Source organism: Mustela nigripes, unplaced genomic scaffold (genome assembly GCF_022355385.1).
Source record: "Mustela nigripes isolate SB6536 unplaced genomic scaffold, MUSNIG.SB6536 HiC_scaffold_76, whole genome shotgun sequence".
NCBI classification, from domain to species: Eukaryota; Metazoa; Chordata; class Mammalia; order Carnivora; family Mustelidae; genus Mustela; species Mustela nigripes.
The window spans coordinates 2,370,287-2,508,019 of NW_026739491.1; the positions used below are offsets into that span (position 1 = coordinate 2,370,287).

Below are 137,733 nucleotides of genomic sequence, written 5' to 3' on the forward strand. Positions count from 1 at the left end.
TCTTTCCCTCTTTCTCCAAAAAAAAGAGAGAGAGGAAAAAATATATAGATACATATGCATACACACACACAAACATACACACCCCAAAGAAGGGTACCCAAGGAAGCAATCAAATTGATTGTATGTTGATTAAAGGGTGAAAATGTAGCCATGAGGTTGGAGGATATAGGAATGAGAGGATTACCTCTTATTGTATTCCCTTTTTTATGTTTTTGAGTCACGTGACATTATCTAGTTAACAAATTCAAAAAGACCAAAAATAATAATAATAATAATTTTTTAAAAAAACAACCCTCAAAAGCCATCTACCTAGATACTGGGAGTTCTAGGCTTTTCCCCAAGTTCCCTTCCTGGGCCCTACAGTATTTTCCTGAGGCCTTGGGTCCGAGTCTGTGGTGGCTGAGCTGGTTCCTGCGGATGGGGGATGCCCATAGCCCCCAAAGTCCTCTCTCTCTGCATGACAGGGGATGCGAGCCCAGACGTGGACCTGCTCTTCAAGCAAAGGAAACTGAATGAAGGCTACTGAGAATTAAAGGTTGGAGTCTCCAAAGCCCCCAGGTTCCTCACAATGCCCCCAGGAAGCCCCCCATTACTACAAACGTGTCCAGTCCTAGAGTCTGGATCTGTACCGTTGTCCCAAGAGGTATGTCACATAAGGACAGGCTACGACAGGGGTCCAAGTCACCGTGTGAGCCCCAGGAAAACAGGATAATCCTGTATCTGCCTCTGAGGGCTGTGAGAAGGCTTAAATGAGGCTTAACTAAGAAAAGGCAGAGGAACTGCATAGCATAAATCCTGAGACGTGATAAATGTTACCGTAAAATGTACCAGGCCCACTGTTGGTATTTTTTGCCAATTGTTGGTCTTTGTCTTATTGATTTACAGGGGCGATTTATGGATTCAGAAGATTGAGATCCTCGCGGCGAATCGGCAGAGCATTGAGGGTCAACGGGACCAGAGAATACATGGCAGTTTGTGAGAATCCTTATTTCTACGACGATTTCCCCTCCGGGCCATGCAGGCGAGTGTCTGCAGGCATCCCACACGAGAGGCCCTAGGGCTCATCTGGACAGGCCCGAGAAACGAAGTCTTTATTCATCAGCTCTGTGTCACTGTGTGTCACTACCAGTGTCCCGGGATTGCCAGACACCGTCATTCTCCACTTCAGCTCTCGGAACAACTCCCCTTCCACTCTCGATCAGACTCATTCTTTGCGTCCTCCCTAGAGGTGCCCAGTTTGTGGAGTACATGCGTGATGCCGGGCCGTGTAAGGACTGGATTCACTAACAGATGAGTTAAGGCCTACCCTGGGAATCCCCAAGTCTTCATGCAGGGGCTCCCCAGGGGAGACAGACTCCAAGTGATTAGGCCTGAAGGAGTATAGCAAGGGATCAGGGCCCCGAATACACACCACTGCAGCCCCTTGCCCTGATCCTTGGGTTTTTGGTGCTTGCTTGCCACAGAGCTGAGAAAAAAAACGTGGCTCCCCTGGGCCCACATCCATTCATTTTCTCCAGGGAATTAGTCCGCCCTTCAATTCTGGAGGCTCCAGAAATGTTCCTCAGAGCATCTGGAATATATATTTGCTCTCCCTGGTGATTGCCAAGGCCAGCTCTGCTGGTTTTCTGTTTGTTCTACTCAGCCATGGGAGCTGGAGCTGGTTCCTGCGGATGGGGGATGCCCATAGCCCCCAAAGTCCTCTCTCTCTGCATGACAGGGGATGCGAGCCTAGATGTGGACCTGCTCTTCAAGCAAAGGAAATTGAATGAAGGCTACCGAGAATTAAAGGTTGGAGTCTCCAAAGCCCCCAGGTTCCTCCCAATGCCCCCAGAAAGCCCCCCATTACTACAAACGTGTCCAGTCCTAGAGTCTGGACCCTACCTGGAAAGATTAAGTTAAACAGATCAATTCGCACTTGAGCTTAATAGCTGTGTGACCTTGGACAAATAATATAACCTCTCTGAGCCTCACCTTTTTCATCTATAAAAGTAAAAATATTTCTGTATTTACACCTATCTCACTTCAGGGTATATTAAAGGTATTTGAGAAACCCTGCAGACAACAGAATTAGATCTTAATAGGAGAAAAAGGATACAAAGAAAGGGGGGATAAAGACCTAAGATGAAGCCAGGCTGCAGTCAGTCTGTGAAATGGAACACACACACACACCCCCCCGCCCGCCCCCACCACCCCTACCCCCGCCATGAGATCCTGTTACAGAGGTGTGCCCCAGCAAATTCACCTCTGAGCTTCCTGACAGTCCAGATAAAGGAAATTCAATGAGACACAAAATCTGAAGTGGTCATGAGATTCAAAATAGACCCACAGCTCAGAAGCTGACCAGCTTTTCTGTGCCCTGAGGTCAACGAAGCTCTCTCCCCTGGACCTGGCAAAGGGGGCAGGTTGGGGAGGAGGAGTGTGTACACAGCGAAGCTGAGGCTATCTTCTAGGGCTTTTTTTGTGTTTGAATTAAAATAAAAATGCCTGACAGTGACCCTTAGAGCAGCTGGCCCATAGTAGGTGCTTAATACATCCTCCCTCCCTCCCTCCCTTCCTTTTCGGTCCTCCTCGGTCCTCAGTCTCCTCCCAGGTAAGGAGTGTCTGTGAGATCTGTGCACACAGCTCCTCAACCCTTCAGCACATGCTAATTAAATACTTATCTGTGTACCAGGCTCTGGGCAAGGCCAGTGCAGGAATTGCCCTAAACCTCACTCGATTCTTTCCTGCTGTCCCCAGATCCTTCTTGGTCTCAGAAGTCCTCTCCCCCCCCACCACCCACCCACCCTTCCCGGTCTCAGGGCTCTGCCTCCCCTCCAGCAGGCTTATAAACCCCAGGGAACCCCACTCCTGTGGCTTGCCCCTCATTCCCCACATAGCTTCAGGCTGCTCCCTCCTGCCACCACATTCATGGAGCTCAGCCACGTGCAAAAGCACCATTAATCTTCCACTCCGTCTCCCCCGGCCCTGCTGCCTATTGGAAGAAGATGGAAACCAGATTTGCGGCCGCACGCGCTGGCGCGGATATGCACAGAGGGGTGGGTCCACTTCTAGGTGTGAGCTGGCACTCTCCCTCTGGAGGCTTGCACGCGGGCTCGAATGGCAGAAGCCCCTCAGGTCAGTCGACACCTCCAGACGCAGGATCAGCCGCCCAAGCGGCGCGAGCGGGCATGGTCTCAGGGACGCCCACTGCAAACTCAGCTCCTGGCTGATGGACGCCCAGAGACACAGGAGCTCCTCACACACACAGCCCACATGTGCTCTCTGGACAGAGGGAGACCGAATCACAGCAGCTCAGGGCTGGTAGGATGGAATCTGAGCGATCATCCTGTCCCAGACCCTCATTTTACCAAAACGAGTCTGAAGTCTTGATTTAACCTTGACCGTTACCTGTCCCCACACACCTGAACACTGCCTGGGTGCATTTTAGCAAAGTTTTGGATTTAAATGCCCGATGCTGCTTCTGTGCTTTCCTGCTGATGGGCCCCTTCAGCCTCGCCAGCCTTGGAGGTTGGGGAAACTGAGGTATAGAAGCAGGCAGGAGGTAGACTGAGCAAGTGTGGCAGTAGGGGTCAGGGTCTAGCCTCTGAACTTTCCGTACCCCTGCCCTCCCTCTCAGTCCCATATTTCCAGCTCTGCCAGGCCTAGGTGGGGCAGGATTTGCTGGGGAGTGTTCCCGACAACATAAGGGCTCACCAAGGCAAAAGGAAGGCCTGGCTTTGTTGACTTTTCTCCCCTGGCTTCCATTAGAAAGCAAAGGGGCTAGAGGCTGGATACCTGAGTGTACGTACTCTGGGGTTGGAGCCAGTGGCCTGAATTATAGAGGCATCTAGAAGCAGAGTTGGTACAGGTGACTCGAGGTAGAGGAAAGAAGGGTGAGTTCAGAGCAGGACTGAGCAAAGCAGGAAGCGGGTGGAGCTGTTCCCCAGGCAGCAGGCAGACAGAGGGCCAAGGGGCGGGCCTGCCTCCAGTCCAAAGAAGGGACAATAGAACAGAAATTCAGGGAAAACGAAGCTTAAATAATTACCAGGAAAAGTCACTGGAAGAGAGGCAAGTGTTTTCTTAGTCCTTAAGGAACTTCAGTCTTCAGAGAATTTAGAGAGGGGGAAAAAATCAAGGTCCTTTTCCAAGGCAGGGTGGCTGGTGATTCACTAGCTGCTGAGGAAGGCCCTGGAAGGCCCTCCCCTCAGCTCCTGCCTCTCCCTAGTGAGCAAACCCAGTTCATCTGGGGTGAGCGGAAAGGGCCCTGGGTAAGAAGCCTGGAGGCCCAGATTTCATCCCTATCTCTGCCTCCTTTAAACCTGGTGACCTAAGGCAAGCCTCCTATGCCCCAGGCCTTGGTCTCCTGCAAAATAAAGGAGTGGTAAGTCATGAACTCTCTGAGCCTTGGTTTTCTCATCTGAGGATTAGGGATGATAATAAATCACATTTCATCAAATCTAAGAATCGATATCATCAATTGTATGATGCACCACTATTTCATGTGCATTCAGAAAAAACTATCTAAGGATCACATGCCATCAATTATAAGACACATTCTGATTTCCGCGATGCTGAAACGTACCTCCCAGCATCAGTGAATATGATACTCATTTCACAAGTGTCTTCCAAGAATTAAATGCGATAACATAAGTATTTAGTGCCTGGCACAACGCAAGTACTCAATAGATTTCAGGTATTTTTATGGTTCAGGGTGAAGCAGGGAAGGAACCAGGCCAAGGGGATGGGTCTGAAGCCTACCCCCCACCCACCTGGCAGGGTGCCACCCCAGGGACTCCAGGTCCAGCCCCAGCAGGGGGGAAGGGGAAAGCAGCCCTGTAGCCCCTTTTAGGAAGCCACAAGAGAACAAAGGGCCCCATCTATGCCCCGGAAGTCAGCCTAATCTCCAGGATGAATGTGTTTTCATTTCTCAGAAGTTCCTGTTAGAGTATGCCGAAGTGTTTTTCCCTTTACAATCCAGGCAAACAAGGCAGGTTTACTTTGGGTGACCTTCTACCTATCACCCAGGGCCTGCCTGCCGAGTGTAAATACCCAGCCTTGCACCCTTCTGGAGGCTCTGGGCAGGAGCCTGGAACATCGGAGTGCCAAGCCTCCTAAGGAAGCAGGTGCTTCGCCCCTTCCCACCTCCACTCTCCAACAAGACCTGTGCTGGTATAGGCGCATTTAGAAGGTCATTGGAGAGGACAGGACCCTCTGTGTCATTAACACATCTCCCATTTTATTGATGTGAAAACTGAGGCCCAGAGAAGGACAGTGACTCTCCAGGGGTATGAAAGCGTGGCCATCCCCATCCAAGCTCCCACCCCCTCCACCCTCAGATATACACACACGCCATCCCTGCTCACAGCGCAGCCGGACAAGGAGCCCCTCTCTCCACCTGACCTTCAGGGTCTGGGACAGGCAGGAAGCTTATCTCTGTCCTTTCTCTCTGGTGCGTCATTGCCCAGAATGGGATGTCTTTATGCATTTCGCTTACCCTCTGAAACAGCTGCTGGAGAGCAACAACCAGATGTTCCTAAGCCCTTAACGGAAGGGGCTACAGTCTGTGCTTTTCTTGACCTGGATTGCAGGTGTTTGCAGAGCCAATTTTGGCCTCCTTCCCCTGACCCTTCAGATGCAGAGAAGGGGCCTGAGAGGGGCTAGACTGTGGGGCCAGGTCCAGGGACTAGCAGAGAGGGAGCAGACCCTCCCTATGAGGAGAGACCCCCAAACCTCAGACCCAGTGAGTTGTCTAATTTCCTCTCCCCAAAAACTGGTAAGAGAAGACACAGAAAGGACACACAGCTACAGAAGGCTTCGGGTGGCCCCCCCTAACCTGAGCTAGCACCACTCTCTTCAGGACTTGAACAGAGCCTCGAGCCTCCTGTGATCATAGATCAAATGATCAGGTTGGTGGAGGGCACCGGGGTTTCACGTTCGTCCCTCTCGCTCCCACACCAATGCCTGCCTCTCCCACCCTTTCTGTTCTACTAACTGGTCCCTCTGGCTGCAGTCCTTTTCCCTCCACTGTGCCCCCTTTTACCCTTCAGCCCAGGCCTGGGTTCTCAGCTCACACATCAGAAAGGGCCTCCTTCCCCACTCAGTTGGATCACACTGGTTTATTTCCTTCGTGGTCCTCCCACTCTCTGAAACCATTTTCTTCCATTTTTTCTACCCTTTCTTCCCTCAGTGACTGTGGAAAAATTCTTTTTTTTTTTTTTTTTTGTTTTTTTTTTTAAAGATTTTATTTATTTATCAGAGAGAGAGAGAGGGATTGAGCGAGCACAGGCAGACAGAATGGCAGGCAGAGGCAGAGGGAGAAGCAGGCTCCCTGCTGAGCAAGGAGCCCGATGTGGGACTCGATCCCAGGATGCTGGGATCATGACCTGAGCCGAAGGCAGCTGCTTAACCAACTGAGCCACCCAGGCGTCCCAAATTCTTAATCACTGCTATATCTTCAGTGCCGGGGCTGTTTATCATGCTCAGTAATACTTGCAGAACATGTGACTAAATTCCCTGCCGCACTCGTCCTTGCGGGACTTCGCCATCCCCTTGACCTGGGAAAAAAGCAAGATCACGCTCCTACTATGTGCCAGGCTCTGCACTGCCCATTCCCTCTCTTCTCTCCTCCTCCCCTGCCCCCTCCGCCACCCCCCCCCACCCTCAGGATTTCTCCTGGGAGATCCTGCCTCTCAGACTCCACAGGGAGGTACCGGAACCAGTTTGTCTCCCCAGGATTATTTCCAATGGTTTCCTGGGGTGTTCACCTGGGTAAGAATCAGGAAAGAGAGGACACTCTAATCCTATTTATCTAAAACTATATAATCTTCCACAATCATTTAAATGGTGCCTCTGTCTCCAATTACAGAGCCGGCTGGGAGGAACACACACACAATTTCCAGCCAACCTCAGGCAGAGGGACAGTTTTCTTCCTCCTGGGAGCCTGCAGGGACTCCAAGCTTGGGGACCGGGACCCCAGACACCTGCTACTTCAAACTGACCTGCCACAGACTGGTGTGTTGGCCCTGCCAGAGACTATGCCCCTCCTCCTGGAAAAGGATCGGCCACATTCTCAGTGCTGGAATGTTCCCCAGGTGGCCAGATGTGAGGCATGTGGGGAGCACACCCACGGTCTCAGCACCCTAATTCTACCTGTCACTGTTTTGAGAGTCAGCTGATTGCTTTTGGGCCCACCTAGAGTGTGGGCTATATTCTCAGCTTCTCAGAAGCAAACTCTTCAGGAAGCTTGGGCACTAATAGTCATGTGACAGCTTGGAGGGTCAGAACCTTATTCTCCAGAACTCTGTCAACTGGGTCATGAGACGGAGGGAAAGCCACGCGCCTGCCTACCTGCCCCAAGCGAGCAAACAGCTTCTATCTCTGCCTTACCGTGTGTGCCCACCTTGGCACCAACAGAGCAATTTCCGTGACACTCTGGCTTAACCACAATGACATCTCTGCTTCTTAAAGGCTTTTTGGTTCCTGAGCTAATTAAAAGCCACAGACTGAGAGGACACACTTAATCCTATTAATGACTTCTGGGCAGGAACCAGTGCCTTTCTCATTCCCTCCATTTGTTCAGGTGCCTGGTGATTGTTTATCAGCTTTTTCAAGAGATTAAGCTGAACTCCCTGGCAGGCCACTTGGGTACTGGTTCCAGGGGGCCTGGGAGTGTTCGGTGACCCTGGGGTGTGCAGACAGCCACACCTGGCAAGCTCCATGGGCTCTGCTGTTCTCTGTTCTGCTCTTACGAGCCATTAGAGGGACTGGATGACTGATGAGCAGAGGAGTCTTCGCCTCATTTCTGCTGTTCACTGCGCCCTTTCACACACAAGAAACCTGGATACCGGCCCTTGCCCTGAAGGATCTCAGAGTCCGGTGGGATCATAGACATGTGAGCAAATGGTGACAGTAACACATTAGACTCACCACAGAGGAGATAAGCACACTGTGTCCCTCGAGTGTATAGGATGCTAACTGCTCCAGCCTGCAGACCAGGGAAGTCTCCCTGGAGGAGGAGACATGTGAACAGATCCCCACCGAGAGATCTGTTGAGCGGCCCATGAGACAGAATTGCCCAACTTTGGATTTGGTTCAGGCTCTAGCATAAGGCTGGAAAAATGGAAATAACTCAGCTCCCTCATGAATTTATGGGACAGTGGTTGGCAAAGCCTCGATGAGATGCCGAGGTTCCAGGAACACAGTTACTGGCTCCAGGATAATTTTGCTTCAAGCCCCTACCTTGATCTTCAGAGAACAGAGACATTGAACAGGGAAGATCAGCTTGCCGTTGTCTCTTTAAAAGAGGAGGGGCCATTCCTCAGGCCCCTCCCTCTTCTCATTAATATGAAATTTATCGTGAATATTGATATGGGGGCGTGGAGCCTCGGCCAGCTGGGCTAACCAGCCAGGGGTTCCCGGTTTCACAGAGAGGAAAGTGACAGAAGCTGTGCAGAGGGAGACGCAGAGAGAGCAGAGCGCCGGGCAGCCACCCAGTCTCGGGGGAGCACTTAGCTCCCCCACCCCCGGCTGCCACCCTGTCCGGGGGGCTCCTCAAGCCCTCAGCCCCACTCCCAGGCTCCCCATGGAAGCCAGCTGTGCCCCGGGAGGAGCCGGAGGAGGAGGAGTCGGCTAAATGCTCGCGGTGCGCCCGGGGCCCCTGAGCCCAGCCTGCTCCGCGCCGCTGCCCTAAGGCCCCCGCGCCCCCGGCGCCCCCTACCCGGGGCCGCGCCGCCCCTGCCCGCCCCTCCCCGGGGCTTTGCCCCAGACCTGCCCCCGCCCGCTAGCCTGCGCTCAGACAGGAGCTCTGGGCCGGGTGCGCCGCCGCCCTGGAGTGAGGGAAGCCCAGGCGAAGGGGGTCTCCGGAGCCGGCCGCGATGGACGCCGTCTTGGAGCCCTTCCCGGCCGACAGGCTGTTCCCTGGATCCAGCTTCCTGGACTTGGGGGATCTGAACGAGTCGGATTTCCTCAACAATGCGGTAAGACGAAGGGTCTGCGTCCCCTTTCCTCCACTCCGCACCCCTCTTCGCGGCGCGCCTGACCCCCCCTTCCCGAGGGACGGGACTACACATCACAGGGCAGAAGCGGGGGAGGGGGCTCGGTGCAGGGTCCCCGAGAGACACGTGGTTAGAGCCGTGAGATTTGGGCACTAGATCCCTCCATACCCCCGCTAGACCCCGAACCTGGGCCGGAGCCTCCGAGCTTGCGCTAGTGCGCACCCGTCCTGGGGGCTCCGTCCGTGGATACATTGACCTCGGCTTTCTAGGAGGAATGGGATGTCGAGGAGTCAGGGCCAGCCGATCCCTGGATACGTCCCCGAGGGACACCAGTCCTGCCTCCCCCCCAGTCCCCCCCCCCCCATTTTCCAGCGGTTCTCCACCCACCCACGGTGTTCCGGGACCAGATTGGGCTAAAAGTGGCGGCGCCCCTGCCTGCGCCCCCTTTAGGACCTCGGTGGCTCAGCGGCTGGTTCTCCGCTGGGGGGCGCACACGGAAGTGTTCGGAAGGCCAGGGACCCGACGCCCCTTGGGGGGCCAGAGTCGTACCCCGGTTCTAAGGGAGTCCTGGTAACTGAGGGGTGCTGCCGCGGCCGCCCCGCGGAGTCAGGCCTGAGGTTCCCTAGGGACGGACCCGAGGCTGAGATGGTCAGGGCAGCACAGGATGATCGGTCTGGAGAAGGGAGGTCTTTCTCCCCATCTTTGTGTCTCTAGTTCTGTTCCTCCGTCCTTCGTATCTCCCTTTCTCTGACTCTCTCCCTGTGTCTTCGTGACTATCTCTGTCTCTGAGCTTATGCTTCTCTTTCTCTTCCCCTCCCTCCCTAAGGAAACGTGGCTTCTCTTCTTCCCTCCCTTCCTCCCTCTCTCAGGCTCAGCCCAAAAGCCCTGCTGGGGGGAGGGGCATGGGCTCCGCAAGGCAAGAAAATATTTGGGTTCAGAAGGGCCTGCTGGGTTGAAATGTGGACAGCTTGGGGAATCTGCTGGGATTCCGTCTGACGGGTCTCTGCTGGCTAGTCTCCACCTCCTGGGACCACGATGAACTTGGCCAGACAAGAGCCAAATGCAGAGACTTCCAGGATTGGACATCGTGGACTTTGACTTCAATTGTCCCAGACCTCTAGACTGATGGTGGGGAAACAAGCCAAGGGACAGGAACCTGAGTCCAGGAGGCATGGAGTGTGAGGTCTCCCAGCCCTCCATTAGGGATATCTGGGTCACCCTGCTTTCTGAGGATGGCCCCTGGTCCCAGGGAAAGGGAGCAACACAATTCTGCACACAGGCCAAGAACAGGAGGTGGGGAGGACTTGAGCTGGTAGTGGGGAGAGCAGGGTTCTAGTCCTGCGCCTGCTTCAGCATCCCACTGTGAGCTGTGCCTCTGCTGCTTTGTCTGTAAAGTGGGCAGAAGTTGAATCAAGTCTTTCTAAGGATAGTCTGGCACAGATCCTGGGGATCAAGTGGCAGGGAATGGGGGTTCTGTACACCCCTCCTGGAGTTGGTAACGGATACCAGTCAGAGGGAGAGGAGTTTGGAGTTTGTTCCCCTGCAGCAGGGGGGGGGGGGGGGGGGTGATAGAGCTCTCCCCACAGCACCATGAGGTGACCTCAGCAGCTGAGTGGGTCTTTCTTCTGAATGAACTCTGCTGCCTACAGCTTCTTCCTGATCCTTCATTCAGCCTTGTGTCCCCAGCTGCTCAGCTGGGCCTTGGTCCAGCGCAGGAAAGGAGGCAGGATCAGACAGTGGTATCCAGCACTGGGACTAGGGAGGGAAAGCCCTGCGGGGGAAACTCCTGACCTTGAACCTAGGCAAGGCTAAGCCAGGAAGGGAGAGAGGAAGGGATTTCTAGGAGGATAGACCAAGAACTCCCAGCTAGGAATCTGGAGATTTGGTTCTAGCTGTTCTGTCACCAGCCAGCTGGGCAGTTCAGACAAGTGGCTTTTCTTCCTCTGGGCCTTGGTTCCTGCATTGGAAAAATGGAGGTATAGATCCTTCCCCATAGTGGTGAGAAAATTAATTAAAAAATCAAAGGAGGAAAATGCCTGGCAGGTAAGTTTCTATAGTTCACTTGTTCCAGAAACTAGATGGAGTGGTGGTTAAGAACTACTCAATGAGTTGCTGTGTGACCTTGAGCAAATCACTTTCCTTCTCTGGTGCCTCCGCTTATATGTCCAAGATCCCTTACAGCTGAGACCACATACCAACCCTACCCCCGACTCCCTCTTCATTCGGCATGAGGGTAGGGAAGTTTTTCCAAGGTAAGGATGGGAAGGAATGGAGTCTGTGTGTCTCCCAGTCTAGAAGATAGAAAACAGGGTATTCACCCTCCTTAAAAATCCAGATAAAGGCCATAAGATCATGTGGAAAGTGTGTGTGTTCTGTTGCCCCATGCAAAAAGCAAGAACCCAAAATTCTGATGCTCACCCTGTACACAACTCTGTAAGAAATACATGTTCACATGGACAGAGACAGAATGAGTTTGCAGTTCAAGTCAGGTACATCTGGAGGGTTAGGGACATTTTCTTTTTGCCTTCTATGAAGATTCCTTCATGCTGTTCCCAGCTTATCCGTGTGATTCTCGGGGACATCCCTCAGAAGGGGCTGTGCTTCCTGACAGATGTGGGGGACTTCTACTCCCTCTCCATCCCCCACTCCTTCCCAGTTCCTGATGTGACCACAGGAGAGCCCTTGTCCCCTGTATCCTGTGATCCTTCAGCTCCTGGGCAGGTATGAGAGAGGGACTGGTGCTCAGAAAGCTGGGATAAAGCACTAGAGGGAGAACAGGTTGTGTCTCCAGACAGAGATACTATGTCTGTGTGCCTCTTGCCTTCTTCTTCTGGCTAAGGAGAAGGACTGACTCTAGTTTCTCCAGAGAGAAACGGCTTCGGATCCCACAGATGCCCCAGCTGGGAGGGTGTGGGGAGGAGAAGGAGGAAGAGGAGTGCTGTTTTCTCAAAGGGGAGCAGCAGGAAGCTGCAAGGATGTTTGCCCAGTACATTCATTCGTTTACCTCCCAGCAGTTGGGGAGGCCAGGTGTGGAAATGACTAGGACCCAGGGACCAGCCCAGGGGAAGGGAGTTGTGGGGGCTAAGCCAGGCCCAGAGCCTGGCTTCTCCAGAGCTAAATAGGGAAACAGAGAACCACCACAACCACCACTATCCCAGCCTTGGGGGATTAGGGAGATTAGAGAAGTATGTGCATTTGGGTGTTCCTATGTCTGTGTGTGGGCCTTTAACAGCCCCTAAAAGGGGAGGGGTGTGTGTGTGTGTGTGTGTGTGTGTGTGTGTGTGTGTGTGTGTGTGTTTCTCTTTAAATTCTCACCATCAGGAAAGAAGACCCAAGGGCCAAGGCACTCTGGTCTCAGAGTAGAATCCCCTAGAAAAGAACTAATGGAGAAGCTAAAATCTCAGGGCTCCAACTCAGGAAGAGAGATCTCCCCAGATACCTAGTCCTCCTCCAAAACACTGAGTTTGTTTGGGGTAGGGGTCTTTTGTTTTGTTTTTGCTTCCCCCACTGGGATACAAGCTCCTTGAAGGCAGGAGTCTGTCTTGTTCCCTTGTGCTATCCCCAGTGCCCAGCACAGTGCTTGGCAAAAAGGAGGCCTCAACTGAGGATGGCTAAATGAGGGAAAGGGGGCTCACCCCAGACCTCACATATTTTTAGGGAGGAGGAACAAGGGTGCTTAAGCCGCCAGCCATCAGGATCCTGCAAGCCATACTCTGAGGTTCGAGAAGGGATCTCCATGATTCCCAATGAGTTGTCATTGCCTTGAGTCATCCCCATCCTATGGCACAGACCCCCAGGGCCCCTGGACAAGGATAATGTAAATTAGCTGACCCACAGCAGATGTGAACTTGTGGCTTAGGTCTCATCTTTGAACATTAGCCCTAGGCCTTCCATCTTCTCCAGTTTTCTCTTGTTCAGGTTGCCTGGGACTCCTGGATCCATACTTACCCAGCTTCAAAGGAAGTCTCTTCTAGTCCTGCCTTAGGGCTGTTGCATATGCTGTTTCTGACATCTAGAACACTTCCCCTCCGGTTCTCTCCATCCCGTTCTCTTTAGTCCAGATGCCAACTCTTTGGAGCAGCCTCCTGACTACCTCAAGTGACCCCTGACCCCCTCTCATTTTCTGGGTCAGCCCTTGAGGCCTTCATGGCCCTCATCCCAGTGTACAGCTATGTTGCTGGCTTACTGTCCATCTCCTCCACTGAGGAAGCAAGTTCCATGAGAACAGAGACCCTGTCAGTTCTAGGGTTTATGGCTAGGTCATAAACCTAGCCCAGTGCTCTGGTACAAAATAAGGGCTTAATATAGTCAAACTCCATCATAAGACAAGAAGCCAAGTCCAAATTTTTCAGTCATGCAAAATGCGGAGTTACGTTATTTCAGGAGCAATGAAAAGCAACGTTCTTCTGTTGGTCTGTACTATGACAAAAAGCCCAAAAGTCAAGATCATGGAACCTGACCACATGCAGCAGACCAAACTGAGAAAGCTCCGGAGGAGCATGGGACAGTCACTTCTTTACCAACCGGCCCACCCCGAGATAAGGGTTTTGCCCACCATCACTTGAGGTGGGCTCCAGGCAGAGGAAAGAGACAAGTTTGGGTTGCCTTGTAGTGGATTTTGCTCCATTTCAAGGATTTACTGTATTTGTAGAGAAAATTACTTCAGACTAGAGCAGTCCCTGGAAGGGAATAGGAGAATGTTTTTTTAAAAGACAGGCCTGAGTGTTCCAGAAGTGTATTGCTAATTCCAGAAGGGGCCCCAGAGTTCTCAGGGTCCTGGCCTGGTTAGCCTGGAAGGTCATTGGGATGCTGGACCCCACAAAAAATGCTGCCTGTACCCCAAACTACAGTGGGGTCCCTCTGGCTTCCCTGGACCAGCTGGGGCTTCGCTTGGTTGTTCTTCAATCCATGCGTCCAGTCTTTTAACAAATGGGCACAGAAGGAGCCCTTTGCTGGTCATTGTGTATAGCGACCTCCAGCAACTGACAGGCAAGTGAGAGAGGGGGTGGGGGCAGACACAGTAGCAGCACCACGGGTGCAGGGATGGTGCAGAGCAGGGCGGGCCCCCCAGGAGGAGCATCCAGCTGAGATCGAGGTCACGGCAGGTTTCTTAGAGGAGGGGACCTGGCACACTCTCTCCATCATGGCCCCATCCCTCTTGGCAAAGAACTTGCTGGAAGGCACTGTCTCTTTTATTGAGCCTATAGAGGTATCCTTGTCCCCTGTGCAGATAAGAAAGCCAAGGGTGGAAAGGAGCCAGGGGTCCCATGGAATGAGTCAAGCTGGGGAGAGAACCGTCAACTCACTCTTTCTTTCTCTCAATTTCTCTCTCTCATTCTCTCTCTCTCTCTCTCTCTCTCTCGTTCTGGTTTGCACTTTGCTCTCTAGGCCACGGGAAGTTTGGGCTGTCTGATATGAGAGGGACCCCGCCTTCATTCTCTCCCACTGTCAACCTCAGGGAACCACGGATGACTGGAGCATTAGGGGCAGTGCCAGCAGCTCGCCTGGCCAGTGAGAGCCAAGCAGAGGCCCCACAACCCATCCCATGCCCTGTCCTCAGATTCGCTTGGGCATGCTGCTCCCCGGCCCACCTGGGAACTAGGACCTTTGCTCTCTGTAGCTCCCAGGACTCCCCAGGAGGATCTATTTATGTCTGGCTGGCCTGCCTGCTGTGCCAGGAGAGGACAAAGGACAGCCCCACCTTGTGTCTTCCCCGCCCCATACCATGTGCCTCCTGCAAATCCTGGTCCAGAGGCCCTCCTGGAGCACCCTCTCTGGGACCTGGCTTGCCCCTGAACCTCCCTCAAGAAACCAGCTCCAGATGCTGGAGAACAAGCTGTTCTTCTGGAAGTCTCTGCGCTCCAGGGGGCAGGATGGAGGAGGAAGATTTGGGTGGAGTTAAGTCAAGACCATGAGCATTGCTCTGGCTGGAACACTGTGTAACCCCCTCAAGCAGACGAGGGGAAGTCAGAATAAGTAGCAGGACCCTTGACCAGGATGGGCAAGAAGAAGGTAAGGGTGGGGGTGTCTGGTTCAGAAGAGGCTGGGAGGCACAAGAGATGGTCTAGAACTCTGACTATCACAGAAAATATGTCCAAGGGATCAATTTCCTTGGAATGTCAGAGAGTCTGATCTCCATGACCTGGACATACCATGTCACCAGCAAAGTCAGCTTGACAACTGGGGCAATTATGGGCTTCCCTGCTGCTGACTTCGCCATGCCTCCTCTCCCAAGTCTCCTGGGACAGAGCCCTCACCGCAGCTTCCTTGGCCCTTGGCCCTTAGTTCTTGGCCCAGGAGCCATTTCACCCATCCCAGAGAGGCTGACACATCTGGGCTGGGCTGTGTGGTCCAGTAGAACAGCTGGACAGCAGCAGCTGTCCCCCTTTTCCCCTTCCAAAAGAAAAACAAAAATGAAAGCAGCAGAGGAGTAAGGCAGGCTCTTCAGGCCCTCCTGGAGAGCCGGGAGGAGGTTTTAAAGCAGTCACTGAGGGGAACTGCTTCAGAGGCGGGGAGGCCCAAGCCCTTTCCCAAGCGTGCCCCTCTGCCTGGGCCATCCTCACCTCTCCTAAACTCACTGTGTGACCTTGGACAAATCACTTCCCCTCTCTGGGCCCTGGCTGCATCATTACTGAACTAGATAGAGAGTTCTTTGAGAGCAGGAACATCAGACGATTATTTTTTTTTTTTAAGATTTTTATTTATTTGTTAGAGAGAGAGATACAGAGCACAAGCACAGGCAGACAGAGTGGCAGGCTAGAGGCAGAGGGAGAAGCAGGCTCCCCGCCGAGCAAGGAGCCCGATGTGGGACTCGATCCCAGGACGCTGGGATCATGACCTGAGCCGAAGGCAGCCGCTTAACCAACTGAGCCACCCAGGTGTCCCCAGACGATTATTTTTATCTGTTGCCCAGTTATAGCTATAGGGACTGAGTGCTGAGGAAATGCTTATTTATTGGATGGATGGATGGATGGATGGATGGATGGAAGGAAAGCAAGGAAGGAGTGGGGAGAGGTGATGGATGGATAGATGGGTAGATGAACAGACAGTGGAAGAAAGGACACTTCCACACTTCCAGCTTTAATGATACCTTTTGTTAAAGTGGACTTTATTTTTTATGGACATAGTGATTATTAACCTAAATTCCACATCTACCTTTCACTTTACCATAGTAGCCTTTTCTGTCATAAAAGAATATAGGTAAGGCATGCATATGAATTGTAAAGGATAATAAAATAGATATGAGTGTACTCACTACCCCTGTTAAAGAACTGAGCCCAGGGGCGCCTGGGTGGCTCAGTGGTTTAAGCCTCTGCCTTCAGCTCAGGTCATGATCTCAGGGTCCTGGGATCGAGCCCCACATCGGGCTCTCTGCTCAGCGGGGAGCCTACTTCCCCCTCTCTCTCTGCCTGCCTCTCTGCCTACTTGTGATCTCTCTCTATCAAATAAATAAATAAAAATCTTAAAAAAAAAAAAAAAGAACTGAGCCCAGCTCTGAGTATCTGGGTCTCTCAAAGCTGCCTGAGTTTGGGGGAGAGGTGTTCTAGGGACCCTGAGTCCACTCCATTCTGGGCAGATTCTGAACAGGAATGTCCTGGGACCTGGTACCTACTCCCAGACCCAACCTGACCAGACAGCAAGCCCACAGGTCAGATAGCTAATACCTCAAAAACACAGGGGTCCTGAGCCATCCTGAGATGGGGTGGGTGGCCGTGAATGATCTCCTTTAATGGCTCAGACCTGGGAGCAAATCTTGGCTTTCACCATTTGTCATCTGTGTGAACTTGGGCAGCTGCTGGAACCTCTCCCAGCTGATTTTCTTCATCCATTAAGTATGACCATAGGCCATGGGGTTCTTCGGAGGATTCAGTTAGATAAGGCCTAGCACAGCGCCTGGCACATAGTAAGGCCTCCATAAATTGTAGTTGTTGCCACTGATTTTATTCTGATTGTTGTTGTCATGACCTGAAAGGGAGGTCCCAGCATTGGTCAGTCCTCAGAGGAAGGTCCCACCTTCTCCATCCCTGTGGTGAGCCCTGGTTGTAGGAATTTTATTTCCCTTATCTGTCTGACCTCTTGGGAGCTGGAGGGCTCTTTTGAGTAAAGACAGAAGATGCCAGACCCCCTTTGCAAAGCTCTTTCTGGGCTTAGCCAGGGATGAACTACATTGGGACCCCAAGTGAGGACCCAGTGCATGGAATTTGGGGGCATAGTTTGTACCTTGCTTTGTACTTGGAGTTGGGACAGGGCAGCAGAAAATCAACGATTCCTTGAACAACCAGCATTGTCATGTTTGTTTAAGAGCACGAACTCTGCAATCAGAGCTTGGGTTCAAATCCTGATTCAGTCTCTTGCTAATTGAATGAACCTGGGGAAACTACTTAACTTCTCTGTGCCTCAGTTTTCTCAACTTTAAATGAGGATACTACCTTATCTTCTGAAAATTAAATGAGATACTACATGGAAGGAGCTACAACAGTGCCAGGGACATAGATATTAGCTGCTATTATTATTATTATTATTATTATTATTATTATTTTCATTATTAGGCATACTATATGCTAGGCCCTGTGTGAGGCCCAGTAGAGAGTTCAAGGATGAACTCCATCCTGCATCCTACCCTCAAGGAGGTATGAGTTCAGAAGGAGAGATGGGTCCCATTGTGCCTACTTAGAGTTCAGGACATGATACTAACCAGTGACTCAACAATCTATAAGTGCTATAGCGGTTCAAGAGGGGCATCAGGAGGTACGGTGGGCGACCAAGGAGGGCTTCTTAGTGGAAGTGGCATTTTAATTGGGCCTTAGGGGATGATAGGAGTTGGAATAAGGAAATAAAGTGCAAAGATATTCCAGACACTAGGAATGGTATAAGCAAAGGCCCTGGGGCACTGAAGCTCAAAGCAGTTTCAAGGAGCTGGGAGTGGTCATCCAACTAGGATAGAGGGAAGAGAAGGAGGAGGGTCTCCAACTACAGTGCTGAGTTGAGACACATGAATAACAGAGCTTCGATGCCATGCTTAGGAGATAGGAGTTTTTCAGTAGGGAGGAGGGAGCCAAAGATAGTTCTGAGCCGGACAAAGTGGTGGTCCCAGTGACTCTGAACTGTATCAGTGCTAGGAGTTTAGGGTCCATTAGGAATCTTCTGTCAGCCTGTCTGGATGCTGAGGGACCCTCACCAAAGGGTGAGAGGATTGTGTCTGGAGTCCGGAGCAGCCTGAGGCTGTAGCCAAGCCCAGGTCCCTTCTCTTCTCTGACTTCCACCCTGTGCCCTGATGTGACTCTCACACTGGGCTGGAGTACCAGTTCTCATCAGGCTCTTTCATCTGCAGCCCTTGGGCCAGGCTGACCTGGAGAGGCCCAAGGCAACTCCACCCTTGCAAGGAAACAGAATTCGCGCTGCAGGGCCCAGAGCTCCAGCCTGAACCATGTCCTTCCTCCTGGCCCGGCCCCGGGCCCTAAAGGGTTCCTCCACCCCTCCAACAGCTCAGGACCCTCCACTCTCAGCCCTACAGGGACATGTAGGGCGCTGGGGGTCTAGAAGGATCTGAGCCCTCCTTCTGAGGCCATCCCAGTCTGGCACCCTCACCTCCTTGGCCCTCCCAGCCATCAGCTAAGACAAGATGCCCAGAGCCCCTTTCATCATCCTCCCGGAGAAGAGGCCCAGCCCTGCCCTCTGCTGCCCCACGGCCTTCACCCCTTCCTCTCCCAGAGCTGCAAATCAGTTCCACATTTGGGATCTGGCATGCACTATCTGCTCAGAACTTTCCCCTCCCAGTTAGCTCAGGCTCCCATCTCCCCCCACCCCACATGGTCAGCCCATGGGGTCTGCAGAAGGGGAAGGGCTCCTGCCTTCCGTGACCTCTTCAGAGGTCTGAGAGGGAGCTAGACTGTGGCAAGGCACCAGAGGGACCACTGACAGGAGGCCCTCCCGGAGAGAGATGAAAGAGAGAGGGTAGAGGGGGTGGGGCCGAGACAGAGCTTGAGCAAAGCATATGAGGGGATGAGGGGTTGGGGGTGGTGAGGGAAGGAGCGAGGTAGTTCCCAGCTCAGCACATTCCTGAGACATCTGGACGCGCTGGAAGGGCCCCAGCTGGCCCGCATGGCTGTGGCTCCAGCTTCTTTGCTCTGTGATGTCAGGACCCAGCACTCCCCCTCCTCTCTGAGTCCCACTGGCCTGAGGTCCACCTTGGGGCTGAGTGTTGGGGGTCTCCTCGCCAGACCCCTCACCCTCATTGAGCAAGAATGAGGCTGCTGAGGCCCCGGAGGAAACGCCTGCCCCAGAGGAGGGCCTGGGCATGGCGGTAGGAGCCCCACACCAAAGGCCCAGGGGTTTCCCTGTGCAACGGACTCCAGGAGATTCCTCTCGGAGGCTGATGCCAGGCCCTCTCTTCTCCTTGGAAGGGAGATACAGAGGAAAGGCTCTGGAAATGGCTGCTTACCTCAAGCTGTGTGATGCTGAGCAACTCCACTGTCTTCCTTGGCTCTCCATTCTTTTCTCTGTAATAATAATAATAATAATAATAATAACAACAGCAGCAGCAGCAGCTCCGTGTCAGTGAGACCCTTCCACACATCCTGCATTGTGTCCCAAACTTTACAAATGTCATCATTTATCGAAGCCTCGTGGCACCCTAGTAGTTAGAGATCAGTACCCCTAGTTTAGAGCTGGGACTGGGGCCCAGAGAGGTTAAGAAAGTTGCCCAAGGCTACACAGTAAAATTAGAACTGGATCGGTCTGCCTCCCTTGCTCTTAACCATTGAACTCCACTGCCTCTGTGAATAAGAGGGGACGGACCTAACGATGCCAGAATTCTTTTTAGCTCAAAAATGGTGATGATTTTTTTTGGCGATCGTGGGGCTCTTCAAGAAGGGCAGGGGCAGGCATTAGTCACACACTGGGTGGGGGAAGGAGAACAGAGGCAGCTGGCTTTAAAGCATCTGATGGGTCGGGAGTCTTTGGAGCTCCCCTCCCTTGGAGTCCCAGAGAGGCCCAAACCCTCGAGGCTAGAGCCAGAGCCTGATCCCCAGCCGAACCCAGGGGTCCCGCACCTTCCCTGAAGGCAAGGAGTAAATAAGGAGAGAGAATGCAGCGTCTTCCAAAAATAAAACCTGAGGACAACTCAGACAGGCCGGGACAGCTGAGGAAGCCAGGGGCCGAACGCTGAGTGCACTGGAGAGAGGGAAGAGGCCAAGGGAGTTCCAGCCAGAGCCGGGTGGCAGGCTCCAACTGAGAAGGGCCTTCCAGCTGGCCAGGGGCCGGGAGAGCAGCTTGGCTGGGTGGCCACGGGGCTCTGTTGACACTCTCGGGCCTAGTCAAACCCTGAGGGCAGCTCCTACAGCACCAAACAGGGGACTCTGGTCCCTGAGAACTGGTCTGTCTGGGGCTTAAGAACAATAGGGCCTTGGGAAAGAACCACCTGGGTACCACAGGCCCCACTAGGGAGGAGCTGAGGGAAGGAAGCCAGGAGCATGGAAACTCTGCCTGCAGCGGGAGTAAGCTGGCATGGAAGCGGAATTCAGGCCAGTCATTCCTGGAGGCTCAGCTGCAGAAGAAAGGCCTCAGTCCATTAACTCACTGGCACATTCCTTCATTCACCCATTCGTTCAGTCCATCAGGCAGTCACTCAGCAAACAGCTGAGCACCTAGCATGTGCTGGGACCAGCGCTGGGCTTCAGAGATACACATGAGAACTGGTCACAGCAGACATAGAGGCGATGTGGCTGGATCATCTCAAGCTATACTAAGACACTAGGAAACTATCCTAAAGCCAGTAAGAAGCCATCGATAGATACCGAGGAGGAAAGTCATATAGTCATATTGTGTTAGGAGGTACCTCTTAATGGAAGGTAGAGAATGTTCTGGAGACTGATCAGAGTTCAAGCCTGAGACTTACCTTCCTCAGTGGGGTGTATTCATACTGCTAGTCAGAAAGTCTTTTGTGAGCAGGAGCTGGACTTTGTTCATCTGTATATACACAGGCCTGGGCACATAGTAGGTGCTTAGTAAATCCTGAAGGAATATATAAGTCATGAATAAATGGATGTGATTAGATGTCCTTATTCTCCAGAGGCCCCCAGTGCCAGCACTGGCACTGAGTCTCCAGTGTCCTGAGCTGTTCCACAGGGATCCTCTGGCCACCGCGTATGGACCAACATCTCCAGCAGCCAGACCGTGGGCTGCTGCGCCCTCAGTGGTGCCAGTCACAGCTAATCCCAGCCCTGGGCGGCGGCACTTGCTGCCACCGCTTCCTCCTGCCCAGACAGTACCTGGCACTAACCCCAGGGCTGGGCCACAGCACATGGGCCGCCTGGTTGGAAGGTGCCAGGGGCTGGCCAGGAACCTGCAGGCCAGCTCTCTCTGCTTTCCTGAGGGGTCTGTGGCCTGGCCAGGGAAGGGTTACCTGTGTCAGGGGAGGGGAGCAGAGAGCCACACCAGCAGGGGGCTATAGGGGAGAATGAGAACACACGCTCTCCCCAGACCCTGCTGTGTGTGCGGGAAGCAGCCAATGGTGGGCTCTCCCTTCCTCTCTCCAGCACAAGCACGGAAAGGCTCAATCCCTGTGGCATGCCCTCCTCCAGTCCCAGTCCTCACTGTCCCAGCCCCAGGCGAGCCTGGGACTCCCAATGCTGCCTCGCTGGGGGTCATATGACTCAGGCGTGTGGGTTGGCGCAGTCAGCCTCTAGTTCTGTGGTGGTGTGACATGTTGTGTGTGTTCAAGTGAGAGGGTGCGGGGCCATGCCTGACCATCTCGGGGGTGGCTGCGCGCATGTGCGTGTCTACAGGAGAATGTGTGTCCGTCTGATCACCCCTGGGGAGTGTGTCCTTGATGGGGCTGTGTTGGTGCCTGCCGGTGTCAGCCTCGGGAAACCCCTGAGTGTGTGTGTGCCAGGCTGGATGTGGGATGTGTCCGAGGATGCGGATCTTCCGTTGTGTGGTATCAGAAAAGTGGTGTTTCCCTGTGTAAGAAGGAACCTCACAGCCCACGTCGGTAGAGCACATGCACATGTATGCACACACATACACACACAGAGAAGCTTTTCTGCTTACTTGGACTTGGGCTCTGTGGTGAATAGTTCGGTAGGGGGAAAATATGAAACCTCAGCAGCCGCCTTCCCTGGGCCTGTGGGGAATGGGGGATGAGAGTGAGGTTGGAGGTTGGAACAATGTGTCCCCCTCCTTAACCCCCATGCCTTTGCCAGGAAGACTCAGGGACCAGCTCCAGGGACTGGAGAACTGGCTCCACCCCTTCCCAGTCCCCAGGGAGGCCAGGACAGAGGAAAAGAGCCCAATCTCTGAAGACTTGTTCACCTCACGCTTTTTCTGTCTACCACCCCTGCCTCAGTAGGAACATGGTGTATAACAGATAGGGGAAACTGAGGCCTGTCAAGGAGATATCACCTGCCCCTGCCCAGGTCTGCCCTGGAGCACAGCTGGATCTTGAACTGGGGAATCCCAAGTCTGGGTCCAGGGTCTTTTCCCCTTCACGGGAGGACCTTTGATTCTGGCTCTGGGAAGGGGCCCCCAAATGCCCGGATGGTGATGCTTAAGGACTGGGAGGGCCTGACAACCAGATACCCGGGGCCCACCTCCTCTCCCCTAAGTCCCTCCCTGGTCTTTCTTGAGCCTACCCCTCTCCCCACCACACACACACACACACACACACACACACACACTCAGGGCACAGCACTGACTCAGACTGGTGGCCCTTCAGCTTGAAATGGGGTCGATTTTCTAGTGACCACGAGGCAAGTAACCGTCCCGGAATGTATGGGTCAGTATGGTGGGGGGGGGGGGGGGCCTGCGAGGGAGGGAAGGGGGAAATGTGAGAGGACTCTCCTCCCATCTCTCCCCAGAGCTAACTCTCGGAAGGAATGTCCGGGCTCGGGATTCCCCCCCACTCCTTATCCCACAGCTCAGGCTGGACCCACTCTGGTCTCCTCCCTCCTTTCCCCAAGCACCGACGGAATCAGCGCGGGCGAGGGGAGAGGCAGAAGTCAGGGACCCGGGTGCATGAGCCGTGGGGCTAGGGGCGGAGGGAAGGGGGCGCTCTGAGGCTGCCCCAGGATGGGGGAAGCACCTTCTCCCGCACACCGTCTGGGCAGACCGCTGGACTCCCGGAGCTTTCCCCTCTCTGCCTTGACCCCAGTGAAGAAATTACAGGAGGGGTACTGAGAGGAGCTACAGTTGGTCCTGTTACCGCCCCGAGAGCGTTCCCACTCCCCGCAAGGCCAAGGACCCGCCGCCCCGTCAGTGCGCCCAGTGGTAGGGCTGCTCGAAGACGGACGGAGGGAGCTGAGCTGGAAGAGCCGTGAAGGGACTTAAGAATTGCGGCTCGACCTCCCCTGCGAGCCGGGGACGTCTGGCGAGACCCTCCCTCTCCACTTCCCCCCTCCTGCTGGGGGGTCGTGCCACTTATAAGGGTCTTGGGACTGCGTGGGGCTGCCGGCCTCCTGAAGCTCGCAGGCGCCGTCAGCGCCTCTGCCCAAAGCGCAGAGAAGCACGCGCGGTCGGACCTGGCGCTCCAGGCCCTTCCCACGCCCCGGCGGTCTGCGAAACGCGGAATCCTACTTCGCTCGCTCCCCGCCGCCGGCTTCCCGCAGCCTCCTCCCATTGGCCAGGAGCTCCGCGGGACCCACCAATAAGCAGGCCGGACTCCGGCGCGGGGCGGTCCCACAGCGCGCGGGCGTTAACCTCTGGCGGGCGACTTGTGACTGGCGGGACCCGGTGTTTCTTTACATTCAAAGGGCAGGCGGCTGAGACCCGGCTACCGCTGCGGGTGTCGCCGGGAGTGGTGTGCGCGGAGATGCAAGCAGGACAGTCCGAGACTTCTCCGACAGAGAGAGAGAGGGAAGCCGGGGCTAACTGCGCCTGGCCTCGGAGAAGGAGCTTATATTGGCAGGACTGTAGGAAAAAGTCTTTAACGAGGAGGGAAACAAATCATAATATTTCCTTCTCTGGCTTCCCATCCCGGTTGCCTGGCAAGGCACCCCAGAACGCTCACCACCCCCATAGAACCCTATCCCCCTCTGAACGTTGACCCATGACCCCCTGCCATTTACAGATTTAACACCCCCCATGACCCCCTGCCATTTACAGATTTAACACCCCCCCTCCCCCCACCCCGAATAATTTCCTTCGGATAGTCTTGAAGAAATATCAGCTTTTAGCGTGCGAACTGGGGGTAGCGCTGGGTGTGGTTGGGGGTTTAGGTGAAACGCGGGCATGCTGGAGCTGAGGAGGCCCGAGATCCCCGGAGTGGCAAGGTTGGGGGAGGGTGGGTACCGTGGAAGAAGTGCGAGGACAAGGAGAAGGTGATTCCCATTCCTGTGCAGCCTTGGAGCTGCAGAGAACCCCTCCCTCACCACGACCAACTCACTGTGTTACCCTGGGTAGGTGGCTTTCCCTCTCTGGACCTCAGTTTCTTCATTAGGAAATGGGATGGGAGTGGGAAGTGAGGACCGTCGGTTTTCTCCGGTACCTTCTGTCTCTAATGTGATGATACAAACCAGCCATAACTGGGCTGCTTTGAAAAGTCAGGCACCAGGTAGAAACAAGGCTACAAAGTTCTCCGAAGGGAGTCCCTTCTGGTATGTTCCCTTGAGTAGGAGATTGGCCTGGAGGTAATGAGACATGCCCACCATGACCGCCGGTGGTGCGACCAGCACACAAGGAAGCCCTGCGCAAAGAGGATGTGTTTTCTGAATGTCCTCCCCCTCCCCCCCACACCCTGTCTGCCCCTTGGCCGCCCTCCCCTTACACTTGGCTCCCACCCTCTGGAAGCTCCATCTTGCTGGGCCTTGGCTGCTGTTTCCAGCAGGTGGGGGCTGCTCACAAAACGGGGCCAGCTGAGCTCCCTGAGCAGGATCTGCGGGCACCCTGAAAGGGGTCTCTGAGAAGGGCCTGTTTCATCTGCCTGGAGTTAAGGCCTTCAGGGACCCCCAGCCCAGACTGAAGGAAGCATTTCTCCTCTCCCAGGCCCCAGGAAAAGGCTTGGCAAACCCTTATCTCCTGAGAAGCAGCTGCTGGAGGAATACCTTAGCGGCTGACTCACTGCCCTCCCTTCCTGACCACCCCCTCCCACTGGGCCCCACACCATGCCTCTGAGAGACCCCGAGAGAAAGGGCAGGGGCAAAGCGCCCCCAGCTGGGCTGGCCCAGTCCTGCAGAGGGTCTAGCTCGCATAGTCACAGTCCTGGGGCGGGCTGGGGCTGGGGTGGGGGGGAGTACCTTGTAAATGGTCTTAGTGCGGGATCAGTTATTCTCAGAGATGTGTTTAGTACTAGTATCTCCTCGTACTGCCTCACGCCAGGCGCTGATGATCAATTGACATACTGATGGCATTGCCTTCTGGGGTTCAAGGCCATATCCCTCCACCAGCAGTTCCCACCGGCCAGGTGCTGGGATCCAGCAGGTGAACGAGATACAGACTCCGTCTCAGGGAATTTTCAGGCTGGCAAACAGGCAATTTGTGAACAGAGCAATGTCTGCTACAGTTGGGGAAGGACTGGACAATGAGGGATTGTGGACACTTCCTGTTGTACTTGGCTTCCCTGGGCCTCAGTTTCCCTCTCTGTCAAATGCAGATATGCAACTTCCTTATCCCATTGGGTGATTATGAGGATTAACTAAAATCATGCATATGAAAGCACTTTGGAAGGTTAAAATCATGGTAAAAATGGAGAGTAGATGATAAGTCCTGGCAAACTGGGAGAAGGGGAGAGAGAACCTGCGTTGATGGGTTTCTGCATTTATTTTGTCCTTGATTCTTTGATCATTCTTTAGCTCAGCTCAGGCTCAGACTGGCTTTTGGCAGCTGCTATTTTCATACTAATAATGGCTACCAACCACTGAGTACTCACTACACACTAGGCACCATTCTGCTACGTGCATTAATGTGTGTGTGTTCTGTGTGTAAGGGGTATACGTACTTTACTCATTTTACCCTCATAATCCTATAAGGTGAATATTAAGCACCTCACAAATATTTGCTCTTCATGACAACATTATGATGTAGGCACTATTATTTCCCCTTTGCAGATAGGGAAACTGAGGCACAGAGAAGTGAAATATTCTCAAGCTTATTCTCAGAGGGCTTCTCTGTTCACCCCTTCAGGACTGGGGCAGGCTTTGAGTATTCCATGCCACAAAGGGCCAATGGATCCAGACCTCAAGCCACCACCACAGAAGCCAGTCATTAACCCCTCACCAGGCTGGACTCCAGGACCTGAAGCAATCCCCCTCCCACCGCCTCTTCCACCCCACCAGCAAATGTACTCAGTCAGTAAATAATGAACAGCAGTAGTGTTTCCTTGCATGTTTATAATTCTTTAAGAGAGAAAAAAATAAGCACCTACTACATACCAGGCACAGGGTGTTTTATTAATAATAAGAGGTAATGGGCGCCTGGGTGGCTCAGTGGGTTAAGCCGCTGCCTTCGGCTCGGGTCATGATCTCAGGATCCTGGGATCGAGTCCCGCATCGGGCTCTCTGCTCAGCAGGGAGCCTGCTTCCTCCTCTCTCTCTCTGCCTGCCTCTCTGCCTACTTGTGATCTCTCTCTGTCAAATAAATAAATAAAATCTTTAAAAAATAATAATAAAATAAAAAATAAAAAATAAATAATAAGAGGTAATGTTTGTTGAGTACTTATTATGTACTCAGGGCCATCGTCACAACAATTCTGACAGAATCTGTTATCATCCTCACCATACGAAAGAGGAAATGAAGCAAAGAGACGTTAATTAACTTACCCAAGATCTCAGAGACGAATATTTTTCAACCTTTTTCGTTTCTAAGAAATGTATTTTACTTCATTACACACACACACACACACACACACAACTGGGACAAGAACCTTACCAGGTATTTTAGCTCCCTACATGAAGTGCAGTCTGGTATTTTCTACTCTTCTTTCTGTTTTATCTTTTCTTAAATCCTGGTTGTGACCTACTAGATTGATTTCACAACCCGTTCATGAGTCCCTGAGCCACAGTTTCATCAACACTGAGTCATAGCCACAAGTATCCAGGCCAGGATTCGAACCCATGTAACATGGCTTTGGAGCCTAATCTCCTGGCATAAAGTACGTCTGGAAGAGCAGAGTCTGGAGGCATAAGGACAGATGTGGACTGTGCTAATGAGGGGAGGAGAAGCCTTGATAATCCCCCACCTTGCACTCCAGTGAAAGATACCAAAGACACCAACACATCTCTAGGATGCAGACTTGCTGGTGTAGACACACCCTCTTTATTTAGTCTTCCCATGAAGTAGGGTGGATGGAGAATCAGTCTGAGTGACTGAACCAAGGTCGCGGAGCCAGAACTGAGAGCCTGGTATCCTGTCACCTGGTCCAGGGATGCTACTGCGCCCTCTCCTTAAGGATAATGACAGTGAGGCAGGAGATGGCAAGCGGGGGTGGAGGGAGAGGTAGTGGTGACAGCGGTGATGGTCATGACAGAACCCATAATAGTTGTCCTGGGTACTTGGGTAGTGGGGAGGGTGGTGGTGTTACTGATGGCAGGAAGAATAATGGGGAGGTTGCAGTGACAGTGGCAGTGGTGGCAGGTTTGGGAGCCCCACTACAACAGCATGTGTGCCCCCATTTCAAGCAAAGTTGACTGCCCCCTCCCCCTCCTCCTTCCCCAGCACTTCCCGGAGCACCTGGACCACTTTGCAGAAAACATGGAGGACTTCTCCAACGACCTGTTCAGCAGTTTCTTTGATGATCCCGTGCTGGACGAGAAGAGCCCTCTACTGGACATGGAACTGGACTCCCCCACCCCAGGCATCCAGGCTGAGCACAGCTACTCCCTGAGCGGTGACTCGGCGCCTCAGAGCCCCCTCGTGCCCATCAAGATGGAGGACACCACCCAAGGTAAGAAAGGGTAGCAGAACCCAGGGACAGCCCAGACCCCAGGACCCCCAGGAGGGTTTGATATGAGAGAGAACAAGAAGGCAGGGGGCCACACTCCTCTGAGAGGTGTTTGTGGGTGACTCCTCCGGGAAGCCCCTGGGCATCTCAGCCTGCAGTGCCCTTCTCTGCTCCCTTGAAAGCTTCCTCCCCCACCCCTCACCCCCCCCAGAAAAATGAGGCTTCAGGAAAGTTCTTCAGGAGAATTTTACCATGTTCACACACACGGTAAAATGCTTGGTAGGGACATGGGAGCAAGCAAGCCCCCCACCCTTGCCACCATGGCATCCTCCAGCCTCAAGGGCCTGCGCACGGGGTACAGGGTGTGGACCAATCCAGTTCCGCTGTGCATTCGGATGCTTCTCCCAGCAGCCATGTGATCTTGAGCAAGTTGCTTTATCTCCCTGGGCCTGTTTTCTCAGTTATAAAATGAAGATAATAAATGTGTCATAGGAATTCTGGCCAGGATTTTTAAATCTGTACATAAAATACCCAGTTGAGTGCCCAGTGCATAATATATAAAAAGAATTATTGGCTATTTTCACTGTGAGTGTTAAAGTCTTGTTAATACTTTAGCGGCTGGTCCAGGGACCAGTGTTTTTAATTCCGCTTTCTCTTCTGAGGACAGTGGTCTTGAATGAGTTTCTTAATATTCTCATCTATTAAATGGGAAGAATAATAATGCCTGCCGCATAGGAATATCGGGAGGGATAAAAGAATTCAGAAGTAGTGAGGCCTGAGAGTCTCACTCAGCTCAAGAAGTGTGTGCTGCTTCTGAGGGTCTTTGAGATCCCCCCAGGGGCAGAGATGGGACTCTGCATCCCTACCCTGCTCACCTCTGTGGGGGCAGGGACACCGCCTGGGGTTCAGATGGCTTAAGGGCTGGGGCTACAGAGGTCTTAGCATCCCTGCATGCCCTGGCCTCTCCGGGAAGCTTCTGGAAATCGCATCAGCAGGTCCTCAGACCCCACCCTGGGGAGGGGCAGCGTGTGGGATGGACCTCCTCCCATGGCAGGTTCTCCATCCACCCCCACTAGGCCAGCCCAGGCTGGCCACCCCAAGTCTATTTTTAGAGCAATTTGTCTGTGGGCCCTTTGCAGGGGTAGCTTCCCGGAGGCCGGACAGCTGGCCCTGTAATTTGGGAAGATTGTGGGTGTTCCTGGAGCCCTGGGGCAGGCTGTGGCCCAGAGCTGGGGCACTCAGGCTCCCAGCAGGGTGGGGCCTCATCTCTGAGGTAGGACCAGGCACCACTGACCCCCTCTCTCTACCCACAGCAGGCCCCAAAGGCCAGAGTACCCTGGTCCTTCCCTTGCATCCCGGCTCCCCAGACCCCCACCTCATACCACTGCCGGGGGCTCACAGGGCTGACTTGGAGTGCAGGACTGTAGGCACTACTCAGGAAAAGGGGTGATGCCTGCCAGCCCTGTGGCCCAGGTGAGGCCAGGAGCTCCACTAAGAGGGCAGGAAGTGGATGTCCCCTAGGAAACCTGCACATCACACCTCACCACCCACATGCCCTCCCCACCCCTACCTCCTCACCACCCCCACCTCCTCACTACCCCCCCAGCCCATCAGCAGGTCCTGTGGATTCTCCCTAAACTTGTCTCCAGTATGTCCCTTCCCCTCCATCCCACTGTCCCTTCCTTTGCTCAGGCTTCATCTTCTCTTGCTGGACTATGTCATCAGCCTCTTTCGAGTCTCTTTGCCTCCATCTTGCCTGCAGTCAGGCCCTTCTCCATACGCACACAGCATGATTTTTTTTTTGACATTACAAATCTGAGCATGCTTAAACCCTTCGGTGCCCCCCCCCCCCTCCATTACCTTTAGGACAAAGTCACAGCTGTGAGCCCAGCCTCCAAGGCTGCACTACCCCTGCTGGCCTCTGTGGGCCCACCTTCCCCTTCCCTTTGCATTCCAGCTGCTCTAAACTGCTGGCGACTCTCACAAGGTCCTGAAAGCCTAGCACAGTGCTCAGCAAATGTTCACTGAATAGCAGTCATTCTATTAACAATAGCTAGCATTTACTGAGCATTTCCTTCTTGCCGGGCACATCTACAGATGAAGAAGCTAAGGCTCAGAGAGGTTAAGCAACTTACCTAAGGTCACACAGCCAGTCAAGAGGGGTCCAGATCTGTTGTCCATGCCTGCTCTGTGAGCTGCTGAGTAAAATAGATGCCCACCCACCTCCCCAACCTTTCTGGCCCCAGCCTACCTCACAAGTGCCCCATTCTGCCCTTGCTTGCCTGTACCCTAGTCTCTCTCCTCAGCGCAGTCTAGAGCAGCTCCTAGGGGGAGGAGGGCAGCAGAGCCCTCTGCTCAGGGAGTCCCCTGAGCCTGGTCCTGCCCCCTTCCCCAGACGTGGAACATGGAGCATGGGTGCTGGGACACAAACTGTGCTCCGTCATGGTGAAGCAGGAGCAGAGCCCGGAGCTGCCCATGGACCCTCTGGCTGCCTCCTCGGCCATGGCCGCTGCAGCCGCCATGGCCGCCCCCCCGCTGCTGGGCCTCAGCCCCCTGTCCAGGCTGCCCATCCCCCACCAGGTGAGCCTGAGGACTGTTCCCAGGGGCTGAGGGAGGGACACCGGGGTTGGGGGTGGGGGTGGGCCTCTGTGGGAAGAGGCCTCGGAAGCCTTGCGTAGCCTGGGGCTGTGTGAACTGGAAGCAACCTGAGGGTCAGAACTCTTGCACCAGGCCTCTGCCGACCCCTTGGGCTGCCCCTTCCCCGTCCTAGAATGGGAACAAGCTGTAGCACCCTCGGAGGAAGCTGGGGCCCCTCGCTGTATGCAGAAGGCAGCTGACAGGGACCTGGGCAGGGCTGAGCACCAGGGGCCTGGTCCAGGGCCTCAGGGATGGAGAAAGCCCAGGTCATATAACTCTCTCAAAAGTGTTGGGATTTTTAAAAAAGAAAGACCAAAATGAGAATACAACAGTTGCGCTGTATTTCAGTTGTATATGTTTGTGAGATCAATATTTTTTACCTCATACATTCAGGCCATCCCTCCCCCCACGACGCCACCCCCCCACACCCCCCTCACCCACCCCCTACTCTCCATGATACGCATTCAACTCTAGATCCAACAGGAACATCTGAAGAGCCTCCTGGGAATGCGAGCCCCAGACTCTGGGCCCTGCCTGGGTCCCAGCTCAGCTCTCATTTGTGCTCTGGGCATGTTGCCCCTCTCTTTCTTCCTCAGCTTTCTGATCTGTAAAATGGGAGCATGAACTGCCTCTAAGGGGCTCCAAGCCCTGAGTCTACAATGTAAGGGCCTGCTTGAAATGCCTACATTTGGGGTTTGACTGGCTCTGCCCCCTGCTGGCCACCACGTCTCACCTGATCAAAATGTATTCCGCCCAAGGCCAAGATTAGCCCCTTCCTACCCACCCGCCCCCCACTGACCCAGATGACCAAGGGCCCCTTGCAAAGACGGAAGATCTTTTGTGACCATCTCCAAGATGGCTCAGCGACTCCTCAGGCCTTGCCAAAGCAGGAAAGGAAGGCGCAGCAGCAGCGAGAGCCAGCCTCGGGAGGCGGGGCACGTGCCTCAGAGAGGGAAACTGAGGCTCAAGGAGCTAAGGGACTTGCCCAGAATCACACAGTGAGAAATAATGAGCTGCAGGGCGCCTGGGTGGCTCAGTTAGTTAAGCATCCCACTCTTGGTTTCTGCTCAGGTCATGATTTCCAGGTCGTGAGATCAAACCTGCTTAAGAGCCTCTCTCTCTCTCTCTCTCTCTATCCCTCCCCCACCTCTCTCCCCCTCTCTCTAAAAAAACAAAAACAAAAATCCCACACGCGGAAATAATGAACCGCATTCCAAAACTGGCCTCCAAGTCTCAGAAGCCCACACTTTCCACTCTAGTAAGAGCGCGATGCCCTTGTGGAAGGTCCAGGAACCAGAAGCTGGCATTGTTGGTAATAGGCTGGGTGACACACCCTCCCGCATCACAGTGCCTTCTCTGTCCCCTGAGGGCTGAGCTGGGATGCAGACCAGAGACTCTCCAAGGTCCCTGCCAACTTGAACCTTCTGTGATTCTTACTCATCTGCCCACATTGGAGGCTCTGTGTCGCACCCACAGTGTCATGGCCTCTCTCTGCTGGCTGTGGACCCAAAAGAGAGACTCAGCCCTGAAATCCAGCACCCCAAAACACGGTGCCTCCCACAAAGAGAGAACCAGTCAGATGCATATTGAGAATCGTGTGTAGGAAGCCAAGAATGTTCTTTTTTTAAGTTCAATTAATTAACACATAATGTATTATTAGTACCAGAGGTAGAGGTCGGTGATTCATCAGTTGCATGTAACACCCAGTGGTCACTACATCACATGACCTCCTTAATGTCCATCACCCAGAGACCCCATCCCCTCTCCCCCTCCCCTCCAGCAGCCCTCCATTTGTTTCCCATGGTTAAGAGTCTCCTGTGGTTTGTCTCCCTCTCCGATTTCATCTTGTTTTATTTTTCCCTCCCTTTCCCTATGCTCCTGTTTTCTTTCTTAAATACTGCATAGGAGTGAAATCCTATGATAATTGTTTTCCTCTGATTGACTTATTTGCATAGCATAATTCCTTCTAATTCTATTCATGTCATTGCAAATAGCAAGATTTCTTTTTTTTAATAGCTGAGTAATATTCCATGGTATGTATGTATGTGTGTGTATATATCTACACACACATATATATCACATCTTCTTTATCCATTCAGCTATCAATGGACATCTAGGCTCTTTCCATAGTTTGGCTATTGTGGACATGGCTGCTATAAACACTGGGGTGCACATGCCCCTTCAGATCACTACATCTGTAGCTTTGGGGTAAATACCCAGTAGGCCATGCATGCTCTTGATGCCCTTTCTGGAACAGCAAGTTGGAACATAAAGAAATAGCAGCGCGTGTTTGTTTAAAACATAAATCTAGTTCTGTCAGTCCCTTGCGATACACCCCATCAGGGACTCTTTATTGTTTCAGACTTCTTTGCCTGGCCCCTTTCTACCTTCTGTGAATCCTACCACCACCCCCACCCCACCCCCTGCCCAGGTCTTCTGGTCTTGTTTCCTACCACTCCCTCCTGGCACACCCCTACACTCTGGACACCCCCAAATACCTGCAGATTCCAGAGCCAGCCATGCTCTCTAGCCCCTTGGGCCTTTGCAGATGGAAATTCCTTTCATTTCACTTACCACCTGCCTTGTCCTTTATCTGGAACAATCCTGTTTATACTTCAAGACTCCTTTCAAGGTTCAGCTGCCTAGAGAGCTCACCCCGCGCCCCCAGCCAGTTCAGGCCTTCTTCATCGGCACTACTGTTGCCATTCACTGAACAGCAACAATGTGCCAGACATTACTTTTCTCCTCTTGGCAACCCATATACCAAGGCCTGTGACCTTCAGAGTCAGCAAAGAGCAGCTTCCATTAAAGAGATGGCCTTGCCCTTGGAGGCCACAAGAAGCCCTCCTTCTCCAAGCTTAGGTCTAAACTACACTAGCTACTTAGCTATCATTCTCTTCTCTTAGGTCTGACTTGACTTCTCGAAGCCTCAGAACTTGCCTCTCCTCCGTCTGGGCTGTGCCCAGAACCCTGGGTCTATCCACCTCCTTAATTGTGCAGAGCAGACCGCCAGCCCTAGGGAGGGTGGGAGGTTGAACAGCATGGTGGGGACAGCCCCAGGGGCAGCTGATGGAGCTGGACCTGTCTCTTCCTCAGGCCCCAGGAGAGATGACTCAGCTGCCAGTGATCAAAGCAGAGCCCCAGGAGGTGAATCAGTTCCTCAAAGTGACACCGGGTAAGTGTGTCCAGAGAGGGACTCTTTCTTTCCAGTCTTGGGCAGACAGCATCCTTTGGCCCAGCCCATCCATCTCCCTCAACAGCCCCCATATCTCCCCAGAATACCCTTTCCTCCCTGCCCTGTGCACTTTCCAACCATCCAGCTCCCTTTTTACCTAGTCTACAACTGTCATCTCTGTTATTGACACCCTCACCCTGTTAGCTAATCCCCCCTCCTGTCATTCACTAATGGAAGCCCACTCTATGGTCACCCATCCATCCATCCATCCACCCATTCATTCATCCATCCATCCACAAGACTTCGTTGGGCATGTCTCAGGAAGCAGAGACAGAAGACAGGTCCTGTGCCAGTAGATCACAGAGTAGTGAGAGCCAATTTCATAGCACAGGTATGGGTTAAAGATGGCAGATTTTCCAGGAGGCTGTGAAGGCACATCCCCAGATCTGACAGGGGAGAAGGGAACAGAGAAAGCTTCTTGAATTGGCCAGAAGAAGAACAGGCTGACCAAATCTTTCCAACCCTATCTCATTAATTCATCAAACATTCATTGAGCATGTACTGTGTATCAGGCTCCGGGCTGAGTAGCACAAGGTTTAGAAAGATGAATAAGACCCAAGCTTCGCCCTCCCATTGCTCCCTTCCTCGGAGAGAAGATTCACAGAAGGTAGGAAGGGGCCATCGTGAAAACACATCATGTTGTAAAGCGCTCTTCAATCCGTAAGGCATCTTCACAGACATGAGCTCATTGTGTCCTCACGGCTCCCTGCAGTCCATTCATTCCCTTCCAGCAGGGAAGTGAGGCTGGGAGGGGTTAAGAAATAGGACTACAGGTCACACACCTGGGGCACATGACAGCAGAACTTGAACTCAGGCCCCCTGACTCCATATTCCAGGCTCTTTACCTTATGGCATTCTTAAGAGGCAAATGAAAGTCCAGGGAGAGAGAGAGGACTCCTCCAGGGGGGCAGCTCGAGGCAGAGTCTGGAAGGACGTGGCCGTTCCTCTGGAGCCTCAGCCCGCTCCGCAATGATCAGGGCTTTCTGTGCTGTCCTGGGAGCTCTCCCTGCTGGGCTCTCGGTCCTCGTGGCTCTACCTAGGCCTTTCTCTGACCACCTACAGCGTGTCAGTCTTCCTGATGCTGTAACCACAGAGCAGGAGTGGGGAGGGGAGGCTTTGGACTGCAGGGCTCTTGGCTGGTGTGCTTAGAGCCCAGTGCCTGCTGTCCTGTCACACTCAAGTTGGAAGTGGAAACCCTGAGATTGCTGTGGCTGATGTTTGGCAGTGGGAAAAAGGAAGTGACAGAGGCTGTTGCTTTCCCCGCCTGATCCCCATGGGTCTAGCTGTGGGCAAACTCCAGTCCCCTCTGGGGTTACCAGTGGAGGCTCCCAAGGGCCTGGACCCTGTGAAGTCAGGGAGGGGGAGGGACTTCGAGAATCTGGCTTCCATGATAGTCACACCAGGGACCGGGCTTAAAGGAGCCAGGCTTCTGTGGCGTCGGAGACAGGCTGGCATTCAGAAATGAACTTCCAGGATGTTAGCTTAACTTTCTGACATGGCAGAGGAGCTTCTGATGGGATAGCTGGTCAAGGCCCCAGTGTTCCGTCCCCCACAGTGTCGGGGGGACCCGGCTGACCTCTGATGTCCGAGCAGAGGTGGGCTGCAACCCTGCTAACCTGGATTCCCCCTGCTCTCCCCAGAGGACCTGGTGCAGATGCCTCTGACGCCCCCCAGCAGCCACGGCAGCGACAGTGACGGCTCCCAGAGTCCCCGCTCTCTGCCCCCCTCCAGCCCTGTCCGGCCCATGGCCCGCTCGTCCACGGCCATCTCCACTTCCCCCCTTCTCACCGCCCCTCACGTAAGCAGCTGGGGGCGGGCTGGCCCTAGAGGTGAGGGATTGAGTAAGTCCACCCTGCACAAGAGCAGCGATGAAGGGTCTGGGACCCCCAACCCTGATGGTCCCCATCCCCACAAGCATTCAGAGAGGTGTGTGCCCAGCAGATGAGAGTGAGAATCTTTTCATCCTGCTCTGGGGTAAAGAGGAAACAGGTAGAGAAGTCCAAGAAGCTGCCGAATCCCCACTGTGGCAGGGACTAGAGGCAGGACTAGAACTCCACATTACCGGGGATGATGGCTCAGGCCAGCTCCAAGGAGCACTGCTTGGGGAGTGGTGCTCAGGAGGCCCAAAATTGCCCTGGGAAACATGGAGCTGAGTCCTGTGTGGAGCCTCCCAAGCAAAGATCATAGTGCAGGTAAAAGGGTTGCTGTCTAGTGGCTCCAAACAAGTAAGCTTGAGGCTGTGGATTCCAGGATGGAGTCTGGGGGGCCCCTACGCCCACCCTGAGATAATATACTGAGCACCTAACATGCTGGGCTCCCAGCACTGTTGCTACATGTTAGCGGATTTTTTTTTTTTCATGTTAGCGGATTTAATCCAAGTCCACCCTATCTCAGATTAGGAAACCGAAGCTGAGAGAGTCAATGCCTTCCTTGAGTCACGCAGAGTCTATGGCAGAGCTTGGATTTGCACCCAGGGCTGTCTGGTTCCTAACCAGCATGTCTGACTTCCCACAGAAACTACAAGGGACATCAGGGCCACTGCTCCTGACAGAGGAGGAGAAACGCACCCTGATTGCTGAGGGCTACCCCATCCCCACGAAACTCCCCCTCACCAAAGCCGAAGAAAAGGCCTTAAAGAGGGTCCGGAGAAAAATCAAGAATAAGGTAAGGCATGAGCTGGACCCTGGCCCTGCCCCAGGGCTGCTTCCTGCTTCCTTGGTGGATGGAAGCCTCTGCTCCCCTGGTGATAACAGCCCTAAAATTGTGCCCCCCCCCGGAAATGGCTATGTGGCTGTGGTAACCCCTGTTTTGGGACCTTCCCCTCTAGATCTCGGCCCAGGAGAGCCGCCGTAAGAAGAAGGAGTACGTGGAATGTCTAGAAAAGAAGTAAGCATTCTGAGCAGGGTGGCAGGCCTGGGACCCACTCCCCACCTGCCCCTCTCCCCAGTGCTCGCTCCAAGGGCACCAGAGCAGGAGTGGGGATGGGAGGGGCACTCAGGGAGGGGTGGGCGGTGCAGAGGGGGCAGCAGTGAACCTGGGGACTGCCCCTGAGCTTGTGTCTGCTTGGCCCCCTCAGGGTGGAGACATTTACATCAGAGAACAACGAACTGTGGAAGAAGGTAGAGACCCTGGAGAATGCCAACAGGTAGGTAGTGCCCCCTGCATCGTCCGTGATCCCCGTCCTTCTCCAGGCAGGGCCCGGCTCTGGCATAGGCAGGAGACAGGCCAGATTGCTGAGTTCAGGATGACAGGAACCCCAGAAACATGGAACCCTGCAGCTTGCGACCCCTGGCTTCCCATCCTTCATCCACGCATAGGTCTAGACACCTGACAGGGTAGGTGAGCCGCTTAAATGAGTTGGTGTAGGGCGGTGGCCTTCAAAGCGGAATTCCCCAGGCCTGGGAACTATAGGAAATGCTGATTTTCAGGCCTGGAGCCAGCCTACTGAATCAGGAACTCCTGGGAGGGCTCAGCAATCTGTGTTTTAATAAGCCCTCCAGGTGATGTTGACGTACCCTAACGTTAGAGCCCTAATGTTAGAACCCCTGGCACGGGTGCTTGCCACTCCAAGCTCTTCTCATCAACAAGCAGCATCTGCACCACCTGGGGGCTTGTAAGAACCACAGGATCTCAGAACTCTCCCCACCCCCACCCCACCTTGCAGAATCAGAATATGCATTTCACCAAGATCTTTCCGTGATTCACCTCAGTATGGGGCCCAGCACGTAGCAGCTACCTAAAGTCACAGCCTGGGTTTTTTAATCCTACTCTGCCATTTTTGTGATCCTGTAAAAACCATTAAAGCTCTCTGGGCCCCGGTTGCTTTATCTAAAAGGGGACAATAGAAGCTCTATCTCCCAGGATTCTTAGGAAGATTCAATGACACAGTGCAGGTAAAAGGCCCAGCACTGTGCTTGGCATTTAGGAATGCTCAATTCATGTTAGCTTTTCTTCTCCTCTTTTTTTTTTTTTATGGTTATTCTGAATTCTTGATAGTGCCTCGCCATGAGCCCACAGTAGGTCTCTAATAATTATTTGCTGGGGTAAATTGAAACAAGAGAGGACAGTTGGTACTTAACCAGTGCTCAACAGAAGGCTTTCTCCTTCTTTCCTTCCTTCTCCCCCAGCTTCTCCAGCAGGATCCAGCCACTCCCCCTAATTGACCTGGAGAATGCCCCCCACTCAGGGAAGGGGGGCGGGGGCCCACACCCCTCACCCCTCTACCTCTGGCCCAGATTCCTCTCTTGGCCCAAAATAGGGCCAGGCCCTTGGAGCTATTTCGCCACCTGCTGTACATTCTGGTAACTGCAGCCCCACTGGCCAGCTAGGTGGAGGAAAGAGAGTTAAACTATAGTTGGCCAGGCACTGGCTGAGCACCCCCTGTGTGTGCCCAGAGGGCTCCACGTTGGGTGGGACCCAGTCCTAGCCCTCAGGGAGCCCACAGTTAGTGAAGGAGACTGACGTGGAAATCCACGAACAGAAATAAGATGCTACAGGTCCCCGGATAAAAGCAACAGTGACAAAATTAACCAAAATGGTACCTACTATTTACTGGACCCTCTCTACACCATAAAAAAAAAAAAAAAAAAAAAAAAAGAGGAGAAGAAAAGCTAACATGAATTGACACCTACCAGACATGGCTTTCTTATCCGTTCTGGCAGTCGTGGGGTACAAAGGAAGAAAAGTCAATGTAGCTGTGACTGGTGTAGGTGAAGATAAAGGTGACCTCAGCCCAGGTGGGGCAGACCTTCCAAACCCACTTTGGCAAGGAGCACCACAGAGCACCCCTGAGCTCCCATAGGGTGACCCAGAAAATTCACCCCAATAGACTCCAGGCTCCCCAGGCCACACCACAGACAGGACACCCGGGAGGTGACCTTTTCTGTCTTGACCGAAACGGGCACCTGGTGTGGAAGCCAAGTGTGGGGCCAGTCCGGGGACTCTCTGGGAAAGTTCCAGGAGGCAAAGATGCCTGCTGGGTGACCACTGTGCCCTCCTCAGGACCCTGCTCCAGCAGCTGCAGAAGCTCCAGACTCTGGTCACCAACAAGATCTCAAGACCTTACAAGATGGCCGCCACCCAGACTGGGACCTGCCTCATGGTAGGTGCTTTTCCCTCACCACAGGGCCACGCAAGGACAAGTGTTCCCCAGGCTGGCTTTCTAGGAAGGCAGGCAGAGCTCTGAGGGTTGGGCAACACCACCAGGGTACACCACCCTAGTGCCTGCTGGGCTGGCTCTTGAAGACCCCAGCCTCTTTCACCAAGCGCATGGAGCCTTCTAGAACATGACCTTCCCTGACCAGTTCTAACACAATGTGAATGTGCAGCAACGCGCATGAACCCAGTTAGGAGGTAGGGCAAGTCCCTTGAGGAGGAGGCTTCTATACCCTAAGGGGGAAAGGGCTTAGGGAGACACAAGGTTGGGAGACACTTGGTTCTTTCTTACTGGAATGAATAGTGAGTGAGGAGAAGGCTGAGCAAATCTCTAGAAACCCAAAAGAATGTGCAGGGTGTGGTTCAGGCATCTACAGGTTCTGCACACTGTCTTAGGAATGTGCAGCCTGATACCTCCTGGCTACTCCCTGGGGCCTCTGAGATCCTCATGCTGTCTGGTGTCAGGCACTGCATGGGCGTGGCTTAGTTCCGGATGTGTGACTCTTCCTTGTCCTGCTGCAAATCTGGTGTGATGCTCTGTCCCCTCCCTCCCCAGGATCCCCCCATTCCTTTTTCCCTGTCCTGACTTCCCACCTTATAGGTGATATCCATGTTGACTACTTCCTTCTTTTTCTGACACTGCCTGTGGTGGCCCCTGAGGGGCTGAGATGGCCTGAGCAGCCTCCTCCACCTTCTCCAACAAGGGGAGAAGACCGCACATCTAGGAGGTGGTTGGCTCTGAGTGCTGCTTTCTTGGAAAAATACCAGGCTTTTTAATACCAATTGTTTTGGAGGAGAAGAATTGGGGGTGGCAGGCGTTGCACCCTCCCCCAACCTGCTCTGACCCCCGCTCTCTCCACTACCAGGTGGCAGCCTTGTGCTTCGTTCTGGTGCTGGGCTCCCTTGTGCCCTGCCTCCCTGAGTTCTCCTCCAGCTCCCAGACTGTGAAGGAAGACCCCGTGGCTGCTGACAGCGTCTACACAGCCAGTCAGAGTGAGTGCTCTCGGCCAGGCCATCTTCCATCAGTCCCAACGTCTGGGCATCAGCCAGATATAAGACAGGAGCCAGACGGGTTCCGGGTTGGCGACATCTTATTCTACCTCCTGGTTTTGCAGATGGGGAAACTGAGGCCCCCAATGGGTCCATGATTTATTCAACGTTAGTTGTAGAAATGGGGCTATGCTGCAGGTTCCCTGATCTCCCAGCCCACCCAAGAGTGGCCTGCAGGGGTTGGGGGGTGATTAGGGGACAGCAGGAATGTTCCCACCCTACTGCCGCCCCCCCCCCACCCCGCCGGCCCCCATGAATTATAGTGCCAGTGGTTAAAGGGCATCTGCCAGGAACAATTAGCATTTCAGGACTGGGATAGCCCATGAGTTTGGGTTCAAGGGCACTTTCTGATCAGACAGTGGTGGCTGAAGCATCGTGTTAAGGAATGCCAGGATGTCAAGCACGGCAGAGGAGGGGCAGCCGTGGTGGGAGCTCAGGTAGTTATCACCCCGCGGGGGACCGATGGTGATTAAGAGCATGGGGCCTCAAAGTTCGTCATGTCTGCCATTGCCACTTGCTAACTGCTTGACCTTGGGCACCTGTCTTGAGCTCCCTAAGCTTTTGTGTCTTCATCTGAAAAACGGAAGTCCCAGTTCTGCACTCCCCAAGCATGGCTGTTGTCACAACTAAATGGCACAGGGAACACACACTCTTAGCACAGGGTCTGGTACACAGCAGGCGCTTACTCATTGAGTGCATCCCCTCTCTTTTTGAAGACCTTGCCAGGCGGCAAGAAAAGGTACACTAGGTGGGTGGCAAGGAAGGTGTTTCAGGTAGACCTACGGAGGAATGTTCTAACGGTCACATTGTCTACCGGAAACGAATCATCAGGCAGGACAGGAGGAGGAAGAGGAAAGAGATGGGGGTCAGAGAGGAAGGCGACGGGGAGGAGTAGGATTCAAGAAGGAGGGATAGGCTGGGAGAATGAGCTAGACCATCAGGGCCTTGAAAGGAGGAAGGGGTGGGGAGGGTTAGAGGAAGAGGAAGTGGAGGTGGCCAGCCAAAACCACTCCCTGGACAAGCGTGGCCTTAGAGGAGACAGGACAGTTGCAGAGGGAGGTGGGCCCTGGGGGTGTGAGAGTCGAGAAAGTCACATATCCGTTTTCCAAGGCCAGGGGCGCCCTGGGGTATTTGGAGGTAGAGGAAGCCCGAGGAGAGGAAGGGAGGGAAGTGGGGGGTTGGGCCAGTGTGGATGAACAAAGGGAGTCCGAGGAAGGGAAGGAATGAATGAGCCCCTTGGAGAGAATGCAGTGGGTGGCAGGCCCAGTGTGTGTGTCTGTGGTAGGAAATGGCTTCTGGAGCCGGCTGGCTTTCCGGGCTGCTGCGTTGCTCAATGGCAGGGAGTGTCCTTCACCTACTCTCTTAGGTCAGGGTCTGAGGGCCTGGAAGGTGGTGGTAGATCCTGGAGGCAGGCAGCCCTGTGTAGGCCAAAGTACCTGATAAGCTAGAACCTCAGTTACCTGTTCTCTGGAACAGGCCTAAGAATATCCCCTTTCCAGAAGTTTCTGTGAGATGCTCGTTATTTGATATACAGGTCAAAGGGCTTTGCACAATGCCTAGCACAGGGTAGATATCCAACAAACTGTTTCCTTTACCTTCATTTTCCTGAAGGGCACACTAGGGCCTAGAACAGGGAAGAGGGAGCCAGTGTGGCTCTGGGGGTTACGCCTTTATCTAAGCCCCCCCTCACCACCCCCCACTTGGACTCCCTGCTCAGGGGGGAATTTGCTGTTCCACATCCCCCGCCCTAACCCACCTTGTGCTCATTCTCAAAAAAATAAAATCTCCACAAAAAAGAAAAATGGAAGGATTTTGATTCAAGGTCTCAGAGGAAGTGAGTAGTGGAAGTAGGATTAGAACCCAGTTCTCAGGGACGCCTGAGTGGCTCAGTGGGTTAAGCCACTGCCTTCAGCTCAAGTCATGATCCCAGGGTCCTGGGATTGAGCCCCACATCAGGCTGTCTGCTCTGCAGGGAGCCTGCTTCCTCTTCTCTCTCTCTCTCTCTGCTTACTTGTGATCTCTATCTGTCAAATAAATAAATAAAATCTTTAAAAAAAAAAAAAAAAACAGTTCTCAGATGCCCCACCCTGGTACCCTCTGCTTGGGAAGAACTACTTTCTCGGAGTTCTTACTGAACAGTTTCAATCACTTTGTCCATAACGGTCTCAAACCACATCCACACGACCTCTACCCTAGTATGCCTACTTTATGGAGGAGCAAACTGAGGCTCAGAAAGGCTAAAGCAAAGGCCTAAGACACCAGAGGTCATACCCAAGGGCAGTGTTAGAGTTGGGGTTCTGACTCAGGCCCTCGTACTTCACTGGTGGGCCAGGAATGTGGCTGGGAGTGGGGAGGCTCGGCCCGGAGGCTCACCATCAGCTCTCTGTCCAGTGCCCTCCCGGAGCCTCCTGTTCTACGATGAGGGGGCAGGCTCGTGGGAGGATGGCCGCAGCGCCCTGCTGCCCGTGGAGCCCCCAGACGGCTGGGAGATCAAGCCCGGGGGGCCAGCTGAGCAGCGGCCCCAGGACCACCTGCAGCATGACCACCTGGACAGCACCCACGAGACCACCAAGTACCTGAGCGAGGCCTGGCCGAAAGACATCAGTGGAAACAGTACCAGCCCGGACTTCTCTCACCCCAAGGAGTGGTTCCGTGAGAGGTAGGTGGGCGGGGCCCCTTCCCTTCCCGGGCCCCAGGCTCCACCCATTCTCCACGGGGAGGGGGGCTGGACCCCATCTCAGCCACGCCTCCCCAAGGCCCCATCCCACCCGCATTCTGATCCAGCGTGCAGAGTGGTGAAAAGGTCCTCGATGGACAGACTCACCCCAGACTTCTGTTCTCTCTCCAGGGATCTCGGCCCCAATACCACCATCAAACTCTCCTAGGCGCATCAAGACCCAGGACACAGGACATCCCCTCTGGCACCCGGAAGACGGGTGGTCTTGCTCTCTAACCCGGATCCAGCTTGTCCCCCTGCCCCCTGGGCTCCCACCCCAGGAGAAGGGGTTCCACTTCGCCCCAGCCCTTCTTTGCCCCATTCCCTACCAGGGCCTCTCCTTTCCCCATCACATTTGGACTGTTCCCTTGAGCGGACCACTCTGTTCTCACCTCTCCCTCCCACAGCCATCCGTCCTTCTCAGATAAACCACTCACTGGGCTGACCCCCTCCTTTCTCATAATGACCGACTGGACCACTGCCTCCCTGCCCCCACCCACAAACACACCCATCAACACACCAACACACCCCCCCCTCACCCCCCACCCCACTGTACAGAGACCAAGAACAGAAATTGTTTGTAAATAATGAACCTTATTTTTTATTATTGCCAATCCCCTAAAATATTGTATTTTACAAGTCTCCAGCCTCCCTTCACCCCTCCCTTGTTTTATATTTTATGAAGTTAGTGCGGGCTTTGCTCTTCCCCTGGCCCTCACCCGGCCTCCCCTGCCGCTGCCCAAGCCGCTGGGCCTTTTTAATTGCCAAACTGCTTCTTCCATCAGCTCAGCACAAGCTTTAAGAAGGCAAAAGTAAAAAAAAAAAAAAAAAGATTCAGCATCAATTCCTGACTTTGTGCCTTTCTTCATGGTGGGGGAGGGGACCAGGACTGAGAGATGGGGAGTGAGAAGGGGAAATCGATCTTATATTCTGCCAGGGGTTCATTGGGGGTGTGGGTATGTGGGGGGGGGGGGCATTTCTCCCTCTTCCGGCGAGGTGCAGGATTCCGACTAGATGCTCCAAGGATTCCGCTGGAGGCTGTTCCTCCAACTGTTGACAATGGAGGCAGAGAAGCAGATCAGCCACAGTCTTGGCCTTTGGGGATGCGAACTGCTAGGATCAAGCCTGTCCTGTGGACCAGACGCTGTGCCGGACACTTCCCATGCTCTACCCAGTGTGGTCCTCCTGACACCTGCCAACATTTCAGCCCTCGTGTCCTCTGCCTCAGCTGGGTCAAAGGTGCAGGCTCCATAGTCAGAAGATCTATGTTTAACTCCTGAGGCTGCCGCTCCCTAGCTGGGCATGGTAGCCAGAATTCTAATGCTGCCTCCAAGCTTCCTGGCCCCTACTCTGCTTCTCCTCTGCTCCCCTCTCCCTCCCATACACACCTATTTAATCCCCTCCCCTAGGGTGTGCAGGAGACCTGTAAATACAAGGGGATGTCCTCCCATAATTAGGTGACCTTTTACGGCAAAAGTAAAGAGATTCTGCAGCTGTAATGAAGGTCCCAAATCAACCGATTTGGGGTTCATCAAAACGGAGATTATCTTTGGTGGGCCTGGCTTAATCAGGTGAGAGCCTTTTTCTTTCTTTCTTTTTTTTTTTTAAAGGCACTGAGCCTTTCCTGAGAAGAAACAGTCCCCTGTTGGCCTTGAAGCAAACAACTATGTGTAAAGTGCATGGAGGGGGTGGCCTCCAGGAGTTGAGGGCCAAAGTGGCAAAGCACTGAATTCCACCAAAACCTCAACATGCCTCATCTCGGCTCCAGATGAGACCCCCCACACACACACACACAGGGCCAGCAAGACTGAGCTGACTATGGGCCATGGGAACTGAGATCATCCATATGTCATCTTAAGCTTCCATGTTCATGGTCATTTGTTACACAGCATAGGAACGTGAGATACTATATAACCCGAATCTCTCTGAGCCTCCATTTCCCCATTTGTAAAACAGGACATAACACCCAAGGAATGAGGTAGTTGTGGGAGTCAACAAGGTAAATTATGTAAGGGGCTTAGAGCAGGTCCTGGCCCATGGTGACTCCAAGAAAGATGAGCTGTGCATTTAGAGGCAATATCGAGCCCCCTCCTAAGGGCCAAGCTAGAGGGTGTTGTCATAGCACAAAGGAGGGTACCTCAGCCAGACTGGAGGGCTTCCTGGAGGAGGCAACATGGACTGTTGGAAGCAGGCAGAAGAGAGGAAAGGGGCATTTCAGAAGAAGGGGAGCAGCCTGAGCAAAGGCCTCTCAGATGTGAGAGAGCAGGAAAACTTCAAGGAAATTCAAATCATTTAGAACAGCCCGATGGTAGAGAGCTGAGGCCAGGAGGCTCAAATAATTCATTTGAGCACACCTCAAAGTTGAGCTGCCTGTAGAATGTTCCCGTTAACATGGAAGTCTAGGGCTTAGGAGAAGAGATCCCAGGTGGTGATCAGGGGCCAGATCCCAAGGGGACTCAAATGTCTTTCTAAGGCATTTGGACTTCATCATGCAGGTGTGATACTTTCCTACCCAGAAGCAGGACGTGGTGGTGGGATGTGCCTACACCAGCTGCCCACCAGCTGGTGGAACCTTAGAACCTCAGAACTAGCCATTAGGCCATCCTCTCTCCCTCTTCCTTCACAGCCTCGTCTTGACCACTGGATAGGGACTTTGCTGCCTGCTGTTGAGCATCAGTCTGAGCTGCTAGAACATGCAGGCCTCTATGGCAAGGCCACGAGAGACTGGGCTCCTGGCCCTAAACTCCAGCCTCATTAACAATAACTTTTAGCAGACCTCTTTCTTGACATTCATCTGTTCCCTCTGTTAGTCACTCAACAAACTGTCTTCAGAGGTGCTAGGCTGGTGGTGGAGGCTGGGGAGTAAACCAGCCATCGGGGCTGGTGTGATGGAGGGCAACATGGACTTCATAGACTTCAGACTGGGTGAATCAGGGAGGGTCACTCAGAGGAGGTGGCCCTTGAACTGAGTCTCAAAGAATGGGTAGGACTTGGTAAGGTAGAGAGAGGTAAGGGTGTTGGAAGTGGAGAGATTGGCCAAGGGCAAAGGTGTGGAGCCATGAGAAATAGGGCCAGGACTGAAGTGAGCCAAGGAGGGTTAGGGTGCCCTATGCATAGAGGTGCTTGTACAAACAAGCCTGAGAACAAGCCCCTCCTTAAACTGTACACACAGGCACTCAGCTAGCCTCACCTGAGTCCTGGCCCTGGTGAAAAGGATGGCCTTTCCCGGGATCTAAACCAAGAATATGTCATTCTGAAGGTGATGGGGAGCTACTGAATGTTTTTAAGCCAGAGAGTGAGATCATCAGATTTGCCTGTCCCACAGCTCTGCAGGTGGTATACAAGGATGAGACAGAGTCCAGAGATAATCAGGAAGAATTAACAACAGCTCTGACATCAGATTAGCTGTGGGGTGCAGGAGTGAGGGCAGAGCCTGGATGACATTGAAATGTCTGACATGGAGGCCATAGTGGCTGATGGGATCATCAGAGGGGACAGAGAATACAGGAGAAAGAGCTGGTTTGGGGAGAAAATAATTCATTTGAGCACACCTCAAAGTTGAGCTGCCTGTAGAATGTTCCCGTTAACATGGAAGTCTAGGGCTTAGGAGAAGAGATCCCTGGTGGAGATAAGGACATTGTTTGTATCTGGTGTGTTCAAGTCTTGAGTCTACATAAAGGGAAGAGAAGTGAGGGTAGAACTCCAGGAATATGGACATGAAGAGACAGTAGAAGGTGAGGAGTGTACAGGGAGGCTGAGAAGAATGATCGGAGAGGGGGAAAAAAAAAAAAGCCAGGAGAAGAGAGTGGCCCAGAAACTGACAGAGGAAAACCTCCAGGAGTGGAGATCAGTGGAGTCAGATGACATCTGAGAGGCTGGGAAAGATGAGAAGAACACAAAGTGTCTGCTCGCTTGGACAATGAGGAGGTCACCAGTGACCTTGGTCAGAGCTGTTTTGGGGAGAGGTGAGGTGGAAGTGAGAACAGGAGGGATGGATGGGAAGGGGACAGGGGGACCTGGGATGCACTGCATTCTTTCGAGGAGCTGTGCTAGGAAGGAACAGAAGGTGGCACCTGGAGGGCAGAGGTAGGTGAGATCAAGAGCAATCTGGGGGCTGTTCATTTTTTTTAAGTTTTTATTTAAATTCTGGTTAGTTAACATACAGTACAAGTTTAGTTTCAAGTGTACAATATGGTGATTCTTTTGGATAGGAGAAAGTTGACCATGGTTATTTCTAGAAGACAGGGAGCCCACAGAGAGGGAAGAGGATTAGGCGGGTGGGGCAAGGATTCATGGAGTGGATGGAGTGGTCCACTCTGGAACCAGAGAAGCCCAGACAAAGGGAGGGCATTCTGCAGATGCAGAATGTGAGGAGACAGGAAACTGAAGAAGACCCCCATTCAGTTCAGGTCTGATTTCAGAGTCATGAGATCCAGGCCCCCAACAGGCTCAGCACTCAGCAGAGTCTGCTTGAGTTTCTCTCTGGCTCTCCCTCTGCCCCTCCCTCCCAAATAAATAAATAAATCTTATTTAAAAGGTGGGGAGGGGCACCAGGGTGGCTCAGTTGGTTAGGCGGCTGCCTTTGGCTCATGTCACAATCCCAGAGTCCTGGGATCCTTGGGATTCTTGCTCAGTGGGGAGTCTGATTCTCTATCTCCCTCTACCCCTCCCCCCCCACTTCTGCGTGCACAAGCTCACTCTCTATCAGATAAATAAATAAAATATTTTTTAAAATCCAAGGACATTGGAGCTACCTAGAACAACTAATCCAGAGAGCTCAGGGCTTGGTGAGGTAATCCAAGCGAGGCTATCTATAATCACCACCCAAAGTCTGTTTACCCAGAGCAGTCTCTCCTGCCTCTGTAAGGATGCAGGGTTAGTCTGCTTGCACAAGCCACCTGTTGACATACGACCTCCTCAGGGTCATGCATCACATCCCTCACGTGTCCCTGGTGATGGACCTGTAGATTCCATGCTCTGCCAGCAGCCAGCTTGGCCCCGCACACAGCTGATGGCTGTCCCAGTGCCAGCCATCCCATCCAGACTGCCACACCAGACCCTTGGTTACAACTGGAAACTGAAGCCCTAGAAGCAGGGAGAACAACTGTGGGCAATGCCTGGAAATGGAGTGAGTCAGAGCGATGTTCCAGTTCCAGAGGGCTGGATGGTCCCAGGAGCCAGCTGGCCAAATTGGGGTGTAGGTAACAGGTGCTCCTTGGGTCGCTAGGGGAGCCAGGCTGGGAACTCACCTCCAAAGGAGGCTCAGTTGCTTTGTCAACAGAGTGGCAGTTAAGGGTGGAGGTCCTGACGTCTGCCCTGCACTTGACCTTAACAAGGCACCCAGCTCCCAGAGCTTCAGTGCCCTCATCTGTGAAATAGTCCCCACCCTCCTGAAGGTGCTGTGAGGGGCAAGTGAAAGTTTGCACACAAAGCTCTCAGCCCAAGGTCAGCTGTGCAGTAAACACTGGAAAAGGCATTAGCTATTATTTTCTGAGTGCAGAGGCAGTGGGCTGGAGATGATCAGAGCAGCTAGCTGCAGCCGGGAGAGGCTGCAGAAGGTAGCTGGACTAGTCAGGGGAGAGGGCCTTCATTCTTCCCTTGGATTCTTGGGAAGTGAGCAAGTGCCACAACTCACCCATAACACAGTCAACAGCTGGTCCTAAGGTGGGGTGGGGAGGGGTTGGGGGGAGGTGTGAGGACGAAGGGGAGATGCTTTAGTTTAAAAAGGTTTCAGCGGGGAGAGCTCTGCAGGAAAGAGCTGAAGGAAAAACCAACCTGGAAACCCAGCAGCTAGGCAGCTGGTGAGGGAATGTCAAATCTAGCCCGAACTACCATAATTCATGGTATAGGAGGTTACCTTGGGCCAGGCTGCTAGGAAAATTAGCAAACCCAAAGGCACACTGGGAGGTTGGGGGTAGGGGATGGCTCCCAAGTACCCTGCCTCACCCCCTCCAAGGGTGGGCTTCTTTAGAACTTGGATTTATGGAGGAAGCTACCCTGTGGCCAAGAAGTTTAAATGCACTTCCATTTATTCCATTCACCCAACACGGGAGAGCTAGACCAAGAGACAGGTGGGACGCAGAGCTGAGGGAAGCCGGGTCCTGCCCTTTGGTAGTTTTATTTATTAAATAAGTGATTTATTTGCTTGAATCACTTGAATGACGTCTCAGTGTCCTCATCTGTAACATGGAGGAAGTGATAATATCTACCACCCAGAGTTGTGGTGAGAATCAAATGAGATGTTAGTTATTGTTCGTGTGTGAAGGGGAGGGTGCTGACAGAGGCCCAGGAAATAGTTCTAGGGCTAAAGGAGGGAGACAACATCTGTAGCAGAGGATCAGGGAGGGGTTCCTGGGGGATGTGGCACTTGAGAATGGCCTTGACTAATGGACAGGATTTTAGAGAAGAGGACACACTCCAGGCCACGGGAACAACCTGTATAAGGACACATAGGAGGACGACCACTGTAGGACCGATTAGAGTTGGAGGAACCCTAAGTAGCTGTCCCCCTTTGTAGCCCATTCTCTAGCTCTGGGAATCTGGTGCTTCCCACCTTCCTGGGCTCACTGTCAGTGGCAAAAGATAAACCATAGACTAGACCAGACACACACTGGATACCTGGTGAAGAGGGCAATAGGGTCTGGGAAGAAGGAGCATGACTTTCAGCTGGAGCCATCCAGGAAGACTTCCTGGAAGAGTGAGCATTTGAGTGGAGCCCCGGAATTTGAAATACATCAACAGGAGGAGATTGGAGATGAACAATGCTATACAGGCCTCATGCCAATTCCCAGAATAAGGAGCGCAGATGAGTGGAAGTAAATGGATGGAACCACAGTATAGTATGTGGAAAGATGGAGGCAGGCCTTGAATGCCAGGCTAATATATAGGCAAAGGGAGACCTTAAATTCCACAGATGGGGAGTAAGTGCTATGGTCAAAGGCCAGCTTCAGGAAGATGAGTCTAGGACAGTGAAATGGAGGTGTTAAATCTGAGAAGTCAACCAGGATCCCATCATCAACCAGATGTGAGGTTCAGATGATGAACATCCCAGGGACAAGAGGAGAGTATGCAAGGGGGAACCATGGTATTTGGAGGGGGAAATAGAGGAGTCCAAAATGGACTCCAAGGAGACCTCTCTAGTCCTTCCTTTCTGAATTGGTTTCCTCCTCTCCCATCAGCGTCAACTGACCCAGGAGGATGACTGAACCTTCTGGAAGACCCTAGCCCAAGAACCTTAGCGGGGTAAGGTCACAGAAAGCAGCTATCTGGGCCTTGAGACCTCGGCTCCAGGGTCTGGACATTCTCCGCCCCACCCCCACCCCCAGCTGCGGGTCCCTCTCCTGGAATAGTCCGGAAGAGCTCTAGGCCTAGAGAAGGGGTTACCGGCAATCAGGCCCATCCCCGAATTTAATGCACCCCAGAGCATTTTCCCTTTACTGTGCTCTTTCCCAGGTCTAATTGGATCTCTAAATTCTCGTGGCGCCGACAGGGTTAAAGCCAGCTCCTGTCACCGCCCCCGACCTCCCCCTCCCCACCTGCCCGCCGCCACGGCGAATGCCAGAGCCGGAAAGCGCGGGACAAGGGCTGCGGGGGGTGGAGGGGGGGGTGCACCGCAGCAGCTGATTGACGGGCGGGGCGGTGATTGGCAGCTGCCGGGAAGCGGGGTGCGGGGAAGGTGCTGCAGGGGTGGGCTCTGCCGGGCGCCCCACACCCCCAGCCTCAGCCCGGGGCAGGGTTCGTGCCCGCCGCCGGCTGGGCCGGGATCGCTCCTTCCGTGCCCCGAGCCGGCTGGCTGGGCGGGGAGGCGCCCTCCCCCTCCGGACCCCGCGGGCTGGCGGGTGTCTCTAAGGTGACACTCTGATGCGCGGCAGTGGCGGCGGCTGCAGGAGCGCGCTCGCCGCCCGGGCTCCGGCTCGGTTCGGGCTCGGGCTCCAGCCGTCAGGGGAGCTCCCCAGCGCGCACGACGCAGCACCCCGACACCTACCAAGGACCCCCGGGGGCGCGGGACGATCCCAGCCAGCCTTCCCCAGGCGCGTCGCCGGGCAAATCGCCGCTCCCGTCGTCTGAGCCTCGGCGTCGGGAGGGACGTGCGGGCCCCAGGGCTCCCCTCCCTCGCTCCCCGCCTCGCGTCCCCGGGCCCAGGAGGAAGGGAGACTGAACTTTAGCGGGCAAGCCCGAAAGGCCGCAGCAGCCGCGGGAAGAGGACGGCCGCGGGATGGCCGAGGGGCCGGGCGGCGCAGGGCCCCGCGGGGACGGGGCTGGCGGCGGCCGGGCAGCCGAGGAGGAGGTGGTGCGGCGCCGCTGCCGGCGGGGGGAGGAGGCCGAGGTCTCGCAGCTGTGGCCCGAGGGACCCCGGGGCATGGCCGCTATGCCCCCCGTGGAGGAGCGGTTCCGCCAGCTGCACCTACGCAAGCAGGTGTCCTACAGGTAAGGAGAATGGGGGCAGAGGGAAGCTCAAAGCTGGGGACCACCCCCCCCTTCAGTCAACATTCTTTGAGGACCCGCCGCTTGCCTGGCGTTGCTCTAGGCCCTGGGGATTCAGAGATGACTACCAAGGGGGCTCTGCTATCCGTGTGCAAGGGGAAGGGGCGCTTCTGGGAGCCCCTCTCTCTATGAACTGCCCTATTCATCCGACATGGGGATTACTGATGCTAACTGAGTACCAGACACTGTACTAGGCGCCGAGGAGAGAAATGACCAAGACATCAAGCCTCTCTGCTGAGGAGAGCTGGGAGATGGCCCCTGGGCCCTTCTTCTGGGAGAAGAGGGACCCGGGTTCAGGCAATAGGCCCTGCCTGAACTTTCTCATGGGTTGACCGTGTGCTAGACACTCGCTTATAGAAGTGACTAAGGTGCTTCCCGACACCATGGCTGAGACTCTGCTGCCTAGAGATGAAGCAGGAATCCACCTGGACCTCTCTGCCCTGTGGGGCCCTCACTGGCATCCCCAGTGGTTCGGTGAACCTCTCACTTCCTTTGAATCTTCTGCCTGTGCAAGGTTCCCAGCCTCTGGGGTCCTGCCATCTCTGCCCAGGAAGTTTCCTGGAGGAATTGGCTGGACTGGGTCCCAGAGACCACACTTAGGACTTAGAATGGAGTGAGGAAGGGGGGCTGCCCCTCCAACAAGAGTGGGTGAGTTACCCAGAGGATAGGTATGAGGAGTGGGTGGGGGCGGGGCAGGGGCAGCTCTCCCCTTCCTCTTCCTCTCCCAGACCACAGCCTCAACTTGGACTTGCTGCCCCTCTAAATCCCATAGACCAGAGTGACCTCCTCTGGAGGGTCCACAGGGACACTGAGGCATCTGCAGTCCTTGAAGCCATCGGCCGCGTTAGAGAGGACAGGTTTCCTGTCAGTTTACAACCTGGGGACTTGAGGTGCGTCTCACGCTGCCCGGCTTCTCCCTGGGGCTTCTGGGAGGGGATTTCGTGAAACTGGCCCAGCCCTGGGAGCCTGAAGGACTTAAATGGATTATGATAGTATCAGGCCTCCATCACTTGAGGTAGGATGGAGGAGAAGGGCAGAAAACTTCACCATCTTGAAGTGAGATACTCAGAATAAATACAAAGTAGGTTGGGTTCACGTGGGCTCTACCTTCACTTTCTGGGGTATGTAAGGAATCAGGGGGCTCCATTTCCAGTTCTTCCAGGACACAAGTTTGGGAGGAGGTCGTCATCTGTCCCCTGCCTTCTGGCTGCAGATAACAGAGCCCCTGAACGTCCTCTGGGGGAGGAGAGAGGACCAGAGACTGACGGGCAATGGAACAGAGAATGTAGAATCCTGGAAGAAGTATGAGTCTGGGAGTCCAGAGGCCTGGCCTGTACCTCACTTCTGCCAGGGCCTGACTATATGTGTTTGAGTTGGACAATCTCTCTGTCTCTGAACCTCAGTTCTTCATCTATCCCATAAGGGGATGACCCCAAGATTTTCCTTGACTGTGGAACAGGGACACACAGCATCTGAAGCTGGAAAGGAGGCCAGAATGGGGTTTAAGGCTTAGAGGATTGGAACCAGAGAACAATGAAAGGGCTGAGACGGGACGCATGCGTGTGAGCACGCATGCGTGTGCCCCCCCCAACCCCGAAGCAGTGGCAAGGGCTGGGATCTCCCCCAGGCTGGTTCCTAAGTGGACACCCCTCCTCAGCCCAAACTTGAGGCCTTAGTCACAAAAGACGCAGGGTGGCCCAGCTGTGCCTCCTTTCTAACTGTGAAGGGATCAGGAGACCTCCACATCCCCTGTGTGAGGGCTACAGGAGACAGCGTGGGGGCGGGGTGGGGTCCAGCTGTCACACCTGGAGAGATCATGCAAGGTACCTCCTCACACCCTATAGTCAGGCCAGGAGCCCCATCTTAGGACCAGGGCAGCACAAGGCATTAAGGCAAGAGCTCCCCGGGGAAAGGGCAGAAGCAGCCCAGGAAAAGCACAACCCTGGGCTTCTCAGGGCAACCCAGTGGAATGAGCTGGGTTTCAAGCTAAGCCCTACCGTGGGGCTGCAGTCCTGCATGGCCTGGTGACTGATGCCACCTTTCCTGGTACAGGTCTGGTGGAGGGGGGGTTGGGGGGGCGGTGGTGGGAGGGGGCTGGTAAGCCTAAGACCCATGGTGGCCTTTTCACATCCTCCCCCTGCCACAGTTCCATGCTGCTCTGGCTCGCAGATAAACCTCCCACCCCGCTGTGAGGAGTTGCTAAGAAAAGCAATTGAAAGCCCTTCACAGAGAGAAAAGGCTTTTAGACAGAAATGCGGAGGCACAAAAATCCGAGGGCCGAGGGGTGGAAGCGGAAGCAGGGTTGAGGCCGGGCTGTCTCTGACGTAAGTGAGGATGGGGGCTTTCAGCAGGACACTAAAAGCTTTTAGGGACATAATGGCTTCTGGGAAATAGGTTCCCACAGCCCCACTGTGGGCTGGATGCAGCCCTGGCAGGATGGAAAGATGGCAGGTATGGGCCAGTAGTGACTCTGGGTGGGCAAGGGAAGTGGGGAGAACTTCTCGTATCCACATCTGGGCTTGAGGACAGCTATCTCCCCTATACTTGAGAAAGTCCTGAATGCCCAGGGTTGGGCTCAGGAGATCGTTGGAGGGCAGCGTCCAGCCTGGGAAAAGCCAGAGGGGTACCAAGGACATTGGGTTTGATCTGAAAGGGTCAGAAGATGGGGAGCTGGGGCTTCTGGAGCTAAGCCCAGTGGTTACCACACCGCATCACCTGGGGATTATCCCCCCCCCCCCCAAAACCCTTTCTAAAGTCCTATCCCTGGAGACCCAGCTATAGGAAGTCTGGGATTAGACCTGAGCATCTCAAAAGGTGATCTGGGTAGAGAAGCACGTTTTGAAACCTGTGAAGAAGCTGAAGGAGAGAGAAAAGATAACATGTGAGCTGAATCACTCCCATATGGCTGGCAGGGGGCTCCCCCAAGCTGGGCACTCCTGTGGCCTCAAAAGGACCCTGAAGGAGGACCAGCACCTCCATCTATAGTTCCGGCCCTGGGCCAGGTGCTGCATGAGACGGAAGAATGGGACATGGTCCCTTCCCCTGCCAAAAGTAAGATTGGTACAGGGCCAAATAGTAAATATCCTGGGCTTTGCAAGTCCCACAGTCTGCCATTGTGGCGCAGAAGTGGCCACAGACAATATGTAAATGAATGAGTGTGGCTGCATTCCAGTAAAACTTTATTTATAGACCCTGAACTTTAAATTTTATATCATTTCCACTGTCACAAATATTATTCTTTTGCTTTTTTTCCAACCATTTAAAATTATAAGAACCATTCTTAGCTCACAGCCATCCACAAACAGGCAGCAGGCCGGATATGGCCCATCAGCCATGGTTTGCCCACCCCCAATCCAATGGGATGCGATGGAACAAACACACAGGAAAGACAATGATGGTTGGCATTGAGAATCAACCTGGGCGTTCAGTGAAGTGGCCCTCACATTCCCACCAAGAGAGGGCTTGCACACACACATGCGGTCTTTGGGGTCAGAGAGACCTGGGTGCTAATTCCTAGCTGATTGAGTCACCTTCCCCTCTGACCCTGTTTCCTCCTGTGGGAAACAGGAACAGTAATACCCGCACAGGAGAAGGGCTGGGAAGATTGAAGAAGATAAGATATGTAAAATTCCTGACTGGTAGCAAAGAGGAGACACAAGTTAGGAGATCTTTGGCCCTCTAGAGCTGGACCTCCGGGGAGGGGGCGGGGTGGGGTGGGGGGTGGGAGAGGGTGTCCAGGAAGACCCCTGAGGGAAGTCAGCCCTGAGTGATGGATAAGAAGACCTGGGAGTGGCAGCGTTGAATGGAGACTAAGCAAGAGCTGAGCACGATTCACGATTCACGTCCCAGGCCGCAGCTCTCCCCCCGACCCCCTCCACCCCCAGAGAGGGGCTGGGAGGAGGGGAGCGACTGGGGGCGCCAACGGGCAGGGAATGGTGCCCCTCCTGTGGGCACGGGGCTGCAGGGACACAGCTCCTCAAGGGAGGGGCACCTGATCCAACTCTCCCTGCTGCTATTTACCAGAAGCTAAAAATAACCCAAGAGTGACAGGGAGATGGGGACGATTTGTAATTTAAATAGCAACAGGATAAAGCAAGGAGCTGCAAGAGATCACATTCTGTCCTGAATTAAAAATGCAAAAACCGGGGGCAGAGAGCTGAGCTGGAGCTGGAGGAGGGGTCTGCTGCCAAAGGAAGCTGGAAGCTGGGGGGTGTCTATCTATTTTCCTTCCTTTGGGAAGGGCAGGGACCAGGCCCAGCCTGGAGATCCTTCCTCCCCTCAGGGACCCGAGGTTCTTGCTGACTAGGGAGTCAAAGGCCATGGAGGGCAGTGCCCAAAGGTGGGGCCAAGAGCAGTGCAGGGATTGGGATCCCAAAGCGGGGCTTCTCCAACCCTATTGTGGCGCACAGTGCTTGGGACATGCCCTCCCCCCTGCCCCAGTAGCTCATGTCCCCACCCCGGCACCAGAGGGACACAAGCCATTTGGGCATTTCGGAAGGAAGCTGGGAGGACCAGTTTGAAAGGGTGATTGTCCGGCATGCTGCCGACAATCCCGGGCCAAGCATCGGGAAGCCTGGCTTGGAGTCTCATTTTTGCTTCGATTGGTACAATTTCAGAGCAGAGCATTCAGAGGCGCCTGAAGGGTCTAGATCCCAAAGGCAAGGGTTGGAACAGGCTGGGGAAGACTTCTCTTCAAGGATATACGAAGTGGCTAGGGAAAGCATTAGGATGAGATTTGGCTTCTGCTAAGTTTGACTGTGCTTGACCAGTGCTCTTGACCTACAGATGTTTGCCGAGGGAAGGCTAGGCAGTGTTCATAGAGTACGTGGGGATTCAAGGGCTCCTGGGCGGTTCACTTCAAAGCCCTTTTTACTCTGTCAGGTTTCCAAGGGCCTGGACTTTATCTTTAAGGATCTTTTCTTTTGGCTCTAAATATACCTTTCTCTAGGAGGGGTAATAAGACAGGAGGCATGAGGACTGAAAGGTGGCTTCTGCAACTACAATGTATGACCTGGTAGATGAGGGTAGGAGGCTCTGGTGGCAGGGGCTTGCCTACAGCTCGGGTGGGAGGGAACACCTTTGGGCAGATCCAGCGGGCCCAGAGTAATGAAAGAACCACCCAGGCTCCTCTCACCTCCCGCCTGGGGGCCTGGGGACCTGGGAGGTGGTTTGAGGGATGTGGTTTGAGGGACTGCCCTTGAACTTCCAGTGCTATCCTCACAGTGGGGGAGGATCCCAGCTCCCCACTCCTGATTTCTTCCTGCACATGGCTTTCATGAGGCTGCCCAGAAGGAGCCTAATCAAATTTCCATCTGTCACTAGCCAGGGGCACCTGCAGCCCTACTCAAGTACATCTGTCTCCTCTGTGGGGGCAGAGGCGTCGCACCTGGGCAGAGGCCAGCGATCGATCGGCAAGTGCTGTTGGGGTTTGGATGGCTCCCAAGGGCTTCAGCAGGTGCCTAGTGGCTGAGGAGGGACTTAGATTCAAAAAGTTCCCCAGGTCACACCACAGCCCCTCGTGCAAGCCAGAAGCCAGTCTCCCTCCTTCTGCTCTCAGTCTGTTGGGTACCTTTATTCAGCATTTCTCCACTTCCATGGGAAGTTACTGAGCTCATACTATGCGCTCAGTGCGGAGTTAAGAGCAACGCAGGGGTCAAGAATTTTGTAAGGAGACAAAAAACTGATGTGTATCAAAGGTCTCCTGATCTAGGAATATTTGGGGGGACAGAAGTAAATGTCAGAGATAAATCAGTGGAGTGAGAATGCTGGCTCTAGGACCACCTTCGAGACTTAGGTATTTATAAAATATTTTCATACAAATGAATAAGGAAAAACCTGGAGGCTGGGAAGGAGAGCCAAATGAATCAGGACAGAGAGATTTCAGAAATCATCTGGTCCAACCCAGAGATGTTAAGGGACATGCCCAAAGTCTCACAGCGAAGGGCTGGAGTTCGAACCCATAGATCCTGCATCTGGGCCTCTTTTCACTTTCCCGCTTTTGTTTCTTGGGCCTGGGTTTGGAAGGATGGAGAACTTGACTGGTCAAGCCTGACGGGCAGACAGGCCAAGGAGAACATCACAGACGGAAGGGATTGGCACGGGTAAGGGTGGCATGTTAAGGCAAGTGTGAAAAAAAAGAGAAGCGATGTTTATTGAGCACCTACTGTGAGGCAAACACGGGCATAGTGTGAGCTGAGAGAAAATCTCCACAGGGAAAGCCTGGACAAAGAGGCAAAAAAAAAAAAAAAAAAAAAAAAAGAAAGAAAGAAAGAAAGAAAGAAAGAAAGACACTGGGAACCAGAGCATAAGGAGCCTCGAAGGTCAGGCCAAGGAGGCTGGCTGGGCTGGTTTTGAGAGCAGAGGCTGTCCAGATCGTGGGTTGAGCATTTCGTGCCCTGGTACATTTCTTTTCCCCAGCTCCCTCTTGCTGATCCAGGCCACTGAAAGTAGAACACCTTACCCTCTGGGGCCTCAACAAAGCCCAGAATAATTTTCTTACCCAGATTCCTCTTCCTGTGTGTATCTGGGTGCATTCTGAGGGGTCCCCAGCTCCCCAGTGCTGGCACATGTCGTCCTAGGAACGGTAAAGGGCGTCCTCCCCAGCACCATGCACCTGTCCCTTCCAACCTTGTTCTCCCAACTCCACCTGGAAATTACTGGCTGCTTAGAGGAGCACAAGCCCAGGGGGATCCTGGTCCCACAATCAGGACTGCTCTGCCTCTCAGAGCCTCCAGCCTGTCTGGTTTCCCCTTCACGAGTCACATTTCCTGCTCTCTGTTGCTCCAGGGCTGCCAGAAGCCTCAGACTAAAAACAAGCCCAGCCCCATTTCCTCTGTTTAACTGCTCAAGCTCCTTGCAGAATCCCTGGGAGAGGCGTAAACGGCCCTGCAACAGTCGCCTTCTAAAAGAGGCCTTGGCCTGGCTGGCAGAGTCTCTGATGGGCTGCAGCACACAGGACCTGCCCAGAGAAATTCAGAGATGGAGGGAGAGCTGCAGAAAGGGGAGTGCCGAGCCTCGGAGTCATCACCATGCTATGTCTCAACCCCAGAGAGGCCAGGGATGTCTTATTGAAGGATACAGACTCTGGGGTGAGGTTCTTAATTCTACGGCTTACCATAGTGGTGACCTTGGAAAAGGAGCTTAGTAGTTTTGGGCCTCAGTTTCCCCATCTGTAAAAGGAGGAAAATAATAGGATAGGGTCGTTGTAAGGATTCCAAAGCTTCTGGCACAGAACTCTTCCAAGAAATATTAGCCATTGTTTTATCACTACTGGGTGTTAATTATTCATGACATAGCATGATTTATTAAACAAATATTTATTGAGAAATATTATGTCATGAGGGACACAAAGGTGACTATAGCACCAGATGGAGGTTTCCAAGGGCTTGGATGGCATCGTGTGCATTCCTGTGTCTGCAAGTTCTGTAGTGTAAATGTTTATTGAACTGAACTGACACCATTTCTGTCCTCGAGAAATTTACAGCTTTTCTGGGGTAACAAACACATACAAAGCTCAAGAACTAATTACAGAGCAATGTGGTTTAAAGAATGCTTGAGGAAGGGACGATTTCCCTCCCAGAACCAACCCTGACAATAAAGAGAAAGTGTATGCCTTACTATTTATTTACCAAATCTCCACAAAGGCCTCAAAGTCCAGCAGGCCTTTTTGCTATTTTTCAGACACATCGAGTATTTTCCTTACTCAGGGCCTCTGCCGCATCTGTTCCTTCTACCTAGAATGCTGTTCTCCCAAATAGTCATGTCATTTGCTCTCTTGATTCATTTAGGTCTGTTCTCAAATGTCACCTCCTCAGAGGAGCCTTCCCTGATCTCCTATCCAAGTAGGAGACCAAACTCTTTCCTCCTCATCAAACTCTTTCCCCTTCATTTTGGCTTCATTTTTCTCTATAGCACTTGTGACATTATTTCATATATTGTCTCCTAGGTGTCTTCCCCAGAATCTGAGCTGTGTGAGGTTGGAGCTCTTGTTCCTCGCTCATTATTACATGGTCTGATATAGTGCTTGATGCACAGAAGGCACTGAATAAATATTAACTGAAGGGTTTCATTTGTAAACCCTTTTACCTCTTATTTAATCCTCACTAACCTCCATGAGCCCCATTATTACTCTCATGCTCCCTTCCATTTTACAGATAAGAAAACTGAGGCTCAGAAAAGCTCCCTGACATAGGTTCATCAGTCTGTCTGTTTACATCCTACTTTATTGGGTTGAAGATGACTCAGAGAAGTAACCCTCGCTGACCTGATCCAGTAAGTGGCAGAAACAGGACAGGAGCCCACATCTTCTGGCTCTGTTCTGGTTACTCCTTCCACTCCGCCGCTGTCCCACGAGCCCGGCCCTGCGTTATATGGTGTGATGCTCACAGAGGTGTGAAGGAGAGAGAGGAGTGTGGGGGCTGTCCACTGCCCGCCCGTTTACCCTCATAGTTGTGATGAAGCGGGAGATCATAGCAGGAACAAGAGGGGAAGAGCACAGAGAGTCTGAATGGAGAGGAAGGCTGGACTGAAGCTTGAGGTTCAGATTCCAGCCCAGGCAAGCCTGGCGGCTGACGGGCAGCCTCTGACTCGGGCTGTCTCCTGGCTGCTGGGCTGGGCTTGTCCTCACCTGCCTCCAGCCCTCCCATGCAGCTCCTCTTCCCAGCCAGCCTCCTGCCCCAGCCAGCGGAAGGCGCCTACGAGGCCTTGGTCCTCTTCTGGGGCAGCCGGCAGGCCGGCCGGCCTCTTGCAGGGCCCCCCGGTCAGGAAGTGCCGAAAGAGGAAGAGAGTCGCCGGGCAGGATGAGCGTACTGGGGGCTGGTCACAGTACCGGGGGAGGCTGCGATGAGGCCACAGCTCTGGGCCCCGCGGAGGCGCTGGGGACAGAAGAAGGGGAAAAGCCAGGGGCACTGAGGCAGATGTGGCGCTACCGCTCCTGGGACGTGCCACAGATCCCAGCCGAGGCCCCCCGGACACAGTAGGTACTCGAGGTGGCCCAGGAATGGGCAGCGGGACCTCTGGCCCTCTCTGAATCCTCTTTTCTCTCGGTTGGGGGTGGTGGAAAACGTGAGCTTGCCCACCTATAGTCCAGCAGCTCTGCAGAGGCTCAGAAAAGGGCAAAGGGGCTCTTGACAGGGTGAGGAGATTTCTGATGTTTGAGTTGTTGGGGGACCGTGTGCTGGAGGCTGGGTTGTTGAGGGAGCTAACAGCAGAGGGGCTGGGAAGAAGAGCCTCCCGCGGGAGTGTGGTTTTGGGCATTGTAAGGCTGTGTAAGCAAACTCAGTGGGGTCTCCAGCTGCCTCTCTGGTCTCCTCCCTCGGAGCTTGGTGTCAGAACCATTGGGAAACTTCCTCAGAGGGACCCGTGCACCCCAGAAGGAAAGCGTCAGGCCCACTTGGGGATTTCAGTGCCCTCCTCCTGGTCCCCCCACCGGGCACCTCTGCTAGCTGGAAGGCTGTGCCGACCTCCCAGGTCAGACCTTCTCCAGGCCCACAGGAATCTTGAAGGACGCTGGGAGAAAGTTCTGAGCTTCTGGGTACCGGCTATTTCTCAAAACCACAGGCATGCCCATAGGTCACAGCCCTGAGCATTGGTTATATGTGGCTGGGTAAGGCTGGAAAATGGGCTGCCACGAAGCCCATTGGAGAGGGTGAAAGTGAAGGTGACACAGGATGTGGCTTTGCAGAGAGGAGAGCTAACAGAAACAGCGGGCAACTGATGTGGGCATCAGGGTGGCAGAGTTTGGGAGGAAGAGGACCATGTTCTCCAGGTTCCTGGCCTCTGTTGGTCAGCCTGGCAGGGGCTGTCAGAAGCTGCCCAGCTGCTGGTTCCCAGCACGTGTCCTGGCTGTGCCACCCCCAGGGGACTCCTCTGGTTCCAACTGCGTTCCTCATCTCCAGAGGTTGATGACCTCTGCTGCCTGTGGAGCTGTGTGTGTGTGTGTGTGTGTGTGTGTGCGCGCATCCTCGAGGCATGTTTCTGGGTGTATGGTACATGTACAAGAGGGACGTGGCCACCATAACTGTTCTCCTGGGGTGGCGGGGGAGGGGGGGATCCTGTGAGCAGGAGAAAGATGTGTATGTTTCCTGTGGGTGTCTATCTTGGTGAATGAGAGTGTGGTCCTTCTGTGTGCATCTGTATGAGTGTGTAAGAGGCATGCCGGTGACTCCCATAGTGTAAGAGATGGAGAGGATTTATTGTATATTGTTGTGGGAAAACAACGATTGTGTTAGGCGTGTCCAAAAGGGTTGGAAACAACTGTGAACAGCTGAGGAGATGAATTTGTATGAGAACCGTGTATGTTCTCTGTTGGCGTGTGCTAGGGTCACTAAGTGACTTTGGTCCTGGTACGTATATGTCTGAGTGTGATGCCGGGGTGAGACGTGTTCTTAGTTTAAGTAATGAGTGAGCAGAAGTGTGTGTGAGAGGCGTGTGTGTTCTGCGTGTACGGGGAACACTGTATGACTTATGTTCCTGGGGGTGTGATTTGGGAGAGCCAAGGGGGTAAGGGCGGAGACTGTATGAGTGGTTGTGAGCAGGCATGGGGTGTGCAAGAGAGTTATCAGCACCGGTGTGACTGGGGCAGAGTGGTGGTGACAGCTGCTCCGTCAGGGGTTCACTCGTGAGCGTGTAGGTTGTTCAGGGCGGGGCTGAGAGGAGGAAAAGATCGTGTGTGCCTGGGTGTGCTCATTGCCCGCGTGTGAGACCCCAGGAAATACTGTGGGATCCAGGGGGACCAGCCTAGGGGTGGGGAGGCGGGACCTACAGGGTCCCGCCCTTCCCGGGCTCCTCCCTCTCCTGGCCGCCGAGGCGGGTGGCGGCGCGGCCGGCGGCCGGCAGAGGGCGCCGCGAGCCGGTGCCGCTGCGCAGCCGAGGGGGCGTGCTCGGCGGCGGGCAGGCAGCGGCCCGGCCAGCTATGCGGGGTCCTGCGGCCGCGGCTGGCGGCACTTCCTGGAGCGGCGGCGGCCGCTTCCCCGGCACCTGGGCGTGGGGCGCGGGGGCGCGCGGCGCGGGGCGGGCGGAGCGAGGGCGCGCCATGGTCGCGGCAGGCGGCGCGGAGCCGGCGTGCTAAGCCCCGGCCGCCGGCCCGGCATGGGCGTCTCCCGCGGGCCCGCCGCCGGCCGGGGCTAGGGCCGGATGGAGCCGCGGGACGGCAGCCCCGAGGCCCGGAGCAGCGACTCGGAGTCGGCCTCCGCCTCGTCCAGTGGCTCCGAGCACGACGCGGGTCCCGAGCCGGACAAGGCGCCGCGCCGCCTCAACAAGCGGCGCTTCCCCGGGCTGCGTCTCTTCGGGCACAGGTGAGCGCGGCGGCAGCGGGGTGGGCACCGCGGCACCGGTCGGACACCGCGCCGGGCTCCAGGAGGAGCCGTCTCCGGACTGACAGCGAGGGGAGGTCTCCGCCCGGCGCCGGCCGGATGGGCTGAGTTGGCTTGGCTCCGCGTCGGGGTCAGCTCCTAGAGTCCCGGCACTGGCACCGGGTGGGAGTCATTCGCTGACACCCGCGGCTTAGCGCGCCTCCTCTGTGGTACCAAGGCAGGGTCTGCTTCCAACTTGCCTGCGGGGTAGGACCAGCAGGTAGGGTCCCCCCTGACTGGCCGCTCGCCCGTTCTGGGCACTGAGAGAACAGGGCCTCCTCTGAGCCCCCTGGCAGCAGTGAGGTGGGGAAGGTGTCACGGCCGCCCCCAACCCCTGCGCCTCGGTGGGGCGGTTTGCCTACCGCCACTGCACGGCATCTGCAGAACATGGCCTCTGTTGATACCGGCTGTCCCAGAACACTGGCAACTGAGCTAATTGCTCATCACTGTAAGCCTCTCGTTGAGGTTGAGGGTGCTTGGCCACCTGTTCTATATTGCTCTTAATTAGTGGAGAGACCCTACCCTCTACCTTTGCCAGGCGGTAGGCATTGCTCTCCCTACCCCCATCCCGCTCTTGCTGGGTGAAGGATGGGGTGGGCAGCAGTCTGAAATCTGCGCTGTGGCTCTTCAGGCTCCGTGCTGCCTCCTCCTCCTCCGGCACACCAAATGTCACTGTCTTGTGCCTGGGACGGGGTTGACCAGGACTCTGGTGAGGAACTGGGGGAGGGTGTGGAAAGGTGGAAGGCAGGCAGTTCATGGCATGTGTGCCCGCGTTGGCTGGGAGTCCTTCCTGCCATGCAGCCCTGGTGTAAGGTGAGGGTAGGTGGAGCCCCAGGAGGACCCCACCTGGTTCCTTGGGCTTTTTCCTGACTGACCCCTGCCCTTCTCATTGGCCAGGGAGCTTGCAGCCAATCAGCTAAGGACCCCAGAGCCAACTCAGGCTGGACTCTGACCATTTGGAGCCTGCCCAAAGCCTCCCTCTCACTTTTCTTCAGTTGCCCTGGCTTTGTGGCATTCTGCACACCCCCTCCTCGAGCTTTGCCCTGACCCTTCCCAGGGTAGACTTTACCCACCAATAACATGGGCAGTTTTCTCCTGCTGTGCGGCTTGGCAAACCTGTAATGCTGACCTGTGCCCTCTGCCAGCCTTACCGTGGCCAGGGCCCTGTTCTTTGTGTCTGTGTCACCAAGCACACCCAGAGATCAGGATTCTCACACTGCCAGATGGAGCTCTGTGGGCTCTTGTGAAGCCACACAAGCTTCGGTGCCATATAAAATGGGGCAGGGTACAAGGCTTCCAGTACCTCATTCTGTCACCCACAGCCCTACAAGATGGAGCAGTTTACACCCAGCCCTGCAGGATGTAGCCTCCAGTGTTCACAGGCTCCGGAGGGGAGGGAGGGGCTCCGCCAGAGGCTTCCTGTCCCTGCCCACAGGGTACCAAGTGTCGGGCTCTTGTGACCTGTAGCTGTGCCCCTCCTGAAGGGCACAGGTTAGTGCAGGTGGGGTGAACCTCAGGCACGTTCAGGGGGGAAAGAACAAGAAGCAAGAGAACCAACAAATACCTTTACGTAATTCTCCAAGCAGGAGAGGTGGGACTTTTCCATTTTTATGGATAAGGAAAAACACAGGCTCAAAGACATAAGTGGTTTGCCCAGAATCACACAGCAAGGAAAAAGGAGCGATAGTTTGAACTGCAGTCCAAAACCCTTTCTCTAGACCAGGTTCCTGAACAGAACATCACAATGACCTAGGGAGCTTTAGGAAATTCAGATTTCTAGATCGTATCCTTAGCATGCCTAACTCATCAGTGCTGGAGATGGGGCCTGGACGGGGTTTTTTGTTGTTGTTGTTGTTGTTTTTAAGCTTCACAAGTGTTTCTAATATGCTCCTGGGTTTGAGGACCAAAGTATGACATCACTCTGGGGATGGTAAGTGATCTGATAGGTGCTTAATGAGAAGAAAATCAAACAGTGATCTGGAAGTAAGAAGTGTCTCTGTGTAGTAGCTGTGCTGGGCAGTGGGGCATTCAGAAATGAATATATTTGGAGACCCCATAGCCAGGGAGAGGGCAGTGAGAGAAGACTCTACTGACAGGCCTGGGAGCTCAAGAGACTCAGATGCCCACTGGGGCTGACCTCCTCCGCCTTGCTTGGGTTGTAGGGAAGGGCAGACATTTGGAATAGTACACTTGTTTTGGGCCTGGCGGCTTGAATGTTTTTTATCTCATCCAGCCACCTTTGCTGGTTTCCATTTTCAGGTGAAAGTCCCCAGTGCCCTAGCTGAAGCCAGCCCCTCACCTCCATCTTTTCCTCAGGCTCCATGTTCATCCTTAACCAGGCTTTTGCTTCTCCTTGGGCTTCTACCCTCTGCATTTAGGCCTTCCTCACACCTTGGGGCTGAGGGACCTGATAAGTGAATTGACAGTGGCTAGAAGGGAGGACCAAAGATAACAAATAGATTGGCGGTGGCTGCTGTATTCCGTCTTGGCTTGGTGGTTGAGTTCTATAATCAGCACTCTGCTGTGGGCTTGGGAGGGGCAGTGGTGGTACCCAGGCCGCGCGTTTGCCATCCCCGAGCTAGGCAGGTAGAACAGTCTCTGAATGGCAGCCTCTTTGTCAGGTTTTTCCTTAAAGCGCATCTCAGACCCCCACAACTGGTTTCACCCTCTTGGAATCTGGGGAGCGGTAAGAATCTCTTCTCTTTTAGCATAGCAAGACAAAAAGCTTGGCTATGATCCAGCCCAGTTCCACCTCATGGATCCTTGCTGGGAACCATCAGCCCCTCCTGGAAGAGTCCGTATAGGCCCTGCCCTAATCCCAGGACAAATGGGTTTTCCTCTGTCCTTATCCTTCAGATCCTATTGGCCTAGGGGGTAGTCAGTCACAAATGGGAGGCAAATTGACTCCTGTCCCCTCCTGCTCTTCCAGGGCACACCTAGAGAGAGGACTCATGCTTAGCCCCTGGCTGGGTCCCAGCAGCCTGACCCTGGGCAGGTCGCACAGCCTGTGGATTAACTGGTTTTGCACCTCAGGGGCATCAGAAATTACTTGGCGCTTCACACACCCAGACATAAGGAGCCTGGGCCTCCAGAGCCCCTGGGAGCCTGAGCATTGGCTCTGCCACCCCTGCCCTTCCTTAGTGCTCAAAGTCCTTAGTTCCCAGAGGGCATGAAATGTACCTGTGGAACAAGTTTGAGACAATAGGTCCCATTGAGAGGTGATGCCGCATGGCCCCAAGTGAGCCGGGGCTTGAAGTCCAGACCAGTAGAGGGTGTCCGCTGGGCTGCCTGAGCTGAAGTTTGGGTTGGTTTCTGCAGTGGTTGGGCGGTACGTATTGAGGGATGCCTCTTGCAGAGCAAAAACCCCTGTCCGTGGTGCCAGGATGTCTGGGAGCAAAGGGGCCTCTTTGAGTGGTTTGTCCTACTCAGGCTAATACTGGGAGTGGCCCAGATGCAAGTCAGAGTCCCTGGGTTCCTGCCAGCTGGAGAAGAAAAAGTGACCCCGGTTGCTGAGCTGTGTGTCAGTTTACCCCATTCTGCTGTGCATGCCCCCACCCCCACCGGTAATGTCATGTGCGAGCATGGAGCTGGCGGAGGTCAGGAACTGGAATGGGTCTCTCTCTCTCTCACTCTCTCTCTCTATCTTCCTTTGCTGCCACACACCCGCCTGAGGCTCTGGCTCATAAGTCAGGGGAGGGGATGGGCAACTCTTATCAATTTCTGTCTGTGTCATACTCGGAAAAGGTCAGATCTCAGGATGTGGAGCCTCCCCAGCTCCCAAAGAGAGCAGGAGAATGGTGTCCTCCCAGGCAAGGATGGAAGAAGGACTGAGTGACCCTCGTCAGAAAGCCTTGGCCCTGGGCAGCGGGAGGTAGGGGAAAGAGAATCAGACCATCCTTCCTCGGCTTCCTGGAGCCCTCTCCAGAATTTACCAGTCATTCCCCCCAAGCAGAGAAGAAGGGAGTGGGCACACTGGCTCTGAGACTTGGCCTGTGCTGGGCTCCAGGAGAAGCAGAGGTCGGGTCCCTATATCCCTGCAAAGGCTAGAGAGAGTTTCAAGGTCCAGAAGCTGATGGGCAACTTGTCCTTGCAGTATTGCTAGAGTGACACAGGGGGGCGACAGCTACCATTGTGGAGAGGGAGGTGGAAGGGGAGATTCTTCCTGGAGCCAGTCCACTTGTACCAAACACCTGCTGTGGGTGGACCCACAGCCACCGCCCACCGGCCGGTTACCTGATACCCCACCTGCCAGGACAGAGCCGGTCAGAAGGAGGCAGAAGGCAAGCCCTTTGGGAGCCCTCCACAGCACCTGGCCCAGCCCCTTCCCTGCCCTAAACATTGAGGCCCAGTGATGTGGCCCTGACTGGGCCAAGGTCTCACAGCCAGCTAGGGGTTATCTGGGACACCAGCACCAGTCCCCTGATTCCAGTATTAGGTCAGTTTGTACCACATCTTAGGACCCCACAGCCTTCCTTGTGTTCCGAGGAATCCTCCCCATCCAGCACATTCCACCCCACCTCCACCTGTCCTCCTCCCTGCCCCCTCTGCCTCTCCTTCTGATGGCTGCTGCCGCCACCTGAGTAGTTCTCAAAGTCATCACAGGAGACAGCGTGGGTAAGAAGGGGAAGCTGTCGCACCTGTGTCTAGGCTTAGCAGCGGCCCTTGTTCCTGGGTGAGATGAGTAGGTGGTGCCAAGCACTCATTTCTTGCTCCCCTGGACTGCTTTCTCTGTTTCCTTTGTGGAGGCCTTGATACCCTTAGGGCACCCCCAGAGTTCTCGGCATGGGACCTGCCTGGCACTCTAGTCAGGGCTGGCAGCCTTGGAAGGTAGTTTCGTGTGGGGAAGAGTAGGCCAGAGCAGTGACCAGGCGACCTCGAGGAACTAGCTACCCATCTGCCCTCTTTCCTTTTTGCCCCCTTCCTCAGCTGAGACACAAGGGACCCAGTCAGGTGGTGGAGAGCAGGTTTGAGTGAGACCAGGGACTCTGTGGCCCAGGGAGAGGAGGGGGGCACAACCACTCCCGCCCTCCCCCACACTCCCCTGCATCCAGGCATGTCATGTGCAAGCTCATCTTCGTCTGCCAGTTAACAGTTGTTTTCATGTACTCCTTAGAACAATCTCGTAGTTGGTTTTATTCCCATTTTACAGATGAGGAACAAAGGCTCAAAGAGGTCAGAGGCCTGGCCTGGGAATCACGCAGCTCCCACTGGATCTTTTCAGAACACAGGCCGTCCTACTTACTAGCACCCTTTTCTTCTGTTTTAGTTTCCCAGGCCCAAACTGGTAGAGCCCAAAAAGGGGCTTGAGTGCTCTGTGAGATGAAGAGATTTGTGTCTTGTGTGGGAGTGAAGACCCATGAGACGTCCTGCTCCTGGACCCCAAGAGAGAACTGCCACCAGGATCCCATCTGCAGGGGGAGCAAGGGTGGGCTAGGGGGGACCCTTGGGAATGGGACTACGAGAGAATGAGGAAGAATGGGTTGGGAGCGGGTTGTCCTGGGCTCCCCGGCTGGGTGTGGAGTAGAGGGGCAAGTCTGTGATCTTTTGTTTTGCTTTCAAAGCACAGGTTGCAGAAGACTCGAGACATGTGCAAAGGAACCCTTGATATCACCCTGAGGTCACAGGTGGCCTGTGGCCTGTGGCCTGGGGAGAGGTGCTGGGGAGGAGAGCACAGTGCACTGGGCCTCACTTGTACTCAGCGCCTCACAGTGAGAGGTCTGAAGAGAGAGGAAGGGCCCCAGAACCCTCTCCCTCCCTTTCAAAGACCTCCTCCCCCTTGCTCCTGGCAGAGCGCCAGTCCAGAGCTCCCACGTAGAGGCCTCTCCCCTGCCAGGGCTGAGCCCGATCTCAGCACATGCCAAAATAGCTGTCTGGGAGACCGGGCCTGCGCCGCCCACGCCCCAGCATCAGCATCTCGCGGGTTAACAGCTTGCCTGGCTCTCCGCCCCCCCTTCCCCAGCTTGCTGACATTTTACTAAGGCGGGGGCGGTTGTGAAAGGGAGCAAGCTGGTTCCTGCTCCCCAGCCCACACAGACACCCCACTGACACAACCTGCCACCCGCTCACCCCCACTCTGGAAGGCATCCTTTGGGGGGAGACCTTCCGGCCTCACAGACACGGGGTTCTTACTATGAGACAGTGTAAGGAACACAGTTGGGGTTCCATGCCGCTGCTGAAACCCATCCTCGGAAGATGCAGAGCAACCCCAGGGAGCCGTTCTCCCTCGGGGGCTGGGAAGGGCATTTTTAAAGAGTTATTTTAAAAATCTTTTAAAAACCACAAAATATTTTACAATTAGAAAAGCGTACAGAATCATGAAACACCCACCGCTTCGGTCAAATCTTACCGTTGTGCTGTATCTGCTTTAGATGGAGGTAGAGGCCCCATGTGTCCCTCCCCAGAGGAAACCGCAATCCTGTGTTTTGGTGTTTGTATTCTCAGGCCTTTTAAAAAATGTTTCCTACATAGGTGTGTCTGTCTGTAGCAACAGGTAGTACTGTTCTGTGTGGTTCTGCACTGGATTTATTTTTTTTTTTTTTAAAGATTTTATTTATTTATTTGACAGAGAGAGATCACAAGTAGGCAGAGAGGCAGGCAGAGAGAGAGAGAGGAGGAAGCAGGCTCCCTGCTGAACAGAGAGCCCGATGCAGGACTCGATCCCAGGACCCTGAGATCATGACCTGAGCCGAAGGCAGCGGCTTAACCCACTGAGCCACCCAGGCGCCCCTCTGCACTGGATTTAAATGGCATGCTGTACCTATTCGGAATTAAGGGTTTTTTCCTCCATATCATTGTGGAGATTTAGGTGTCTTGAGACCTCAGCTCTGGTGTGCCCATTTGGGCTGCAGTGTACTAATCCTTTCTGAAACTGTCAGACAGCCTGTTTGCCCAGTACCCTGCTGATGGAAGTCCGGGCGCAGGCGGGGTCTTTGCCCTGGAAGCAGTCCTTCAGGGACTGTTCCAGTCCACAGCTCCTCGTGTGTTCGGGCCGCTGGTGCTTGGTGACACGGTGGTGTATTTTCCCTCTAGACAGCCATTGTCAAGCTGCGCTCCAGAGTGGCTGTCCTAATGTTTAGGCCTCTGGAGTTAATTTCCTGTCTTGAAAGTTTTGGTCAACTGAGGAATGGGTTTCCATGAACAAACTTTCCAGCTCCCGTGAGCAAGACAGGGAGGTGTTAACCTCCCTCAGGTGAGGAAATCGAGGCTCAGGGTGAGAGACCTGACGAGGTCCTGTAGCTGGTCAGAGATGGAACCCCTCTGGACCTTTGGGTCCACATCCTTGCAAAAGCTCTTTGTCTCCTGCAACTTCTCCAAGAGATTTTAGGCACAGTGTCTGCCTCGAAGGCAGGAAAAGGTCCTGTGAGTGGTGCATGGAGGCAGGGCTGGGGAGTCGTAGGGGAGGGGTTGACAGCTGATTCTGAGAAGATCTAGGGGATGGAGGAGGGAGCAACATGGACAGAAAGCTCAGAAAGGGAGTTAAATTTTTTTTTTTTTTTAAGATTTTTATTTTATTTATTTGACAGACAGAGATCACAAGTAGGTGGAGAGGCAGACAGAGAGAGAAAGAGGAGAAGCAGGCTCCCCGCTGAGAAGAGAGCCCCATGCAGGGCTCATCCCAGGACCTTGGATCATAACCTGAGCTGAAGGCAGAAGCCTTAAACCATTGAGCTACCCAGGCGCCCCGGGAGTTAAATTTTGAATGAGGGATGATGGTGCATGCTGCTCCAAGCAGATGGGGAATGGGAGCCTGCTGCAGTTACAGGAGAAGGCAACAAGAGGTCTCAGCCACAGCCACGAGGGAAGAAGGACCTGGGGGCCAGCAGGGTGTTGGGAGACACTAAGAGATATGGGCAACCCCGTCAGGGATCAGTTTCAGTGTGTGCCTCTGAGACACAAGAGCGCAGCCGAAACCAGCAACTTGTCCCTCCAGTGCCGGCGGGAAGGCCTCGGGAGCTGGCCAGCCTCTGGGTCGGTGTGCCCTGAAGCTCTGTGCTCTCAGTTTCATCCAGGCAGCAGAGCCTGGACCATTTACTTTTTCCTCCATTCACTCTTCGGTCCTCGTCCGGCACTTCTAGACCCTGGGGATGCAATTACAGGCAGTTCCTGGTCTCCAGGGGCCCACAGTCTGGTGTGGGATACAGGCTTGCAAACTAGTGCTAATGGCTGAGAATAACAGAGAGAGGGCCCAAGCGTGGGAGCAGCTCACCACCCCGCCCCCCCGGGAGAGGGGGCTGGGAGGAACTTTCCAGCAGAGCCAGTGTCTGAGCCAAATCTGAAAAGACAAGAAGAAGAAGATGAGAGAGGTCACTAAGCACAAGATGGGAATGGCGTTTCAGATAGACTACTGGGTGCCAGAGGCCAAGCACAGAGAACCCCTTCCAGAGGTGGGGAGTGAGGGGTTTGAAGCATGGACCTAGAGCAGACTCCTGGGCTGGAACCCCAGCTCTGCCACTTCCTAGCTGTATGGCCACAGGCAAGTTATTTAATCTCTTTGTTCCTTAGTTTCCTCACCTATAAAATGGGGATAATGCTACTACTAATTTTAATGAGGTTCAATGAGTTTAAATTTGTAAAATGCTTAGAACAGTGCCTGGCACAAAGCATGTTATGTGTCTGTCAAATAAAATGTAAGAAAGTACGGAAGAGGAGAGGCCAGTTGTGTCCAGGCCAAGGGCTTTGCGTTGTGCTCACCGGACACTGGAAGGCCAGTTGGGTCGGCGGGCGCTCTGGAACGACCTGTGGTGCCGGTGGCAGGATGGCTTGAAGGGGAGACCCTAAAGGAATGAGCCTGTCATTCCACAGACATTTCTCCCAGGCTTTGCAGGAGCCAGACCATGAGACAGGGACTCGGGACACCAAGGAGCTCAGACCAGGGGCTTGGCCCCAGCCCCCAAGCATCTGAGTCACCCTTCCTCTCCCCTCCTTGCCCACAACCCTCATGTTGCCATGTCCCGCTGTCCAGGCTTCATAAGGAAAGCCATGGAGAGCGGGAGTGGGCAGTGGCACCCAGCCCTGACAGGGGTCTCTGCTGGTCACTCTTCGGGTCCTCTGGAGAGGAGAGGAAGATAGCTGCTGGAACAAAGGCTGTTGCCATCCCCTTGTGCCCAACAAAGAGAAGTGGCCTGGGCCGGCCTGGGCCTTGTGGTCAGCCCTTGGGTGCGGTACCTGAGGCAGAGGAAGCCCTTTTCTTCCCTCATGGCTCTCGCCCCTCCCCCACGGAATTCCCTTTTCCTTCCTCCTGAGCCGATCAGTGGTAAACACTGGACTCCCTGCCAGGCGCTGTGCTCTCCAGGGCCCCCCACCCCACCCCTGACAACATACAGCCCCTGGGCCCTGGCCCCCAGCAGCTTGTGGCCTGGTGGCCAGTGGAGTTGGGAGAGAAACAAGGCATATGGATTTGAAAGAATGAGGGCTCCAGGGGTCCAGAGACCGAGAAGAAGCCGAATAATTAGTGTGAGGTGACCGGTGGGAGTGGTATCTTCTTGGCTGGGCAGCTGTGAGCAGGGGGGAAGGGGCCGGTATTCCAGGCAGAAGGTGGGCTGTGCGCGGCCAGAGTGCAGGACAGAGGAGAGGATGGCTGGGTTAGAACCCGGTTTTTGTCAGCATAGGAGGCTGAGTTACTGCCGCACGGAAACCACATTTGCCAGGCCAGAGGATTTGGAGTTCCTTCTGAACTAGTGGTTCCCAAAGTCCTGGGGGTGCCCTCGACCCTTGCAGAGGGTTGGAGCTATCAACACTATTTGCAGAATTGTACTTTCAGAGCTACCCTGGCTCATGCCCTTTTCACCACGTTAACAGTCGTACCCACGCCTCAGAGGCAAGGGTGGAGTGAAACAGCTTGGAACTTGGGCACAAACCGAGGCAGTGGCCCCAACGTAGACTGGAAGCCGTTGTATGCCTCCCGCTCACGACAGCAAGATGCAACAAAAAGTATTAACTTTACAAAGTCCAAATCCTCGAGTCTACCTCTTTCCACATATTCTGTGTGGAGGAGGCAGTTTTGCTGCAATCCGGACTGTGACGGTTGTCTTGAAAAGCAGGTTTGGGGTTTTTTTAAGATTTTTTTTTTTTTTTTTAATTTATTTGACAGAGATCACAAGTAGGCAGAGAGGCAGGCAGAGAGAGGGGGAAGCAGGCTCCCTGCTGAGCAGAGAGCCAATGCGGGCCTCAATCCCAGGTGATCGTGACCTGGGTGATCGTGACCTGAGCCAAAGGCAGAGGCTTTAACCCACTGAGCCACCCAGGCGCCCCTTGAAAAGCAGCTTTGTAGCTGAGTTGCAAGCTGTGCAAGTTAACGTGTTTTAAGGAATACCATTTTAACATGAAAGAACACCTGACAGACAGAAGTCTTCAGACTTGGGTATCTGGCAGACATATTCTCAGAAATGAATGAAGTGAGCTTGCCACTTCAAAACCAGTATCAGTATTTGTTGCTAATGGTAAACTTTGAGCCTTAGAAAAACAAAAACTAGAATTTTAGAAACCTTGTATCCACTGTCTAGGGCCTGACAGTTTCCCAGGACTTTAAGGACTTTTCTGAGGAGACCAGTGGTGATGTTAGCAAGTGTGAGTTCTTGATTTTGTATAAGGAAATGTGTCAACATTTGGCAGATCTGCATAACTCACTAAAATATATTTTCCAATGCTCCATGTTACAGAATTCAGAATACAAGAGTGAAAAGCTCATTGATGGGGCGCCTGGGTGGCTCAGTGGGTTAAAGCCTCTGCCTTCAGCCCAGGTCATGATCTCAGGGTCCTGGGATGGAGCCCCGTATCAGGCTCTCTGCTCAGTAGGGAGCCTGCTTCCCTTCCTCTCTCTCTGCCTGCCTCTCTGCCTACTTGTGATCTCTGTCTGTCAAATGAATAGATAAAATCTTAAAAAAAAAAAAAAAAGTTCATTGATACAGTTTCAGACTCCACATAGCCACTAACCTTTAAGAAACGACCACTTGTCATATTGTGATATAGTGGCAAAGAAGAACATCCATCACTGCCTGAAAAGCCCATTAAAATACTTATCTTCTGGGCGCCTGGGTGGCTCAGTGGGTTAAGCCGCTGCCTTCGGCTCAGGTCATGATCTCAGTATCCTGGGATCGAGTCCCGCATCGGGATCTCTGCTCAGCAGGGAGCCTGCTTCCCTCTCTCTCTCTCTGCCTGCCTATCTGTCTACTGTGAACTCTCTCTGTCAAATAAATAAATAAAATCTTTAAAAAAAAAAATACTTATCTTCTAATGACATGTCAGAGGGAGGCAGAATTTTCTTCACATGCTCTACTGAAACGTATCACAACAGACTGGCTGCAGAGGCAGTTGGGGAATCCAGCTGTTTTCTATTAAACCAGAAATTAAAGAGATTTGCAAAAATTAAAACAATGACACTCCTCTAGCTATTTTTTTTTTTAAGAAAATACAGTTTGTGTTTTAAAAGAAAAGTATGTGTTATTTATGTTAACACATAATGAGCTTATTGGGGGGTTTTGATTTTGTTTTTATTTTTGTTTTAAGATTTTATTTAGTTATTTGAGAGAGAAGCACACAGAGAGAACACAAGCAGGGGGACAGGGAGAAGCAGGCTCCCCGCTGAGCAGGGAACCCGACAGGAGGCACGATCCCAGGACCTTGCAATCATGACCTGACCCAAAGGCAGGCACTTAACAGACTGAGGTACCCAGGAGTTTATTGTTTTTAGATGAGTCCATATATTTTAAATCTCTCTGTTTTAATTTCTTTTTATTTTATTTATTTATTTGACAGAGAGACAGCGAGAACAGGAGCACAAACAGGGAGTGGGAGAGGGAGAAGTAGGCTTCCCACTGAGCAGGGAGCCCGATGGGGGCTCCATCCTGACCTGAGACAAGGCAGAAGGCAGCTTCTTAACAACTGAGCCACCCAGGCGCCCCCTCAGTTTTAATTACTAATACGGTAAAGAGCAGTAGCTCTAACCCCCGTAAACAAAATCTTTTGGGGATCGTCAGTAATTTTAAAGAGTGTCAAGGGGTGGTGGACGTGTGAGGGCTGCCACTCTCGACCCTAGAGAGCCAGGAGTGTAAGCTGGAGAGGGGTGGCATTCTGGACAGTGTGAGTGTGACATGGGCTGGCCTCTCCGGGACATGAGCAGGGCAGCTCTGGCAGGCCCCCTTGGCAGGGCCGGGAGACCTGGGTTGATCAGCCCCAGGTTAGCCACTTCTGAGCTCGGACAGTCCTGGGCCTCCGGGAGCCTCAGGTGGCCCTGTTGATTTAGCTGGGATCATAATGCCCCCCGCGCGGGAGAATCATAAGCGTCCTGTCTGATAATGCTTATGAAAACATGCTTTGTAAGTTGTGAAAGCCTCGACGCATATGTTTTTGTGGTTATTCTGATGGGCACCAGTGATTAGCTGTCTCATATGCTTGCTCCAGACCCCAGAACACCTATCCAGTGGGTACGAGAGGACATACGGTGGCCAGAGGGGGCACGACCCACCCCCCACTTCTGCTTCCCCAAACCTCCAGGAGCTAAGGCAGGGGCTGTGTGTGCTCTGCCGGGTGCCAGGTGGAGGGGAGGCCGATGGGCTATTGCTCAGCCTGGCTCTGGGAGCTTTGGGAAGAGAAGCCAGGAGGCAGGACTGATATGTGTGTGCCCGCCCGCCCACCGGCCGCCTGCTTGCTGCAGGGCCTGGAGCCACCGCTGGGAGAGGAAGTGCAGTTGGTTACCAATGGGGTTATTTTCATAACGGCTGCTCAGGCAGGGGGGAGGAGGGTGGCGAGGGGGAGGGGGCAGAGCAGCAGCCACAGCGCTGGCTCTCCAAACTAGGACTTGCTCAGCCAGAGGCCAGCAGCCTGGAGCTGGAGCCAGAGCTGGGGCTCGCCTGCCCAAGGGACCCCAGGGCCCCACCCGCTCGGCCACCTCGTGCCTGCCACCCTGCCTTCTAGATCAGGTCAAAGGGGACTCCTCCCCATCCCTCCTCCCCAACCCTTCCTAGCCTTCTGCTTCCTCCTTCCTGTATCTGTCAGGGTGGGTCTGGGGAGGAAGGGATCTGGGTGGGTCCACGCACCACCACTCCTGGATGAGGCTCTGAAGCTGACGGAAAAGGGGAGGGAAGGGAAGGGAAAGGAAAGGGTGGGCTGGGCTCCTGCGCCCACCGGACCCTGTGGAGGTAAACATTACGGCCTGCCTGCTGCCCTGTGCAGGGCTGGCCCACCTGCTCCCTGCTGTGTATTTTTGTTTTGTTTTGTTTTGTTGCGAGCAGGCTCCTCTCAGCAAGTAAAGACCTTCAGAGAGGGAGACCCTGTCTCAGCAGGCTCCAGGCTGCGCTCCCTTCCCACTGTCCCCACCTCCTTCCCTCTGACCTTCGGGCTGTGGGAGCAGAGCAGCCAGAGGTGGCTTCTGACCAGTATCCCCCTGGGGAGGCCACTCCAGGCCCTTGCTCTGGGGCTGCTGGAAATGGGGCCATTGTGCGCCATTCCCAGCCTTCCCTGAGGGGAGGAGCCTGAGGGAGTGAGAACCCCAGCCGCATCCCTCGGGGTATCCTGTGTGAGCACCTCTGGGGGCCGGGCCTGGTGCAAGGGGCAGAGGACATGTCACAGCTGAGCAGATCCCCAGGTGACTCTGGCTGTCAGGCTCTATTCTTCATGTGGTGGGTGGTGACCACCCTGGGTTCCCCTACTTCCCTTTCTGGGTTTCCACTTTGGCCACGGGCAGAGACAAACCCCAGGAGTGGCATGATCCACAGGCCCTTGTGTCTGCTGCCGGTGTAGGCCCTGCCCTCTGCCAGGTATCACCAGGTACTTTATCGGAACCTCCCTTACACCAGCCTTCGGAACTAGGTTGGTACCCCCATTTTGCAGAGGAGAAAGTTGAGGGTCAGAAAGGCTAGTTGATCCATGGCCGGGAAAGCAATGGCAGATTAGGATTCCAAAGCCCTTGGGCTTTTCCACTTGAGACTAACATAGGGTATTCGAGAGTCTGGGCTGGGAGGTAGGGAGTCTGGTTCTTTCTAGCCAGTAGCCAGCGAAGCTAGGGCACACATGCCTGCTCATCCCCTGGCAGGTGCCTGTAGACACACTGGGGGCTGTTCATCCAGGTCACATGGCCGATGCCACCATGGGCGTCTCTCCTGTAGCATCCTTTGTCCTCCCTCCCTAGGCTCTCAGCAGCCAGCTGGAGGTTCATGGAGCCTTTGAGTCCTTTCCCATCCTGTCCCCTTTGGGTGTGACAGGCTTCTCTCAGGTCCCCCACGAGAAGGCTGGGGGGTAGACGTTGTGCTCGGCTCTTGGTGTCAGAACGCTGTGGGGCCTCCTGCAGTGACCTACCCACGTAACGCATGGGACAATGGAGATGGGAGAGCACGCCGTGTGAAAATACTACCGCTCAGGGCCGTGCTGTGGGGAAGGGCTGGAACAGGCCTGAGGCCAGCCAGGGCTTCTCATTGGACCTACAAGAAGCCTCAGCAGAGATCGGAAGTCTGGTATCAGGCTGTTGCTGACCAGAGGACAGAGGTTTCTATGGAGACCAGAGGAGCAGGAAGCATGGGGCCTGGGAGGGAGGGGGCACTGGGAGCACAGAGGCATGGGTGCCTTGCTGGACAGCTTCTCATAAAAGATCAATTCAGCCAGTCTCACAGCCTCCTTGGACAAACAAGGAAACTGAGGCCCGTGTGGGGACGGTCACCCAACAGTGGCCTGGCCTAGCCTGCCTTGCTCCCCACTCATAGGGACCGTGCTGCCAGACAGCCGATGAGGCCCCAGGACGGTTGCACTTGGGGCTGCCCAGCAGCGTGTGGGCCAGAGCGCCATGGGAGCGCCTGTCGGCTGCCGCCCTATCATGAGGCGGCCTCCGCCCCCGGCCCCTCTTGTCAGTTTGGGTCTGGGACAGCAGGCAGGGCCCAGACCTCATCGCTGTTCAGAGTGCCCACAGCACCTCCCCGCTACTGACTGTGGCCTTTTGTTTTCTGGGTGACACTAGCATCAGGCGGTGTGTCCGGGTGACTAATCTCCTCCAGGCTGGGCAGCTGTCACAGGGCGGCCTGACCAGACGGCTGGGGAAAGCTGACACCCTGGGGGAGCGCTGGCAAGTCAGCGCCCAGGCAGCAGTGAGCAGCCAGGCCTTCAGGCTTCTCTCCGTGGGTGCTGAACAGTCTGGAGTCAGGCAGCCCTGGGTTTGGGTCCTGGTCCTGCCGCTTACCGGCCTTGTGACCTGGGCCACATTCTGTACCTGTCCAGGCCTCACAGAGTTGTGCTGGGGATCAAGTGTGACGGTAAATTAAAGTACTTAGCTCAGGGCCGTTCCACTGTAGGTCTTCTGTCAGTGGGGCTGTTATTGCTCTTATTAGGGCTTCCCCACTCAGCCCCAGCCCTGTAGCCCAAAAGGAAGGAGCCTATTCTCCACCGCCGCTCTGGGGTACAGGCTTTGCCTTCACGCAGACTTGGGTTCCATCACTGGCTCCCCATTGACTCGCTATGGACTTCAGGCATGTTACCACCTTGTGCCTCAGTTTCCCATCAAGAACATGGCAGGATTCAGACCTATTCTTCCGCTTCGCTCTGGCTTATAAAATGACACGTGTGTTTGTGAAGGGCTTAGCAGAGTGCCTGGCACCTGGTGAGCTCAATAAACGTTCGCTGTGATGATACTGATTGCATTAGGAAGCCGGGAGCTCTCTGCCCACGCCCCGTCCTCTTGCCCGCCCAGCTTAACTCCTGCCCTTCTCCCTGTCCCCTGCAGAGGCGGGGGCCTGTAACAGGCAGTCTCCAACCCTGCTTCCCCACGCGCCCTGCCTCCCCACACCTTGGCTCTGTGTGCCCCTCCCTGAATACCCCCGCACCCATCCAGGGCTTTAGCCTGGCGTTGTTCCCCCAGACTCACAGGGCTGTGAGTGGGCGGTGGGAGAAACAGCCAATAGACGCACAGCCCGGGCCTGAGTCCTTGAGCCTAGCCTAGCGTCGACCCCTGTTTGTCCAAGGCTTGCACCAGCCGTGCCTGACTTTTGCCGGGCCCTCAGCAGGCAGACGTGTTTCTCTTGTCGGGCCTAGGCAGGTGTCCCATGACTGTGGCTCAGACCTCTCTGTGGCTGCAAGGGCCCAGGAGACCACCCGATGGCGGGGCACAGGCATCCCTGGGCATTCTGAAGGTATTCCTGTCCTCTTCCCCTACCCAAGGCTACTGGGCTTCCTGCCCTTCCCCCACCGTTCAGAAGTGAGGGTGCAGGAATCCAGCAGCCTGTGAAGAAGGGGCAGCCAGGAGTAGATGAGCTTGCAAAGGAAGCTGGGCCCATGTTCAGCACAGGTCAAGGGAGGATGGTTTGAGGAAGGATCATCCTGTGGGTCCTGCCTCCCTCAGGAGGGAGCTCTGGGTGGAGCATTGGAGCTTCTAGCATTGGGCCGGAAGGGTTTGCAGACCTCATCCGGCCTTCCGCACGAGGAAGATGAGGGAGATGCGTACTAGGCCTCTGCAGCGCAGTAAGACAGAGCAGTCTAGAACAGGAAAGTTCTTTCTCGGAGCCCCTCAGAGCTAGATAGAGATGCACAGCCAGAGCCCTTTCCTCTTGGCTCGGGCTTCTCATTGCTCCCCATATAGGGTGCCTCTGCGTGAGGCCTGGGGTGGCTCTCCCCTGGTCTTGAGGGCCTTGGTCCCCAGGGCCCTTTGATCCCTAAGTCACATCCTCTCCGCGTCGAGTGCCCTCTCAACCTGACCCCACGACTTGCGCCTGAGAGAGTCTAGGGGCATAACTGGACTGAATTTCTTTTCAGAGAGCCTCATTTTATTATCATAGCTTAGTTTGTGCCATATCCTGGGAGGGGACGCCTAAACCCGGGCTGCCCTGAGTCGGTAGCCAAACAAAGGCCCAAAGAGAGGGAAAGAAAAGGCTTGTCCTTGGCCCCTCAGTCTGAGGAGGCCAACTGCAACCTGGGACCCAGGACTGCGGGCTTCCAGCTTCCTTTTTTCTTTTCCATCAGCTTCAGGCTAGGGAGCCAAAGGCCAGGGCTTTGTGGTGTATGGTGCCTGGACGGGGAGCCTCATGGGGAGCCGGAAGCCCTTCCCCCATAACTCCTGGGGCGGCATAGGGTATAACTGGGGAGCGTGTTAGTGCTTCCCCCCGTGGTAAAGATGGGCCCCCTGAGGATTCCGTGGTACCATCAGACACCATGTTGATGGAGGTCAGAGGCCGTGGACCCTCCCCTTTCCTCCCTGTGTCCCTTGTCCACTCAAAGGGCAGAGGCTGTGGCTGGGCTCCTGGGCGCAGGGCAGGCCCCAGCCTGGCACAGCCCCTGATGCTCCTGGTCTCTGCCCCACAGCTGTCTGTCTGCCCCTGCCATGGAGACCTTCTTTAGGACACGCTTCCAGCGGAAGGTGCCTGGCCCTGGGGAGGGCCAGCGGCGGCTCAGCGGCGTGGGGCTGCCCACAGGCAAGGCCCGACGCCGCTCCCCCGCCGGGCAGGCGTCCTCCTCACTGGCACAGCGGCGCCGCTCCAGCGCACAGCTCCAGGGCTGCCTCCTGAGCTGTGGGGGGGGCGCCCGGGTTCCCAGCCGCCGGCGCTCCAGCACCGTGCCCCCTGCCTGCAACCCCCGCTTCATCGTGGATGAGGGGCCCACCCTGCAGCCTGCCGCGGCCGGGCCCCAGCTTCTGGGCACACGCCTGCTGTTGGCAGGGCTCGTAGGCATGAGCGAGGAGGAAGATGTGGCCATTGCGGCACCGAGTGCTACCCAGCCAGGCACCAGGAGTCTGGGGCCCTCCTCACACCAGGGCACCCTCGCGCCCATGCTTCGCTGCCTGCGCCGGCGCCGGGCCTCCTCCCACCTGCTCCCGGCTGATGCGGTGTATGACCGTGCCCTGTGGGGCCTGCACGGCTACTATCGGCGCCTCAGCCAGCAGCGGTCTCCAGGCCAGCATCTCAGCGCGGGGGGCCGAAGAGCCTCGGGCACCCCCGCTGGTGCGCCGATGCCCGCCTGTGTGCGCCCGCTGTCCCGCAGGCGTCAGGTGGCCCTGCGGCGCAAGTCGGCAGGACCCCAGGCCTGGAGTGCCCTGCTTGCGTAGGTATAGCTGCGGCTGGCAGGGCGAGTGTGCTGACCCCCGAGGGGGCTGGCCTGCAGGAAGGACCTCCAGGCTTGGCGTGGTGCGAGGGCGCCCCCTCTCTGGGGAATAGCTCCAGACAGTGCCTGGAAGCCAGCGCACCCCACAGGGGCTGTGAGGAGGGCTGGTTTTCCTGGAGGGAACCTATCAGAGTCCTGGGCTGCCGTGGGGCAGGCCCCTATCTTCCTCGTTGCCATCCCTGGCTGGGCCAGGGGTTGAAGTCGCAGCAAGGACAGACACCCCAGGTGGGGGGGGGGGGAGAGAAGCAGAGTTTCCAGGCGCTCAGCTGGCCTCAGCGATCTCCTCCTCTGTAGGAAAGCCATCACCAAGTCAGGCCTCCAGCACCTGGCACCCCCTCCTCCCACTCCTGGAGCCCCATGCAGTGAGCCGGAGCGGCAGATTCGGAGCACTGTGGACTGGAGCGTGAGTGGCAGGGTGCTGGGAGAGAGGGACAGGAGGGTGCCAGCCCCTGCTGGGCTTGGGGGCAGCTGCAGGAGGAGCCTGTGGGCCTTTGGGGCCAGGGCCGACCTGCTGGGGTGGCCACATTTGAGCCAAGCCCTCAAGAGCAGGGATAGTGGGAAGAGCGCCCGGCTGGCTCCGCTCGGGGGTTGTGAGTTTGAGCCCCACGTTGGGTGTAGAGATTACTTAAGACTTTTTTTTAACCTTCAAAAAAAGAAAAGTAAGGACAGTGGGGAAACAGGATGGAGCAAAGTACATTGTGGTCGCCGGAGGAGGTTTGTCTTGGGAGGATGGTGAGTCGGTAGGGCAGGGCGGGGACTGACTGATGGGCCGGGTAGCGGGTTTGCGCTGAGCACGCTCATCTCGTGGTCTAGGAGTCCGCGACGTATGGGGAACACATCTGGTTCGAGACCAACGTGTCGGGGGACTTCTGCTATGTTGGGGAGCAGTACTGTGTAGCTAAGATGCTGGTGAGTGAGCTCTGGGTGGCAGGCTGCCCCCTGCTGGTGGGGCGCGTCTAGAAGCCCTGGGTGGACCTCTGTGGGCCTGGCAGTGGTAGCCCTTGGAAGGGAAGGTGGCAACAAGACAGTCACCTGCGCGCCCCTGCTGAGGGCTGCCCAAGGACGGCAGGACGAATGGGGGCTCTGCTCTGAGGCCAGAACTGGGATGTCCCAGTGAGCAGAGGGCAGCCGTGCTGGGGCACATGTAAGGCTCTCTCTTCCCGCCCTGGGGCAGAGTTCTGGATGGAGTTACTTGGTGCCTCAGGGCCCTCTCTTCATTTTCTGCAGCAGAAATCAGTGTCCCGGAGAAAGTGTGCAGCCTGCAAGATCGTGGTGCACACCCCCTGCATCGAACAGCTGGAGAAGGTGAGGACCGGGCCTCAGCCCCTCCCCCCCCCCCCCCCCCCCCCTTGGGTGCCCAAGGCCTCTCAGAGTGCACACGTGTGCGTCTCCACACGCATGTTCACGTGACAAGCCTTGCCTGCCAGGAATGTCCCAGCCCGCGTGGTGGGAAGAGCCAAAGACCCTGGAGCTGGAATGCCCGCTCTTGAATCCTGTCTCTCTGCTTTGTATCCACCCTGTCCCCTCTGCCCTAAACAAACCTAGCACAGAGTGGGGCTCACTTTTACTCAGTGGGATGAACGAATGAGTGACAGCCAGGACACCATTTTACCTGTGCCTAAGTTCACATGTAGAAAGGGGTGTTGTCTTGCTGCAGTTTGGCTCTGTCTGCCCTAAGGACTGTTGTCCACAGTGTATCGACAGCTGGTGGCACGTGTGGGCCCTGGGCTTCCAAAGGGAAGTAGAGGCAGCACTGGGGAGGCAGGTCCGGACAGAGGGTGCAAGGGCTCCCCAGGCAGCAGAAACCCCAGCAGCACATGGGAAAGCCTGTAGGATAAGAACAACATGAACACGGCTAATGTGGGCCACTTGCCCCTGCCCCTGACTCCTAGAGTGAGGTTTCCCCATTAACTATGCTAAGGCTAAAGCAGGGACAGTTGGGAAAAGAGAAACAAACATAGCCCTGAGCGGTCCAGAGCCCAAGGTGGAAACCAAAGCAGTTTCCAGGAATGAGCTAATGGTCTCCAGGAAGCAGCCCGCACAAGTCTGCAGGCAAGGAGCAGGGTGCCTGCGCGAGCCTCGGCCGCGAGCGCTGGAGGACAAGGAAAAATCTGGGAGGAGTAAACCATGCTGCCTTTTAGTGGGGGAGGTGGGCATAAAACTCCCGATGTCCCCCATCCCTAGGTAATAAGAGAAAGGAAAGGTCCTTCTAACTAGTGGAGAGGAGGCAGGGGGTGCAGGAGGGCTTCTGAGAAGAGATGTCTCATATTCTGAGGGCTCCCAGGGTGATTTGGAGCTATCCCTGCCTTGCGAGGATGACTCTGGGTGACACTTTCCTGGAGGAGGTGACTAGATGCCTGACCCCCTGAAAAGAGGTTCTGACATTTGGGGGGTCGTTGCAATGTTTCACAGATAAATTTCCGCTGTAAGCCGTCTTTCCGTGAATCAGGCTCCAGGAATATCCGTGAGGTAAGTGCCTAGGGTAGTCACCGGTAAGGAGGCCCCAAGTTTCCTGAGTGGACTTTCCAGCGTCTCCAGAGTGCCATTGGGGGACTCAGCCCCTTTGAGGCTACTCTGGGGCCCAGGGAGGTGCAGGGCTGAGGCTCAGAGAGGGTCTTGATGGGGAAGGTGTGGCTGGCCCCACCTGCAGAGAGGGGGAGGCACCGCCTGCCTCCTGCGCCTCCTTGCTCTTCTGCCCCCACCTTGAGGCCCTGGAGAGAAGTCTCCAGCCACTCTCCCCTCACGCACGCTTCAGAGAGCTTCCTGCTGCAGCCCCATACCTCACTAGCGTGTTGGGGGTGCCGGCCACACTCAGGCCTCGCGCCTCTCCACCCCTCACTCCAGTGATGCTCTCTTTTCCTCCACCAGCCAACCTTTGTGCGGCACCACTGGGTACACCGGCGACGCCAGGATGGCAAGTGTCGGCACTGTGGGAAGGTGAGGCTCTGCCCGGGGAGGTGGGCTGGCCCGCAGCCCCCCGGACCTGACCCCTGCAGCCCCTGAGCCTCAGGCCGTGTGTCCAGTGTGACCTGCCCGTTGCTGACGGTATCTCGTGCGTGCAGAGTCCTGGGGCTCACTCCCAGCCTGGCCGAGGGCACCAGTCAGTCCCAGAACACCCAGGTCTCTGGACGGAGCAGGAGAGCAGGGAAGAAAGCGAGTTTCTGGTGCAGTGTATCTGGACTGCCCAGAAGCCGTGCGATCGCCCTCTGAGAATTGTGTAGACAGCCTCGTTTGGTGACTGAGCACAGTATGTGTTGAGCCCCTGTTGGGTGCTGAGCCCCAAGTCGGGTTATGAGGTCCCTGCCTTCCTGGAGGAGGATGTGGCTGAAGACAGACTCTGTGGGCAGTCTTCCTGAGCCCAGTCCACAGTGTGGTGGTCACTTACTCATCATCTGCTTCTGCTGTTTCCCTCAGTAAGCGTAGGCTGTAGGAGGTCTCGGGGCTTCGCTCCTGTTTCCTCTGCTCACTTCAGTGCCGCGCACAGGGCCCAGCACACAGCAGGCCCTCAGTAAACATCCATGGAATGAACAAGGGAATGAATGTGGCAGGTGCTGTTAAGAAGTGTGAAGCCCTCTAAGCATATACTGGCGGGCCTTGGGGTCAGCAGGGGGGGATTCCCACTGGCAGGAGTTAGCTGTGACCCCTTCTAGCAGATTGGGTGTGGGCACCCAGCTCCTTGGAGTTAACTTCAGAGAATTGCAGGCCTCCCTGCTCTGGAGGCTTATTCGACAATTGTTGTAATTTTAAAGAATGGGCTCAACTTCCCTGGGTGGAGAGTGTTGGCCACGGAGGAGGGGCTGGGCCTGCTGCTCTGGGTCTGGCCACTGGTGCCCCAACTACCCTCTCCACCCTAGGGCTTCCAGCAGAAGTTCACCTTCCATAGCAAGGAGATTGTGGCCATCAGTTGTTCCTGGTGCAAGCAGGCCGTGAGTGGTGCTCGCCCAGCCCCCGGAGGCTGTTCCCTGGGCGGCATTAGGTGGGGGCCCCCCCGGCTGTCAGCTCAGGCCCAGCTCAGTTGCACCCTCCCCGCCCCCCCCAGTACCACAGCAAGGTGTCCTGCTTCATGCTGCAACAGATCGAGGAGCCGTGCTCCCTGGGTGTGCACGCTGCTGTGGTCATCCCACCCACCTGGATCCTCCGCGCCCGCAGGCCACAGGTGAGTCCTGCCTGCACCCGGGACACGCCCGCACCCGGGACACCACCTCCACACGTGGGCACTGCCAGCCGCCCCCACCCACCTGCCTGTCCCCAATGCCCTTGCTTCCCTTCCAGAATACCCTCAAGGCAAGCAAGAAGAAAAAGAGAGCATCCTTCAAGAGGAAATCTAGCAAGAAAGGGCCAGAGGTTGGTCCTGGGGCTGACTGGGCCTGTTTCTTGAAGTACTGAGCTCCCTGGGCCAGTGCAGCCACTGGTGGGCTCTGGGCCCCAGAGGAGGGTGGGAGGCCGGATCCAAGGTGCCTCTCTGTGGCCAGGCCCACCTTAAGGTCTGCCCGGGCGGCAGAACGGGAGGGGGCACTGCCGAGAATGGGGGTGAGGTCTGCCAAACTGGGGTAGAGTCTTACAGTCTCTCTGTCTCCAAGGAGGGCCGCTGGAGACCCTTCATCATCAGGCCCACCCCCTCTCCCCTCATGAAGCCCCTGCTGGTGTTTGTGAACCCCAAGAGTGGGGGCAACCAGGTACGCATGGCTGCCCTGCTCCGCTCCATGGAGAGCCTGCAGGGGAGGAGTGGGCTCAGGCTCCGCACCCCTCCTCCTCACCACCCCCTCCTCACCCCTGCCCCCATCCCCAGCAGCTGCTCCCAGGTCCCATTGCAGCTTCTGCCCCATCCCTGTGACCCAGAGACAGGAGCCTGTCTCCACCCCTTGGCCCTACTGGGCCTGGTTCCTATAGCGTCCTTCTCGGGTGCTGCTCTCCACTGCGGCCAGCAGGCCCTGACTGACTCCCCTGGTCCCCTGCAGGGCGCTAAGATCATCCAGTCCTTCCTGTGGTATCTCAACCCCCGACAAGTGTTTGACCTGAGCCAGGGAGGCCCCAAGGAGGCGTAAGTGCTTGCTGCGGCCCTGTGGAGATGGTGGGGAGGGCTTGCCCGGCACAGGGGCTCAGTCCCACACACCTTGACTCTGTTCCGTCCTCTGGCTCCAGGCTGGAGATGTACCGCAAAGTGCACAACCTACGGATCCTGGCGTGTGGAGGTGACGGCACGGTGAGTCCTGTGGCCGCTCCTCGGGCTGCTCAGGCGAGGGGCCGAAGCCTGGACCACACGGGTCTGACCCGGCCTCTTCTGCTCTGCCCCGGCCTCTTCTGCTCTGCCCCTCTCCCTCCAGGTCGGCTGGATCCTCTCCACTCTGGACCAGCTGCGCTTAAAGCCCCCGCCACCTGTTGCCATTCTGCCCCTGGGCACTGGCAATGACTTGGCCCGTACCCTCAACTGGGGTGGGGTAAGAGCCCACAGGCGGGGAGCGGGGCAGGGGTGGGCTGAGCGGCTGGGGGGCCCTCTCCCCTGGAGAGGTTCAGTTCCTGCCTTGTCCCACCAGGGCTACACGGATGAGCCCGTGTCCAAGATCCTCTCCCACGTGGAGGAGGGCAACGTGGTGCAGCTAGACCGCTGGGACCTCCGCGCTGAGCCCAACCCCGACGCGGGGCCGGAGGAGCGCGACGAGGGCGCCACTGACCGGGTAGGCTGGCCAGGGCCAGTGTGGGGGCGGCCGCTGTGGGGGCAGCAGGGTAAGCGTTCTCCCCTACTTGCCGGTTCTGGGGCTTTGGACAAATCTCTTCATTCCCCTAGACTTTCATCCTCTCCTGGGCAATGGTAACAGCGGTACCCCCGCAAGCTAGCCATTATTCAGCTACTGGGCAGATAGTTCCTGAATATCCACCACATGCCAGGCACCATGTTAAGCACCGAGAAAACAAAGTCCTCGTCCTCATGGAGCTCCTCCAGAATATGGCACTTTGGGAAGAAGTGTTGGGGGGTGGTTGGAAAGCCGGGGAAGAGAGTGCCTGCAGGGCCCCAGGCGTTTTATATACTGGGCACTTGAAGGAGCCCCATGGATGCTGGGAGCTGAGAGGGCAGACCCTGAGGCAGGCTGCAGGCTAGAGGGAAGAGCTGTTAACTGGGAAAAGCTTCCAGAACTGCATGGACCGAGCCAGCCTGGTGGCCCCTGGCCCTGAGCAAGCCAGAGCAAGGAGGTAGCTGTGAGGTCCAGCCCTCATGCTGGGCCCTTGACCTTTTTCCAGCTGCCCCTGGATGTCTTCAACAATTACTTCAGCCTGGGCTTTGATGCCCACGTCACCCTGGAGTTTCATGAGTCTCGAGGTGGGCAACCACTTGCTGGGAAGGCATCAGGAGGCTGGAGAGGGGGGCATACAGGAGGTTCCCAAGAGGGTCAGAACTTGCCCCCGGGCAGTTCCCAGCCCTCTATCCTACCCCAGCCTGGGAAGCCCCAGCAGGTCAGACTGACTGTCCCCTATTTCTTGTCGCCACCCAGAGGCCAACCCAGAGAAATTCAACAGCCGCTTTCGGAATAAGATGTTCTATGCCGGGGTGAGTCTGGGGTCAGCTGGCAACAGGCACCCTCCTCTCACACCCCCCCCCCGGCCACTCCCACTCCCTCCCCATGCCCACTGTTCTGCCGCCTGTACACCCTGCATACGGGTCTCTGCCGGCCCACGGGCCCCTGTCGGCAATGGTGAGAGAAAGTCCCTGTCACCAGATGGTGACGCCCTCTGTCTCCCACAGACAGCCTTCTCTGACTTCCTGATGGGCAGCTCTAAGGACTTGGCCAAGCACATCCGAGTGGTGGTAAGTGGGCCAGGCTGGCAGGCAGAGTGGGCGGGCCTGGCGGGGAGGGAGGCCGCCTCGGCACCGGTACACATCCCACACCCGCTCCCTGTTCCTGCCTGCAGTGTGACGGGACTGACCTGACCCCCAAGATTCACGACCTAAAACCCCAGTGCATCGTTTTCCTGAACATCCCCAGGTGAGGAGGGGAGGCTCTGTGTGCGCCCCGATGTGTCCAACCTGCACGACTGTCCTCTGAGGGTCCTTGTGTTGCCGTCCCCTCCAGGTACTGTGCAGGCACCATGCCCTGGGGCCACCCTGGGGAGCACCATGAATTTGAGCCCCAGCGGCACGACGATGGCTACCTCGAGGTCATTGGCTTTACCATGACATCCCTGGTGAGTGGGCCAACATGGGACTTGCCTGGAGCCCTGGCTCTGTCCCCACAGTGACCAGGAACACTGGCCCAAGATGGAAAGGTGGGGGGACCACGAAACTTCCCTTCACCAGCCAAGATGGGAGAATTCATTCTCATCTCTCTAGCTGGCGTCTCCCCCTCTTTCTCTGACCAGGGTCTCTCTCTCCCCTCCCGTCTCTGGGGGGAGACTCTCTGGGGGGCTACTGTCACTGTGTTCCCTGGCTGGAGCATCCTTGCAGAGAATGGAGCCCGGGGCCCCACTAACCCTGCCCCGGTTCCTGACCTGAGCCTTCTGCACCCACAGGCGGCGCTGCAGGTGGGCGGGCACGGCGAGCGGCTGACACAGTGCCGTGAGGTGGTGCTCACCACGTCCAAGGCCATCCCGGTGCAGGTGGACGGTGAGCCCTGCAAGCTCGCAGCCTCACGCATTCGCATCGCCCTGCGTAACCAGGCCACCATGGTGCAGAAGGCCAAGCGGCGGAGCGCCGCCCCCCTGCACAGCGAGTACGTTCCCCTCCTGGCCACCGCCACTCTGCCCCTCTCTCGAGCTGCGGTTTCCCCAGCTGGACAGGGGCCTCCGCGTCGCTGTGCCTCGGGGAGATGGGGCGGGGCCCCTGGGTGCGGCGCCCAGCTGAGGACCCTTCCCGAGTGCCCTCTTGCCGCCCACGCCCCAGCCAGCAGCCCGTGCCCGAGCAGCTGCGGGTCCAGGTGAGCAGAGTCAGCATGCACGACTACGAGGCCCTGCATTACGACAAGGAACAGCTCAAGGAGGCCTGTGAGTGGCAGGCGGGCAAGGAGCCACTGAGGGCCCTGAGGGCGGGGCAGGGGGCTGAGGGGGAACAGCCAGCTGCTGACGGCCTGCTCTGTCCCCCAGCCGTGCCGTTGGGCACTGTGGTGGTCCCTGGAGACAGCGACCTGGAGCTCTGCCGTGCCCACATCGAGAGGCTCCAGCAGGTGAGGGGGTCAGGAACTGGCCTGGTGTGGGCCCACCCGCCCTAGTTTCTATTCTCTGCCAACTCCTGGCCTTGGCTTCTCTCAGCAGGAGCCCGAAGGTGCTGGAGCCAAGTCCCCTACCTGCCAGAAACTGTCCCCCAAGTGGTGCTTCCTAGACGGTGAGTGCCAGCTCCTGGCAGTCCTGGGTTGTGTCCTGCCCCCTCCCAAAGGGCTCCTGGTGGGGTAGCAGACTCTCGAGGCCTGGATAAGGGCCTCCTCCCACCTCAGACAGCTCTCTGCTCCCTCACAGCCACCACTGCCAGCCGCTTCTACAGGATCGACCGGGCCCAGGTGAGCAGCTTGCGGTCGTTCAGGCCAGCCCAGGGGCCTCTCTACCTCTGGCCCACAGCCTCACAGACGGGTCCACTTGTTGTCCTGCTGGATGGAGCCCGCACATCTGCTCCCACCCGCACATAGGATGTAGTCACGCTGCCCACAGGCACAGGGAGCTGGCATGCCCAGAAAAGTCTGGCTGGGTGGGGGCATGGGCTTTGGAGCACAGGGGCCACCCAGTGAGCTCCAGAGGTGGAGGCACTTCTGGCCAGGTGCTAGGTGACCCAGGCAGAGGCTTAGCATGGGAAGGAGCTGGGAAGGCAAGGGGAAGAGAGACTGGCAGGGTCCCCTCACCCAGCTTCCACCTGCGGCTATCTCTGCTCCTGGCGGAGGCCTTTCCGGCCTGGCTGCGTCTGCACTGCCCGCATCGGCTACCCTGGGAGGTCCTGACTCTTGGCCCCTGACCTCCCCACCCACAGGAACACCTCAACTATGTGACGGAGATCGCACAGGACGAGATTTATATCTTGGACCCTGAGCTGCTGGGGGCATCGGCCCGGCCTGACCTCCCAACCCCCACTTCCCCCCTCCCCACCTCTCCCTGCTCACCCACACTCCGGTGAGTCCTGCGTCTCCTCCAGCCCCCTGGCTCGAAACCCCACCTACAAGCCGGTACCTCCTGACATCCTGCCTTCGGCGCCAGACATGTGTCCGGTGTCCTGCTAGCTGCTGGGTCCCTACAGACCTTCCCTGATGGAGTCACTGGCAGAGAACCAAACCTTCCCAAAGCTGCGCTGGCTGGAGACCTGGGCTCCCCCTCTGATCTCTCTTCTGCGAGTCCTGTGTGCTGTCCCCCAGCATCCGAGCACAGCAGCCCGGGCTGGAGCCTCCAACCTCACGTTCTTCCCCACTGCCCGGTGCCGTGCTCTTCCTGGCCCTTTGTGGCCTCCAGGGTGCTGGCCCCTGCCCTTTTCTTGCCACCTCAGAAAGGTCCCCCATTTCTCGCCAAGCTCCCTGCTCCACTCAGGCCTCAGCTTGGGGGTTCCCTCCCCAGAGAAGTCTCCCCAGGAACCCCAGCTGACGTTGCTTGTGAGATCATACCACCCCAGTGTCTTGTGCTCTTCGTAGCCCTTCCTGCTCTGAGAAGGCCTGATTTATGTGTTGACTTGTGTGTCTCCCTCACTAGAATGTAAGCTCCGTGAGAGCAAGCTCTCCGTGTGTCGTGTTCTCTGCTGTGTGGCTGGCTCCTGGCACAGGGCCTGCTCTGTAGGGGGCACTCAATAAACTTGACAGAACACAGGGCACCCCCTGGTGGGGGGGTGACAACGGTCTCTGGGTCCCATCTCATCCTGCTCTGCTTGCAGGTCACTGCCAGGGGATACGGCGCCCCCTAAAGGTGAGGCCTAGCCCTTCTCCCTGGTCCGGGGTGGAGGTGGAGCCCACACACGCAGCCTGCTGCAGCCACAGCCCGCCAGAGCCCTGGGGTCACCCCACCCCCAGCCTAGCGTGGGCTCCCCAGGCAGACCCACACGTGGGGCCGGCACATCTGTGCACCCACGCAGGGTCGGGTCTGCAGCCCCCGAGTGTGACGGCAGGTGTTCTGTGCAGGTGAGGAGCTGATTGAGGCTGCCAAGAGGAACAACTTCTGTAAGGTACTAGCCAGGGCTGGGCTTCTCTGCCCCGTGGCCCCGTGGCCCCATGGCTCTGCAGCTGCAGCCGGGAGGTCGCACCCAGGGAGGTCAGGGCCTCTGGGTGGGGCCAAGTTAGTCTGTGAAGGAGCTGTCATCTGTGATGGGATGCCCCTCCACAGGGTCTCCGTGGTGATTGCCGCATTCCGCCTTGCCCCCGTCTCCCTCACAGTGTCCCTTCATAGAGGCTTAGCACAGTCTGCCTTTCCCCAGTATTCAGGAAGGAGCGAGTCTTAGGGGATCCACCGGCCCCGGAGCTTGAGGGTCTGTCCTCCTGAGGAGTCCAGAAGCCCAGGGTCTCTCCCCTGCACTCCAGAAAGACCCCCCCACACACCCCGAGGGATGATGTGTGTGAGCACCCTAGTGTCAGGCCTACGACCTTTGTGCACTGGGGGACATTTCTGTGGCTGGCAGGAAAGTGGCCCAGAGGAGCCCCAGCCCTGCTCTGTCCCCTGCCCTCAGCTCCAGGAGCTGCACCGAGCTGGGGGCGACCTTATGCACCGGGACGAGCAGAGTCGAACGCTCCTGCATCATGCCGTCAGCACGGGCAGCAAGGATGTGGTCCGCTACCTGCTGGACCACGGTGAGCTGGGCCACCAGGGGGCCTGGGCTAGGGCCAAGGCGGGAGGCTGCCAGTCTTCTCTGACTGCCCTGTCCCCTCTCCTCCAGCACCCCCAGAGATCCTTGACGCTGTGGAGGAGAAGTGAGTATCTGGGTGTGCCAGACTGGAAACTGCCCCATCTTCCAGCCCCTCCCACTCAGCGGGTCAGAGCCTAGAAACCCTGCCAGGCACCATCCCTTGCCCCTCAGCCCCAAGCTCCCTTCTCTGATCGCCCACTGGAGGCAGACAAGAGGACCCCGAGGACAGGACGGGGGTCCACAGCCAGACTGTTTCCACAGCGGGGAGACCTGTCTGCACCAGGCGGCAGCCCTGGGCCAGCGCACCATCTGCCACTACATCGTGGAGGCGGGGGCCTCCCTCATGAAGACGGACCAGCAGGTGAGCAGCCATGCAGGGCGTCCACCTGGGCACAGGGCAGCCCTGTCCCCAGCTCCTGCCCTTGTGAGCAGGAGCCATGGAGAAGGGCTGCCTTTTAGGACTGGAAGCTGTTCTTTAACCAACACCGTCTGGATTCTGAGAAACCTGAGCCCACGGTGCAGGGGGGAGGGGGTGAAGGCGGGGGGGGGGGGGGGGGGATGGAGGGCCCATGACTGCCTGTCCTTTGAAGCATTTCCTCTCCTCACTGGCCACCTGGAGGGGAGGTCCCCAGCCATCTCCCGAGGCCCCAGAAGTGATGCCTGCTGCCCCTCCGCCCCCCACCCCAGGGTGACACTCCCCGGCAGCGGGCGGAGAAGGCCCAGGACACGGAGCTGGCCGCCTACCTGGAGAACCGGCAGCACTACCAGATGGTCCAGCGGGAGGACCAGGAGACGGCTGTGTAGCCGCGAGACCCGCGGCCACCAGAGGGGGAGCCCCCCATCGCCCCCTCACTGCCACATTCCAGTCGGATGACCACGGGGGGACCCGTGCCCCAGGGAAGGAGCCCCGTGCTGCCCCCTGAGGAGCTGCCCAGGCTAGGGCTGGACTCTGAGGAGCTGGGGTATCTCACCTGTGGCCTGAGGCCTCAACCTGACCCCGGGCTGACAGGGGAACAGGAGCCTGCACTGGACGGAGCAGGCCTTTGAGGGGGCTGGGGCTGGACCACTTCAGGGCGGCCCTCACCCTCCCCACCACGGGTGCCCTCCCTGGGCCTTGGGCTACAGGGGGAGGGCAGCGGGGCCGGGGACCCTGTCAGAGAGCCTTCGGGAAGAGGGTTACTAAGCCACCGGGTTGGTGAGGGCCCTGCCTGAGCCTGGCAGCCTGGGCCCATCTCCTGCCTCATCCACCCTCCCCGGGAGCTTCCTCCCGGAAGCGCAGAACCTGCCGCGTTTGCGCCGCTGCCCCGCTTGGTGCCCACCCCCAGAGACCCTCCCCGTGTACCCAGTCATTTAATCACCGCCGACTGTGTGGCCTGGGGGTTGGAGTGGGGGCTCTGACATGTTTACAGCTGGGTGTGACTCAGTAAAGAGGATTTTTTTCCTTTCTGCTCTTCTTTACTTGCGGAGGAGGTCTTCCAGAAGCAGCGGGGTCTGGTGGTGGGGAGGCTGGACACCCCGGACCCAGACTCTTTTCTTGTGTGTGTGGAGGGGGGCGTTCCTGGTTCGCGTTTGGGGGTGGGGTCTCAGGGCCTGCCCGGGACCTGACCTCTGCCTGGCTGCGCGGCTCGGCGGGGCCGGGGGAGGAGCTGATTTCCTCTCGCTTCCCGCTTCCCGCAGGGACGACAACAATGAAAGTGAAAGAGAGGTGGGGCGGGGGGCGAGGCCTGGATTCTTCGGCCCACTTGCCCTGTGGCCCTGGGCAAGCCCCCTCCCCCAGGCCTCGGTTGCTTTTGCTGTTTAGGGGATCGGGTGAGGTGATCCCCCAGGTCCCAGGATTGGAAGGAGTGGGCATCTGCAGCCGCCGCCTTGGCTGGGTCTGGAACTTCTCAGACGGCTCTTGTCAGCTCCCAAGCCTCACCAAATCCGAGCCTGAGGGCTCCTCCTCCCCCAACTTCCCCCAGCTCCCGCCCCCGAAAACCTGCGCTCCTGAAGGGCGCGGCGCGGTCCGCGTCCCGGAGCGCTTTCTCTGGGGCTCCCCGTCCCAGGCTCCTCGAACACTCAGCGGAGCGGCTCCCTGCACACTTGGTGAAGCGACCCGAGGTGGGGCTGGCGCTCTGTCCGCAGCACCTAAGGGGGAGCAGAGAGCCGGTCCTCGACCGGGTTAAACAGTCATCCGGGGACGGAGCCTCGCACAGGCTGGAACGCAGGCCCCGGGAGCGCCGGTACCCGTGACACCCCCGGAGCTCCGAGCTCCCTCCCAAGTCCCCATCCGCTCGGGCTTCCCTCCACGGGAAGAAGGGCGGGCGTCCATCGGGGAAAGAGAACGGCCCCAGAGGAAGGGGGCAGAGTCGGCGGCGGAAAGCTGGGGCTGGGGCAGGGCCCCGGGGAGCCTGGACAGGACAGGGGCCTGGGGCCGGGAGACCCCGGGCTCGGAAAATCGGGGGCAGGCAGAGCCCGCCGTCTGGCGGCCCGGGCGGAGCGAACCGGAGTTGCGGGGACCCGCGGCGGGAAGCCGGGGTAGAAGCGCCGGGGGGCGCAGGGCGGGAGCGGAGGCGGGGACGCCGGGGTCGGGGGGCGGTGCGGGTTTGAGGGGAGGGGGCGGGGCGGGTCCTTCCTCGGTGGGGATGGGGGGCGGGAAGGGGGCGGGGGCCCATGTGACCGGCTCAGACCGGTTCTGGAGACAAAAGGGGCCGCGGCGGCCGGAGCGGGACTGGCCCGGCGCGGGAGGGAGCGCAGCACCGCGGGCAGCGAGCGAGTGAGCGCGCGGGGGCCCCGGCGGACTTGCAGCGGCGACCTGGGCCCTTCGCCAGCTAGGCCCCGGCCAGCCTCGGGCCCCGGGGGCGGGGTGGCGGTCCGAGCTGCGTCCTGAACTCCAGGCCGCCCCCAGCGAGACACTTTGGGCTGTGCGCCCCGGCTAGCGGCGAGGGGCCGACCCCAGAGCCCTCCCGCCGCCGCCGCGGCCCGTGGGCCTGGAGAGTGGGGCCGGGGGTGGGAGGTGCGCGCGTGCGGCGCCCCCGTGGGGAAGGGGGCGGCAGGGGGACGCTGACCCGACATCTCCCCGCAGGATGCATCACCGAGGCTTCCTCCTCCTCGCCCTCCTCACCCTGTTGGCGCTCACCTCCGCGGTGGCAAAAAAGAAAGGTGATACGGGGTGTGGGGGACTGGAGGAGGGCTGGAGACCGGCGGGTGAGGCCGGCAGCCTCGGGCCTGGCCGCCGGCATTCCGAGGCCGGGACCCCAGGAAGCGGTCCCCGAGTGAGTCTGAGCCCCGTTCCCCGTGCGTCTTAGACAAAGTGAAGAAGGGCGGCCCGGGGACCGAGTGCGCGGAGTGGGCCTGGGGGCCCTGCACCCCCAGCAGCAAAGACTGCGGCGTGGGCTTCCGCGAGGGCACCTGTGGGGCCCAGACTCAGCGTACCCGGTGCAGGGTGCCTTGCAACTGGAAGAAGGAGTTTGGAGGTGAGGTGGGGCGCAGGCGGAGGGAGGGCTGGGGGTAGGGTGGGGGCAGCCTCACTGAAACTTGGGCAGGTTTGTGGCCACCACTGGGCCCCCAGATCTGACCCAGGGCGCTCTCCCTCCAGCGGACTGCAAGTACAAGTTTGAGAGCTGGGGGGCGTGTGATGGGGGCACGGGCACCAAAGCCCGCCAAGGCACCCTGAAGAAGGCGCGGTATAATGCCCAATGCCAGGAGACCATCCGCGTGACCAAGCCCTGCACCCCCAAGACCAAAGCCAAGGCCAAAGGTCAGGGAACTGGTTGGGGTTGGGGGTGGTCATTGCCGGGGCCCTCCACAACCAGTGAGAGGGAATGGTTAAGCCTAAAGTTCTGGACTGTGGCGGGTGACTTCTTGACACCTCTGCCCTATGCTTTTCCTCTCCGTAGAGATGCCTTAGATGGGCAGGTACTGAGGGTGAGCCACAGAAGGTGCTCAAGGATTATCAAATCCTTCTGGCCGGAGTGGAAGTACAAACTCATTTGGTTCTGTTGGAGCATTTTGCTTGGGAGTCAGGGAGTTGTCCCAGAAGGGCTTGGCTTTGTCACCTCTCCAGCCAGAAGAAACATTTGGTCAGCTTGGGTCCTTTCTAGTATCAGAACTTCCCAGTCCCAACTCCCACCACCCCCTAGCTCATTGTCAATTCACAGCAGCCTAGAGAGGCCATCAGGGCAGAGGTGAATCAGCCCACCTTGTTAGGTGAGGAGGTGGAGGCTGAGGGCCCCTGGGACCAAGAACTTGAAGATTTCCCGAGCCCAAATGAAAGTGTCCCAAGTCCGTGTGGCATCAATATGGCTGCGCTCTCCCTCCAGCGACCCGGTCCGCTGATATACAGCCACTAGGGGGCAGAATTTTCTCCCTAATGTATATACTGGGGGTCTCTACCAGGTCACCTGAACTTCAGGTGACTCTGATAACACGCTATTTCTTGTTTTACAGCCAAGAAAGGGAAGGGAAAGGACTAGCAGCCAGGTCTGGATGCCGCGGAGCCCAGGGCCGGTGCCCTCCCTCCCACAGGCCCAAGATCTAACCTACCAGTGCCTTTTGTCTACTCATTAGCTTTATCAATCATACCCTGCTTCTTCCCTTTCAGTCCTCTGCCCCCACCCCCAAGTGTCCCAGATGGGGAGGGACAGGGGATTGTGGACAGCTTGAGCCTCCTGCCCCAGAGGGATGTGATTCCTGGTACCCCCTTTTGTTCTTCCCCACAAAGATGCCATTACTGAGAAATAAATAAACAGTCGTGTTTTTGTTTTGTTTTGTTTTTTTCCCAATAAAAGCTTTTCATTTAATATATAAAAGCCCCAACCCAGGGAGTTTGCTGTGGTAATTTGTTGGGGCAGAAACTTGGGAAGGAACGGGAAGGCGGTAGGGATGTGGCTTTCAGGGGGCTGGGGGGCTTGGCGGTGAGTGCTCCCCAGAGCTCATGGAAAAAGCAGGAAGGTTATGAAAAATTGCTTTCAGGGCCCTGACTGACTCCTGAGAGGGTGCCCCCTCCAGTCCCCTGAGCCTTTCAGTCTGGTCTTTGGGGGGGAGGGGCACACCGGAGCTGGGAAGCCAGAAGGCTCCCTAGAACGGACACTCCTCATCTCAGCCACTCTCAACCAAAGGTCTTTTGGTACAGCCCACTACCAATAGAAGGTTCTATCCATTGGGAGAGGAGATGGGAGCTGCTTGCCTGAACCCTGTGTGGGTCAAGTTGGCCCCCATTCTCCCCGGCAACCCAGGCCTCCCTCACATGCTGCAGAAGCCTGCTGGGAGGGTGCTTTTCAGAATCGGGGGGCCTCTGCTCCGCACGGGACCGCAGGAAGCCAGACCTCCACTCCTGAGCGTGAGATGCTGACCTCCTAGCTGCCCCATCCTGACCATGACCAGGACAGTGCTGGGGTTGGGGGAGGGATGGAGAGGGGAGAGGGGGGTGCCTGAGAGCCCAGAAGGGCCTGGCCTCCAGCTAGCCCACCCGCCCACCCAACCAGCACCTGGCCGAGTAGCTGCAGCGAGGAGAGCGCTCTGCCCCTGGAATGGGACCTGGGAGGAGGGGCTGGGCCTACATGCAGGGTGCAGCGGGGAGAAAGCACCAACTACAGCAGAATGGAGGGACCCTACCCCTCCACTCCCTTCCCAAGCCTCCTTTCCCCAGCATCGGCTCCCCTGCTCCTCCCACAGGGATCCCCGGCTTCTGCTCCCCCCAGATGTCCATTCTCCCAGCCACCCGGTTGGTCACAGTGGGCCAGGTGCCCCAGAAGCCCAGTGACTCCCAGCAACCTGAGGCGGGCCAACAGGGGGGGGGGGGGGGGGCAGTCTTGCTCCAGATGCTTCTGGGGCTGAGCCTCCTGCCTGTGCTGAGTGGAGATCTGGTCTGTCCGCATCCTGCCACAGCTGCTTTCTGAGCCTCACAGGGCTCTCGGGGACCTCAGTTCTCTTCAGTGAACAGGAAGGCGGAGAGACACTTCCAGATTTCCAGACCTCTCCGCGACCACCACAGGAGGGACCACCCCCCCGTGACCACCCCCGCGGCTCAGCGCACACACGCGACCACCAGCACCTCCTGTGGCGCCTCTGCCCGCCTACCTGGCTGTGCCGATGTTCCTATACTGGCACAGCAGCAGGTGCCGGAAGGTCTTTTTAAAGGTGGCGTTGCAGAGGGCATAGCAGGCGGGGTTGATGGTGCTGTTGACGTAGCAAAGCCAGTAGCCGATGGACCACACCGTTTCGGGGATGCAGCTGTGGCAGAAGGTGTTCACCAGGACCATGACATTGTATGGCGTCCAGGTGAGGATGAAGGCCAGCAGGATGGCGAAGATGGTCCGAGTCACCTTGCGCTCCCGGGCCGCCATCTGGCGCTTCTTGCGCACCTGGTTGCGGGCAATGCTGGCGAACTTGCGGGCCACGTTGGCCGCCGGACGCATGCCCGCGGGCGTGGCCGGGACGATCTCGATGGCTGTCACACACTCATTGCCAGTCTGCTTCGTCACAATCTGGATCTTGGACCATTTGGAGGCGGGGTTGAGGGCCCGCGGTTGGAGGGGAGGGGCGGGCACGGCCGGCGTGGTGGCCTCCGCGGTGGACAGCTCCGTGGGGGGCCGTTCCTTGGTGTTGTGTGTGGCGCTGCCTGAGCTGGACTCATTGGAAGTGTCCTTGTCGGCCATGGGGCGCGGTGGGGGCGGCAGGGCCGGGGGAGGGGCCTCCTCCAGCTTCCCGTTGCGCAGTTCCTCGGGGCCCGCGTCCCCTGGCGGGGCCTTCTGGAGGCTCTGCTTCATCAGAGGGCTCTTGAGGAAGGCCAGGGTCTTGGCCTTCTTCTCCTTGGGGCCTTCGGGCCGGTGCTTGTGGACTCGGCTGCGACTGGCCAGGGAGATGTGGATGTAGAGCACCGTCATGATGACCACGGGCAGGTAGAAGGCAGCAATGGCAGTGCCGAAAGTCACCGCCGGGTTGGACAGGAACTGGATGAAGCATTGGTTGTCTGGCACCGTCCTCTTGCCCACCACAAACTGCCAGAACAAGATAGCGGGTGCCCAGAGCACGAAGGACAAGACCCAGGCGGCAGCGATCATGAGGCCTGCCATCTTGGTGGTGCGCCGGGCTGGGTAGGTGAGGGGCTTGGTGACACAGAAGTAGCGGTCAAAGCTGATGATGAGGAGGTTCATGACCGAAGCGTTGCTCACCACATAGTCCAGGGCCAGCCACAGGTCACAGACCACGGCGCCCAGAGGCCAGTAGCCCTTGATGATGTACACGGTGTAGAGGTTCATGGAGAAAGCGCCGATGATGAGGTCGGCACACGCCAGGCTGAAGAGGAAGTAGTTGTTGACTGTCTGCAGCTGCCTGTTGACCTTGATAGAGAGCATCACCAGGATGTTGCCCACGACAGTCACCAGGCTCAACGAGCCTGTCACCGTGGCGATGAATACCATTTCCACGGTTTCGTAGCGGTTATGCGTGGACGTGACCAAGCGCACAGACTGGTTGCCCGAGCTGCCATTGACTGGTGTGATGTTCGCCATTTTGGTTAGCCAGGGCAGCCAGGCAGGTGTCTGGAGGAGGAGGGAGAGAGGAAAGGGTGAGCTGCTGAAGGGGTTTAGAGAGGTAACGGGAGGTGACAGAGGAACATTGTCCTGTGGGGCCTTGGAGAACTCCGCCCATCACTGGCTCGTTTCTTCACCCATTCATCACATATTAAGCGCCTACTGTGTACAGGCACCGTCCTGGGGGCAGGAGTTATAGAAGTGATTGAGACAAGATCCCCACCCTCACGGAGCTTCCAGTTTGATTGGGGCAGACGAACGTGCAAACCACAAAAAAAAAAAAAGAAAGAAAGAAAGAAAGAAAGAAAGAAAAAAAACCTGGAAGGAAAACAAGAGGGCAAATGGTATATAGTGGGTGAGTCAGAGGACAGACAGGGATGCTTCCTTGTTGGGTGATCAGTGAAGGCCTCTCCAAGGAGGGGATCTGGACAATGGCAAGGAGGCAGCCATGTGAAGAGTCACGGAGGTGGCTTAGTCGGGGCAATAGCCAGAGCAAAGGCCCTGGGGCACATATGGGGTACAGAGAGAAGACCAGTGTGTGCAGGCCCCAGAGAAGCAATGGGGAGGGTTTTCAGTGGTCCCAGACGTCAGCATGTAGCTCTGGTCAGGAGGGTTCATTCACCTCCTCAGTCATTTTGTGATCAAACATCCTGGGGGACCTGTCCTCCATCCTCCTAGATGGCACTGGGGACACAGGCAAGAATATATATTAGCAGTTAAGACTTCTCATCTACTAATAATTGTTGGGCACTTTACTTTCTACCAACATTAACTAACGTCTTCCTCACGACACATCTGTGAAGTAGAAACCTTTATTTTTCACTACTTCCAGGTGAGGAAACTGAGGCACAGAGATACTAAATAACCCGCCCAAAGTTCCACAAGTCCTTGACGTCCTGCTGCTGCCCCAGAACCCTAAGGGTTCTGGCAGAGGGAGACCTGAAGAGCCACAAGAGCCGGTGAGGCCACCTCAGGGAAGGCTCCGGGGATGACCGGGGTGGCCTGGAGTGGGGAACCACCAAGGACGAGGAGAGTGCCGTGTAGAGGGCCCAGAAAGGTACATACCAACACAGCCTCCCCTCTCCGAGCTCCCCCTCCCAGCCCCAGGGTGTGTGGGGGGGCACTCAGTGCAGGGGTGGTAGGGACCATCCACAGCAAGGGGCTGAGGGAGGACCAGGAGGAGTCAGAAGCCGAGAGGGCCTGTCAGCCAAGGAAATTCACACAGGGCTTCCAAGGGGCCGGCACCAGCTCTCGGCCCAACTGGGGACACAAAGGGGCCTCAAAGTGTCCCAGAGGGAAGGGGGGATGTGGCAGGGGAGCCTGTGGCCACCCCGAGGGCACCCCCTGGCCCGCCAGTACACATGGAGAACATCCCGTTAGGGCCCCCCAAGCACATGGCCCCTCCCCTGAGCCTGTACCCCCCTCCCACCCAGGTCCCTCCTCATCTCTCCCCTGCCTTCCTCTCCCATACACGTGAGGGAGGCCCACGCCCAGTGCGCTATGCCAGGGCAGCCGTTCAGCCCAGCCTCCTTCACACCCGCCAACACACGCACCATTACACACGCACACGGGCCCCGTCGCAGCCCCGCCAGCCCCGCGCGCTGTCGTATACACAACGTCTGTGTGTGACAGAGAGGAAGAGAGAGGGCGAGGCAGCCAGTGTGGAGGAAGGAGCACTCACCCAGCAGCCCAGGCTCCAAGGCCAGCAGGGTCCTGGCTCTAGACCAGCCACCTCCCCTTCCCACCTCTCTCTTTCTCGTTTGCAAAATAGAGAGGACCCGGTCCCAGACCCCTCCCAAGAAGCTATGGGGACCAGCAACTGAACTTTCCATCTGCCGCAAGAAAATGCGCCAGAGGCTAGAGGCAAGGACCAGGGTGACCCATCCCCGGCCCACGCCTGGCCTCAACCCCTCTCATTCGCCTCTGCAGACCCAGACCCTGCCTCCTGGCCTGGCAGTTCACAGTCGCCTGTCCAAATCCTTGGTTCTCAGGAGGAGAGGCTCAAAGAGGGGTGTTGCCATTTCCAAGGTCACACATGAGTCAAGGACAAAGGCTAAAAACCAGCCTCTCTGGGGTCTCTGACAGCCGCATTTCATCTTGGAGAGTTTCCGGTGTCTCCCTCTGAGCTGGTAGGGCAGAAGCACCTAGCAGGGAGGGCTGGCCCTCGCCAGGCAGGTGCAAGCCGGTGCAGGGTGGGCAGGATGGATCTGTCCGCCAGCTCCAAGGAAAGCCCCATCTCAGCCTCCCGGGGCCAGGACACGGGCCAGCGAGATGGGAATGGGGCCAGAAGTCCCCAATACGAAAAACATAGGAGCCCTGGTTTATTGAGTGTTAACTAGGAGTCAGGAATCCTTCTGAGTTTTTTCAGCAGATTACCTGGTTTAATCCCTACAGATTCCTGATAAGGTCCGTACTATTAGTATCCCCATCTCACTGAGGTAACTATCTTCCTACAGATGAGGATAATGTTAATTAACTTGCCCAAAGTCCTCCCGTGTGTAAGGGGGAAGGGCTCAATTAGAACCCAGGAGCCACCTTCTCAACCCCAACCTGTCTCAGGTGGATTTCCTGCCTCTGCTGTCCACTGCTCAAAACCAAAGAACTAAGGGTCCCTTCCCACTCCCTGCTGGTTCCTCCACTTAGCTTTCCCAGAAGAGAAGAGACCTCTTATCTCCATGGGGGACAGACATCTTGTCTCGGAGATGACAGGTGGTTTAGTTCCCCTCTGGGTCCGCTAGGGGAAGCTGCCAGCGGCAGAAAGGGTGAAGCATGGTGCCTTGCCGACTCCCGCCCCAGCATCTTTCTGAACCCCCCCACCCCGCACCCCACCTGCCCAGCACACATTCTGATAGCAACCCTCTCTGGGGCCTCTCTCTGCCATCCAGGCCCGCCGGAGATCCGGGAGTCGAGCAACCGCTGCCCAGGGCTGTGCACACCGCTAGATGGCAATGTCGAGCCCTGGGTGCCGGCTCCTGACTCCCGGCGGGCGGCGGCTCTTCGCCGCCGCCCCCAACTCCAGTGCGACCGAGAACACAGAGGAGGCTCCAGGGCAGGGCCTCCCAAGGGTAGGACGTGCCCGCATCCCCCAACCCCACCCCTTTGCCAGGCCCTGCCCGCGAGCTGCCCTCGTCGCCGCGCGGGTTCAGTGGTGGGAAAGTTAAGGGCGCCGGGCTTCCACCCGGCCCCGCCGAGCAACGTGTGGGCGGGAAGGCGAGTGCGAGTTCTGTTTGTGTGTGATTACTGGGGAGCGCGAGTAGAAGCGAGTAGCTGTCTGCATGTGCGTGTGTGCGCGCTCGGCCACGCCTGGATACCAGTGGGCCCTGTGCGCGTGAGCAGGCCCGTGCCATGTGGACACGTGCTTGTGCATGCGTGCGCGGGCCCGGGGTGCTGTGGTCTGGGGAATGCACACGATTTGGGTATGCCTATACCTGGGAGTTTGTGCACAAGAGCAAACGCAGAGCCCACAGTAGGTGACCTGCCCGGGTTCAAACGGCCCTGCCAGGAGACCTCAGTTCAGACTTCCGCTGTCTGAGCACAGAGAAGATCCAGTCTAGAGCCAGAGTCTGAATCGTGCCTGTGCCCCGCTCGTGGGTGGGAAGGGGTCGCGGCTAGACTACAATCTGGGCTGCGACGGGCCTCCTGACCTTGGGCATCGTCTCAGCCAGCGCCCAGTGGTGTATGGGTCCCCAACGCTGTGGCGTGGTGTCCCAGCCTGGGACTGACTTCTGTCGAGGGGCCTCTGCTGGAGTCGCCCCACTGGCCTTCCAGGATACCAGGCTCAGCAAAGCGTGCTCAGGAGGATTATGGTCAAAGGGTGCCCAGTCTGCCGGTGGGAATATACCGGCAGCACCCCCAAAACGGGGAGGCCCAGCCGGGGCTTAGGTCAGTTGAGTGTAAGATTCATTCCTTCCCACACTTCTAACCCTGCACCCCGCCGGAGAGGCACCATCTGGCCCCAGCGGCTAGAGTGGGCTCCCGGTTTCTCGAGCTCTGGGCCTGGGCGGACCTCGAGGACCGGGTTGGGAGTTATTATTGGGCTCTTCTGGAGGCTCCTCCAGGTCCCCTTCCTGGTCAATGGGGCCCTGGCTTTCCGGTGCCCCGCCCTCCCCCCCAACCCCCTAGCACGCAGTTCCTGCAGCCTCTGGGCGTGGGCACCGTGCTTTCCCGGGTTCTGGAGCCCCCCCTTTTCCGGACGAGAAGGGAGCGCGTGCTCTGGACGCCGTGGGGAGGGGGTTGGGGTGTGGGTCCTTGGTTCTTAGGCATTGACTTTAAGGTTCCAGAAAGGCTGTGCCCCTGGATCCGTCCCTGGGGCGGGAGAAAGACTCAAGAGTTCACAGGAGGGAAAAGGGGCTCAGGGAATTCGCCGGGGACACTGCGCCTGACACTTCCGCCACTGGGCCCGGGGCTTGGCTCCGGCTCTCCCGGGCTCGGAGCCTGGGCAACAGCAGGGGGTAGTCCTAGAGTGGGGGAGGGGCGCCAGGGGAGGGGGGGGTATCTCCGTCGGGGTTCAAGGTCGCGGATGGAGGACTTCATGGACCGGAGTGGGCTGGCAGCGCCGGGGGTTGGGGGTGGGGAGACGGGCGGGAAAAAGGCTCCTTAGGGCTCCGGATCCTGGCGCCCTCCAGAGCTGCCCGTGGGAGGACTGGAGTGCAGGGTCCCGCCCCCGACGGCTGCCCCTGGCGCCTTGAGGGCTGTGGGCGGGTACCCCTCCCCCGACCTCCTGAATGTCCATTCCTTCCCAGAGGCGCACCTGGAGAAGCTTCCGAGACTCCGGGTCTTTCTTCCCGCGGGGCCCCTCACCCTCGGGCTCTGTGCAGCTCCAAGCACCGCGGTCGTCCCCAAAAGGGCCTGGGGCCCCGTCCCAATGGGACGAGTCTCCGGGAAGCCTCAGAGGGTCCGGGAGCCCCACGTCCTTCTCCCCCAATCGAGTCCCCCTGCCCCCGCGCCGCCGCGTAGTCACTTACCAGACACCTCCGCCCCGGTCCCCTCGCACCTGACAGACGGCGGGACCAGCGGGCGGCCCGCGGGCCAGCGGGCGGGGCGCGCGGCCGGGCCGCGGGCCGGGGGCGGGGACGGGGTGCCGAGGGGCGGCCCCTGCTCCGCCCGCAGCTCCCGGCGCTGTGGCTTCGACTCGCGCTCACGCTCGCACTTTTCCCCGAGCCGCGTGATGTCACGGGGAAGCAGCCAATCCTAGTGGGGCCGCGCCGCCCGCCCCGGGCCGGCCACCCAACTGAGACGCGCGGGGGGCACCACCCGGGGCGTCGGGGACCCCAGCTACGAGCGCCCCTCACTAGAGCCGGCCGGCAAGCTCCCCGCTCGGCCACTGTGGGGGGACCGCCCCCGGCTGGCAGTACTGCTTAGCAGGGGGGCGCTGCCCTCCGGGGAGGCTGGGGTGTTGGGGGGGGTGGGGTGTCCGCGTTGTCATGGGGACGCGGCGCCCCCTCGCGGGCTGGGGAGGGAGCTGGCAGCCCCGTCTGGCTCCGCTCTCCGCCTCCGCTCTGACCAAGCACCCGGGACCTGGAGGTGGTCTCGCGCCCCGCCTGGACCTCCCTCCCTACCGGGCCCCGCTCACAGTGGGACCTCGGAGGAGCGAGTGTTTGACCCCAACAAGAGGTTACGGGTGGGTGGGGTCGGCTCAGCCGTCACGGTTCCGTCGGGGCAGAGAGCTGAGGGCCGGCAGCTTCCAGCCTCAGGGCCGCTTGTCGGCCGCCGGGCTGTCAGAGAGGAGGGGCGCCGTCGGGGCCTGGGAAGGAGCTGGAGAGAGAAGACAGGCAACAGTCCGCCAGGGAGGGAGGAGCCCGCCCACCGCACACAACACTTGCCCGGCCCCCGACCACCGCCGCCCGGTTCCCGGCTCCCGAACTTCAGGCCCGGGAAGGGGTGCGCATCCCCTCTTCGGCCCCAGGATGGGACGCGCCGCCCAGGCTGCCGCGGCCTGGAGGGCAAGTTCACCGATGCCTGTGAGGGAGAGCTGAGTGCCCAAGGTCACCTGGGGCGGAGCCCGGAGCGAGACCCCAGAGGGCGAGTGGTGTCTTGAGGTTTCCGGGAACCGCATGGGTCGAGGCCTGGAGACTTGGGACCTTGCTTGTGCGGAGCGGAAGGGGAGGGCCCGGGAGTCCGCGACTGGGGCGCCCGCGAACGGGTCCGGTGACTTCAGCACCTCGGAGAGCTCCACCTCTACCCTGACCTTGTAGGCTCCGCACCGCAATACAGGGCACCCACATTTCTGACACGACCTTTCCTGGGGCCAGCCGGGGTCCGACTAGTTGCTCCCCACCCCCACCCCACGCCCAGGCCCTGATGCCTGTTACCCCGAACTCTTTGAGCACAAACACCCGATTAACCTTAAGACCGCGGATTCCTTCTCTTGGAAAAACAACTCAGGTCCCGCCTCTCCACCCTCCCCCAAGGACGGGGGGAGGCGGGGGGCTGTGAGGGGGGCGGTGGAGGAGGGTAAGGCAGTAGAGGGGAGGTGGCAGGAGCTGTCAGAGAAGGGGTGGGAACTGGGGGAAGAGCCGGAGCTGCAGGGCTTTTGGTGTATTCTCCACACTGAATGCGAATGATCTGGTCTTCCATGAGCCTCATAACCAAGGACGAAAGAAGCTGTTGTTCTTGCCCCCACTTCACAGATGAGGAAATGGGCTCAGATGGTTCATATGACAATCAGATGATAGTCCTGCCCTTGTTCCACTTTGCCATCTCTCTCCTTAGGGTCTAGGAGAGGAGGGTGCTCCTAGGAAGGTGAAACTATGGTGTGTGTGTGTGTGTGTGTCTGTGTGTGTCTGTGTGTGTCTATGTGTGTGTGTGTGTGTGTGTGTAATGAGGATACAGGGGAGGCCAGATACTTATAAAGTCAAACAGAGTAAACAAGCCAGGCCAAGGAATGGGGGCCACAGAAATTAGAAATGTCTCCAACCACTGCCTTGAGTTCTTCCAGAATCAGTCAGGCAAAGTTGCTCGTTTCCCTGAAATCCTGGGGTAGGTAGGGTTGACCCCTCCAATCCCAAACCCAACAGTGAACTATGAAGAGCAGAGTTGGGAACCAGGGGATTTGTCTTTGCCCTCTGCCTTTGACTCAGCTGGGTTCACTGACTACTTGGGTGTATAGAACTCCTCTGAACCGAACTCCTCATCTCCGCCAAGCTCTGTCCTGCTGACCCCACAACCTTGTTATAACAAGCAAGGGGCCCAGAGGCTCTACTACTGGTAAGGAGCTTCATTTTTTTTTTTTAAGATTTTATTTATTTGACAGACAGAGATCACAAGTAGGCAGTCAGGCAGAAAGAGAGGAGGAAGCAGGCTCCTGGCTGAGCAGGGAGCCCGATGCGGGACTCGATCCCAGCACCTGGGATCATGACCTGAGCCGAAGGCAGAGGCTTAACCCACTGAGCCACTCAGGCGCCCCAACTTTTTTTTTTTTTTAAGATTTATTTGTCAGAGAGAGCGAGCGAGCGAGCATGGGCAGACAGGGTAGCAGGCAGAGGTAGAGGGAGAAGCAGGCTCCCTGCGGAGCAAAGAGCCAGATGTGGAACTTGATCCCAGGACGCTGGGATCATGACCCCAAGCTGAAGGCATCGGCTTAACCAACTGAGCCACCCAGGCGTCCCTGGTAAGGGCTTTCTAAAGAAGGAAAGGGGTTGATGTGGAGATAAAGTTTTGACAGGTAGCTGCTGGGCTCTTCATTGGCCAGACAGGATAGAGGCAAGGCTGGCAGGACCAAAGTTGGATGCTCTCATCCACAGGCCTCTTCATAACCCCGTTTTCCAAAAAAACAGCAAGTCAGGTCCTCATCTGGGTTCATCTGGGTGGGTTCAAACTCTGGGTCAGTTAGTTGTTTGGTTTGAGGGGTGGTACCAGTTCCCATCTTGGAGGGTTTCTTTTTTTTTTTTTTTTTTAAAGATTTTATTTATTTATTTGACAGAGAAATCACAAGTAGATGGAGAGGCAGGCAGAGAGAGAGAGAGGGAAGCAGGCTCCCTGCTGAGCAGAGAGCCCGATGCGGGACTCGATCCCAGGACCCTGAGATCACGACCTGAGCCGAAGGCAGCGGCTTAACCCACTGAGCCACCCAGGCACCCTTGGAGGGTTTCTGTGATGAGGATAGAGATAATACACATTGAGTCCTTGGCACATGGTTTACACTAAACAAATTCATAGTCCCTACTGTCAGACCAAGGAATTCTTCCTCTCCCTGGGGGTTGGGATTTGTGGGTAGAGGGCAGGGACTGCAGTGGGGCAATCCTTCTGCCCTTCAATGAGTAATTCAAATCCCACATCTTCAAAGAAGGCTCGCCCTAACCACTCCAGTGCTCTCTGACCTAAAATGAAATTACAGTTCCAAGGTAACTGTAAGAGGTTACATAATACAAGCTCTGCATCTTACTACAAGGCAGGAAAGTGAAGCAGATAAAAGGCAAGTGGCTTGCCCAAGGTCACACAGCTGGCTGATGTGTCTTATTCCAGAACCCATTGTTATAATGTTCCAGAAAATTCTAGCATTCGTAACTATGTAATAGTTCTACACATTGTTCTGTATTACTTGCTTGCCTGTTTAAACTTTTGGTTTTGTCTCTGTTGGGAGAGTAATTCTACAAGCTCCAGAGCACCTGGGACAGAGTCGGACACACAAGAGATAGTCAAGAAATAGCCGTTGCTTGGGCACCTGCGTGGCTCATCGGTTGAGCATCTGTCTTTGGTTCAGGTCACGATCCCAGGGTCCTGGGATCGAACCCCACCTCAGGGATCCCTGTTCGGCAGGGAACCTGCTTCTCCCCCTTCCCCTCCGGCCCCCTCCCCAACTCATGCTTGTGCTCTAATAAATAAAATCTTTAAAAAAAGAAATAGTGGGGCACCTGGGTGGCTCAGTGGTTTAAGCCTCTGCCTTCAGCTCAGGTCGTGATCTCAGGGTCCTGGGATCAAGCCCCGCATCGGGCTCCCTGCTCAGCGGGGAGCCTGCTTCCCCCTCTCTCTCTGCCTGCCTCTCTGCCTACTTGTGATCTCTCTATCAAATAAATAAATAAAAATCTTTAAAAAAAAAAAAAAAGAAATAGCTGTTGCTGGCAAAAACCCCTGGGCTGGCTGTTTTCTTGTATACTTCTGTAAGAGTTGGGGCAAATATCCTCCTCCCACTTTCTAAGTGACTTGAAACTCAGAAGTGGCCAAGGCCCACAGTTACACAGCAGGCCGTTCAGCCACTGTACCAAGGACATAAAATAAAAGGGAACTTGAGGGGCACCTGGGCGGCTCAGTGGGTTAAAGCCTCTGCCTTCAGCTCAGGATCCTGGGATTGAGCTTCACATCGGGCTCTCTGCTCAGCGGGGAGCCTGCTTCCTCCTCTCTGCCTACCTGTGATCTCTATCAGTCAAATAAATAAATAAAAGGGGAACTTGAGCAGCCAGCAAGTGGCATCTTAGAGGGATGCCTGTAGACCAGCCCAGGCCCCCACCTGGCCAGGCCAGACACCCATGATGGGTGGTTTCCAGGCACCATCGAGGATCCAGCTTTTTGGTCAGTTACAGTCACACCTTCATTCCAGACCTACAGTCCTGGATAGGAAGCAATCAGGATGAGGGCCTTTCTGTCATTCCTACCTACCCCCGCCCCCATCACTGTTAAGGCTGCCCCAATCCTTAGCAAGCCTGGGGGAAGCAGGAGGTGGCAGGGCAGAGCCCTGGTACCACGCACACGTGGCAGCCCATACCTGACTGGCTTCTTCTGCTGAGGCCACAGACAGGGCTCCCCACATAGGACAGCAGCACCAGAAACTGCATGACAGAACCTGGGCCCGCTGAGTTCAGTGGCCCCCTCTCCCCCCAACCCCCCAATCACCACCCCCTCCTCCGTCCTCCATGGAAACAAACAGAGAGGAGCCTGGTGAGGGGCGTGTCATCATTTTAATGATGTAGATCTTTGGTGTTTCCCTCATTAGCAGTCAGACTATCCCCTCTCCTCCCACCACAATGCTTCTATGATGAGTTACAAACAGAAAAGAAATCACATTTTCATACTAAAAACAAAATAATCAGAGCCTTGATTTCTCCACTAGAAACTACACGTACAGTTCAAGATTCCACATGCAACACCTTAAGTCACAGACCGAGACCTCACACTCTGACCTGGAGTCTCATCCCCTCCTCCAGCCTGGGGCTGGCTTTGGCCTGGGCTCATGTAATCCTGCTACCCACAGGTGCTACTCTGAGGGCCGGGGGCAGGCAGAGAGGAGCCTGGTGGACAAGCCCCGGGGGCTGGCCAGCCTACACCCCCCAGCTCCTGAGTGAGGACCCGCCCACCATCCCTTGACCCCATCCTGCATCGGGCAAGCAGGCTGCCCCCTTCACTCCATGGTTGTCCCCCATCAGTAAGTGCAGGAAGTCCCTGTCTTCAGGAATCGGGGAGCCTGGCCTGACCCCCGACTGTGGTCTCTGTGGGGTAAGATCAAGAGAGGCTGAAGCTCTGGAAGGCTCAGAGATGGAGGTGGCTCCTGGGGGGGGGAGGCAGGCTGCTCCTCCTGCTCTTGGGCTCCTAGTGGCTCTGCCCATGCAACAGGGGGACAGGGCAAAGCTGCCCCACTGGCCACTGTCCCAGATGGTTTGGCCCAGATCTGGAAGACAGTTCACCCTTCTGGGCTCTCTGCCCAGGGGTGAGTCTCTTTAGCCATGTTTCTGGGAGAAAAGGGGGTTCATGGCAGGGTACCCACTTTCTCCTCCCTTTACACGGAGCACAGCAGTATGGCTCCCCTGGGCTCCAGATCCTCCAGAAGGTTCTAGTCCCGAGGCAAGCCTCACCCATTCAACTGCCTCAAGCCCACTGCCTCTGACCTTACTCGGGGCCCCCCTCTTGCTCCTGTTCCCTGATGCAGCCCGCAGCTCTTCCGCGTGGACAGTTCCCAGTCAGCTGTGAGGTCCAGTTTCTGCTCTGCGGTTCCAAGGGGAAGCACCAGTGCACACATGGGTCTCTACCTGTTCCGTGGCTCCCTGCTGGGGCCCGCGGCCTCCCCTCTGCTGCTGCCACCACCTTCAGCAAGGTGGTTGTTATTGGTCAGGTCGCAGTGCAGGGTTGGTCCTTCAGTGCTGGGAATGAGGAGAGGGGCGGGGACCGGGGAGGAAGGCGGCAGGGGCGGCTGGGGCAGCTCCCGCCCTGGGGCACTAGGCTGGTCCCAGGAGGCTGTCCGGGGGCTCAGGCCCGGCTCTGCCAGCTGCCCGGGCTCCGCAAGCAGTCCCCGGGAGGCAGAGGGCCGGGGGGAGGACGCGCGGGTGGCTGCGGGCTCAGCGCCGGTCTGGGAGCCGCGGTGGATGCGGTGGCTGACGATGATGCTGTTGCCGAAGCCGCCCATGGAGGCCATGGTGGTGCTCTGCTCACGCTGCACCACGGCCGTCATGCCCCCTTCCGCCATCAGCCGCTGGATCCTGCTGAGGGCGTCTTCCCCGCTCGCACCAGACTCGGAGCCTTCGCCTGGAAGGTAGGGAGCACAGGACAGAGGGAGTTTGCAGCTGGCCAGGACCACACAGGCAAGGAGGCCTCCGTGAGGAGCAGCTGGGGGATTCTCCGCCAAAAGCAGAAAGGAGAGTCCAACTCCTTTGGAGAATCAGTCAGAGACTTGAAAGCTAGACAAGACTCCCCAAATGATCCTAATTCCCATTTTTGTTCTACTGGTCGGAAAACTGAGGTGGAGGATGGCGTGAGGTGGCCAATGCCACTCAGCCCGTCAAGAGGCAGAGCCGGACCAGAAAACGGGCATTTGGCTTCAGCCCTTCCGGCACAAGTGGCAGGCTAGTCACTACGTGAATGAAGGTGGCCGGGTGGTCACAGATGGCTTGCTTTGTTTGCCTTCTCCCTGTCCGGGTAACTGGGGGACCCAGCCTGGAGAGAGGGCGTGCTGCCTGGTCTGTGGAAAGAGAGGGCGCCCTGCAGAGTGCGGCCTGAAGGCAAACAGTCTGCTCAGCCTCATTTCAAAGCTGTGCTGTCTTCCCTCGGTGTTGTTCTGTTTACTTCCTAAAAGCTCACAAGGAAGACTGGATTTTTAACTGTTCCCTAGAAGGCATTCTGTCTCCTCTCTTCCCCAAACCACCAGATTTCCCAAGCTGTTTCCCATTTACTGTTCTCCTTGGCTTGGGCAGGATGCCGCATACCCTCATCCTTCCCTGGAGACAGCCAACTGCCCAGGCCTGAGGCTTCAGTGCACATCTCCAGGGAGGGAGAGAAGGTTCTGTTCCTTCCCCAAAGGCCTGGGCATCCCCACCCCTCTTGTGTGGGAGTAGGGGAGGCTCTTGCTCAAATCTGTTCTGTACTAGCAGTGTGACCTTGGACAAGTCCCTTAATGTCCACCTTGCACAGTGCCGGGCCGAGAAAATGAGACAACAGGCACGGTGGGCGCTCCGCGGCGGCTGTGCTGATGAACCTGGGGTCTGGGAGGAGTGGGGCTCTGTCCTGAGGTCCTTCCGCCTGTGCTAGCCCCACAGCCAACCCAAACCTGTGGGCTGCCAGGACTGGCACTACCTATCAACTTATCTGCTTCGGCTACTTGCTGGCCAGTTTGAGATTTTGCAGATTTGGGGGCACTGATGGTGAGGGTTTTTCTTTTTTGGGTACTTATTGTCAACAGCTATTTTTGTAAGACTTTTTTTGCTCCCTCCCTGTCCAGTCCCTTTTCTCTGCCTGCCTTGTGAGAGCTGGATTTCCAGCCAGCCAGTTTCACAGCTTCATGGTGTCTGAGGCCCCATTAGATCTCTCCCTCCTGGTTAGTGCTTGGCAGCCGCATGCCATGGGCCTTCGCCAGGTGCATCTCTCCAGCACCAGGCAGTGCAGACTCTGCCTGAGCTTTCTCTTCCGTGCCTGCAGTTTGCTTTTCTCCCCATCAACGCTACCCATCCACCCCCGACCCCTAAGGCGGCCGCTCTTTCCTGCTTCCCCCTCAAACAGCTCAGCACCAACTCCCAGGGCAGAAGGGAAGACACTTCTCTCAGGGGACAAAGCCTTCCAACGGTAGGGCAGAGGGTAAGAGGAAAGGTCAACCTAGGGCCGTGGTGCTGGCACAGCTCCTACCTTGTAAGCCAAAAGGGCTGCTGGCGAGGCCCCCTGGGGACCTCTCTGTGCTCGCTGCCACCCCCACTGCTTTCCAAGAACTCTGTGCACTGAGGGCCTCCCCAGCTGGGTCTGGGATGTGCAGGGGGCTGGCCCGAGGCCTGCTGGCATTGGAACTCATTGTGCTGGGCTCTGTGCCTAGTGAACTATCAGCTCTTTTCACGAAGCTCACTTCCGGGGGCAGGACAGGGCTGCCTGGGTGCCCCAAGGGCAGTGCTGCAGCCAGCTCCTCGGAGAGGCCCTCCTGTGCTTTCCTGCTGTTCCCATGGCTCTGGCCTGGGTCACCTCTCACCACGACTGTGGCTGTTATGTCCTGACTGGTCTTCTTGCTTCCTACCTCTTCCCTTTCCACCCAGCCTCCACGCTGCTGCTATTACCATTCTAATTAAGCTCAGACTCACTGAGTTCTAGTTAAGTCCCTAATCTGTTTAAAACCCAGCAGCTCCAAGGGCTCTCAAAGTTGTCAAGACACCGTAGCAGGGCATTTAAGGGCCCTCTGGTCACATCCTAGCCACTTCCCAGAACATCCCCCCTTCCTGCACCAATGCTCTTACCAAAGCTGCTGTGTGGGGCACTGTGTGCCTGCCTGTCCCTGCTCACTCACACTGGGGACACCCTGGGAATGTCAAGGTCAATGTAAATACCACCCCTCCCACCTGGCCTTCTGTGGACCCCAGCAGGAAGTGGCTGCTCCCTCCCTGAGCCCTCCCAGTGCCCCATCCATCCTTCCACAGGTGTTATTTGTGGCTGTCGTATCTCCCTCCTGGGCTGTAAGTCCCCGAAGATCTCAGATTGAGTTTTATTTATCTTTGGGTCCGGTGTCTAATGCATGATCTTGCACTTGGCATCCATCTGTCTCGTGAATGTGTGGCTGAATGAAAGGGCTCCCAGGCTGATCACAGGTGCTCCAGACTTAAGGTACTCTGTGAAATCTGGTCACACGTCACCCCTCTGCTGTATGAGAAGTACTTAAGTGCTTGTTTCCTTTCTAAACTTGCTTTAGAAGGAAAAGGCAATGGTTTCATCTCGGAATCTGCTTCTCTCTGCAATGCCTTTGGATTCATGGTGCCTAACACAGTATCAATCATAAAGTCAGGGCTCAAACAGACTAGATGGAGAAGTTCAGCTGTGTCCGTGGATGGCTTCCTCTCGGCTGGTGCACACAGCTGTGAGCTGTGCTTCTCCCTCCAGGACTCCAAGCCAGGCTGACTCTTCAGCTGGCACATTCTTCAAGAAGAAAACATACTGGAGCCTGAGGGAAAAGGCAATCATGGCCGGGGATCCAAGCTATTAGCTCTAGGAGCAGTGGTGGCCATAGAAGTTAATTCTGCTGTCTCCACCCCCAGCAAAAGCATTTCTTTTTGTCTTTGAAAAATGGGAAATTGGGTTACTGTTGAGAGGACATCTTTTCCTTGGCAAGTTCTAAGGTACATTCTAGATGCAGAGGCCAGGATGGGATAAGCAAGTTCCCATAATGCCCTGAAACTACATTTAATTCTGGGGCTTTCATTGCCCAGAAGAGGGAAGTGAGGTCAAGTAGAAGGAAGAGCTGCCCTTCCCGCCCTCAGGGAACACGCTGGCCTTCTAGCCCCTCGCTTTCCACCTTTGCTTTTCCCTGGTCCCGGGCCCAGGCTGTTGTGGTGGGGCTCTCATCTTCACCAGCCAAGAAGAGGCCTAGGCAACCTTTCTCCAGCGGTCAGAGGAGAGGAGTGCAGTGCAGCCAAGTTCAGGGGCAGGCCTTTGCCTCACTCAATCCATTCATTCCACAAAGTTCCTGAATGCCTACTGTATGCCCGGCAGGCATGGTATCAGTGTGGGGAGCAAAGAGTGAGCCCAGGGAATGCTCCCCTCCATTTCTGAGTGATGGGAAACTTTGAAGGTGGACAAGCTCCGTGGAGGGCTCTTCCTGGAAGTCCTAGAAGGAGCTAAGGAGACTAATCCAATTTTTATTGAGTCAGAAAATTAAGAGTGGCCTGGAAACCCTCTGTGCTGACTGACGGGGAAAGGGCTAAGGGAGGGGCGGCCCCAAAACGGGAATCAGTCACGCAGAGCCGTTTCCCCCACTGAACCCACCGGGGCCGCTGACGTGTCGGGGTGCGCAGGGGATACCCACCTGGGCCCCACCTTCTAGCTAAGCCCAGGAGAAGGGTCAGCGAACTTCACTAACTTCACATGTATTTTCGCTACATGTTCCTGCAGCTGTGGCCACCGGTTTGCCAACACAGAGAGAGGAGCAGGGCTGAGAGTTCGGATTCCAGTATGCGGAGCCTCGAGGCCCACCTGCCGGATGGGGAAGGTGGGCCAGAGGGGACGTGTGCGCCTAAGGAGACCCTTACTTCCTGGTCCCCTGCCTTGCTACCAGCATGGCAGGAGTAGCCAGTGGTTCGATGGGGTAAGCACCTCAGAACAAGGCTCCTGGTGCCAGGAGAGATGAAGCTGGCCAGTGACATCTGTCCCCACAACCCATCCTTTCCCCCTCACTTCTGCCTAGGTGAGGGGCTTTCTGAAAGGGACTGGGGTGCTGGGAAGGGCGGTGTCCAGAGCTCCAGGCAAAGGTCACAGGCCCCAGACCGCCGCGGCGAGCTGCAGGAGCCCCTCTGCTGCCCTCGGGCACCACACGGCTACACCTGCCGAAGAGAGCCGCCGCCAGCTGCTGTCCTCTGTGGCGAGGGGACGGGAAGGGAACTGCCCTGGGAAACTTGCCAGAACCAAGGAAGAGGCCTGGGCCTCAGATAGGGATGCGGCCTGGGCCACAAACCAAAAAAAGGACTCAACTTTTAAAAATCTCCATTCACAGTGGGGAGAGGGACAGTGCCCTGTGGGGGGCTACTGTACAGAAAGCTGCTCCCTGGGGAGACACAGGCAGATCTGTCACTCTGCCTCCTTCAAACCACGGACGGCTCTTCCTTCTGTGGCCCTTTTGTGGTAAATGGCTCACACAGACCTGAAGCATGTTGTGTCCGGCTGTGTCCGGCTGCCTTGTTTGAAGGTCCGACAGGCAAGGGGGCAGGGGCAGGGGTAAGGGGAGTGACTGGGGGAGAACAGCCTGCTCAGCACAGCTGCCGACAGACTCCAAAGCGGCTCCAAGCTGTACCGCTGGGAAGTGCTAATCGGCTCTCAGAAGCGTGAGGCCAGCACAGAGCCAGGGCCAAGGCCAGCCGAGCTACACCTGAGGTAGGTGAAGGAAGGGGCTGCTGGCACGCTGACCACAGCCAGAATGGCAAGGAGCCGTGGGTGTGGTCACAGCTGGCCCCAGAAGCCCAGGGCCTGGCGTGCCTGTCCCGGGTACAAGAGCCCGCGGCACTGAGTCTGTCTCGCAGGCTTTTCCATCGAGGCCACCTCCTGTGTGCTCTCTCTGGAACATCAGCCTGGGTCCTCCGAGTCCGACAGAAGAGGGCGGTCAGGGTACTCGGTGGGAGCCGAGCAGAGCTGCAGGAGCAGCTCGGCCTGCTGCAAACAGTGACCCAGATCAGGGAAACGCTGTTCCCACGGAGGAGTCTCCTCACGCCCCCAGGGGAATGCGCCCCAGGCAGGTGAGAGGGCATTCCTCCTGAGAGGGGAGGGCCCTTTCTTGGCATCCCCGTCTCTGCGGAGGGACCAGGAGGGCTGAGAGGACCCTCAGTCGTGTCTGTGCTCTAAAATTATGTGACGCTTACCTTCACCAGGGCCCGAAGCCGCTGTCCCTGGCTCCTGCAGCTCCCTCTCCGTCTGTGTTTCAGCATTCTGCAGCTGAAGGGCCAGAGTCTGGGTGCCCTGAGAGGTCACGGAGGTGGTGGGGTTCCGGGGCTGCAGTCCAATGGCATTCATCAGACCCATATCTCTATCTGTCCTCCACGTAGCTCTGCTGGTTCTAGGGAGAGAAAGGCAGATGGAAGTCAGGCAGCGCTTGGGACAGCACGCCTCGCCGAGTTCTACTTGCTCCCCACCAACCCTGCATAGCCCCCTGGAGCACAGCCTGCAGGCTCCGAGGACAAACTGTGCTCCTGTGGCTCCCTCCCAACGGCAGGTCACTCCTCCAGGTCAGGCCAAGCCTGGGATGATGCGAGGAGGCTGCAGAACCACCCCGTTTTGCAAACCAGCTAGTTCCATCACTTCCTCAAACAGGGAGCGTCTTTCAGGGGAGGTAAAGGGGGCTGATCTTAAGACTCTTATTTACAAGCAGGAAGCCACCAGCTGACGTCCGTGGGACAAAGGGTAAGCAGCGGGACCTTTCCTCTCTCAGCTTTCCCTTCCTTCTAACCATGTGCCGACAAGATTCTAGTTTAGAATCTTGGAACTTTCCCTGGATCTCCATGTTAGAGGAAAAGCCTTCTGGTCTCCTTCAGGGTCTTCCCACAGCAGACCATTGAAGGCAGGCAGCTCAAGCTGACCCATGAGTAAGACCCAGGCAAAAAGCTAGCATCCCTCTTCCGTTGGGCATCTCCCAGGCACTGACCCCTTGGGAGAGCTGGAGCTGGAAGCAGAGGGAGCCCATGACTTCTGTGACAGGCACCAGCCACTCCCTTCTAGCTGCTTCTGGAGACTGTTCCTCGAGCTGTGCCTTGTTATTCCTCTAGGAAGCAGTGAATGCCCAAGGTGTATTACTGACCCAGCACTTTTTGTCAGAATGTTCCAGTCCTCATTAATAAACTAAGTGATAAGAGGATCAGTACCAGGCTTCTACTCTCTAACTGGCCCCTGTGGAAGGTCTGTCCCTGGGCTACAGCTCTGAGCAGCTTGTTCCCCGAGGCCCTGATCACCTGCAGTACTGTCCACAGATTCTCCGTGGACCACAGGCACACTTCTTGGGGTCAGCATCCCTCCCTAGTGCTCTGTCTTCCCCCTCACAGTGTGCCCAGATACCATGGCCAGGATGGGAAAGGGCCACAGGATGTCCTAGTTTGTTCTCAGTCAAGACTCTAAGCGCAGAGGTTTTTGTTCTCTTCCTTAGCCACAGAATGCTTTTCTTAAATGAAACTGCAAAAGTTCAGTGCATAAAGCAGATCAAAGAGGAGCCGCTGTGGCTGAGGAGGCAGCGAGGGAGGCCGGAGTGGTCCGAAGCACTGCCTGAGAGCCCGTCAGAAACAGGAGGAAGGGACAGGCCTCCCTCCAGCGGCTGTGCCCTCCTCCTTCCCAAACTCACCCAGGCCTTTCACTGCTCCTGCTGCTGGAGTGGACTGTGAAGACAGTCTCGTTTAGCTGGTCCCAGTAGTACTCAACACCAGAGTTTAGGGCCCTGAAAATCAGGTGGGGAAGGTGGAGGAGAAAAGGTAGAGAGAGCATTAGAGAGAACCGCCAGAACTCCGTACACCTCTCGGGCTTCGTGGACTGTGGCCTGGAAGTCCTCTCTAGTCTCTCAAGGGGCTGAGCTGAGACCAGGACTAGAGATTCCCATCAGGACGCTCCGTACTGGAGTGATGCTGCTGACTCTCCAACAGCCCAAGTGCTTGTAGCAGTGGGACTCTTCCTGCCTCTGAATGCCTCCGCAGCTCCTCTGAGGGCCTAAGAGAGCGCTAAGGAAGAGGCAGTGGGCTGAGTATTCTTCAGGCATGAAGAAAGGACCCAAGATGGCAAATGAGAGGCCAGGGAGGCCCTAGAGAGACAGGGCGCCATAGCCAGCCCTGCCTAAAGTCCAGGCTTCGTCCTCCAAAGCGGACAAAGCACAGGCTCCTGCCACTGGGTCTTCCCTGCTGCCATGGGGCAGGAAGGAAGGAAAATGAGGCATCTTACCCTTCGGAGTTCTCCCGCTGCCAACCTTGCCCTGCTTCCTCCTTTCCCTGGAATGGGCCATCAAGCTGTTCCTTTTTTTTTTTTTTTTTTTTAAGATTTTATTTGTTTATCTGACAGACAGAGAGCACAAGTAGGCAGAGAGGCAGGCAGAGAGAGAGAGGGAAGAAGGCTCCCTGTGGAGCAGAGGGCCCGATGCAGGACTTGATCCCAGGACCCTGGGATCATGACCTGAGTCAAAGGCAGAGGCCTTAACGCACTGAGCCACCCAGGCACCCCAAGCCATTTCTTCTAATCTCACACGGGCCCCGCTAGCAGAAGGGAAGCACTGGCTTCTCGTGTCTCTACAATGGCCTGCCACCCCAGGCAGCAATCCATAGACTGCTTTAAGAATTCCTTCCTGGAAATGGGGTTACCTAACAGTCACTGTGGCTGAGCGTGGGGTGCTGGTGGTGAAGGTGGGGACAGGAGATGGGGAAGCGATGTCTGATCCCGTCCAAACTCTCGTGTCCCTGGGGCACCTGGCGGGCTCAGTCAGTAGAGCGCACAACTCTTGATCTCCAAGTGGTGAGTCTGAGGCCCATGCTCGGTGCAGACCTCACTTAAAAACAAAAACCAGGGGTGCCTGGGTGGCTCAGTGGGTTAAAGCCACTGCCTTCGGCTAAGGTCATGATTCCAGGGTCCTGGGATCGAGCCCTGCATTGGGCGCTCTGCTCAGCGGGGAGCCTGCTTCCTCCTCTCTCTCTCTCTCTCTCAGCCTCTCTGCCTACTTGTGATCTCTGTCTGTCAAATAAATAAATTTTGAAAAACAAAACAAAACAAAAAACCCAAGAAACAAAACCCAAACCAAACCCTGGTGTCCCTCTGGAGACTGTAAGAGATACTCTAAACAGCCGGCTCTGCTCCTAAATGGGACAGGGCGTGCACACATGCTGGAGGAACGGGGCCATGAACTGAACTGTATCCCCCCAAACCCACAGATGGGAGGCCTATCCCCCGGTGAGACTGCAGCTGGAGAGAGGGTCTTCAGGAGGTAATTAAGATTAAATGAAGCCAGAAGGGTGGGACTCTAATCTAGAAGGACTGTGGCTTTCTAAGAAGAGTAAGAAAGTGGGGCGCCTGGTTGGCTCAGTCAGCGGAACATGAAACTCTCCATCGTGGGGCTGTGAGGTTTGAGACCCCCGTTGGGTGTAGAGACTATTTAAAAATAAATCTCAGAAAAACAGAAGAAGAAAAAGAGAAAGAAGAAGAGTAAGAAAGAGATCTCTTTCTCCACCATGAGAGGACACAGTGAGAAGACAGCCCTCACCAGAACCCAGCCCTGCTGGCTCCTCCCCTCAGACTTCCATCCTCCAGAACTGTGAGGAAATAAATTTCTGTTGATTAAGACCTTCAGTCTGTGGTGTTCTGTAATGGCTGCCCGAGCTAAGACAAGCTCCAAAAAAAGCCAACTTTCTCACCTAGAGCCCCCGGCCATCTTCCTTTAATGACAGAACTTCTTCAATGAAGAGCAGAAAAATTAAAGTCAGTGGGTCATGAGGAAAAGGCCCTCTGCGGGGGCAAGTGATGTCAGGATTAGCCAGGATGGGCACCTGACAGGGCTTGGATGGCGAGGGACCCCATGTCAGGACAGTGTGCTACTGCAGGTGAAAGGGAACAGGCCTGGGCCAGAGCCCTGCATCTGTCTCTCAAAGGTCATGAAGATTCTGGGGACTGGGCTTCACCTAAGGGGCACACGAGTGTGTTTGAGGAAAAGAGCCACAGCCAAGCACAGGTGCTCTTCCTTCCCTGCTCCGGTCTAACCGCCCTCGGATAGCCCCGGGGACCCACAGGGCTGCGTTTTTGGTGTGATCTTCTCCAGACCGTCTGTTTAAAAAGAAGCAGCTCCTTCCTCCTCAGAGCATTCAGCTCTCTTGGGGGGGGGGGGGGACGGGGGGCTGCTGTCTGAGAACAGCAGGGGCACTGCAGAGCCCAGGAGACGGGAGAGGACCTTCCATGAGGGAAGAGGCACAGGGCCAGAGGTCAACAGCAGTGGCCCCCGAAACAAAGCCATCACTGCAGCTTTTGCTAAGCAAATCCTGGCTGCATGAGGCCCCACGTGAGGCTAGCTGCCAGGGAGCCTCTGATTTACAAACTTGTCAAGATTTATTGACAGGTGGCAGTACCATCTGGGGCCCCGCCAAGTCCCTCCTCTGTAACTCCTGCAAGCCAGGGCTGGTGAGCGACAACAAACCGTCTACACTAGACCTACGCCGAGCCATGTGCTGCGTGGACAGGAACCTTCCTTCCGGTCTTAGAAGACAGGCCACCTGAAGGCCCCAGTCCCTGTGCTGGCAGTGGTAGCGTCATGCTGATGGTCAAAGGGTCCCCTCAAACACCTTCCGTTGGGCAGCATGCACGGTCAGCTCAGAGCTGCGGGTTCAGGACATTCAGTGATGAGGTCGATGGCCAAGCAGAAGGCGACGACAGAGACCGGCAGATGTGCTGCTCCAGCCGGCCCCTCTCCTTACTGCGTACCACCCTGCCCCCCGCCATCAACAGGTCTACTGGAGCCCTGTTTCTGTGGTCAGAGCAGCTTGATGACAACAAGCTCATGTTTTTGGAAGTTTGGTTAAAATTCCAGGTACTGTACAAGGATCAGAGATGAAGACACCCTCTCTGGCTACTGAGACTCTTAGCCTCCAATACCCAGTATCACTGATTTCCGCCTAAAAGCTGAAGAATGCTCCCAACCATCTCTTTTCTCCTTGAGTCTTAGTAAGGATCAATGAGTCACTGTTGCCTCTGGGTTCTTCCCGGAAGCCACGTAAACACACGAAGGGATGAGGAAGCGCGGGAAGGCCGAGCAGGGCCAGCCTTTTCAAAGGGACTTGCTTCCACTGCATCCCAGGCTTCCTTCAGCAGCATCCGCGGCTGTGCTGCCAGGCTGGGCTCAGTGACTCCCTCACAGCTGGGACCTTCTGAGTTCCCTCAACCTAGCTAAGAGCTGGCCTGGCTTCCTCAGTGGTGACCATGCTCCCATGCAGATTATGGCTCTGAACATCTCAACTTTTTTTTTTTTTTTTTTTTTTTAAGATTTTATTTTTAAGTAATCTCTACACCTAAAGTGGGGCTCGAACTCACATACCCAAGATCAAGAGCTGCACGTTCCACCGACTCATCCTGAACTCCTCCACTTCTAGGGAATATTCTCTTTGAGAACATCTTTCGTCTATCCCTTACATGGCTGTCTCTTTGAAAGAAGGACACGCATTTATCCCCACTCTCTCTGCAACGTGGGAAAGAGCTGGCACCTGGCTCCTATGGGACAGCCGGAAAGATGAAGTCTCTGTGGCTCCCCTTCTGATTCAGGGTGTGCCTTTCTCTTCCTTGGTCAGTGATGCTTGACTGCAATCACTGTTTACAGCGGTAGCGTCCTCTTAAGGGACAGAGCTGGGGCCCTGTCAGGGGTCCCACACTCAGCCAGGGGGCCAGATTCCCCACAGTCCCGACCTAGTTTCTTCTGGCAGGAGTCCCTCAATTCTGTCTTCAGAGCTGACTCTGAGAAGCAGTGGTCTTCCCAGCAACACCTCCCCCCCATTTGTAGGGCTGATCTATGAAGCCGGAAGTGAGCAAGCACCCCCTCACATCAATCTGGTACTTCACACCCACTGTGGTTATCGGTGGGGGTGTTGGCTGGGCTGGCAGTCAGCCAGCACAGCAGCAGCTTGGGAGGAGTGGCCGGTGGGGGAGCAAAGCAAAGGAGAAAGGAGGGCCTTGCTGCTAGGAAGGGTGGGGGGACCCGGCTATCAGCCACCCTAAAGGCTTCACACACGCGCTACGGGGCCAGCTGCTCGTCTCCTCGCCTATCGTCAGAATTTCGTTCCCTAGAATGATGGGAGTATTTCCTGAGGCCTTGTTCTACTGTCAGTGGGGTTTTAGTGCCACCAAGAGATGCCCAAGGGGCTTGTGACCTCTGTCTTTGTGCTTGGAGAGTGTGTGGAGGCTAGGACAATGGAGGAGAAATCAAGAGGGAGACAGAAAGCACAAAGCGGGGTGCAGCTGCCCGTGTCCGCAGACGAAGGCAGACAAGCACCTGTTCTTGGGGGGAGGGCTGTAACCCCGGCTGGCCAGCTGCTATGCCCTCGGGAACAGGTGTGCGAGAGCCCTGTCGCCAGGGTAAGGGCGGGGAGCTTCAGGCAGCCGCCTACTGGAGAGACAACAACCCTGAGCTCCTCCTGCCCTATTCACTGGTTCTCCTTATTCTAGGCCAGAGACCACCAAAGACTGTTCAAAAGATGTGAACATTCTCCCTTCTCCTCTCTCATTTCCCTCCATGTCAATCATTTGACCTGCTTAAATGTCTCAATATGATCTAGGGCTGCATGCTTTACCTGAGGTCTTAAGAGAGCTATGAAATTACGCGGATGTTCTTGTGGTGTATTTTTCTGTAGAAGAGCGTACATGGTTTCTATCAGAATTTTAAAGTTACTCATGATAGAAAAAAGGTAAAAAGAAAAAAAAAACCAGCTGTAGGGAAGAGCTCAGAATTAGAAAGTCAGGGAACCTAATTCTGTCACTGATCTGCTGGGTGGCCTTGGATAAGTCTTCCCGTCTTTACCTCAATACTGCTCAGTCTTCCCTGCCTGAAGCCAAACCCCACAGATAGGAAGGGGACTGAGAAGCAGAGCAGCTCTGAACAAGTTAGGACAAAGTCATGTCTGCCTTAATTTACATGGTTCCCTCAAATATGCAGCCCTGAGATTTAGGGCATTTGCCAGAATGACCCAACAATTCAGGAAAAACAGCAACCCCACACAGGCAGGGCAAGCTAGCTCTCTCTCGGGCCAACACGGCCAACACAACTAGGTCTGCAATGGGCCCCTGTTCGCGGTGTCAAATGCCGGTGCCCGCTTGCTCCTGGAAAAGGCCAGAGTTCCTGCGGCTACGTTCCCCAGGCAGCCCAGGGTGGCTCCAGCCTGCTGGTGCTGGATGTTGAAGACAACATATGGGCAGAAAAGAGAGAAGAGAGGCCAAAGCCAGCTTCATGTTTGGCTGAGGTGTCCGTGACTCACAGCAAGTGCGGAGGCCGGGGTTTCAGACATATAAGCCTTTGTGGCACCACGATGAACTGGAGGTAGAGAGTCTGCCTCTGTTGGAGCAGGTCATTTTTACAAGGGAGGGGGCTGGGAGTTTGGCTGGGACAAAGGTTTAGTGGCTGGAGCTACAGACGAGACAATAATGTTGAGGAAGGATGTCTTGGAGAAACAGGAAAAGAAAGGCCTGTAACTACAGTGTTGGTTAAGAATAAAATTATAGCCCAGAATTCTGTGCCAGTTTTGGAAAAGATGCCTACCAGAGTCCTCTTACGAACTCCTAAGAGGGTGAGATAAGATAATCGGTCTCATGTGCTTTGGGAAAAAAGAAAGAGCTCAGAGCAGACTGATCCCAGGACTATGGTCAGGCCAGGGGGAGGGCAGAAACGGACAGAGCCAGTGCCGAGACTAATAGTGGCACAGTCGTCAAAGAAGCAGGCTCGGTTCTGGGAAGGCACGAGGAGCTAGTGAGAGGGGCCCTCTGGACACAGAGCCTGAGCAGAGTGTGGTAGGCAGAACCACAGTCTCAGACGGCAGCCTCTCTTGGGAGGGGCTCCAAAAATGCAGGATAGAGTGAAAGAGCTGCCCTTAGAACAGGGTTTCCTTTCTCCTGAGCCACTGACCTAGCTCAGCGGACAAGGCTCAGTCCCCTACCAGGCATGAGAACTGACCCAAATACACACCCTAGGAAAAAATCACCAGAGGCCCTATCAAAAGGCAACACAGACACTTCCAACAGCCACAGACCCTACCAGACCAGTCACGCCATGCTCTGTGATCTGCAGAACACCCCTGGAGAAGACTCCGCACCAAGTGGAGGACAGCATTAGGACGGCCTGGAGGCAGAAGTGGCATTTAGTCGGCTGGAACCCCGCAGCGGCCCAGGCAGCAATCAGCCTGATCTGCACTGACGCACAGAGCTTCACGCGCCCCACCTGGCTGGGTCTGGGAATTGATGACAGACCTGGCTGACTCCCAGGGTCTCGAGTGAAAGAACAGACCTCTGTCCTCCACAAGGGGAAGGGGTGTCATCAGGACCTACGACAGAAGTGTTCCCTCCTACCCCTTACTTCAGGATCGGATAATAGGTGTTCTGATTTAAATGGAGCTTTTCAATTTGCCTTCACTGTTATGAAGTGCAAGCAGAAAGGAAAACAGGCAGGACACAGAGCCAGGCTGCGAGATCAGTGGCCTGACAAATTAGGGCTTTAACAATACTCTATTTCCAATTTTATTTCTTAAGTTACGTCTGTGGCATTTACACAAACCCAAGACCACCTGTTGAATTTTTCTAAAAGCGTTTAGAAAAGAACCTTTGATATCTATGCTTTGCCTGCAGGGAAACTTTACTATCACTAGGGAACCGGAGAACAAGAGAAAACAAAGGAAAAAAACACTGCTTTAGATTTATGAAGACATAATAACTAAACCAGTTTTTTGAAGATTTCTGGGACGGAGAGCTAACCCTAGCAGCCCTAAGTAAAAAGGACCCTTTACAGAGTGACGCAGAGAATGAGGCAGGCTCTAGCAGAGCTTCGATTTCCCACCTACGAGACCCCATCTCACGGCCAGACCCGCGGATGATGCCAATTACTCCCATCCTCAGCCTGGATGACCCCCTCCCACCCTCACTGCCGCCCACCCTGGGCCACTCACTCTGGTCGGCAGATCACCAGGTCTCCTTTGTTGGTACCATAGGCCAGGCCAAGCCCTGGCTCGGGCAGCCAGCGGGCAGAGTTGATGCTGACATGTCTCCGCTGGTCGGCAGGCATGGGGTAAAGGACGTTGAAAACTCTCTGGGTGGGGGAGAAAGGGAAGAAAAGAGAATTCGAGGAGAAACAATTTGTTACCAAGAATAACAAAGTCCCTTCTATGGCCAGAAGCAAGTTAACCACAGATAAGAAAGAAGGTCTCTCACACATACTGGCGAACTTGGGGTAGCAGGGGGAGGCTGGGGTCCTCTTACTTTAGGAGGAAGGCTAGAACACTCTCGAGCAAGACTAGGGGCACACTTGGGCGTTTCTGCAGGAAGCTTGCTCATCATGCTCTCTTTAGTCTTTTAGCTCTTTTCATTTCATGGCTTTAAGTCAACCCCCTGGAAAGCCAGTCAGAACTCTGCTCACCAGGAAGACCTGCCCCTAACTTTCCCCTGACCAGACAAACCAGTGAGAGCCAAGCTCAACTGGGAGTCCCGTTACCATGGCAATCACAGCTCTCACAGCAATGGGGAATTGAAGGTGATAGGGGGGCGGGAGGGGGTGATAACACCAGAGAACATTCTTAATTCATCTAATTAAAAGCAATGTTAAAACTGCTATTGTTAAGGAAACCTAAAAGGTGCACTAAGATGTAGGAAGCAGGGGAGAGGGGGATCTTGAACACACAGGTACGTGATTTCGTTTTAGCTTATATAAATCACCATTAAATAGCTTGTTTCCATTTCTCCAAGGGAGAGAGTCCCCTTCAATGGTCAGCTTATTTCCAAAGCTACTATTTTCTGAGGAGGCAGCTTAGCTGCAAAAGGGGTTTGGACCGGAGGTGAAAGACGGCCTCAGATCTCTCCGGCGGCCGCGGAGCTGCACTGCATTCCAGCATTCCACAGCAACTTCAGTCAGAGACAGGGGCAGGGCCGTGGGAGAATGAAGGATGCGGACTTTCTTTCGAATTAGAAAGCCCTGGTTTGGAGTCCTGACACCTCTTTTCTAGAACAGTGACTTCTCCAGATCTCAGTTTAAAAAGACAGTACTGGAGGCACCTCCATGGCTCAGTTAAGCATTTGATCTTTTTTTTTTTTTTTTTTAAAGATTTTATTTATTTATTTGACACAGAGAGAGAGAGCACAAGTAGGCAGAGAGGCAGGCAGAGGGAGAGGGGTGAAGCAGACTCCCTCCTGAGCAGAGAGCTTGATTCGGGGCTGGATCCTAGAACCCTGAGACCATGACCTGAGCCGAAGGTAGAGGCTTAATTAACCCACAGAGCCACCCAGGCGCCCTAAGCTTTTGATTCTTGATCTCAGCTCAAGGTTATGAGTTCAAGCCCCACATTGGGCTCCATGCTAGACATGGAGCCTACTTTAAAAAAAAAAATAGGGGGGGGGAGCACGAGAGAGAGAATGCACCACCAACCAAGTAACTGGAGAGATGAAAAGACATGATGTATAGAAATGTCTGGCACAGGACAAGCTCACAGATGGTAACTGTTGCTAACATTACCAGGAACCTGCATCTTGGGGCTTCAAAAAAGGTTGTTAGGGTCTATGAAAAGGATGAAGCCAAGAATCTATAAACTGGAGTTTTATTTATTTATTTATTTAAAAAAAGATTTTATTTGTTTATTTATTTGAGAGCACACAAAAGTGAGAGAGATCACAGATGGGAGACCGAGAAGCAGACTCCCTACTGAGCAGGGAGCCTGACTTGGAACTTGATCCCAGGACCCTGGGATTGTGACCTGAGCTGAAGGCAGATGCTTAACCAACTGAGCTGCCCAGGCGCCCCTAAACTGGAGTATTAGTCAATGTTTCTCCTTTTGGCCTCTTCAGATTTTATTTATTTTTGAAAGATTTTATTTATTTGACAGAGAGAGAGAAACAGTGAGAGAGGGAACACAAACAAGGGGAATGGGAGAGGGAGAAGCAGACTTCCCGCCGAGCAGAGAGCCCAATGCAGGGCTCGATCCCAGGGTCCTGGGATCCTGACCTGAGCTGAAGGCAGATGCTTAACAACTGAGCCACTCAGGTGCCCCGCCTCTTCAGGTTTTAATCTATAAAATAAGGATGAACTACATCTGCCTTTCCCTGCCCCCTGATGGAGGAGTGGGGGGTGGGTGGAAGGAAGACCAAATGCGATGGTGGTTTAGAGAGTAATGTTCAAAAATGAATTTAGGGTGATATAGTACTTATTACTTTTCAGATTATCCTGATGAGAGATTTAAAATTAAAAGAAAAAAAGGAAAGACAGGAAGCAAAAATTGAACAAAGGGTCCACTGCCCATTCACAAGTGAAGTGATAAGCCCCGGATGTGGGAACGCTTGTTCATGTGCCCTGGGCATCTACCTGAAAGGGCCTCACCAGGACAGGCTCTAGAATAGAGCGGAGAGCAGGCAGCACGAGTTCTCAACATACTGACACATACACAGAGAATCCTGTTGTGAAGAATTTCCCAGGCTCTGTGGTGCTGAGAACTGTGCCTGGGCAGCCTGTGGCACACCACCAGAGCGGCCTGCTCTGGTCCTGAGGCTGGAGGTCTCTTAACAGATAAGGAACTGGCCCTATTTTGAGGCATGAGATTGACCCATGGCTGCTGTTTTAAGAACCTCCTGTGCCCTCCCTTTTTGACTCAACTCCAAATGTAAGAATACGCAAGAATCTTTGGTTTAACCAAGGAGACTACTAAAAAAGAGCCCAATGCGGGCGCCTGGGTGGCTCAGTGGGTTAAAGCCTCTGCCTTCGGCTCAGGTCATGGTCTCAGGGTCCTGGGATAGAGCCCCGCCTCAGGCTCTCTGCTCAGCAGGGAGCCTGCTTCCTCCTCTCTCTGCTTGCCTCTCTGCCTACTTGTGATCTCTGTCTGTCAAATAAATAAATAAAATCTTTTAATTTTTTTTAAAAGATTTTATTTATTTATTTGACAGACAGAGATCACAAGTAGGCAGAGAGGCAGGCAGAGAGAGAGAGAGAGAGGAGGAAGCAGGCTCCTCTCTGAGCAGAGAGCCCGACGCGGCACTCGATCCCAGGACCCTAAGATCATGACCTGAGCCGAAGGCAGCAGCTTAACCCACTGAGCCACCCAGGCGCCCTGTGCCAAGTTTTTTGATGGAAGTCTCAAAGAAAAGCTAACAAAACTCTTCTAGAAAAGTTCTACACCAGTAAAGAAGCAAACGAGCCTCTCACATGTCACATATTTACCTTTTAGAGTTGCTGAAGAGCAATTAACAAGTAAATACTATCAATTTGCTTCTAAGTACAAGAACTGACTTTGGAGACAAAACCCTCAAGCGACCAGCAGGACGGACAACCCAGCTCAGGTGAGACAAGGTCAGATAAATTGGGGAGGTCATTCAAGGCTGAGACCCCCAGACCTTGCTGCATAGATACTCACAACCTTCATGGCAATAGTAGTCATAAGGCACTGATTTGTCCTTGGACTATGGCAGTCCCCCGGTCCCGGACCCGTCAAGTCCTTAAACACCACTGAAAGGGAAACTCCCAAGTGCACATTAAACTAAATCCCGCTTTGTGGCAGGAAGCCAGAAAATGCCACATGAGGATCAGCGGCCTCCAGGACGCCTGATAAGCACCTGCTTGCTTATCACACTCTAATGTGGGGGTGGGAAGGAGGGAGAAGAGAGCAGAACATACAGGGGTGGGTAATGAGAGCACAGGGCATGCAGGATGGGTAGGACTCAGCTTTACATGCCTGAGAGGCCATCCAGTCTAATACTCCTGATTTCACACATGCCTGAAACTAACGGAGCCTGGAGGAATGAGAGCCTGGCCCGTTTTCAGAACCACCCAGAGATGGAGTTTCCATTCCATTCTCTGGCCGGAGCTCTCAAAGCGCCTCACTGAGGGGGGTATATCCCTCACAATTAGCCCTAGTGACAAGAAGTTTCAACAAGTTTCCCAACGCAGACAGGAGGTTTGGTAGCTCTGGCTACTCCCATACCATTGAGGGTTTCGGCCAGCAGTCTTTCCAACCCAGTGACTTGGGGAGCAGTCTCCTGACAGACACCAGTGGGGACCAGAGCTGGCTCTGTAAACTCCAGGTTCATTGGCACTGACAAGAAAGAAGATCTGAGATAGTGTTAAGGGACAGCTCTGGCCTTCTCTTAAAGGCACCCCATATTTATCTCAAGTAAAGGTTTCCTTAACACTTGTCAAGGACAAAGCTGGGTGGCCTGCCAAAAATCCCGCTCTCTGTTCTTCACCATGAAACTGTACCACCAAATTCCATGACACTGGACGAGGATTATCAGGACCTGAGGACCCTTTGTGGGGCTGGATGTAAAACCCAGCTCCTGACTCATGTTGGCAGAGTCCCGGTTTTACCTGTCTTGGCTACAGCTGCTCCCTGGTGGATAACAAATGCTGACAGCAACCCCCCTATCCCCAAGCAGACTGTTCTCATTTCTGTCTAACATCTAGGAAGGGAATTGGAATCAATATGCTAGAAGAAGGCTCAGAGGGGCCTCAGCACATCACCAGGGACTGAGTCACGTCACCAAGATCTGCATGGTTCCAAGGGAGCGAGAGAAGATAATCATTCTTCCACTTCTGGGGTCCAAGACCATCTACTGTACTCCAAAAGAAAACAGTTTCCAGATCAAAACTAAAGGGGTCTTGCTTCTTGTTCAGTGGTGGACAGGAAAAGAATGAGAGGCAACCAGAGGGCTCAGTGGGAAACCTTCTTCTCCACCCTTTTAAAATTTAGAGGAAAAATGTACTGCTGCCCTCAACAAGGTGTTTTCTTTTCGGCTGCATATCACTAAAGCTCAGACCATTAGTCCAAGCAGCAAACTGCACTGTTTAGATCAGCTCAGATAAGAAGCTGAAAGAAAAAAACGTCCGGGTTTGGGAATCTCATCATCTATAAAACTGGAATGGCTCCGAAGCCCCAAGAGGTCGAGCACACGCATCAGAGCTTCCCTGTTTTAACTAAGACCACGGAAGCTGGAGGTAGGAAGGGGACAACTGGAAACTGAGGCTGGAAGGGCCACGAGTGAAGGTGCAAGCCAAGAGGGCTGTGAGGAAGAAAGGAAATGCAAAGAGGAAAAATGCCTTCTCGGTAATGATGGAAATCAGGGAGGCCTTAAGCTTTTAGAGAGGGTTACTACAGGAAAATTAACTCTCTGGGAAGAGGGAGAAATCAATGGAAAGCAGATGCTAAGAGACAGCTGACCTTTCCATTGGAAATGGATGGCTACACATCTTGTCAGAGGCTGAGAAATGCACGCTTCCCAGAGCAGGCGGCGGGAGGCACTCTGGTCAGTCAATCTTTTCCTCCTTTCGAGCTGCTGATTTGCTTAGTTTCACGAATTACTGAAGTTTCTTCATCCCTCGGAAAATCTGATTGTTTTTCAGACATTTTAAGCTCTTTTACTGTCTCTAAGCCTTCCTTACATTCTACTTTGGAGTTTAGAACTTGTAGGACGTTGACTTTAAAGTGACCATTTAAAACTAAGAATCAGAACACCAGCTCACCTACCTTTCTCCTTTACTCAGTTGGAGTGGGAACAAATCTGCCTGAACACCCCTTGTCCAAACCCAAACTCCCCCAATGGAAAAGAGGAGAAATAGCTCTTTTTGAAACTTTTTTTTTTTTAAAGTAAGCTCTAGGCCCAACATGGGGCTTGAACTCACTCACGACCCTGAGATCACGAGTCATGTGCTCCACTGACCAAGCCAGCCAGATGCCCCTTTTTCCTTAACTCTTGGAAATGTTGTCCTCAGCTGCCATGGATAATCTGCTGCCTTAAAGTCATTTCTAGCCAACCTCCTGTGATTTTCTGAGACCTGTAAACTCTTATTCACCTACTCCTCTCAAAGAGATCCCACAGAGACAGAGGATAAGAATTTTCTATTTTAATTGGCTTGATGCTTTCCAAAAGCCATCTCAGGCCATTAGGATCAAAGGAGAGAGGTTCCTTCAGCTTAGGGAACTACTTTGGTGCTAAATGAAATACTGAGGCACTTAATGTTCCTAGAACCCCCCTACATTAAAATAATTACTTCCTCCTGTTCCCACATGTCCATACATAGCACAAGTTCTTGAACTACACTTGCCTTCACAAATGTCAAAGGAAAAGGCAAAATGAGTAGTTGTTCTAGATATCTACCTTGGACAAGAGAGTTTTCAATATATACCAACACATTCAATATGTTTTAGTTGATACTTATTTTTGGAAGAGGAGTGTTAAGGATGGTTAAACATTAAAATGCTTTGTAACTTATACTTAAAAATACATCAAAATGCTTTCACCTTCTACAAATGCAAGAATTGGTTCTCCTCTACCAATTTTGAAAAAACAAAATGCTTTGCTTTTTGCTTTTGAAACTACCTCCCGTGAATCTCTCACTGTGTCTTAGTGGTAGGACTAGCACCCTAAGAAACTGATATTGGGCGCATGGTGAAATGAGAAGGACACTCCGTATTTTCATAAGGATTATCTCCCTGATACTTTCATTCAATCACCATCACCACAACATGTGCTAAACACACTGATGGTGCTGGTGAGCAGGCGTGAGTGTTCATGCATGTGTGGGGAATACACAGTACACAAGATCCCAAAGGGACACATATTCCTGGAACAAATGCTGAGTGTCTCCTGTGTGTCCCGTGCAGTGAAGGTTGGGAAGGCAGCAGTGCAAAGACTTGTCGAGAAGCCAGTTGTGGGAGCCCCGGGGTGGCTCAGTTGGTTAAGCGTCTGCCTTCCACTCAGGTCATGATCTCAGGATCCTGGGATCGAGCCCCCTGTCGGGGCTCCCTGCTTCATGGGAAGTCTGTTTCTCCTTCTCCCTCTGCCTCTTCCCCTGCTTGTGCATTCTCTTTCTCTCTGTCTAAATAAAATCTTTAAAAAAAAGAAAGAAAAAAAGAGAAGCCGTTTGTGTGGCAAGAGAGCAGGGTCCAGGTCCATCTTATGCATGGTGCTCCCCAACCTCACAAAATACCCGGCCCATTGTAGGAACTCAATAAAATTTTGTTGAGCGTAAAGAATGACGCACAGAATAGACTGCACTCTCCTAAGAGGCCATGAGGAAAAGAAATCATTAGAGTTACCTGAGAGGATCTGTCATGGAAAAATTCACCTAAACTAATTGTAGCTCTCCTGTTATTTTTAATGTTTTATCTTGCTCCATCCCTTCTCTGACAAACTGCATCCGAGACACCCCTGAATTCTCCCCTACTCCCTCCCCTCTTTCCCACAATGTGCTGAAGAAAGGAACTTTCTGAGGATAGATGCTTTGTACCACATCTCAGAAGTCAACTTTAAGATAATTGCAGCGGAAGCAGCTTTTAATCAACTGACAGGCAGCTTTAAGAAAATTAATGAGGACAAAATCTTGGGAAGGAGTAAATCATTTCTGACAACAAAGCTGTCTCTCTTTTATCCCAATCTCCCCTTAAAGAAATAGTACCCTTCCAGGATACAAAAATAAAATATCTTTATTTTTGGTTTTTGCCACTCAAAAGGCCAGACAAGATTAAGAAAATCTCATTCTCTTAGATATCTGGAGAATACTCCAGATTGAACTAGAGTTCTAGGTCACTTTTGAAAATCAAACTTTCAGAATCTAGGGAAGTATAGATGAGCGGATTATGTCACAGGCTAAGTTCAGGGCAAGGAGGCTACAGTGAAGATTATATACTGCAGAGTGGAGCTAGGACAGGCCCAAAGAGCCTGTACATGTTAGTTACATAAGTGCTGGTCAGTGCTGACAGTGCTGGACACCCATCCTGCCCCAGGATCTAAGCTACAATTTAGTGGTGACTAATATGAACATTCTGGATTCCAAGTCTTTTCTGTGGTTCATTTTAATGAACTTATAATAATAATCAGTCATCACTGGGCTCTGTGAAGATGGCTGTATACATGACAGAAAATGGTTATAAAAAGACAGAAATACAACCGATGTTTCTTTATAATCAGGATGACTCTAAGTTATCCATTAATGGGCATCTCAGTGATGTATCCCATCAAAGGATAACAGCAGGTGGAATGTTAGAAAGGGGAACTCCAGAAGTACTCCTTCAGACAGGGAAGGGCCTAGAGCGAAAGATAAACATACTGCTTCTAACTTTTTAAGCTGAGGCGTCTCTACATTCTATAGCATGCAGGCAAGCAGGCAGGGGCTCGCAGTTAAGAGCTCAAGTCAACCGTGGACAGGTTAAGAATTTTAATCAGAAACGGAAAAAGGCCTCAGGGCATTAGTTCTTAAAAGTACTATTACTAGGATGCCAGCATGATCCAGAATGCTTTGGGCTGGAGGTATCCTCAATTTCTCAATTTCCTGGAAGTGCCTGAAAGATCTGGTTAATAAATAGGAGCCATAGAAGTAAATCAGATGAGGTTCCAGAGACAGGGTGAGAGCAAAAAGGAAAAGGACAAAGGTTACACTGACAGGGGAGATCTCACTAGAATCCCTGTGCAGTCAATGACTGGCTCTCCATCTTGACTGAGTGTGCAGCCATCAGGAGGGCCTGGTAAAACAAGGACGGCCGGGACCCGCTCCAGGATCCTCTGATTCAGCAGGTCTCACATGAGGATGAGGATCCAAATCATCTCTGATGATGCTGATGTGGTCCCAGGGGAGTATACACAGAGAACTACAGCCGGTCTGTAGAGAAAATGGTATCAAATCTCCTTTCCTTCCCTGCTGCCCAGGATCGCTTGAGAATGAGGGGGATGCGTGTCTCTAGAGCCAGGGTTCCAGAAGAAGGTGTACAACGGGGGCAGGCCGCCACTGAAAAGTAGGACTCTCAAGGTGAAGAAGTAGGGGAAGAGGGCAGTGAAGAGAAAGGGAGAGAGCGAGCAGAGAAGACGATGAGGGAGAGAAGGGAGGGAGGGAGCGAGCGGCTGGCTCTCTCCAACACCTGCTCCAAACCAGTAATCTGTCTAGGTAACAGGGGCTCCACACTTGAAGACAGTTTTACCACACAGCCACAAAGAAAAAGCTTTCAATAAAATTGACCCTTAACTATTTGAGGCTTTGCCTTAAAGAGCGCTATGCTGTTGCGCAGAGAAACGAGAGCTAAATTGCTTTCTGTCCTAGGGCTTCTCCCATCCAAGTCAAATGACGGTGTCCTCATCCATCACTTCTGCCAATAAAATAACCAGAGAGAAAAGCAAACCAGCACTAGTGAGAGTCAAGCAACCACTGCCTCCAGGCCTGCAGGGACTATGAGGTGAGGGTCCGCCTCAGTTCTTACTTAACCACGTATGTGCCCACATCCCCTACCTGTTGGGGGCGGGGATGGTCTACGCATCTGGGAAATAGAGTAGACAGCACTTTAATTCCTGTGTTGAAAGCACTAATCCTTATTCTTTCTTTCCAGCTCAAAATGCCCCAGAACCACTCCCCCAGCTGCTGACTTTTGCTCTAGGTAAAATTTACTTACACAAAAGTGGAAGAACAGTCTGCTACAGAACTATTTCTGGTGTCATTAGTAATTTTATATTTTTGTTATTATCCTTCCACTTGGTTACAACCAACGTTATTATAATGTGCAAGTTGCCACTATTTTGGAAAATTAATTGCAGTTTTCTGTTACAATATTATGCTTTCTTCCAATTAGAAAACGAAAGCAGAGAGGGCATACAGGCAGCTTAGTGTTTTGAGAATTCAGCAAAACTTCAGCTCAGCAATCTCCAAATGTCTAACTTAAAAAACCAAACAGGAAAAAAAAACAAAAAACAAAAAACAGAAATGAACCAAAAGCCCTCCCTGGCTCCAGAGCAAGGGAGTCAGACAGAAAATAAGACCCCAAGGCAGAGTGGCATCCCCAGCCTGGAAGAGGCTGGAAGGGACAGAGGGGAGGGAGAGAGAAAATATGTTCTCAGTCTTATTTTTCCAAACTTGCCAATCATTCTAAAATCAGGAAGACAGTGCCTAGCCTCAGAAGCAGAGAAGGGAAGTATCAAAAGGACGCTGGATCCTAGAAACAAGGATAAAATTAAAATGGTTCACTAAGGAGGAAGAACAGAATCCAGCATATGGTTACAGAAGGGAGAGCCCGAGAGGCCAGCAACAGCTGAGGAGAATGGGAGGTGAAGCACGGCCAGCCAACAAGCCAAGTGAGAGTCTGGTGGGAAATGGAGCCCAAAGGCCACCGTGCCCGCAGCAAGATTAGCCAAGGATCAGAGCACCACGCGTAAAACCCCAAGCAAACCTGAGACTGCGCCTCTTCCTTGCCGAGAAGGCTGAGGGCAGAAACCTCAAATGGAGAAAGCAGTCATTAAGAACAGCAGTTCTCAAACTCCAGTGCGTATCAGAATCACCTGTAAAGCCCGTTTTACAAATACAAACACCTGTGCCCCTCCCACCCCATTCTTAGGTGGCTCTTCAGGCCTCAAGTGCTGTTTCTGACAAGGACCCCATGTATTCTAACGCAGGTTGTCCCAAGAGCACAGTTTGAGAAGCACTCATCTAGAGGTCTGAAAAACCGCTTCAAACAAATGCACGGAGGCGAACCAGCAGTGGAGATGTGGGACTCATCTCCCACAGAAGAGTCTTCGTATGGGACTGGGTAAGAGATCATCTCTCGGGGAGAGAGTCACTTAGTGGGAATTAAAATCAGGTAAGTTAATGCTCTGGAGGACATTCTCCTGGGACTGACTGTTGACCCAACAAGCTCACCTCTCTGAATATTACCGTAGTGAATTCCAAGACATAAGACTAAAATGAAGGGGAATTCTGGGCAGAGAAGCTTGAGGACAGGCCCATCACCAACTAAAGCATTCCTTCGGAAGACAGAGCTTGACGTGACAAATGGAGACACCCACCTATACTTACCTGTGCAAAGAGGGAGATGCTCTACTGTCCCATTAAACCCTAGCTCCCTGCTCTCAGACAAAAAGGCACTTCTTGCCTTAAACGGTGGTACAGCACAGCTATCCAAAAAAAGCTGGTATCTCTTCCCTTCCACCAGTGACTGAATTCAGGGACATTTGCTGAATGCTTTGGTGCCTCTGGATGTAAGGGGCAACCAAGACCTGGAAAACCAGAAACCTTTCTGTAGCGCAGGGGTTTAAAGTCAGACTCGGTGGACACAGGGTAAGTAAAACCTTGCTCAGAAGCCTGGATCCTGTCTCCTGGGTGAGAGGAACACTTCCCAAATGGGAGCTTTCTAGTTACTTCAGCTCCCTAAGTGGCAGATGGTGCCTACTGAGAATCAAAAAAGCCTCTCTAGGAGGCCTGCGAAACAGCTCTTGTCACGAGGCATGCAGCAGCTGGCTAGCCGCCCTGAGCCCCTTAGCAGGACAGCAATGGATTACCACATCTCCTCAGCAGACTCCTCCAACGGCACGCCTGAGCTGCCAGCCCCATATGTACCAAAATCTTGGCTTGCGCCCTGCAGCTGTTTGTCTTCGGCCAGATGTTTCTAGCTACTTATGGGAAGGAGGAACCTTGCTAGGATGGAGGACTGGCAGGCTGCACCCAGGAGTTGGGCAGGAGCCCTGGCTTCCGGAAGAGGCTCAAGATGTCCATTAGTGTTGCCGAGATCAGATCCTGTCTCTTAATGATTATAAACAATTATTCCACAATGAGGCAGGAAGGGTTTAGAAGAACAGCTGTTAGGACCAGGATTCTAGGTAGTGAAAGGCAGACACCAGGTACCTTCACCATCCAAATCTCCGGAAGAGAAGCAAAATAAGAATAAAAATAAAATATAACTAAACCTCAATGCCCATCCTCAAATATCTAGGTAAGAAAACAGGCCCGTGAACTCCCCATGACGTCCTCTCCCAAGCACCTAACATCAGATCCTTCCAAAGTCATCTGGGATTCAAGAAGTGGGACTCTCCTGTCAGTATAATGTCAAGAGCACAGACTGCGTGTTTCTACCCTTTCAGGGGCTTGGTGGAACATGCTGTCACCTACCACTGGTTCTGCTTGTTACCACCTAGAAATGCTAAGGAGGACATTTTCTTGAGATTCTCTTCCATTCGCTCAGCTTTTCCTAAACGCCAGCTTACTTCCTAGGTACTTGGACTTCATAAACATGGCACAGACATGGTCTTCACTCTCGAGGAGCTCACAGTCCAAGAGAGGACAAGGATACGGAAACAAGTCCATGCAGTCTGGTATGACGTGTGTTAACATGAGCTCAGGGAATCCGGCAGGGTCGTGGCACAAGGAGGGAGTGATCTAGAAAGGTCCCGCAGAAGGAAAAGAGCTGCTGAAGTCAGGTTTGAGACAGAGAGGAGGGCAGGCCAGGCACTGGTGAGAAAGGCCTTCTGAAATTCAGGGTGCTTGGAAAATGACTCAGCAGAGTCAGGGAGAGGGTCCCTGTAGGAGATGGGAGGAAAAGGCTGGCGACCACCACACTAGGCTGCCCACTTTCTGTCACTTTTTATGTAACAGATCCTATTTCTTTTTCGTTAAAAGAATGCTTCCATTGCAGGCATCAAGCATCTATATGCATCGCACTAAATGAAGGGCCCTGAGGGATACACCCCTAAGGAGCTTACACTGCACCTAATTGGGCAGATTAAACATACACACCACTCAGCTAAAGAAAACACAAAACAACACATAAACAAGTGCATAAAACTATAAATGGCACAACACAATGTGCTAAGGGAATTCACAGGTTCTTAGCTTGAGACAGAGCTTAAAGACCATCTAATTAGAGAACCATTCAAATGCTCAATTCCCCTTGGCAAAAGCAAATGAGCCCCCATGGGAACTCAGAAACCAGTATGGTTGAGTCCAGAAGGCCACCAACCCCACCATACCCAGAAGGCTATTATGGCAATACAAAAGTGTCTCCACCTGAGACAAGAGAGCGTCCCAATAGGACTTTCCTCTGCTAATGAAATGGATGAAACGGTTAAGAGTTTAGCAGCTACCCAAAGGCCTCATCTTCCAACACGATTATAACTCACAGAAAAAGAACATTTCATGGTATACATATATCACTTTTTATAGCTTGCTTCCTGAAAAAAATTTTTTTTTTTTTTTTTAATAAGCATAAGTATTTCTTTGGGTCCTTCATGTATCTCCAGACTAAAGGTCTCACACTGCGGTAAGGAAGTACTTATTCAGTTTGGGCTACAACCAAAGATACTCTCAGGCCTCTGGGGAGCTCAGCTCAGATCTAGGGTGTGAGGAAGCTCCTGCCTTTTAACAGCCTAAAGCTTCTAAAAGTGAAGCCTGCTGGTCACAGATGGGCTGGACTGCACTCTTTCGTACTCCTTACAAACATGCTACCTCTAGCCCTGACTGGAAAGTCACAGCACTGTCCTTTACTACGAGTCTGGAGATGCCCTACAGTGGAGGCCTGAGCCACGGCACTCACCCTCATGGA

At 55.2% G+C, this 137,733-nt stretch overlaps 5 protein-coding genes and 1 long non-coding RNA gene across 26 annotated transcripts in view; 4 read left to right on the forward strand and 2 right to left on the reverse strand.

Moving 5' to 3' along the window:
- Positions 1-2,551, forward strand: part of LOC132008190 (uncharacterized) — an 8,580-nt gene extending 6,029 nt beyond the window's left edge. The window contains exons 3-4 of the long non-coding RNA XR_009401564.1: positions 465-535; positions 886-2,551. This is a non-coding gene — a long non-coding RNA (uncharacterized LOC132008190). The remainder of the gene's footprint in view (positions 1-464; positions 536-885) is intronic.
- Positions 2,552-8,365: 5,814 nt separating this feature from the next.
- On the forward strand, positions 8,366-43,468 carry LOC132008271 (cyclic AMP-responsive element-binding protein 3-like protein 1). The gene is made up of 12 exons (XM_059386814.1): positions 8,366-8,954; positions 27,618-27,846; positions 30,239-30,423; positions 33,577-33,655; positions 35,356-35,513; positions 36,230-36,379; positions 36,543-36,601; positions 36,792-36,860; positions 38,717-38,816; positions 39,736-39,862; positions 42,311-42,578; positions 42,768-43,468. Exons 1-12 carry the CDS (start codon positions 8,853-8,855, stop codon positions 42,802-42,804), a joined length of 1,563 nt encoding a protein of 520 aa, XP_059242797.1. The 5' UTR covers positions 8,366-8,852; the 3' UTR covers positions 42,805-43,468.
- A 6,879-nt stretch (positions 43,469-50,347) lies between these two features.
- Positions 50,348-92,777, forward strand: LOC132008203 (diacylglycerol kinase zeta). Of its 11 annotated transcripts, none has more exons than XM_059386622.1 (32): positions 75,287-75,387; positions 79,745-80,479; positions 80,834-80,942; positions 81,353-81,448; positions 81,767-81,844; positions 82,952-83,008; positions 83,408-83,476; positions 84,394-84,465; positions 84,579-84,695; positions 84,812-84,883; positions 85,120-85,215; positions 85,498-85,580; positions 85,682-85,742; positions 85,864-85,977; positions 86,074-86,214; positions 86,777-86,855; positions 87,028-87,083; positions 87,279-87,341; positions 87,446-87,519; positions 87,607-87,718; positions 88,043-88,242; positions 88,413-88,513; positions 88,613-88,692; positions 88,778-88,850; positions 88,982-89,022; positions 89,484-89,623; positions 90,369-90,400; positions 90,613-90,656; positions 91,155-91,275; positions 91,362-91,395; positions 91,593-91,692; positions 92,019-92,777. In XM_059386622.1, exons 2-32 carry the CDS (start codon positions 79,764-79,766, stop codon positions 92,133-92,135), a joined length of 3,348 nt encoding a protein of 1,115 aa, XP_059242605.1. In that variant the 5' UTR covers positions 75,287-75,387; positions 79,745-79,763; the 3' UTR covers positions 92,136-92,777. The 11 variants fall into 11 exon arrangements, with proteins under 11 accessions (XP_059242609.1, XP_059242610.1, XP_059242611.1 ...); XM_059386623.1 differs by having other exon boundaries at positions 88,781-88,850; XM_059386624.1 differs by having other exon boundaries at positions 81,770-81,844.
- A 400-nt stretch (positions 92,778-93,177) lies between these two features.
- On the forward strand, positions 93,178-96,073 carry LOC132008206 (midkine). 4 transcript variants are annotated; one of them, XM_059386636.1, is made up of 5 exons: positions 93,178-93,431; positions 94,396-94,472; positions 94,619-94,786; positions 94,909-95,070; positions 95,760-96,073. In XM_059386636.1, exons 2-5 carry the CDS (start codon positions 94,397-94,399, stop codon positions 95,783-95,785), a joined length of 432 nt encoding a protein of 143 aa, XP_059242619.1. In that variant the 5' UTR covers positions 93,178-93,431; position 94,396; the 3' UTR covers positions 95,786-96,073. The 4 variants fall into 4 exon arrangements, with proteins under 4 accessions (XP_059242619.1, XP_059242620.1, XP_059242621.1 ...); XM_059386637.1 differs by lacking the exon at positions 93,178-93,431 and adding an exon at positions 93,477-93,553; XM_059386638.1 differs by lacking the exon at positions 93,178-93,431 and adding an exon at positions 93,732-93,848.
- Positions 96,074-96,156: 83 nt separating this feature from the next.
- LOC132008205 (muscarinic acetylcholine receptor M4) lies at positions 96,157-103,894 on the reverse strand. 2 transcript variants are annotated; one of them, XM_059386633.1, is made up of 2 exons: positions 103,810-103,894; positions 96,157-98,854 (listed from the first exon to the last, which is right to left on the reverse strand). In XM_059386633.1, the coding sequence occupies exon 2, from the start codon at positions 98,822-98,824 to the stop codon at positions 97,388-97,390; it is 1,437 nt and encodes a 478-aa protein (XP_059242616.1). In that variant the 5' UTR covers positions 98,825-98,854; positions 103,810-103,894; the 3' UTR covers positions 96,157-97,387. The 2 variants fall into 2 exon arrangements, with proteins under 2 accessions (XP_059242616.1, XP_059242617.1); XM_059386634.1 differs by lacking the exon at positions 103,810-103,894 and adding an exon at positions 103,596-103,618.
- Positions 103,895-108,719: 4,825 nt separating this feature from the next.
- LOC132008252 (activating molecule in BECN1-regulated autophagy protein 1) overlaps positions 108,720-137,733 on the reverse strand; it is a 178,324-nt gene continuing 149,310 nt past the window's right edge. For all 7 annotated transcript variants that reach the window (XM_059386774.1, XM_059386773.1, XM_059386775.1 and 4 more), the window contains 5 exons: positions 137,725-137,733; positions 124,363-124,502; positions 117,048-117,140; positions 115,582-115,775; positions 108,720-110,296 (listed from right to left, as the gene is read on the reverse strand). The exon at positions 137,725-137,733 is cut by the window's right edge and continues 146 nt beyond it. In XM_059386774.1, the coding sequence (XP_059242757.1) occupies positions 109,800-110,296; positions 115,582-115,775; positions 117,048-117,140; positions 124,363-124,502; positions 137,725-137,733 (933 nt within the window). In that variant the 3' untranslated portion in view covers positions 108,720-109,799. The remainder of the gene's footprint in view (positions 110,297-115,581; positions 115,776-117,047; positions 117,141-124,362; positions 124,503-137,724) is intronic.

Coding starts and splice junctions, on each gene's coding strand:
- LOC132008271 (XM_059386814.1), top strand. CDS start 8,853: ATGGACGCCGTCTTGGAGCCCTTCCCGGCCGACAGGCTGTTCCCTGGA. Junction 36,380..36,542: donor GGAGAAAAATCAAGAATAAG/GTAAGGCATGAG, acceptor CTTCCCCTCTAG/ATCTCGGCCCAGGAGAGCCG. Junction 39,863..42,310: donor CGTCTACACAGCCAGTCAGA/GTGAGTGCTCTC, acceptor CTCTCTGTCCAG/TGCCCTCCCGGAGCCTCCTG.
- LOC132008203 (XM_059386622.1), top strand. CDS start 79,764: ATGGAGACCTTCTTTAGGACACGCTTCCAGCGGAAGGTGCCTGGCCCT. Junction 84,696..84,811: donor TCCGCGCCCGCAGGCCACAG/GTGAGTCCTGCC, acceptor CTTCCCTTCCAG/AATACCCTCAAGGCAAGCAA. Junction 87,520..87,606: donor GTTTTCCTGAACATCCCCAG/GTGAGGAGGGGA, acceptor CGTCCCCTCCAG/GTACTGTGCAGGCACCATGC.
- LOC132008206 (XM_059386636.1), top strand. CDS start 94,397: ATGCATCACCGAGGCTTCCTCCTCCTCGCCCTCCTCACCCTGTTGGCG. Junction 94,787..94,908: donor CTGGAAGAAGGAGTTTGGAG/GTGAGGTGGGGC, acceptor CTCTCCCTCCAG/CGGACTGCAAGTACAAGTTT. Junction 95,071..95,759: donor GACCAAAGCCAAGGCCAAAG/GTCAGGGAACTG, acceptor CTTGTTTTACAG/CCAAGAAAGGGAAGGGAAAG.
- LOC132008205 (XM_059386633.1), bottom strand. CDS start 98,824: ATGGCGAACATCACACCAGTCAATGGCAGCTCGGGCAACCAGTCTGTG.